Consider the following 144,179-nt stretch of genomic DNA (forward strand, 5'->3'; position numbering starts at 1 on the left):
TGAGGTGACGCGGTGATGAGGCGGAACCTGATTGGTGCTTTGCAGATATCGAGCCACGTTAGAGAATGACCTTGAGGATAAAACCTTTCCTTTTTGCTAAATTTAGGACCACAAATACAACAAAGTCAAAACAAACCTGTACAAAATGTTGATACATCCGAGACTACAGCAATCTGTCCATGTTCAAATCCCAAATCAAAACTCATCTTTTCAGAACTGCTTTTAATGTGTAACTAATGTTGTATGTTGTATATTTTTAGTCTGTTCTTATATATATATATATATATATATATATATATATATATATATATATATCTTTGAGTATTATAAAAAGTGCTCTATAAATTATAAAAATAATTTATCATTTGTCAAAGCAAGTAAATAACATTAATAACTCTTCTAATTATAAGATCACAAAAAAGTCTCCAACATGATTATGGCCTTATGAGCTACGACATTATAATCATTCATGTATTATAACACTTACGGATGTTTACTTTGTGGGCATGCCTGCTATTGTAACTTGATACAAGTTAGATAAAGCTTTCTCTCCCCTGTGTGTGTTCAGCTACTTTAGATTCAAGGTTGGTCTTTGTCACAGTTACAAACCGTGAGCGTCCAAACTTGCATTTTTTTTCACTTTCCTGTTTCCTGGCCATTTCGCCCTCAGGCATCAGAAAGCAGTTGTCCTGCTGACAGAGCTTTTGTTCTCTGTGGGGAGAAACCATCACTGAAACTCAAGGGGACCGGGTGGCTTTGAAACACACTTTGCTTTACAGCACTGACATGAAATGTTGCTTCGAAGGCTAATGAGGAAATGTGCAAGTAAACACGGCATAGAAATAAGGAACAAAAACAGACTGTTCTTTTTTGTAGAGCGTGTGTGGTTTTTTTCTTCATGACATTGCACAATGAAATATGTTGCTTAATTTCTGGCTCAACATATTAAAAATAAAACCACAACAACCCTCAACATTAGCCAACATGCCTTCACGTCCTGCTTCTAAAACAACAATTAAGTTAAAGTTGGGTCTAATTGTAGGCCTACAGTTTATACAAATGGCTCACTGTTAACATATAATACATTTTAATACATGATTTATTTAGAATATCACTGTGGATGGTTTTAGTGGTCACTATCTTGATGCTACCTTTATGCCATCTGTTTGTTTGGCAAGACCGGATGCTTCAGATTAGGATATACGCTACAGTGAACTACATGTACAGTATATGCACAAGTCTTACAGACACAAGAAATGATCTACATTCATCTGTTTAGCTGCACCGGCTGACATTAGAAATTACATTACATTACATTACAGTTCATTTAGCTGACGCTTTTGTCCAAAGCGACGTACAAAAAGTGCAAACAATCATGGAGATACAACTCCGAACAGCAAGAATCTTATAAGTACATTAGCTTCAAATAGGTACAATCGTATAAGTGAACACTGTCTTCAAATAAGCCAGTTTGAAGTGCAACATAAGTGCAACATACAGAAACAATAGAATACAAATTCAACTATTAGCTATAAATAAACCAAACTAATATAAGTGCAACATACAAAGAACAGTTATTATGTTTTCTTCATTCGCCGAGGTGCAGTCGAAACAAGTGAGTTTTCAGTCTGCGACGGAAGATGTGAAGACTGTCTGCTGTCCTGACATCAATTTCATATTGACACTGCAGATATATTGTGAAATATACTGTTAGATTAAAACGTGAAAATTACGTTTTAAATGTATCATAAAATGATGGTATCACTTTTTTATGAGGCTAAACAAGTGTAAAAGATTCTAGGGCCATGATGTAAGGCTGCACTTAGGAACAGTGGTGCTTTGAGCTAAATGCTAACGTCAGCACGCTAACATGCTCACAATGACAATGCTAACATGCTGTTACGAAACAATGTTGCCATGTTAACTATGCTAGTGTAGCATATTAGCATGCTATCATTTGCCAAGAATTTGATTTAAATAGAATTTTTTAACACTTACAAGACAGACTTCAGTCATTTATTTATGATTTAATAATGGATTACCAATATTTGAAAATGCATCATTATCAAATAGGAAGGATAAACACCTGCCAACATATTTTTAGTAATTTTGGGAACTATTTTGGTGGGTTTATTTCTGTTTCAAAAATGTTTTAAACATGTTTTATTTAGCTAAATATTTTACTTACAGTATATTGTCGTGTCAATGCTATAATTATAAAACTATATTTAATGTCACTGCTTTTTATCTTGTGTAAAATGTTGGTCCAATTTGCAAACAGATGTAAAATAATAATGGGTCTCATGGTGTTATGATGCAGGTAATTAAAAACAGATTATATAAGAGATATATTATTGTATTTTGAGATTGGAACAGTATCAATAATAAGCAACTTAAAAAGAGAATTTTTCAAAATGAAATAAATAAATAAATAAAATAGAAATGGACGAAGATAAACAAATGTGTGCATACTAAATAAAAGAGACTTTACATAAATCTAAAATCTAAGAATCAGTCCGGGAATATTGGTTTCTACCTTTATCTTCAGACATTGAACATATCTGCTAAATGTACACTGCCTGCGTTTTTTTTCACGTCATTGGCACATTTTACAAGTGAATGTAAAGCAATATGTAAAGACACGAGGATGTGCTGCAAGTGGTGATTCATTTCTCCAGTTACAGGCTTCACAGTGACAGACCGTTATGACCCAGGTGAAGGGCGGACGCAGGGAGGCTGTCGCTTTAAGAAGTTGTTGCTGGTGATTTTCCACTCAAACTGATATTAAACGCGCACGAGCTCGTAGAAACAATGGTCTTACAGAAAAATACATTCAATTGTTTCACTCAGCGTTAAAACGTAGGCTACAAAACAAGGAACAAGGCTGCTTGATAAAACGAGGACAGGTAATTTGGCATCTTCTTTACGTATTAAGTCAGTAAATTACGGTTAATATTGTTTTTTTTAAAGAAATTAGAGAACCCCAGCAAGAATAACTATAGTAGCTATCTGCTTTTAAACTGTCTTTTGTTACGATTATTGATTTTTTTCGTATGTTGAATAGTCTTTTGTCACGTATTTTGATGTTAAACATCAGGCACGCGGATTTGTTTTCTGGTATAAACAGACCACATTTGCTCGCTTTGATATGAAGCGGTTTCCTAATTATTCCCATGATGCATCAGCAAAAGATCTTGGCGGTTATACCCGCCTTAAAAAAACATTGTACTGGTAATTAAAAAAGAAAAAACCCGGATTTGGCCTTTGAACCCGGTTTCCTGTGTTTACAGCTGATCAGACCCGTTTCTCTCGTTTCGATTTGGAGGCCTGTTGTGATGCGTTCAGGTGCAGCCCTTGATTTACAGTGACATATGATGTGTTTGGGGGGTTACACATGTGTTTATTGTCTCCTTCTGACTCCAGGTGCCCCTTCACCCTCCACAACCATAAGTCATCCACTGCATGAGTGAATGAGCAAATGTATAAGTGAATTCATGTCAATGCGCCGTTTAGAGGAGAGTCTGCTGAAGTATCCTACGTCTGATGAACTAAGACATTTACTAGCTTATATCTTGTGCTTAGTGGCACATACTTAACCTACTTCTTCTGTCTGCACCCTGTCCCGTGTATGATTGATTGACGTGTGTCCTTTTATAAACCCAATCTGCCAGGTTAGCAGGATAAAACTTCAGGGGTTTAGCTGCAGGTGCTCCCAAACACCTGGGGCATTTTAGGGGGTCTGTAAAGGGTTTCCTGAGGGTGTCCTGCAAAATAAGGAGTGGCTTATGATATACATGATAATTTCTTCATACTATTGATTGTGGAAATGTGACTTTCCCAGTTAATAGTATAATATCTTACTGTGAAATGTCTTTCTAGCACTGTGTTGTCCTAGATTCATGTATTATTTCTCCTCAAAGACAACACAAAATCTCTCACTTGAACACAAATCTGCTGCTCCTCACTTACAAGATATCTGATCACCACAAGGTTGAGGCCAAAACTCAGCTCAAATCTTAAAATCAAAAGAAAAACCTGTTGTTTGAAGGTTGAAGAATAGTGTATTTATAATGTGAAAGAATTCAGATCTAGTTTGACAGCATGATGTTATTCAACAATAACTAAGGCCTTTTGTAAACTTTGAGTCATGAACAAACACCACAAGGTTTCACTTTGTTAAGGAGAACTCTGTTTGATTTCATGACCCACAAAATACAAATCCTGTACAATAGATTAGACGGCGTCTGTCAAAGGTTACGTAACCAAAAATAGTATACAGAGCATGACACCGACCAAAATATGATGGATTATGGCGTCATGCAAAGTTAAGAAGTGTGTGTGTGAGTGTGTGAAGTGTTTAAACGACAGCTTGTCATCAGCTGATCCCTGTCCCCCATTTAACTGTGCAAATCCTGCAGAGGAATTTATCAGTTTTTAATTGACTCTTGCATGCCAGCCTTTGTCCGGCCATTGTGAGCTCTCGGAACAGTAAATGGTATCTACACAGACTCATGGACGAGCAGAGAGAGAGATGCACATTACCTTATTAGGAGTTGTTATAAGCTGATACAGTATTCGTTTACATTTCACAGATAGCAAACCACATGTCATGAAAGAATGGAGGGCCAGTGATTCCAAAATGTCCTGCATACCAGGAATTATCACAGCAAATGCATGAATAAAAATAGTTTTCACACAAGGATGCTTGGGAGTGGCATGGTGATGTTATGAGGGGCTTGTTATGAAACCGTGCTTCATATTTTAGTGCTGTTTGAGTGTGGAACCGTTTTAAATAAAAAAGGCACTAAAACTCTAAATGCTGCCTTCAGTTTCATTCCATCCATTTGTACAAGTTCATAATTCAAGGCCAACCCCCAGTGTTGGACCAGCCTCTGACTTGTCCTCTGTGTCTTCAACATGAATAAGAAGTGTGTGTGTGTGTGTGTGTCACATACTCACCCCCCACCACTTGGCTGTGTGTATGTTTGTGGGCAGGGAGTAGTGGGAAGTGGAAATTTACAGTCTCCCACGTTGGTACCTGAGTTGTCTGTCACAGTGAGGCTGCGTCCAATCTCCACTTTGGATTTAATTGTCTTTAGCCAAGGGGCGGGCCCTGCTGTCAGCTCCACTTCTTGTGACCCGTGTCGGCATAAAGGCATTCAGTACAGAGGAATGGTGACAGCTGAGGGAGAGGAACTATATACATAGTCGCAGCCATGAAGGAAATGTAAGTTTTCTAAACTGTTTCGCTGCAAGGAGACTTTATTTTACAGGTTTTGCATGTGTTAGGTCAAGTTCTCCTGTATGAATGGGCTTAGAATAGTCAAATGAAAAATAGTGTAATGATTTTGTTGGATGTTAAAGGAGTCTATTTGTGTGTTAAAAGGTTAAATAAATAGAGAAATAACTGTCTTTTGTGACTCATGTTGACAGGATATCTAGCTAGAGATAAGAGTAAGTGATTTCAATTGAACATCAATATTTCGTTTCTTTTAAAAGGCTTTGGACTTTGTATTCAAGTATGTCTGGTTTAAATCCCAAGGACAGTTTGTCTTAAGTCTTATCTGGCGGGCAGAAAGCCTCCTAACACCATGCAGGCAGGTGAAAGCAGACGAGGGGAAAAGGGGGGGAAAAGAGATCAAAGAGAGAGAGAGAGAGGGAAGCAGGATGAGAAACGGGGTGGGCAAGAACTGATCCAGTTATGTAATGAGGTCTGAGAGTGGAAAGCGGTTCAAGTTGACTTGTCATGCATAACAGGAAGAGAGAAATCCTAGAAAATGATGGGGCGCAGTGTGCATGGAGGGGCTGCTTTTCAAGGGTTTGTTAAGCGAACACATAGTTCCTTGTAGGAATGCGAGTATGTATTTTTTGGTAATAATTCTCTTTGCCGAGAGGGACATGCTGTCCATTTTTAAAGACTGAATATAGAAAAAAAACAAGATTAGTGTTTTGCAAGCTTGTAAGTTTTTTGTACAACTTGTACTTTTATCTGGGCTTTGATCAACAACGTAGTCTAAATTTATTTTGGGGGCCACAACAGTTAAGTGGAAGTATTTGTTGTTGCTCAGTTCTTCTCTTAAAAGAAGAGGAAACGTTTCTCACAAGTATTACAATAAATCTTGTATCTTACTATTAATTATAGCTTTTTCATTGTCCCTCTTTTTGTTCTTTATTATATGCCAGCTAGGATCTTAAATCCCCTTCAGTCTTGGCACGACAATTATTCCTGTCCTAGTAGGGTTTCTTTTCTCCTCTTTGGCTCATGCGGGGAAATAGGATACCTGGGTCCGTAATACTAAATCCTGTCTTTCTTGGAAAGACAGTTTACAGTGTAAACACTCAAGTGAACTTAAGCCGTTGAATCGTCTTGAGAGCAGCCAGGGATTTGGGAATGCAGAGGGATATCTTAGTCTCTAAATTTGGATCACGAAGGACCGAGTTGTTGCTGATACGGTAGCACAAGAGAAATCTAAGAGAAACCATTCGTCCAGGGTCAGGCGAGGTCTAAATCATGCATCATATCCAAACATTCCCTTCCTTTTCCTTCAGTGACAATATGCCCCCCTCTGAGCAGAAAAACACACCCTGAAACTTTGAGTAAAAGGTTGAAACCAGAGAGCTACAGCTAATCAAAAAGTGAATGTGTACATGCTCTCGCCAAGGTTGTTGTCTTGGAGTTTGGGTGATGTGTTGGCATATATATATATATATATATATATATATATATATATATATATATATATGTATATAGATGTTTTTTCTACAGATGGATGGAGTGATTTTCTGAATCATTGTAACATATAAAGAAACACAGTGGGTTTACTCTGCATTGTTCGATATTCCTTATTCCTTGCTGAACTCTATCAACACGAATCAGCTCCCCAAACATTTCTCTAGTCCGAATGACCTGCGTGAATCAGTTGTTCAGATTAGCAAGATTAGTAACATAGTACTGTATATCATGTACTCAGTGGTTACACAGCACGCTGTAACGCAACCAGGAGACAGCTTTATCTCCCTAATGCTCCTCCCTCTCTGTCTCTTATCCCGCTCACCTCTGTTTCTCGTTCTTTTTGTCTTTGGCTCGCTCCATCTTACGTGCCCTTTTTTCCCTTTTTGCCGTCCACAGCATGGCACAAAAAGAGAAGCTTCAATGTTTGAAGGACTTTCACAAGGACACCCTTAAACCTTCACCGGGGAAGAGTCCAGGCACACGGGCCGAGGACGAGGCTGAAGGCAAGGCTCCTCAGAGGGAGAAGTGGGCCAGTAAGCTCGACTTTCTCCTGTCCGTGGCCGGAGGCTTCGTTGGATTAGGAAACGTCTGGCGCTTCCCTTACCTTTGTTATAAAAATGGTGGAGGTAAGCAGAAGATGCACAACATATGTTAAGAGTGTTAAGCCAAAAAATTATTGTTGCTGGAAGATGTCTTACTCCCTGTGTCCATTACCCAGGTGCGTTTCTCATCCCTTACTTCATCTTCCTGTTTGGGGGTGGCCTGCCTGTGTTCTTCCTGGAGGTTGCACTGGGCCAGTATACATCTGAAGGAGGGATCACCTGCTGGGCCAAGCTCTGCCCCATCTTCACTGGTCAGTCCAAGCTGATAAACACACACACACACACACACACACACACACACACACACACACACACACACACACACACACACACACACAGAAATGGAGGCTCTGCAACGCAGCACAAATCATCCCTGACAAGATCATTTAATATTTAACGCTGAGTAAAAGCCTCATTGGTCCAAACAAGAATCCTGCCCTGATTTTCTTCCTGTTTCCGTCCAGTATTCATCCTTATTCGACATTATGTTCTGCTGAGGTGTTCCCTCCCCTTGTAAGTGGACCAGTCTTACTTCATTACGCTGCTTTGTGTTATGTCGACGACATTACACAGCACAGTAAAGCAGGAACATTGAGAAAACTGAACATGGAGGATGAATGATCCAGGGTCGGGGACACTTACAAGCATGCGTTACGCGTTTTAAAATAAACGGCACATATTGGGTATATAAGGGATTGATCAGTTGCCATGGACACGGACTAGCAAAAAAAAACACATCAGGTTGCCTAGCAATGGGTTTGCATTAAAAACATGTTGTTGACAGTGTGAATCCGCTTGTTTTCTCTTCGCTTGGATGATATAAATACTTTATGACTTCTGTGGTAGTGTTGTCAGGGTCGGATTCCTTCACCTGTCCCTTGACCTGAGGTGTGGGCCTCTACCCTTGATTGACAGCTGTAGACGAGTACTGAGGTCCCGCACCTTCAGCAGCTGCTGTGACGCCCTTGCTCATGTTCACACACGGGATATGACATGAAGAGAGAGGAAGCTGTGCTACACCGGATCTCTAGCAGCTGCCGATGGTCTCCGCTATTCAAGGAACGCTGAGGCTGCTGTCTGTCCATATGGCGCAGCGTCTGGCAAGGCAGAGAAAGCCCACAAGTGGCCACAAAACTGGCCAACCACAAACCTCCCCATTGTTTCCCTCCTGCCTTCACGTGTTTTTATCACACGGTGAAATTCATGACTTTGCACGCACGCACCTGTCACGGCATTGACTTGTCTATCAGTTTGCATTTGGTATGTGGGAACGAGGCAGTGGGGGCAACAGAGATGAGATTAAAAATACTCTTGAGCAGTGGAAGAGTACCGGATTTCTGTTTCCAGGTTCGTGGCAAAGTCAACTAAAAATAGCGTTAAAACACTAAGGACATTATAACGTAAGATAGCAGAATTGAGCTCAGGCGGTTTCCCCTCGTTGAGTTGACAACAAGTTAGTTGTTATTTATGTTTGTGAAAGCCTGCTTTTAAAGTTGTTCTGCAACAATCTCCACTTCACACAGTCTTTATTTAAAGGGTTATTTACCTCCAGGCCGAAAGCCTTTGTTTTGCTGCCCTCTCTGGCTAAACGTTGCAACCACACCCAGTATCACAGATGGTTGGTTGTGGTCAAAAGTACACAGAATTATCACATGACTCTACGGTTCCCTTAGTGTTGTTTTTGACCACAGCAAGCAGCTTTTTAAGTGTAAAAGCTCTTAAAACCCACTGACAGACAAGGTCAGCAACTTGCTGGTGAACATAGTGAAGCCTTTAGCTGCTAAAGAGGCAGATATTTCCCTCAGGAGATAGTGGAGACCAAAAACAGAGATAAAAGAGAGTGAATATTAGACATTCATGAGGTGTGACTAAATAGAAATCATAACTTGCATGGTATCTTGAGCTGAAAATCTGCCTTCTCTCCTTCCTCTCTCCAGGTATCGGCTATGCCTCTGTTGTGATCGTATCTCTACTGAACATCTACTACATCGTGATCTTGGCCTGGGGACTCTACTACCTGTTTCATTGCTTTCAGCCGGAGCTCCCCTGGGCGAAATGCAATCAGCCCTGGAACACAGAATTCTGTATAGAGGACACAGTCCGCAAGAACAAGACCCTCTGGCTAGCAGCCAACATTACCAACTTTACCTCCCCCGTCACTGAGTTCTGGGAGTGAGTATTCACTGACAACATGCCTAACTGACGCACACACACACTCCACTATTATGCTGAAGTAAACTGCCTCTTTATCTTGCTTGCGTAAATGTGTTTGAACAGGCACACTTCCAACATAAGGCACTGTTTACTTTTAACGTTTGTTTTTAAACTGTTTTTGTACGGCACCTTTCAAACATTTAAATGCAGCTCCTCAAAGTTTACCTTTTTTAGTTTTTGCATGTCCATTTGCTTTGTGACACGTTTGAATTTGCTGACATTTGACAATGACAGTTAGAAGCCTCAAAGCTTTTTTCAAATAGACATCTCACCATTTTGCTGGAGCAGAAGAACAGCACAGAAAGGCCAAGTTCTGTGTGTGTTTGATTTCCACTTTTATTGTCCTAGTCATGTTCTGAAGTGTCTCATGAAGTACTTTCTTGGGTGTGTTTTGAAAATGTACAAGATAACCTCTTCTGTTTCAAGTCCCACAAGCTGTCATTAACCTGTTCTGTGCATCTGTTTTCTCTGCAGACGCAACGTCCTGAGCATTTCCACTGGGATCGATGACATTGGGCCCCTGAAGTGGGACCTGGCCCTGTGTCTCCTAGCAGTGTGGGTTATTTGCTTCTTCTGCATCTGGAAGGGAGTCAAGTCCACTGGGAAAGTGAGTGCTGAAGCATAGACACATCCTGTACTTATTTTGTTGCCTGGGTGCTGTTTTTTGTTTGGCCTTTACTTTTTTTTTTTACCACGATAAATCAGTGACAAAACACTGTTGCTCAGAGAAAAGCCACATGCTTGGAAGGCCGTTAATTTGGTGGATTTAGAGACACAAGCCTCTGCGCTGTCCTGAAAGTTTCTTGTTGGCCAGACTCACTGTCGGCTGTAAACAGTTGACTGCCACTCCTTAGCCCTCTCTCTGTTTCTGTTAGCGGGACAGAAACTGGGCCAGAGCCAACAGGAGGAGTTACAGTTAGGCCCATAAATATTTGGACATTGACACAAGTTTTCATCATTTTGTCTCTGTACACCACCACAATGGACTTGGAATTAAACAATCAATACGTGCTTTAAGTGCAGACTTTCAGCTTTAATTTGAGGGTATTTACATCCAAATCAGACGAATGGTGGAGGAACTACAACACATTGTATACGTGGTATTCCCTTTTTAAGGGACCAAAAGTAATTGGACAAAGTAACATGATCATAAATAAAATCGTCACTTTTAAACAGCATGAAGTCTGGAACACATAGACATCACCAGACGCTGGGTTTGGTCCCTGGTGATCCTCTGCCAGGCCTCTGCTGCAGCTGTCTTCACTTCCTGCTTGTTCTTTGGGCAGTTTCCCTTCAGTTTGGTCTTCAGCAAGTGAAATGCTCAATTGGATTCAGGTCAGGTGACTGACTTGGCCATTTCAGAACATTCCACTTCTTTGCCTTAAAAAACTCTTTGGTTGCTTTCGCAGTATGCTTTGAGTCATTGTCCATCTGCACTACGAAGCGCCGTCCAATGAGTTCTGAAGCATTTGGCTGAATAGGAGCAGATAATATTGCCCGAAAACACTTCAGAGTTCATCCTGCTGCTTTTGTCAGCAGTCACATCATCAATAAATACAAGGGAACCAGCTCCATTGGCAGCCATACATGCCCACGCCATAACACGACCACCACCACCATGCTTCACTGGTGAGGTGGTGTGCTTTGGATCGTGAGCAGTTCCTTTCCTTCTCCATACTCTTCTCTTCCATCATTCTACAAGTTGATCTTTGTCTCATCTGTCAGGATGTTGTTCCAGAACTTTACAGGCTTTTTTAGATGCATTATAGCAAACTCTAATCTGCTCTTCCTGTTTTTGAGGCTCACCAATGGTCTACATGGTGTGGTGAACCCTCTGTATTTACTCTGGTGAAGTCTTCTCTTGATTGTTGACTTTGACACAGATACACCCACTGTACCTCCTGGAGAGTGTTCTTGATCTGAACTGTTGTGAAGGGCTTTTTCTTCACCAGGAGAATAATTCTTCTGCCATCCACCACAGTTGTCTTCCGTGGTCTTCAAGATGTTTTGGTGTTGCTGAGCTCACCAGTGCGTTCTTTCTTTTTAAGAATGTACCAAACAGTTGATTTGGCCTCACCTAATGATGTCTTGCTTCACTGATAGTGACAGCTCTTTAGACTTCATATTGAGAGTTGACCTCAACAAATTCCAAAAACAAATACCACACTTGAAATGAACTCTAGACCTTTTATCTGCTCCTTGTAAATGAACTAACGAGGAAACAACACACACCTGGCCATGGAACAGCTGAACAGCCAATTGTCCAATTACTTTTGGTCCCTTAAAAAGGGGATACCACGTATACAATGTGTTGTAATTCCTCCACCATTCATCTGATTTGGATGTAAATACCCTCAAATTAAAGCTGAAAGTTTGCACTTAATATATTGATTGTTTAATTTCAAGTCCATTGTGGTGGTGTACAGAGCCAAAAGGATGAACATTGTGTCAATGTCTAAATATTTATGGACCTGACTGTATGTGAAGAAAATGATTAACTCTATTAAGGACCTCTTGTGTGTTTCATTGAGAGAAGCCTTTATGCTGTGTTCTGCTGCATGCTGTATTGGACCTCTCAAATCCTCATCATGATTTAATAGAAGTATGCATCACTGTTCCGAGACCTTAACTACTTTTTAAGTAGTAAAAGGTCAAAATGCAGGGGGAATTAGAGGGAACTTGTTGCTAACAATAACAAGAACAGTGTTTCTTTTGTCCTGCAGTCGGTAAAAACACGAGTTAGAAATGAGAACTTCAAAAAAGGAAGTTATTTTTTTTCCCCAATTATATCTAAAGGGTGATGAGTCATAAGTCTATAACTGTTGCTCAGTATGTTTGGCTAATAATTCCTTGTCCTGTCTAGGTGGTGTACATAACAGCAACTTTCCCATTTGTGATGCTGATTGTGCTGTTGGTGCGTGGAGTGACCCTGCCTGGGGCATCTGAAGGGATCAAATTTTACCTTTACCCTAACCTGACCCGCCTACAGGACCCAGAGGTAGGATCAAAAACTCTTCTCCTGTTTTTCTGTAATAGCGCCCTACTTTTTATTATGTAACTCGGATTACATCATTTCAAATGAGTGATTGGACCAAGCGGACATGTCTCGATCGGCTAGCCCACATGTGTCCTGTGCTGAGTTGAAATAAATAACATTTAACTAAGCCTAAAAGAGTGCATAGGATTTCAGATAAAACTATAAAAAGTGCACTCAATCGCTTTGAAGATCACCGCCAGTTGTGTCTCCCTGTCCCCTCCCAAACAAAGAAGAGTTGAATCTCACTTAACTGTCCCTTCCAGCTCCCTTACATTGAAGATGGTGGCGAAGATAACAAAAACATGGATTTATTATATAACTTAAGTGGATCGTAGCAAATTAGATGTGGAACTAATCTGCAGACCAAACTTCTCTGTGGATGTCAGTGTTTGAGCCATGGCAAAGGCCAAAAGATGGCCGACAACAGACCAGTTAGGGCTTGTAGTAGCCGGCTAAGAGGGGTCAGCAGTCCATGATTTTATAAAACAGTGATTTAAAATAGGTTTTTCCAAAAATTGTGAATCACCACACAAGGTCCTTAAACATACAGTCATAATTTTAGCCGTCAATTTATGCAAGCACGCACACACATGAGCAAACACATTATCTCTTGTGTCTGGTGGAGATAATTACTTACGTTTCACCGTTTCACCACTGCTGAAGAGCTAGATGTATATTTCATTTTCTGTTTTTCATATTTTCAGTTTGAGGCTTTGCTAATGTGGAAACAGTGGTGACTGTTTTATTGCGTGCTTGCTATGTTTTAATTAATGGTAATAGTATTTGTATATTTGTAATGTATCAATGTGTTCAGTAGTCGCTTGTACATTATGAAAATCACTCTGTCCTCTGTCTCCATTAGGTATGGATTGATGCAGGAACCCAAATTTTCTTCTCCTACGCCATTTGCCTGGGAGCCATGACGTCACTGGGGAGCTACAACAAATACAAATACAACTGCTACAGGTGAGTGGTGTTTCCGCTGGGGGGGGAGTGGGACTGTAGTAGTGACAGCAACTCGTGTCAGAGACGGTTGCGTGAAAAGAAAATGGGAACTTCGGTTCCGCCTGTGTTCATTAACAACCTCCATGACATATGTGTGACATAGGGACTGTTTGCTGCTGGGAGTCCTCAACAGCGGTACCAGTTTTGTGTCTGGCTTCGCAATATTTTCCGTCCTGGGCTTCATGGCACAAGAACAAGGGGTGGACATTGCCGATGTGGCAGAGTCAGGTACGAGGGTCCAAGGTGATGGCAGCAGTGATGGTGGGCGCTGTTGCCAAACAAAAAAAAGACAATTGGAAACTCAAAAGCAAGCAAACTTTTAAATGAGGGAACAAAAAAAAGTAATTCAAGTAATTAATTCAAGTCTCGGAAACGATGATGCTGAAATGTAGAGGTATCGGCAATTGCACACTCCTTGAATAAAAGCCTCAAAGAAACAGAATTGTTACTTCAGTGTGAAATCTGTTGCACCTCTTCTGCGGACAGATTACATGGCTGTGTGTTTTAGCTACACAATGAACTGCGGTGTTAAAGATCTCATCATTACTACAAGTGTTCAATGGCACCAGGTGTCCTCATGTCCCACATTCAACCTGCTCATGTCATTTAGTAGCTTTACATCTTTTTGGACCAGGGGACATTGCTAAGAAGATTGGCATCGTACTGTATGTACTCTACTGAATGTGCACTGGCACCCTGAGGTGATATTTCTGACCAGCAGCACTGTTAACAAGCTGTGGATCTCCTGAGATGGACGCCACTGGTTCTGTTTCTGCCTTCCTTTTATACTCTATGTGGACTTTGAAGGAGATGCATCTTCTTTCAGCATGCTCGCTCTGTTGGGTTTCAAAACTCTTTGCTTTCTATAAGACTACAACTTGAATATAGTCATGTGAATTAAAAGTATAATTGTATAACAAAGACTAATTCTGTGCTGCATGTTAATGTGTACATACAAGATATTTCATCATGTATGAAAACACAGAACCAAAATATATAGATGAAAGCATATTTCTTATGTAGAAATTACTTGCATTTTGCTCAGCTCTTCAATTGAGGCATTAGTGTATGTGATTGCTGACTTTGTGTCTCGTGCTTATTATATCCTGTTGATATTGTTCATGGCTTTGCTGCAATCCTCATCTACTTTGTTTATATTAGATTCGATTCAACTTTATTGTAATTGCACACCATGCACCAGAAATGCAGATGAGCATTTTACCAGTGCAAATGGTAGCATTAGTGCATGGAGTTATATGTGATGTATACCAAACAATATAAAGCTGCTATGATATGTACAGTACGAACAGAACGTCATGAATAGTATGTGCAGCAGAAGGGTCATAACGGTACACAGTTATGTAATATGTTCAGTGTAAAAGAGACAATATGTAGAGTTGAACATGGTTGTTGATATAAGTTAACACATACAGGACACTAGAGTATGAACAAACACTCAGCACATGGAGCCAACAAAGAATAAACACTCAGTTCAGTTTTCTTAATCGCATGATTTCCAATTATTGGACACACTAGATCTTATTTCCTTTTAGATTATTGGCAGTGCCAGACCCCGCTCGTCCTCTCTAGTTTAATCTTTTCATTATCTTTTCCAATTCCCTTATGTCGTCCAAGCTGGAATCAGATAGAAATATTTATTGTGTTCTCCACCCCTTCTCCCCATCCCCATTATGTTCTCCTTCCAGGTCCGGGCTTGGCCTTTATCGCCTACCCTAAAGCTGTGTCCATGATGCCGATGCCAACCCTCTGGGCCATCCTCTTCTTTGTCATGCTGCTGCTTCTGGGCCTCGACAGCCAGGTCAGTATTTACACAATCACTGTGTCTGTCAAGCTCTGTCCAGGATAGCTAGTTGACTATAGAGCTGCAACGATTAGACAAAAACACATTTAAAGAGATCGCCGTGGACTTTGGGAAACTGAGATGGACATTTTTCACCATTTTATTGACCTAACAATTAGACGAGAAAATGATCTGCAGATTAATCGATGTTGAAGATAATCCTTAGTTGCAGTCCTTGTGAAACTGCCTGCTAATTTCACACAGACAGCTTCGAGGTCCCTTGGGTTAGTTAGCTCCTGCCAGCCACAATGTGTAAAACACATTAAGTGTCTCTCTGATCCACATCTAATGTCTCCAAGGTATCAGATAACTGACGCACAGGAAAAGCAGCCTGCTCCCACAAAGGCATTTTACTATCACTGTGTGAGGCTTATAGTCCTTCTAATGCCCCGTAATACCATAAATTGAGATTTTAGAAGTTGATAGGCATTAAAATAGCAACCATGTAGTTAGTAAACGTCATTCTAATTGCTTGCATGCCAAGCTATTGAGTTTTGAAAGGAGGAAGCTTTGATTAAGACAGGATCATCTACGTAGACAAAACACAAGTCTGCACAAGAGGGATTCACCGGCCATATCACATTTCCTGCCTCCAAGTGTAATTCTACTCCTGTGCTAACTCAGTACTGCACGTTGCCTGCAACTCGTCTTGGCCAACTGCAAGATCAGACCAATGCTCTAAATTTGAGCACATGTAAATACTCCACGAGGTGTGTGTGTGTGTGTGTGTGTGTGTGTGTGTGTGTGTGTGTGTGTGTGTGTGTGTGTGTGTGTGTGTGTGTGTGTGTGTGTGTCTGTGTGTGTGTGTGTGTGTGTGTGTGGGTGGGTGCATTTCTTGACCATAAAATTCATGCAGATTTGTAGTCCTGAATGCTATATATTGTTGACATCGCTCACACATACATGCCACTGTTATGTAAGGGGTTTTTGTTTGGTTTTTGTGCAACAAAGAAGCATGTTCTTAGTAAATTGGAACAATCTCATAATTTCTGTTGTAACTTATGAGGCAATGAGGAGACACAGGGGAGTAAGAGAGAGACACAGATGGGGCGATGGAGACAGTGATTTACTGTTGTTTTGTTTCTGTTGTGTCTTGGTAGCAACAAACCAGTGCTGCAAAGAGGAGCCCTGTTTAAATTCTCATTACTGCTCAACAAAGACAGCTCTTATGCTCTAATCACTGGTTTACAGAGGCAAAACAAGAGCTACATGCACACAGAAAGAGACATTTTTCCCCCCTATGAGAACTTAATAGTTGCTTTTGTCCCCACAGTTTGTTGAAGTGGAAGGACAGATCACCTCCATTGTAGATCTGTATCCGGCCGTCCTCAGGAAGGGTTACCGACGGGAGATGTTTATAGCTGGGATGTGTTTAATGAGCTATCTCCTGGGACTCGCCATGGTAACGAAAGTAAGTTCACCGACAGTCACTTTATTGGAGCCTCTGCGCTCTTACTTCTTCTGCTTATCCTGTTTAGAGAAGGAAAAGAGAGTCTGTGCATTCGGATCAACAGCAGAGATAACGCCACAGATTTTCCACTTGCCTCTTGGCTGCCTCATTGTTACGACCAAATATGGCTCCCTATCCCATCCACAACTCACATCCTGTGTGTCTGAATGGAACAATTCGGAATGCCGTTTTCCGTTTAGCAGTTAACCGTGCTTCAATGGCGTCTCACCACCTGTTTGAACTCTGCCTCTATTGGTAGCGTGCCAGCATTCTTGTGCACCGCTTTCAACACCCCCCACCCACTCTGCTTTAATACCCTCCTCTATCTCTCTGACTTTCTTTCGTTCCACACACATCAGAGAGATAATTAATGTGGCTTTCCTTCTTTTCTTTTTCCAGGGTGGCATGTATGTGTTTCAACTCTTTGACTACTATGCAGCCAGTGGTGTGTGCCTTTTGTGGGTTGCATTCTTTGAATGCATTGCTGTAGCCTGGGTTTATGGTAAGTGGAAACGACTATGTGATTTCTGTAACGTGTGTCGTTTTTCAAATTAATGATCCTGAAGAGTTGAGAGGGGAAAAAAAAGCAGAATTCATCTCTTTGGTGGTAAACAAAGGTGTCCTTGTTGTTCTTCCCACGTCAGTAGTGAATAACTTTAACTGCATGCAGGGGTGTGGTGTGCGGGTTAGGGATGGTGTTGGTCCCCCACTAAAGGGATTGGCTATCCAGGGTTTCCTCCCACAAGTTTACATCCTTTTTTTAAATGATTAATGAAGGAAGAACATTTAATGAGAGAAAGCAATGCTGCATCTTCCAAAAATAAACGCGTTACTGTTTTTGTATTTCAATAAATCCTGTATCTGCCAATTGTGCAACCACTATATGTATACTTCTGTGACTGTGAAGCTTTTTTCTCCCCCAAATTACTTTCTCCAAGACTCCGGTTAAGGGGCTCAGAACAACCCCGATAGTTATTTAATTTAGCTTTTCTACTCCTGACTACCGCTTCAAACAAGTCTCCATTCCCTTATAATCCCCATATATGAACAATCCCCCAGTCTGTCAATACAGGCAGTTCTTGGAGGTTAGCACAACACAAATTCAGTCAATTGTCCCCTAAGTTTTATCAAGAAATGCTCTTTACGGTCCCTCCAAAAAAGAATTCTCCTCTGGGATTAGCCTGAGCCATAAAGATAAAATATCTTTCACTTTCTAAACATATTAAATGTATACACGTATAAATATTCCCTCAAAAAAATATATAAAAGTCTTTCCTCAATAACCAAAGAAATGTGTGTGTGTGTGTGTGTGTGTGTGTGTGTGTGTGTGTGTGTGTGTGTGTGTGTGTGTGTGTGTGTGTGTGTGTGTGTGTATATATCTCTCATAGCACTCATGTTATTCTTTGTTCTCTGTGTGATCAATAGGAGTTGATAATTTCTACGATGCAGTTGAGGATATGATTGGCTACAGACCAAACCCATGGATGAAATGGAGCTGGTCCGTAATCACTCCTGTCCTCTGCATGGTGAGAGATGTTGTAGTGTCACTTAATTGTGTTGGACAAAGATATTGTTGACAACATGTTGATCGTTACACTTTCAAGATTACAGAGAGATGTACAACTATGTGTTTGTTTTCCAGGGTTGTTTTGTCTTCTCCCTGGTGAAGTACAAGCCCTTGACCTATAACAAGGTGTATGAGTACCCTGACTGGGCCATCGGTCTGGGCTGGTTTTTGGCCCTGTGCTCCATGATCTGCATCCCCATGGTGATGGTCATCAAGATCTTACAGTCTGAGGGATCCCTGATCGAGGTGAGCTCAACGCTGCGGTGATTTTAATAGAATAGTTTGACATTTTCAGAAAATGCGCTGACTCACCTAACAGAGTTAGATGATATCACTGTTATACCTGTACCCTAAATATGAGGCTCAGCTTACAAAGTGGAAACAGCTAGCCTGGCTCTGTCCAAAGGTAACCTAACAACACCTCTAAAGCGCACTAATTAACACATTATATCTTGAAGGTTTAATTGGTACAAAACAAAAGTGTAAAGAGTCCCATCAGCGACTGAAACAGCTGAAGGCGTCAGTAGGATAGTTTTAGCATTTTAGCATTGCTGTCTACATAAATGGAAAATTAGCTAGTAAAAATCTTGTTAATAAACCTGCTGTGTGTCTTAATTGTTTCAGCTCAATTTAGTTTTGAGGATTTAAGGTGGATATGGTAAAATGCTTAAAAGTATATGAGAAAAAGAAACTAAACACTTGCAGCTAGCTAACGTCCCTCAAAATGTTAGTAGTTATTCAGACACAGAAATGTTAGCTAATGTTAGCTAGCTCCAATATCTACACAGAATTGCCAAACAATGAAGAGGGCACAGCTCATTGCCAATGTAATAATAATATTAATAACAAATATTATTTCTATAATAAATTCTGACTAAAAAGTGTTCATCGTACAAAAAGAAACAAAGACCAAAAACCTTATAAAACATCGTCAAATCTACAGCTGATAGTAGTCAAACATGCTAGCAGATTAGCTCACAATCGGTACTGCTAGCTAGGTTACCCTAGTTGATCACATTACCCTTGCCTTGCAGGTTGTTGCGGACTGTCAACAGTCTCCCCTTCTTGTATCAAGGCTAGCTGTTTCCCCTTGCTTCCAGTCTTTATGCTAAGCTAAGCTAACATCTCCCGGCTGCACTTTATATTTAGCATGTGTCGATCTTTGCATCTCAACTCCTGGCGTATTCCCTGAAACTTCCGTCATTTTTAAATTGATATGGCTTGAATTTTTGTACATGCACAAATACAGATGTGATATGAATTGCAATACACTGTTTACCATTTTAAATTCCATAGCTGTCATGTCATGCTTATACTGCCCTAGTTTGTGACGGTCATTAGTCTTATTTCTCATCTCCTTCCTCCCTCTAGAGGATCAAAGCAGTGGCAGCCCCGGCGAAGTCAGGTGTGAGCTCTCGCCCGAAAGAGTACAACGTGAAGGCCAACGAGCTGACAGAGCCCCTGGACCCAAACGGGAACAATGGCTTGATCAAGCCTACCCACACCATTGTAGAAACAACGATGTGAGCGCTCTCTGTGAGAGGAATAAGATTGATGTGCTTTCTGTGTTATTATCATATTTGCTAACTTTGATAATGGTAGGTTTACATCGTCCAATATATTCACGTTAGAGATACTCTGATCTGATTTCTATGAAGAGAGCTATATATTATTGTTGTAATGTTTTTATTTCTCGTAATTTTTTTTATTTTTTACTATATCGATATTGTTGATGTTACGACTGTTGTTGCTGTAGTTGGCACTGATCTCAGTTTAGGCAGTATTTTGAGATAGAAAATGTTCAATGTTTACTACCTTTCTGTTGATTCCGGAGAAGAGATGAGGATTTAGCTTTTTTTTGGTGTAATTGAAGAAAATATGAAATTCTCACTTCACATAAATTCAGTAAACTAAACGAGTAATTAACCACGTAAAAGGTAGAAGACATTTAAACACTCTCACGCGATTGTGACAGTCTGGTTGCTCAAACTAACTTTTAATATCTTGTTGTTTATCCCTGCAGTAAAAATGAATGTACCTGTGTCTCTCAGAGTAGAAGTCCATAACATGTTAAGTGGCTATATGCAGTGTATAGAGTTAATCTTGCTTGACATCCTTTCAGTTACAAGTTGAACAAGGCCTTGGCCAAATACTGTGAGAAATGCATTCATGAGAAGATCCAACCTCAAAAACAGATTATTAAAAAAAGAAAAACAGCCAAGGAAGTAAGGAGAAAAGGGAAGTGGCATTTTTAGAGTATTCGTACACAGCCTGTGTGACTACTATGGTCAGTCCCAGTGCATTTATTGAAACCTCTCTTTGCACTTTATATGTCGTTTCACCTTTTATTGTAGTATTTGTTTATATTGTTGCAAGATGTTTGGAGTTGCATTTGCAACACATTTCAGGAGGAAATATTTTTAGCTTTTAACTTTTTTGATATTGTAAACTTTGATATACAGTATCTAGTTGTCTCCTTGGCCTTGCTAAGACCATGACAAAATAGAGTAGAAATCTGACATCAAACATTCTTAGCAGAATCTGTGAGAACATCATTTAAAAAGTCAAAACATTATTTTTTCTAAACATCCTGACCGCTTTCTCCATTGCGCTCATCACAGTAGCAGACGCGCTCTGCAGCACTACCACTGGATTCTAGTTTCTAATGTTCGGTTTAGGCATTTGTATTGTAGAATTTGAATTGTTTGTAAATCACATATGCCTTTTTGTAACAATTTTATACTGTACATCATATGAACACCATCACTGATTAATTCATTATACTGAAAACTCAGCAATTGGATCTCTAAATATTGATTGCATTGTGAGCCAGGATTACATTTTTCAGTGTGCAATATTCATTGAAGCAATGGCATTCTCTGTTCACTCAACATGCACCATCAAGTTTAGAATAATGTTCAATAATGCAACAACTTGCACAGTTAGATACACAATCTGAAGCATGTGCAGGAGCCACCACAGTACCGTGCTGCTTTGTCTGTTAAATTCTTGGATATTCAAGTGTACCAAAGTATTTTTGTCTCACAGTTGTCCCCTTTTAGATGCACATTGCATCATTTCTATATAGATTACAAATAAACATCTTTTTCTTTGGATTTTGTGTCTTACAAGTCTTTTATTCTCTAAATATGAACATTTCTGAAGCATTTATAAACCGTCATTCCTGCAGAGTAGAGAAATGCCTATCTGAACACCTGACACCTATACTCACCTAATATCAATGTTATAAACGCCATTTTTAATTTTCTTTCAGTTTTGTTTCTCGTTACCACGCACGTATCCAATATTTACAAACAATACTTTCTGCTTTTCCTCTAAAATTGCCCAATTTTGCCCTTGTTCCCTTTAGTCTTGTACTCTTCCACTGTAACTACATTAAAGTACCAATAGGAACCAGTTAGTAGGCTATTTTATTGGCACCTGAATCATACAGCGAAAATACACTAAATTGTTTGTAAAGTGTTAGACATGTTTTATTTTCATAACAATGATGACTGCATATTGGAAGAGTTGCTTACTAAAAGGAGATCTAGCACTGCACAGATCATTTAGAGTCTGCATTTCAACATCATCTTATCTGTCTTCATAGATATACAAGCCCTGCAGGAATGACACTAATCATAGTTTCACAATATCAATGCATTTTTTAACTTTCAAGATGACTTAACTACAGGCTGTAGTCTCTGGTTTAGAGAAGCCTGTTGCATAAGAGTCCACCACTAATCAAACACTGCTCAGTATTGTTTTAATTAATGTGATCATGAGCTTTGACCTTCATCAAAACTGTTACATTTTCATTATATCCCTAAAAGAGCTATCTATATTTATTTAAACGTCCTCCATTGAGCAGATAACACCAATCCCACCCCGACTCCCACCTCTCATTGACACTTGGCCTAAATGTTTCAGTATGACCATCAATCAAAGCCCCCCCCCCAGCAGGTGGGAACTGCATTGACATCTCACCCACCAAAGATGGCACTGGCTTATTTGGGCACGTCTCTGGTGTCCAACCGTCCGGCCGAAGCTCTTAAGGCACTGAAGACTTTCATTTACGTCACCTGGACGATCAACATAAGGGCCTGAGTGCAGGAGGAAGCAAGGGCTCCAAATGCTTCTTTTGTGGGAGAGCACTTGTGAAATCATGTTACCTGGAAAAGTCGAGTGAGAGGCTCATATTAAGTGTTTGAAGCCCACTTTTTACAACGAACATCATTGTTTGACTTAAATCTGGCGACTTTTTTTCTTATTTATGCCTTAACAGAACAAATAAGACACCAAATGCCCAGCTTCTTTTATTTTATTCATAATTTTGCATTTAAACAAGGTTGGACAACTACATTTTGGCCACATCTGTTGAGCGACACCATCAACCACACTGTAAACCGTGTGCCAAATCCATAAAACATACCGATGCTAAGCAGGTTTCTAGTATATCATGTGTCGCAGTTTAATTGACATCCAGCGTTGCACACATTGTATCATTTCCTGAAAGTATAAAATGGTGACGTATGTTTTCTTTTTGTATATTAACAGCTAAAATAGTATAGTATGACACTTTTTTATGTCTACAGTATGTGATAGTAAGGATTTTGGACACAGCTCAATTCTACAGCCATGCTAGCGGCTTAGTGAGGCTGTACATATGCACCGCAGTTAAGTTTGTTAAGCAGGTATAATGTTTACAATGTTTAGTGTTTAGTATGTTAGCATGCTAACATTTGCTAATTAGCATTAAAAGTACACCTGAAGCCAGTGTTGGGAGGGTTATTGTTTTAATGTAATAAGTTACAGATTACTAGTAACACTGTTAAGGCATCAAATTAATGTAACTTATTACATTTGAACACTTTTCTAATAAATGTTTTGAACGGGGCAACAAAGCTGAAAAGTCCTAAAAACAAACCCTGCAGTGTTAACCTCACAACAGTACTCGACACCGATTAGTCAAACTTTTATTAAAAGTTCAATATAACTTCAACAAAAAAAAAAAAGAGTTTTATTCTAAATTTCTACAAAAACAAAACAAAAATTGTAATTTAGTTTGTTAACTCTGCCACAAGTAACTACTTATTTTCCAACACCATCTCAAGCTGATGGGAATGTCATTAGTTTTGCAGGTTTTTAATCATAAACCAAAGTATTGGATACATTTAAATGTTAAACTCGATATCCTGCTAGATGAAAAGTCAAGGGATCGCCAAAGTTATAAATCATCTCGAGTGAAATATGAATGAACCAAATGTCACAGCATCCATTAAGTATTTTAGACATTGCTATCTGGATCAAAGTGGTGGACCGACACGTTGCATTACACACAAGTGTTGACATACTTCTGGGTCAGTGTGCCTTATCTAGGTGGGGAGAGATTAAACAGACGAGTTTAGAAATCACTATGGTTTCATGAACTTTATTCTCAGAAAAAGAAAGACATTTCTTAGTTTATAATAAATTAAATAACAAAAATAAAATCATATGAATAAATAAATATTTCAAGTTACTTTGAAACTATTCCTCACGCATTTATGGAGGATGTTGAAGTTACTCGAGCAATTTGCAGCCACATGCAGTATCACAGCTTACATGATACTACACTGTGTGCTGTGTACTGTAAATAAAAAATAAAACACTGCATACCCATGTTACATTATACAGCAAAATAAAGATACAGTAAATCAATATAAAACCTTAAAAATAGGCCACTGTATATAACATGACATTTAATATAAGACATGAGTCTGAAATCAGATTGAAAAAAAGTTACCGCCCCAAAGATTAAATCAATCTGCTCTAAACGGGACATTTCAACTATCTCACAACATCTTCACATCAGCCAACACATCAAACAAAACAGGTTTATTATTTCCAGAGAGGCAGCTGGATCAGCAGGCCAGATTCGTCACACTAAAGCTTTAGAAAAACAAAAAAAGTCATGATAAAAAAAAGGGGGGGGGGGGGGCACTCTCACAAAGATCCTGTTGGAGCAAACAGATTACTCCAATACCGTTTTATTATAAGGAAAAGCTATTCTCTGAGGACAAACCCTATGCATGCCTTATGTGCCTTTTTAAAAAATCGGTAGGAAAAACAACTACTGCAGAACATCAGATGTGAAGTGAAAACAATAACATCATTCATCACTGAAAATTGAAAGGCATTTCATCCTCCCGTTTGGGAAAGGATGTAATTCACTTAAGGAAGCATCAGTGATGGACCACAAACCAACCCATAAGTCATTCTGGTGTAATGCCACATAGAGAGACGCAGATTCACACAGTGGAACGTGAAAAAAGTGAAAGTGAACTTTGAACTTCTAGCTAATAAAATGTGCGTTTTGTGCCAATGCAGTGTTGGAAAGAAACGTGTGCAGAAAGTGAATCAATATCTTTTTAAAACGTGTGGGTGAGACAAAAACGAAAATGCAACATTATACATCTGTGAACACTGGAGTCTCTATGGAACAATTTGGAAACTATTTATCCCTCAAAGGGAAGCCGAAAGAGCAGAATGTCTTCACAAGCATTCCTGGGATTAAGATGGAAGGAGGTTTAAAATACAGCTAATGATACTTGGAAAGTAGCAGGAAGCACTCCGTCTATTTGGAGGTACTGTCCCTTCTCTGGGACGGGCAGTGTGGAGGAGAGAATGGAAACGAGGGCAGTGAGCCATGTCGTGGATGAAATTACTCAAATAAGCATATGTGCCTTGGACCTCGAGTCCACTAACACCCTGTGTGTCAGTGTGCGTGCGTTTTATATTAGAATTGTATGTGCAACAAAAATAAAGATTTGGTAAAATGTTCTTACAATGGGAACAAGACGCTCATTAAAAGCAAAAGATAGCAGATGTATGCTGTGTGTGTGTGTGTGTGTGTGTGTGTGTGTGTGTGTGTGTACAGCATTCGACTCTCTCCAGAGGCGGTATGTTAACATCCTGGCTCAGTCAGAAGCTATGACTCCTCCCGTTATATAACCCTGCATGTGGCTTTGCCTCTGGAGAGGAAAGAGCTGGGGTGGAGGGCAGCCCTGAAGCCAGCGCCTCCTCTGAACTGAATCATGTGAACACAGTGACTAAAACCGGCAGTAGAGAACACATGCACTTGTAACTTTGTGAGAGGGATGCTTTCAGGCAGTGAGAGTGACCGTTTCTGCGTCTGTCTCAGGAGGTACCATGTGACAAATGTTACAGTGCACACCGTGTGTGTGTGTGTGTGTGTGTGTGTGTGTGTGTGTGGTCCCAGTGTTTCAAAAAGCTAGCGTCTATCTTTGAGGTCACAGGGCGATGCTGTTGGTCCTGGGCTGCTCGGGAAAGCAGAACAGTGAGTTTGAGGAGTCGTCACAGTCGTCTGGCAGCCCGGGGTCTGCTGCTGCCAGTGGATTCCTGCTAATGACCAAGTCCAGGGCGGCTCCTGCCTCTATAATTAGAGGTACAGTTAGACAGCAGTCCAAGTCTCTGGTCCTGGCACGGTTCACCTAGAAGATTAGAACAAAATAAATATATTTCTTTAAGAAGGCATAGAATTACATTTTGGAAAATGTGGTATTGCTTTATTGATGAGTTTCATTTCATTTTAAGCAAAACAACAAAACATCCATAAAGAAAGGGCTGTCCGACAAGCCTGTTTTTCTCAAAAGTGACTAAACTGAATCTTAAAGATAAAGGGTTGCTTGGTGATTACAGTTTTGATTTAGAAGATGTAACCTTTTTATAAATTATTTATTTGTTAAATGGAGGACATATTTCTAAAATTGTATTCCAAATTTTAGTATATGTACAGAAAACAAATAATTATTTAAGTTAATTTATTAAAAATAATATTATTAATAATAAAAACAAGTACGGGGTTCATTTCATGTGTGATGGCTCTGGTTATTATCCCATGTCTTGCAGTTATGTAGATAGATACTTTATTCATCCCAAGGGAAATTTATGCATCCAGTAGCTTAAAGACATTATACATTATATAATTATTTAACATTACACATCTACCCCCCCCCCCCTCCCTCCATTAAAAATCTAATAAAAAAAGAAGCGATAAAGGCTGTACATTATAAATACAAATGTAAAAATACAAACTGTTATAAATAATTACAAAAGTAATTTTACAACACTTGCAACATTGACCACTGGTTTTGTTTTATGGTTTGAAAGTTTGGATTGTATGAAATGTTTGAATCCCCCGGCCATCACTAGAGGAGTTGTACAGTTTTATGGCCAGGGGGACAAAAGAGTTCTTGAGCCTGTCTGTGGAGCAGACACACTGTGTCTTGGCAGAATAATACAAAGTTAAGAAGTACAAAAAGTACAAACTAATAGCTAACAGTATAGTTGAGGAAAGACGAGAAGATCAGTACCTGAAGAATGCGGTCAAAAGGTTTTAACCCTGCCTGGTCAGCAGGGCCATCGGGGCGGATCATGTTGACATAAACCCCTTTCTCCAGGAGCCCGTCCGATACACTGAAACCAAAGTCATGGCTCTCGAGGTCTTTCCTCATAGTCACCTGCGAACACAAACGGACCTTCGAGTTACACAGAGGTTGTACAGCACAGCGCATATTCATAAATATCATTTTTCTAGGCTTTTATGTAAAAACTACAGCAATTTAGTATTTGGGGCAAAGATTTGAAAAATGGTCAAACATCAATATAGCAGATGGCTAGATATCCTGACTTTTAGTGCATAGCAGGAGTAAAAGTCCTAAATCATTGGATCCTCGTGCTAATGTCACACAATAGTGTCTTTCATTAGATCTCGCTGCCTCCTAAATGCCTGCGACTTCCAAACTGCACAACTCAAGTTTCTAAACAGGCTTTATATTAAAAACTTAAAGGCTCCAAGATGAAGGGGAGACTAGACAAAGCTCCCTACAGACTCTCAGAAGACATTGTAACTTTCAGAGGCAGAGTAAAATGACGGGAACATGAATACCACTCTCATCTCGGCCTATTTGAAGCTACAGCCAGGAGGCAGTCATCTTAGCTTAGAACTAGACTGGCAATAAGAAGACAGCTAACCTGGGACCTTAAGAGTGGATGCTAAGCTACGCTGCAGTTTCATATTCAACAGACATACAGGAGAGTGGTATTTATCTTCTCATCTAACTTTTGGAAAGAAAGTGAATAAAACACATTTTCCAAAATGTGGAACTATTACTTTTATTTTGCAGCCAGGCTGAAAACACAGGTGGTGAACACAATAAAGCTACGAGCTAATGAGGCTATCCTCATAACCTAACATAACCTCCTTGGCGAAAGTAATAATATTTTATATCATCTTGCATATACCCCCCCCCCCCTCCAGTCTGTTCTCCGTTTAACGTTTTCACAGCTTCATGTCTCTGTGTCATGTTCTCTTTGGATTTAGAGCTACACTATAAACAAGGTCAGCCGATTTAACAAGAAACAGCTTTAAAAAGCTACGACTTCACGTGACTTTCCATGATATCAGGTAAGATGTGTCGACTCAAAACATTTCTTATTTCCACACTGCAGGACGGTGACGCTCTCTGTTATTACTTCCCCAGTTACAGCCCAGTCACTCCGTTAAACACGACACGCTGAGATGCACGGATGACAGCAAACAGGGCGTCTCAGTGAGCACACACTGAGGTCACAGCTTGTAACGTATGAGTGTTGTGTGTTTTTGTTGCGCGCGCACACACACACACACACACACACACACACACACACACACACACCTCAAGTCCTGACTGGCCAGGTATCCACTGGGTCCAGTTACACTGTACAACAGGCACAGCGAGGAGGCATGCAGGTATAAATGTCATAATGGGCAGATTCCCTCAGGACACTTGTTGTTTTTACTATGTTCATCATTCATGCAGCTCGCTGATCAATCAATGATCACATTTTCATCTGAATGTTTCTTTAGAATATATAGTTCTCATGAGGTATAAATAAAATACATATTGGGCTAGTGCAAGCAAATGAGAAAAGTGTTTAGATAAGTACCTTCTTGATCATTTTTGGGATGCAGTGATATTGTTACCAGATGAAAGGGGAGGGGAACATTGGGTACATTATAAACCCACTTTGGTAAAGTTATGTTTTATTATAGTTTACATATATTTATACATTGTTGTTGCTGGGGATCAGAACATGGAATAGGTGCAACCCTTTACAGCTATATCTATAAAATAGTGTGTTTGTATGTTTTTTAATTGATAAAATACTGGGCAGCAGTTAATCAGTTTTGGGATCAATCCTGATGATAAGCAAGCTTCTTTTTTTTGCCACATGTTTGGCTCCTTTCATGACATTGCAAAAAGACAGATTATGCCTGTTGGTTCCCTGTAATAAGTTAGTTCTAGGTCCCTCCTAAATGCTTGTTCCCTGTACTACTTCCCTTATATCCACTTGTAGATATAAAGTATTTTATTGGTACTCCTCACGCACAAAAACATTTAACTAACAATGTTTTTTCAGACCAAGGATGGACCCCTTAGCTGAAAGAGCAGGGACCTCCCTACTACATATGTATGAAATTGTGTCGCATATTACTCTGGGCCTACACTAATGTGTCGAGCGGCCTACAGTGCCATTAACAGTGTAAACAAACCTTTCTATGGTGCATACAATGAGTAGCAGTAGTGACAAAGTTAATTTTTGTTGTTTGTTTTCAAACAATTTATATTATTGCGAAATTCCCTAACAAAACTACCTTGTGCAGTGCTAGCGTGGTAGTGGACAACATATCAGAGGGGTCCCCTCTGCCCCGGGATGGTACATCTCTGGCTCCAGTCAGCATGTTCAGGTTGCTTTTGTTCTTAGACTCGCCGTGCATTCCTTCCCTCCTAATGGGACTCATTTCAGACCGAAACATTGAGTCGTTGCTGGTCTTGGTTTCCTCTAGGTACAAACTGAGAGCGCTACCTGTCATGGATGCCTAAATAAAAAAAGCACAATATCAAAAGGGATTGTTAGAGCATCATGTTTTAAAAAGAAAAGAAAAAAAAGACTTCATTCGGACAGCACAACATAATCTCTCATGAAGTATACACAGAGCCTGATTAGAGGCAAAGCCTTCCTGGGTCAGTGTGGCAGCAGGAGCCCGGCCTGTGTTGTCAGATTTAATAACAGATTACACACTCTGGCGATTATCATAATGCTTCATCTGGCATGGTCTTTTAGGTTGACACCGGTCTATGAATACATGAGTAGGACAAAGAAGATGGAGTGGAAGAGGAAACAGGAGGGGGAGGGGGGGGTGATGACAGGCAGGCCTACCTCCAGCTCCCTGAGAATCTCTGACTGGCCGCAGGTCTCGAGGTCCTGCAGAGCCTGGGACCAGAAGCTGTCTGCTTGGTTCAGGGTGCCATGGCAACGAGGGGGGCTGACGAATCTATGACAACGCAGGAACCAGAACATGAGAGCAGCCCTGCGGGTCTCGAGGCCGGTGTGCCGCTTACAAGAGGCAGCATGGGAAATGCAGTTTTTGGGCTGCGTGCTGGAGAATCCCTTTGAAAATCTCCCAGGACCACATTGACGGTTTTACTGTAAATTCTCTCACATGTGGCAAAATGACGAAGAGTCCGCTAGATTAGATAAAGCCTTTAAGAAGAGTTCAATTTTACAACGTTGCCCCCACCACAAAAAAAAAGCTAAAAATGTAAAGCATGTGACACAAAAGTTCAGAAAAAAAAAAGAAGTGTGAAGAGACAGATAAGGCTGATGTATCCTTGGGCGGTTTTTTGTGGAAACGATTTTGTTGTAGACAAGGGGTGACAGAAAAAGATGCATCTATGTGAAACACCAAAGAGCTCGTGGGCAGTTAGTAAAGCAGATGAGAGAGAGAATACCTGAGAAAGAAGAGAAAAGGACAGTTTTGGAAAAGCACATGAAAGCTTACACAAAATGAAGAGAAAATAATTCAGACAATGCAGTATCCTTTTGTCAATGAACCCAAATAGGGGAAACGAAAAATCAAAGAAGCTCTTATTTATACACAGGGGTGGAAAAGTCCTTGGATCCTTTACTTAAGTATAAGTACCATTACAACAATGTAAGACATGTCTGGACTGTTCCCTAATCTTTGCTTTTATTGTGAAATATTGGATAACGCTACCTCTTTCAGAACTGTTATTTAAATTAAACAATGTCAGAGGTGAAATTTCTCATTGCTAACAACTTATTGACACCTGAAATATGAAGAAGAGTACCAACGAGGCACTGCTATTGTTGTCAGGGGTCACAGACCACTGGTTTAATCTTTACCATGTGTTGTTACATTATCTGTAAACATATTAAATATGTTTTATGTAAAAGCTTTATCTGTATGGTAACTAGATATATAGCAAATATATGTGGAGTACAAATAACAATATTTAAGTAGTGCTTAAAATGTCCAATTCTTGGATAAATTGACTTCCACTGCTTGGACACAGAATATAATTAAAAATAAATATGCAATTTTCTGTGAAATCAAAAACACTTAAAGCTTCACTGACATGAAACAAGATGTTGACAGGAAGTGAACTGCAGGCCTGAGCACTTACCCAGGTATATTATCCCACTCATCCTCAGTGAATCTCCCATCATACAGCGCTGAGTGGTGGACGAGGCCTGCAGAGCTGGAGCTGGTATGGCTCCTATGCTTTGTGCGTCGCCACTCATTTGGATTGAGCAATATATCGGATGCTTTGTGAAGATATGTCCCTGAAAAAAAAAAAAATCCACTGACCTCATTAGATGCAAGACAGGAAATGGGTCATTTATATACAGCAAGCATCCAGTGGACCTCACCTTGGCTACCGTAGCCTGCGTCAAACCCTGAGCTATCCCAGGAGCTCATTGCAGAGTCTAAACTGGGCAGAGTGGCGGAGTAGACCTCTGAGTGTTTACTGGTCTTCTGGGAGTCTGTCAGGTCATCCTCTGTGTCACTTAAAAACCCAGCTGTCTCTCTGTCCAGCCGGCCATCAGATTCTAGCAATGAACATCGAGTCAAATCATCATTAAACAATTCCTGTCATTTCACTACATCACTTCCTTTAAGCTTCAGAGGAAACTAAAATCAACGCACTTATTTTCTTTATTTTACAACCTTATATTTTGTGGCTTGTACACTTTGTTTTTTATGTTTACCACAGGATAATGGACAAGCTATATTATCTACAGACTAAAATTATGGAAACTATTTTAAATAAATTTAAAAAGTTTTATTTAAAATAAATAAAGTTTTAGCTTATTTATCTTCTTTTTTTACCCTTTTTCTCAATTTTTCTTTTGCATATTTATTATTTTTTTGTTATTAAATTTGCTTTGCTTTTGACTCCATTTGTAAAATCATGTTTGAAAACCATTACAAGTGATCAAAAGGAAATAAAAGAACACCAAACATACGGTCTGCTTGTTTTTTGATTTTGAGGGTGACGGACTCCCCAGCCATCTGCAGGAGAAGGATGGCCTCGCTCAGTGGCTTTCCTTTCAGACTGACCCCGTTGATGGCCAGGACTCGGTCCCCTATATGGATGGCCCCTGTCCTGCAGGGTTAGGAGAGCAGAGGAGACAGAGATATCAGAGTATACTAGACAACAGACGGGCCATGGAAACCTGTCAGACTGCCAGCGCGCTGACTGGGACGGAAACAAAGAGGCTACTCGTTAGAGAAAAAGACGAGACAGACATTGTTTACTGTCTTGTTTATTTTAAAGAACGTTTCTAAAAGAGAAGCAGATTTCACTAGTCTCAACCTAATGCAAGTGTCACCATCTTCTCAAATGACTTTCTTCACCCCCGACCTGTCATTCCTCCCCTCTCCCCCCCCGTCCTTCTCTCACCTCTCTGCCAGGCCTTTCTTGGTGAGGCCAGAAATTACAATGGGGTCAAAGGGCTCCTCTGTGCCGGAGATCGTGATGCCCAGTGGTCCGTTATATCTCTTCAGCTCAACTGTGTAGATTATAGAGCCCGACATCTCCAACTCATCTACAGCACACGGGTAGACACCAAACATAAGAGTCAAGATTATACAGACAGTATACACCCTATAAAGATAGAATACAATATATATATTTTTTATTAAAGGTTGTGCAAATTTGCTGGTTTTCTTCATTTCTATGATATTAAACTTAATACATTTGAAGTTTGGACTATTGGGTGACAAAACATGACATTTGAATATGTCAACTTGTGCTCTGGGAATCTGTGATAGACATTTAGTAAAATGTATGAACAATTAATCCATTGTTTGAGAGAAAAAAGAGAAAAGAAGCTAAAGCAAATCGTTATGTGCAGCTCTAGACCAGTGGTTGCCAACATAGGGGTGAGGCCCCCTCCAAAGGTTCACAAGAAAAATCTGAGGGGTCGTGAGATGATCGGAAAGAAGAACGAGTTCACAGTTCAAAAAAGGTTCAGCTTCACAAATAAATGTATTTTTTATCCTCTCATAATCTTTGTTTTTTTGTGAAAAAATAAAAATGGAGAAGTTAAAAGGGGAAATCTATTTTTGGTGGAACTGCCAACAGCTTGATGCAGTGAAGTGGCTGGATACATCTCTTTTGCCAAAAAGGAACAACTGGTTTAATCTTTGACCGTGTAGAGTATTTTATAAAAGTTTATGTGAATATTAATCTGAAGAGTAACTAGTACACTTTCAGATAAATGTAAAGTAAAAATGACAATATTGCCTCTGAAATGTAGTGGAGTTTAAGTTGCATGAAGTACCTCAAAGCTGTACTGTAAATTAGTAAATGTTCTTGGTTACTTCACAAAAGATGTATATTTGATGTTTAGAGGGATTAATGTACCAATATTGTCCTCATCTTTCTGGATTCGGAGTTTGACCATGTCCTCGGCCTGCTGCAGGACGTGCATGGCGTCCTCCATGGTGCAGTTCTCCAGACGCACACTGTCGATGGCCAGCAGCCGGTCTCCAGGCTCCAGAGTGCCTGTTCTACCGGACACAAGAGCGAGAGGATCACAGCTATCAACTGGGACCAGGAAGCTGCTCCTCCTGACTCAGTATGAGAATCCTATTAGCGTTAGTGTCTCAGTGGGTTCCTTTGGGGGTCATCATAACCTCACCCTCAACCTGATCAACACTGAGCCCTTCTGAAATGTAGCTGCTCCGCCCTACTGATCCAGTTATGAGAGCTGAATCCAATTAGGTTTGTATTACACACTGGATTCATTCATTATTGAGAAATAATGTCTCCCTGAAGTGACCTGAAAGCTACAGACCATTTTTGTATTTACACATTTTTTTTAAGGATAGTCCTGTGAGAGATCTAATGTTCAGCAATGAACCATCAGATTTATATCCACAGAAACATAATTATAGTAAAAATTAACGAGCATTTATAGACATCAGCTTGCTCGACACCAAAAAATGTATTGCACAGTACTGCTCAACGGATAAGATGGATGTTATTATTACTATTAGATTAATCAGTAATATTATCATCGCTGTGTGATGATAGGACGTACCTGTGTGCTATGCTTCCTTTTCTGATGTCAGAGATGATGAGGGGCTTGCCAGGTTTCTTACTTGCTGGTAAAACAGAAGGAAAATTAAAGTGTTTTTATTTTAGGGTGTATGATCTGATGATAAAAGTATTTAAAATTACTCAACTTCCTTTTTCTTTTACTAATCATCCTCGGCGTTTGTTTATTTAGGGAACAAAGAGTAATGATGAAAGCTAGAGCTAGAGGCCAGCATTATTCAGAGATAATGAGGTATGTGCCCTAGTGGTTTTGCAAGTCCGAGTTTTATGGATCACAGAACATTGATTCAAAAGGAATGCAGGTCTGTGGCGTACAATTGAGCAACACTGCCCCCTGCTGTACATCTCGTTCCTAACAAACTCACCACTGATGGTGATGCCCAGCTCCACTCCTCTCCTCTTGGGTAGTTTAACGTGGAAGGTGCCGCTGCTGGGAACCACCGACTCTAATTGGGATATAAAGTGAAGATAAATGTAAGTAGGAAGGCACAAATGTACTCAGAGATCTCACAATATCAGAATATATCGTCACAATATGATACCTGCAACATCAAACTCAATCTCCACTGTGACCTTATTGGCCAGAGCGGAGTCTCTGAGCAGCTGATGGGCTTCCTCCAAAGTGCCATCTTCAGTCGGGACCCCATTAATGGACAACAGCCGGTCCCCAACCTGCAGCAGCCCACACCTTCACACAGAAAACAGGCTTTAAGTGGAAATAAAGCTCATGTGAAAGACTGGTTTCCCCACACTAGAGTTCTGGTAATAAAATAAAATAGTTTAGAATACATTTATTTGGGTGTAAATGTATACAAACAGAATAATTACAAAAAATGTGTTAATAAATAAAATGGATACCATTTCAACTTCAACGGACGGTTATTCAAATCATTCATTAATGCTATATGTCCAATTTCCCCAAAAAGCTCTATTCAGTCAGGAGGTTTTCTGGCTCAGCCTAATGCAGTCGGACACACAAGTCCTGCAATAAATCTTTCCTTAATGAAAGTTAAAATATATAAATATAAATGTGGTGGAAGAAATAAAATAAAAAAACAGCTGTCGGCATAAAGAAAGTTTAGTCACACAAACTCACATACTAATTTAAACAGTTTTAACAAGCGTTAGTAAAAATACAAGCAGGTAGAACTTTAAAGTTCCTCAGAGGAATGAGCGTCTAACTAACTTGAGTTTGTTTGTTTGTTTTTTGCATAAATGAGTCTTTCCCAGCTTTTTGGTTTTGTACAACCAACAGTTTAAAAAGGTAACGATATTTAATTAAAGATTATATGAAACTCAAAAAAACACATCAATTTACCACATTTGTGAGGCTGGAGGCAGCAAATGTGTCATTTCTTTGTTTCACAAATGACAGACTTTTACATTTCTGTTGATTAACTAATCGATTAATCTACTAATTACGTTACAACATGCCCGCACTAGCATCAGCAAGGCTTTCTGCTTTTTAGTGAAAGGAATCTGACGAGTGGCAGCCAATGCCTCCACATGTCACATACGCTGAATGTTTAAAATGACATGGCCTCGAGGCTTGACAAATACACCGACCTTACTTGAACTTGTAAAACCTCAGCAAACGAGCTCATACAGAAAGAAAATCCCACATGTATCACACATTTAATCAGACCCCTAATTACAAGGACAAACACCAAAGTACTGTCAACTGATATTAATTCAATAACCACCGCTGCTCATTAACCTTGTTTGGAGGCTGAGACTCCAACATCACAGTCGGATGCTATACTTAAGTCACTCCTGTCCAACTGCTGCAGGACTAATCGTGTTACAAGACCCAGGGGACACGGCCCTGCACTGCCGACACACACACACACACACCATCATTAATCTTGCAAGACAAGGACAGATACAACACACTGGCCCGATCAGAGCTGCGTGTTAATTACTGCAACATGCAGTCTTGATCAATACAATACTACATACTAATATACAGGGCTATTCACCATTAAAAAAAAACACTGGCTGAATCAATGCCTCATGTATAATGTGATAAATCTACTACTGGGGACAACTGCTCCTCAAAGTCTTTCAGAAGCACATTCAAGGACTAGAGTAACTTTCACTATAAATTACTGAGAACATCTGTTGAACGCAATGACCAGTAAGGAAATAAACCAGTTCAATGCCAAGTGTTGACAATATAATATATATAATATAAAGCAATATACATGTTATATATTTAACTCTTACTGGACTGCCCCATTATCTCAAACTCTGGAGTTAAACATATTTGAAAATCAATATGTCAGATAGGTACGTTCGTATTTAAATGTATTAACTATTTACTTCTCATTTCCTTTCACTAGGTCTCAGATCCACCGTTATTACATAAGATCAGTTGATCTTCTTTAGTGTCAGTTTATAGTGTTGGTCAGTTTTCAATAACTCCACTTCAGTCACTCCTCATGTCTGAATCTTTTTAAAGAAACAACGTCTCTTGATGGTGTACAGTACAATGTAAATGAGGTACGGAACAAGCTGTGCAATAGTTGTTGAGGCATTTATTTCAACCTCATGGTGGCACTAGAGGAAACGTCAGTGGGATGCATCCCCTGGGAAACATGAATGTCTGTACAAAATGACAATCCATGTATTAGTTATTGAGATATTTCAGTTTGAAGTGGTTGACCGACCGACCGACCGACCGACTGTTCGACTTGCCATCCATCGAGCCACACTGCTAAGTGTTTAAGTAAAGACAAGATGAAAGTCTTTGAATAGCATATAGTATGCGTTTTTTCTGCTTTTAAAATCATGTTCTGCCCACTTCTGTAGGTCAGGACCCCCCAGTTGGGAACCACAGCATTAGACAAATGCCACTTTTAATGTTCCTGCCTTCAGCTGAAATACTCATTGGAGACACAAGGTTAACATTTGTCTTTTTTTGTGGCTGATTAGCACTGGAGCCATCTAGATTCAAGGTGACTCCCTTTATGATACTTGTTTACTCGTGAGGTGTCTCAGTGGGTTACCTCTCAGCTGGGCTGTCGGGCTCAATAAAGCGGATGACTGGGGGAGCGGACAGGGTTTCTGTGGCAAAGACACCTCCCTGCAGCTGGATCCCAAAACCTGTGAGTGGATCCCCCCTCAGGACAACCTCGCTCGTTTCCACATGAAAAACCTGCCCCCCTGGCCCGACAGAACTGGACGCCAGAGATACTGAGGGACAGGACGGGACACACACACACACACACACACACATCAGAGAAAGATATTAGTGCAGAAGTGGCAGATAAATAGAGCAAGAGAGGGAATGTGGTAGACAAAAGAAATTGAGGAGTATAAGTGGAAAAGACATGCATCCACAGAGACGACATGGGAATGGAGAGGGGATGAGTCTGTCAGAGTTTACGTCAGAGATCAGTCAAGTCTGTTCACACACTGAGGGGGCGGGACACGAGGGAAAGGTGTTTTAACTGTGCTGCAAAACATGTTTAAAGAGTGAGTTCACCTAAATGACAAAAAACCAACATGTGGTATCTCACACTGCAGATAGCCTTTAGTTTTATTGATCTGGGTCCTGAGATTTCTGCCTCCACTCCACTACAGCTGTATTTAGGCACACGGTGCTTTCAGCTAAATGCTCATATTGATGCTGATGTTTAGCAGGTATAATGTTTACCATGTTACCGTTTAAGTTATATGGTGTTAGCCTAGAAATATTTTCTATTTCACACTAAACACGAAGTACAGCAGAGGCTGATGGGAATGTCATTAGTTCTGCAAGTATTGGACACATCTTTTACCTGATGATGGCGTTAGATGAAAAGTTAAGAGGTTACGTGATTATGATTCACAAATGTTCTTTCTACTGAACAAATAGTCTCAGTGATGACCAAGTCTGTGGATCATCTTTATTTAACAATTACTACATTGTTTATCTCTTTTCTTTTTAGTTTATTAATGTATCTATTGTAAAAGCAGATCAAAGCCATTCTTAAAAATGAATAAACTGACACCAGTTTGATTCATATTCCCTGCAGTGCAAAAACAAAAAAATAAATAAAAATGTAGATATCCGTTTTTTGCAAATGAAACCTTCAAACTGCCAAAAAGTAATAAAAAGGAGTTTGAATTACAGATATGTCTGGAGAGGCGTGTTCAGTGCTGTGTTTTTCCTTGTGCGATGCGAGGGTCTAAGGAACAGAGGGTGTCGTAACCTGTACAGTCTGTAAAGCACACTGAGACAAATGTATAATTTGTGATATTGGGCTATACAAATAAATTTGATTTGATCTGAACATCAAACAAATCCCTTTCCTCTTCATTGTATTAAGCTGGAGGCAGAAGTTTTATCGACAGACACTCAGTTGCCAGTTTATGATTAGGTATATCTAGCTAAAAGTAATGCAGTCTGATACAACAGTCCTGCAACAAATAGAGAGGTGTTTCTGTTAATTAGCCTGCCCTCATTGATAAAAATGGGGTGGACAACGTAATTCATTTGGTTGACCTGACCAAAGTTGTGATAAAAAAAGGTAGAAAAGAAAAAGGCAGAGGCAGGCGGTTTATCTTACGTGAGCTTTTGTGGTCCTTCTTCCTGTTCCTCTTCTTGCCCGTCGAGCTGCGGGGGCTGTTGGGAGCGTTTGGAGGGATGTGGCAGGGCAGCGTGCTGCTACCCTGGCTGCTGAAGCCTGAGGTGGCTGTGGAGGAAGGAGAGAAGCCACCGCTCACCAGCGCTGAAAGGAGACATAGCACTACACGTATCAAAAGGCTGGAACAGTCAGATTAAACCAAATCACTATGACATTTTATACACGTGTACAGCATCGGCATACGCTCGTGGGAACGTGCAACTAAAGGAAGAACTGTGGTTACAGCGTTGGAGTAAAGCTCTTGGAAAAGATTTAACAAACATGCTGAAGAAAAGTCTCCTGCTATGGTGTCTTGCCAGCAGCAGTGCTGTCACAAGTGATAACTTACATTTGCAGTGGTCCTGCTGGTTGTGTGGGTGGCTTGGGCTGCTCCATGTCTTGCCGTGGCTGGCATGTGGGGGATGGCAGTAGTTGCTGCTTTGGTCCCAGTGATGATGGTTGCTCTTCTGCACTTTTACTGCAACAATACGGAAGCAAACACATCTATTAAGTAAACCAGATCCGCTCCTACGTTGTACACTTTTCTAAATTCTAACCATGAAATCAAGCTTTCATGTCTAAATTTGTACCACACCGCACAGAGCCTGGAGGGTAATTCGGAGCAGAGTAATTGGTATTTAATGTTTTCGTCATGGTACACTAGATTAAATCCTGCGGTTTAATGTATTTTGATGAGCATCTGAGAATCAGTTAGTCACACAGAGCTGAATTGACTGAATGGGAAGTGATGGAAAAGAAAATCTTACTTTTACTGGAAAGCTTCCAAAAAGCTAAGTGCAACCTAGAGATCGTTTTTATAATTTCATCTTCAAAAGAGCCTGAAGGTGTAAAAAGAGCATGAGTAAGTTGACCGCTGGCCATCATGTTGTTGTGTTCAGCAGGAAGTGATACTGTTGGGAGGCATGTGTCTTGACCTTGATTGTGCACAGCTGAAAGCTTGATTGCTGATGATGCAGGGTGTCTGCTTCTGCACCTGATTGACAGACAGCGTTTCAATTTAATCCAGTGCCATTCATATTCATGTGGGGTTTTTCTTTTTAGCATGTCTGTTGACTTTTCGCGCTTTTAACGAAATGAAAAGCACAGATTGTTAATTCTGAAAGGCATTTTATCCCTTGTGTCAAAGCTTGTATAACAGTGCATTCAGTCAAACTGTCCACGAAAAGCATTTAAAGGGAAACAACTAACCTCTTGTATGACACATCACCCCAATAATTAACTTTCCTTAGATTCATGCAGCTAAAATTGTCACAGAGCATTACATGTGACAGTAATCCTTGCTGCTTCATTTGCAGGGGTCTAATCTCCAACAACTTGCTCACATGGATGGAGGATTTGCTTAAAACATGGATGACTGCAGTAGCGCCATATTCAGGGAACCTGGTTAAATCCAACAGTATATAATCAGAATGAAAGCAGGAGAACCTGCAGCCCTATTCGGAGAACCGGATCTATCGGACTCAATCAAACCTGTGAAGCTTTGGCTCTGACAGCTTATGTTAAGCCCACCTAGGGGAAGCTCTCCAAAAAAAATGGTGTTTTCGATCGGAGCTGATGGAAAGAAACATTAACTCCTAATCTCTCAGTGGCCATATCAGCCTTATTAAATCCCCAGAGAAGATTAGACAAATTGCATCTTATAATCATGTCTTATCCTGGAGGGGGGGGGGGGGGAAGCTGTGAAAATATCGTTTTATCATAACGTCATGGCGCCTTATTCAAGGAGTGAATCATCATTGAATAGAAATTTCAGAAGACAAGATGCATGCCTGACATTTCATAGAGAAGTGATACATGTGCTGCACTTTGAATTGAGACAGTTCAGTGGTCAACAGAAGCCAATGTGTAACTGTAGCCATTAGATTGTTTTCTATAATTATACTTTGTTACAGTTTACAAGATAACCTCATGATTTACATGGTTGCTCCCGTGTAATTAAGACTCACAACACCTGCGACCAAACGGACACTTAAGAGCTCCGGAGGAACGTTTGGCCCGGTCACAAAAGACTTCAGTGCGGTTCCAACGACACCACAAGACTTCCTCATGTTATAGCATGCAGCCAACGAGGTATAGTTGTTTGTAGTGATGGGCAATTAAGCTTTTGTGAAGCACTGAACCACTTCAGCCAATTGTTTCGAAAATGGGTTCATTACTCGAAGCTTCAGGTACAGTGACTTCTACTGGCGAAGTGCAAGGCTGCAGTGGATTTAAAGTATCTTTGCCATAAAGATTATTTGACGCACACATCTAGGACTGAATATCATGTTCTATTTCAAAATAAAGATCGATTGTGTGCATGTGTTATTGAGAAGAGGGTGCTGGGAAAAATGTTTGGGCTTTTTATGCCTTAAATCAGGGGTCTTCAGCGTTTTTCAGGCTAAGGACCTCCAAACTGGTGTAGCGTGGTGCAGGGACCCCCTACTGCAGCGGTATTCAAATGAGGAGGGGGGGTGCTGTCGGAGTTCTGTGCGACGGGGGTTGTGAATGTGCAAAAAATAATTGTATACAAAAAAACCAATTATAATTTCTTTTTTTTATATCTACAAACTATTTCACGACCCCCCCCTTGCAGTACCTCCGTGGACCCCCTGTTGAAGACCTATGCCAGGGGTGGGAGAACCTTTTTCCTATCGAGGGCCATTTTTTTTACAACATCCTTCTAGGGCCGTACTAATTATTTAACTCATAACCTCTGCAAAAATGTTTTTAAGACACAGCTCATTCATTTCACATTTCTTTTATGCTGTGCAAAAAAGCAACTTATTTTATCCATGTATCTTTCTATTTTATCAGAAAACAATCCTTTATCAGTCCCACAACGGGGAAATGTATCTTGTCACAGCAAAAGAACATGTGAAGTAAAAAGGCAGTAAACAATAATTAAATAGAATAAAAAGTAATATAAGCACCAAGTGGTTGATAGAAAATAAAGTGAATATTGCACATGGCAGTGATAATTGCACAAATTATAAAAAGGGAGTATTGTAAATGATTGCACAGCAGTAGTCAGTTCTTGGTGTGGTGGTCTACCTCTCTATCTGTCCATGTTTGTATGTTCCGCTCTGCAGAGAGCTGCTTGTTGGGCCAAACTCCGCCGAAGAGCGTTAACTTTATCCGAACACTCATCCTTTCAGCTCGTGCACTTCGGCATGTCTCGTGCAGTAATGACGCTCGAGACTATTTCTCCAGGAAAGTGCGACATTCCGCGTCCAGCTTTCTCTGTTTTACACTCGCCATGCTGCGTTCACTGATGTTAATCACAGTCTTGTTTAAAATTGAAGTTTTTTGACATGACGTCACCACGTGATGACCCGTTCCCCTCGTGTTGTGTTCAAGGACCCTGACCTTGGCCAGGAAACACAGTTAGTCGGCCGTTTAAAATATTAATATATATATATATAATATATAATTATATAATATAATATTAAAATATTGCCGTCTAGTTTTTTTTGCTAGTGAATTTTATTTGCGTGCGTTTTACGAATTACCTCGAGGGCCTGATCAAATGGTGGCCGGAGGTTCCCCACCCCTGCCTTAAATGATAGTACAGTTTAAGATTGTATAGAGAGAAGGGGAATGACATGCAGCAAATGGTCACTAGTTGTTTCTATTGTTATTTACGTTGGTAAGAGTTTATGCTACATTGTTAGTTTGTTTGTTATGTTTAGTTTTCAAGGTGGATTTGGAGGAGAGAAAGCTCCAAATAAACCCGTTAAAAGAAAGCCACTTGTGTCTGCCTGTGCTTCGAGTGAGTTACACAATGGAAGTATTTCACTGAGCAGTCTTGAAAAGTATTAAATTGTGTGCCTTCTTCAGAGGATTTAACACTGTATAAATGTCCGATACTTATGATCAAAAATAAACCAGTAAATAAGGATAAAAGACGGATGGAAGTTTGGCAAACAAAAGTGAAGCGCTGCAGACTAAACCAGACAAAAACCGGACAAAGAACAAAAAAAACTAATTGTGGAAGAAAGGATTCAGTGACTGCCAGAGAAGACTAAACCTCATCTTATTCCCTTTGTCATGGTGTATGATTCTTCCCATGCTCACATGTTAAGGAGCCCCTGCAGCTGCTGACCCATAAATAAGTCTGCAGAACATGATCTCTGACAGAGAAAGTGTGTGTGTGTGTGCACGTGTGCGTGGGTGATTCCCAGTTCATGTGAGAAGGCAGCTGGGAGGCAGCCAGGCTCTTTACAGCTGTAGGTAGAATAGCTGAGAGCAGAGCAGTCACATATGGTGAGGACAACACGCTGGAAGCCTTTAAACTGTATCTCGCCACAATGTACACACAGAACTACCTCACAGGATTTAGTGCTGTAACAATTAGTCAGTTAATCAACATTGCCCACTCTGAATCCGTGTACAAACTGTTTTTGTATAGTTTACCTTACAATTGTGACACATTTTTTACGTACTGAAAAACTTCACAGCTCATACACTGCACCACAAAACACATATTCCAATATTTATATAACATACAGTGGTGTAAGAACTACTAATATTTATTACCACTATAACATGGTAAGAATACTCCATTCTAAGTAAAAGTCATGTCTTCAAAATCCTTCTTAAGTAAAAGAACAGAAGTGTCTGCAAACTATACTTAAAAGCATCGAAAGACAAATTACTTGGGCTGCAGTAAAATGTGCCCTGTGACTGATTTTATATATATACTCTGTACTCCCATCATGTTTATTATTGTAAACGGGTATATTTTGGGGTTTTTGATGGCCTGTTGCACAAAAAACAGGACATTTGAAGACGTCAGCTTGGGCTCAGGAAACCTCTAATGGGCATTTACAACCATTTTCAGATATTTTATGGCTATACAATTAATTAATTAATGAATAACATCAACAAGTAAAATATTTGTAAGTTGAGCCCTAAATGATCTATTGTCACACTTGTCACTTGCTTTGTCTGAAGTGATTTCCTCTTTCTCTCCGATGTCTTTTTCTGTTTAAGTATCTCACAGAGTTTTATTTTTTTGTGGCACCTCCAGAACATACCTGTGTCCTGCGGCCGGACAGGAAGTCTGCCCTGACTGGCCGGGAGAATCTCCAGTTTTACGACATCAGAAGTGCTGGCAAGCAGCTGCGTGGCCTCCATCAGAGAGCAGTGCTCTGTACTGGTCCCATCTATAGACAGAAGGATGTCACCTGCGTGCAGCGCTCCACACCTGAGAGAGTGAGACATCGAGTCAGGAAAGCTTTTGTTTATTGGAAAGCGTCTGTGGAGCGGTGTAATGTAAGAGGTTGGTTTCACCTTTCCACCACGCTGGCTGCCTTTATCTTGTCAATAATAATAACTTGTTTGCTCCTGTATATTGTTGTGGTGAGGCTGATCCCGAGGCTGGAGGAATGACCTTTCACTATCTCCACCAGCAGAGGGCCCGAGGCTTGCTGCACTGCCTCTGAAACAGATAATACACACAGACAAGAATTGTATACATAATATAACAAAGTACATTTGCTCTGTACTGTACTTAAGTACAATTTTGAAATGCTTGTGTTTTACTTGAGTATTTCCATTTTATGCTACTTTATATTTCTACACTACTAAACCTCAGGAGGGAAATATTGTAATGTTTACACTTTTTTAAAGATTATAGTTACTAGGTTTTACTTAAAATTCATATCCACTCATATGATATGATTCAGTACTATACTACTAATCTACAGATGTATATAAAAGTATCTAAAATTGGCTCCAGATTGAAGAACTTAGTTAGTGATAATAATTTAATATTCTATAATAATGTAACACTTTGAAAGGAGCCATTCTACTTTTACATTTGGTTCTTTGATACATTTTGAATGCAATTATTTTCAGACTATTCTACTTCTACTCAAGTAAAGTATCTAAGTACCTCTTCCACCACTGTATATATGTCTTTTACAATCTTTACTGACGATGAGAGGACCCTAAACCGATCACAGATAAGCTCCATGTGATCAGAGGAACAGACAGAAGGGAGGACAGAGCCTACATGCTGCCTTTGAGCATGTCACTGCAGAGACTATGGAGGGGATAGTTGCTCCATGCCAACATATTAAACAGTGAGAGGAAATGTTTGATTTGTAAATGGTCCCTAATTTACATAAAATTGTAGTATTGAGACATTTGCTTTTATTGTATTTGTTTTACATTGTTTTATGTTTATTGTTCCATAAATTGTCCTCACTGTGTATATGAGGCATACCAGAGGGGTGAGCATTGAGAGAAAGATGTAAATGCCACACTGTTTAAGAGTTTATTCAGTTGGCTGTGGGGGATACTGCGTTATTGTAGGTAAGTCTCAATGAGAAATAACATGAATAAATACATTGTATTGTCCTCTGTGCTTTGGCACAGTACATTTAACTGTCTTGACTTAAACGATGACAAAGGGAAATGTTATTTCAGTGCAGTGACGGTCTTTCGCAGGAGAAATGAAGAGTGGTTCAGTATTAATCGATGTGATGATTGCTCTGATTGCTGATTGTTTTGAGAATTGAAACCGTGTTACAAAGAACCAATTTAAGAAATTGAGAAAAACTGTATCCAGCTAAAGCTGAAAAACTATGTTCTGATTTTTCCAGATTTCACTTCTAAAATAGTTTGTGAACCTGGTTCAGTCTAGAGGCAGGAAGTCTGGATTATAAACGGCCACATACAGAGATAATGTGTGTCAAATGTCCTTGGTGACCTGCCCTATTTTGCACAGAGCAGTTTGTGATCTTATGGAGAGTTAGTCACCGTGACCAAATGGAGGGTATAATCTGTAGTGAGTATTCAGTGGCATAATTTACTACTTTTTGACCCAATGGTGAGGATGCTTTTGAACTAAAAATAGATTTGAGTCTCTCTGTACACTCACAGTCAGACTGATCTGTGTTGGTGGTCATTCCTTTTAACCACATTAGAATCAAATCAGTCAAAATGAGTGGAAGAAACAACCGAACAAACCTGTATTGCCAAATGTGTTTGAAATAATATGAATATACTGTATATTGTTTACTGTGCTAGATTCCAGCAACAACTCATTTAAAGCAATGGCTCTGATAAAACTATTTGTTAAAGAGATTGAATGTGCCATGATTCAGGAGTGGAGAGAGACACACACTATAATAAAACACTGAGTATTATCCATCTACCCTTTCCCTGTTGAAGTTTGCTCTTGGGCCAGTGTGACTCCCCTGGTGGCGTCTCCAGCACCGACACTCCCTCACATCCAAGCAGCCAAACAGCCACATTATTTACCCTCAGAGCAACGCTGCCCTACCATGCCTCCACACATTCCCTGTGTGTGTGCTCACCCATGACAGAGACGTCATACTCAATCAGGAACAGAGCTTCCTGGCCGCTCTGCATCAGCATGGTCAAAGCGTCAGCGTGCTTCTCTCTGTTTAAAGGCATCCCGTCTACGCTCAATACTCGGTCTCCGGCCTTCAAAGTGCCCTCTCTGGGGAGACACAGAAGGAGAGAAAAAAATAAATAAAAGACGGGCAAATAGTACAAGATGTTCATAGAAGCGTTTAAGCACCAGTCACAGTAAATCATTAAACAGTTCCACATGAGTGTTCCCTCCCAGGTGAGATGAAGGATAAACAAGATAAACGGCAGTAAAGTCTTTGATGGTGAATTATGTTTGCTCCAGTGTTTTGGTGCTCTTGGTTTTCATGGAGAAAAGTGCAATGTTGCACCAGCCTCAGGATGAGCAGTGCCCTTTCTGCTTTGAAGATACTCTATGTGTGTCACCGCCACAATTCCATGCACCGGCCTGAGTGTAGACTGATGCGTGTGCAGATAATCAGATTGTGGATGTAAAAAGCATCCTTTTTAATAATCTAATTCCATATGGGTAATAGGTAAATATTTTTTATTGCAGAGAAAGATAAGGCAATTAGTAAAACACATATCCATTAGTACATACATCTAAATACATATGGAAACACGCATGAACACACACACATACAATCATTTGAATAGGCTCATTCATGCATGATCAAGAGAAATAAAATGCATACAAGTCACAAAAATAGCTACACGTCTATACATACAAACACTTACTCATCTATCCATGTCCTCACCTGTCAGCGGGACCTCCGGGCCTGACGTACGTGACCACCAGAGGACGAGACCTGCGCCAGTCCTCGTGGAAGCCTCCTAAAAAAACACACACTCACACCATAAATCAGTGCAATAAGCTAATTTAACGTTAGGGTTTATACAGAAACATTAGGTCCACCTACCTCTCATGACAAACCCAAAGCTGTTTCCCTCCTTGTGTAAACACACCTCTATGGTTCTGGTCGAGACTCCCGAAGGGTTCTGGACTAAGAGTCGGCAGGAAAGGACAGATTCAGAAAATGATCACCACAACCCCCCAAAGCTACACATAAATTGTAGTATTAGCAATGCAGAAACAGTTTGATGATAATGTTCTGAGTGTTGTAAGTGCTGAATCATGAGATTGAACAAATATGGATTGTGGACATATGTTTCATTAATCTTAGTGGGGAAATTAATTCTATATATTTGACCCATTCTAATGATTTAAGGGCAGTGAGCAGCCACGATGCAGCGTCTGGGGACCAACTCTGCTTCTGAGGCCAGTGAAAGCCAATAAGTATTGATCTGATGATTTGCAGGTCGAAAGATGTCTAGATGTTGAGGTTAAATCGGGGCTAAATTTGGTTGACAATTTTAAAGACGTCTGGGTTATTCCTCTGCTTCACAAATATGTAAATGCTAATACTTTTATGGTCTGCAGCCTTAACCAATAAGCTCATTTGTTAACCAATTAAGTACTTTTTTGTGCATTTGAAAATACAAAGCATTTGTTGGGACAGCATATTCTTTAAATGCATTATTTAAAGCATTTATTAGCCTTTCAGGCAGAATATTCATCTTGCAAAGCTTCCCCTACCGAATGGAGGCAGCTCGTACTCCACCTCCAGCACAACTCGCTCCCCGATGTTCTTCAGCAGGCTGATGATCTCATCGTGGCGCAGCTTTGACAGGTTGATGCCATTCACTGACTTGATGTAGTCTCCCACATTCAGCTGGTCACTCCTGTGGAAAGTTATGGACAGACAATCAAGATCAAGGCTGGATTACTAACTGGGCAAAGCAGGAACGTTTCCCAGGGGACCTAAAAAGCTCCAGATTCACTACATGTCACTTGTTTTTTGAAATTCCAAGTAACCAAATCTTCAAATCAAACCCAATAAAATAAAAAAAATATTTTTATAGCCCAATATCACAAATAAAGAAATTACCTCAGGGGGCTTTACAATCTGTACACCGTACCCTCTGTCATTAGACCCTTACATCAGATTAAAAAAATCCCCCTATTTATTGAGGGGCCTACTTTTAACACCTTAAACTGCAAACACATGTAACGTGAGATATGTGGCTCATAACCCACAGAGAATTATTGATGACCCTAAAGATCTATTTGGCCGCTTACAGTTAATTATTTTACGGCTCACAACTTTCACTTTCATTTGTCCCTAAACTTTCTGTAATATACATATTATGATTGTGGAAACAAACATACACAAAGACCCAACCGCACATTTTGGCCTCAGGATTCCCCAAACAAGCTGATCCGTTTATGATCAAGACGAGATGCAAATGTCTGATCTGAAATAATATTCTGGCTGTTACAAATGTGTAAAGGAGGCAGAAGTCGAACAAGCGGCTGGCTGTATTAATTTGTAAAGAGTAATGATAATATGATTATAAATCTCTTTGCATTATGTAGACCAACATACAGAGCCAGCTGTGTTGAGCGGATGGCTGAAAGCATTTCCTCTTCAAACACTGACACAGATGATTGTACGTGCCGTCTCATATATGACATTCTGAGTCAACACACTGCTCATTGGAGGGCTAATTAATAAAATAGATGGTCTACCCTGCTCGCCCCTCTCCCCTTAGGGCTACTGCCAATCAACAGTGACAGCAGACAGATAGAGAGAGATGTCTTGACCAGACCGACTGACGGCCAGTCCGCTCTCATCACTGCCAGTCTCTCTCCTGTCTGTCTGTCTGTCTGTCTGTCTGCGTGTCGCTCTCTCCACCCAGTAAATTAGCTAGCACTTCCACACAAGCATGAACACAGCTGTGAGAAGACAAGCTGCTTGGAAGAATTAGCACAGTGTCTGTCTTTAAACCTCCTTGGACTTGACAAGCGATGGCATATTTGGCCAAGCCATTTTCAGAGGGGCTGTGTCATTCTTACAAAACTGTGTGTGTGTGTGTGTGTGTGTGTGTGTGTGTGTGTGTGTGTGTGTGTGTGTGTGTGTGTCACTTCAGTCACTCACACACTGCTTAATCACCATGACATGTGAGTCTTCCACTACATTTTCCTTTCGTGTGGTTGATGTTGGAGAAAATTAGTTTAATAGCCTTGATGTCTCAGAAAATGAGTTTAATCGCATCTTAATTAAGCAATCTTTGAACAAAGCAATTATCTCACAAAATATTTATATTAAATAATTAACACCATGCAGGGAATTAAGTATGAACTGACACCTAAAAAAAATAACATCTACAAATTATATAATAATAATTGAAATATGGTTTCTTGGGGACTTCTGGGTATTACTCTGGGACAGAATCAAGTTGATCGAACACAACGACTACTGTCTTGCAGACGAGCTGGTGTAACTTTGCAACACATGCACGTTTGTGGGAACACAATAACATGTGGGGTGCTTGGTGTGGTTGCCAGGTTTTAACCGCATCACAGAGCAGTGATCTCACCTGGCAGCTAGCCCACCTGGCCGTAGGTTTGACACTCTGGGCTTGCCATCCTTATCAGAGCCTCCGGAGATGGTGAGGCCAAGGCTGCTGCCTTCCCTTTTCATCAGGTCCACCGTGGTCACTCCTCTGTACTCCTCTGCTGACAGATACAGACACAGGAACAGATCCACAGTCAGCATTAGTGTCTGCTTGACAGAATCACCCTGTCTGAGAGGCAATGAAAGACTTTTATCTTTCTCTCCTGAATCTCTCACAGAAATGCCCTCTGACACATGACCACATACTTTATTTTCTCACTTTCCTGTCCTTTCCTTGTTCCTTCAAATCTTTCAATCTGAGTGAATCTTTATGACGGGTTCAAAAGGGAGAAGAGGATGGACTCAGTTGTATTAACACACACAAAACTGGTAATTGAAATAAATTAAATGCATTATTATAGAAGAGGCACTCATTGAAAATTAAAGCAGACTCATCAGGTCATAAAGTGAAATCCAATTGTATTCTTAAGTGAATGAAAATGAGTTCCTTGACTGATGGATACGTGGCTACATAGTGTCATCAGAGGACTCATTCTGTCTTCTGGTCCACGTTCTGCTGTGCTGTTAAATTGTTCTACGTGAAGTCTACCGAGTGTGGTTTAGTGCAAATGACAGGAATGCCACACAAGCGGGTTTTTTCACCTTATCTAAGCATTCAAAACAGTGCAACATCAAACAAAACACAGCAGACACATGGCTCTACACGCACGCAGACAAAAATCGCATTCAAAGACGGCATGACTCTTTTTGAGCATGAATCAGATAACAGACAGAAAACAAGATGTCAGGTTTGACTGTATTGTACCTGAGAAGCTGCGCCTGCAGGGCGAATGTGATTGGTCAGTTGCCCCGGACTCCTTGCTCCCCTTTGAGTATGGTCCTTCATCTGAGGAGACAGTAGGGAGGCATGGAGGTACTGTTATGAAGCACTGCGGTGACATGTAGGGAAACTCAGCAGAAGGCTAAGTGAACACAACAATCCACTGAACATCATGACAGCTGCTGCACACATGTTAATGATTTGAACTGCACCCTGGGTAATGTGCTGGGCTCTGGGGGTTGAGGGTGACATCACTTAGCCGACAGCCACGTCCATACATCAGGCATGAAACGGAATTGAAACAGAATGATGAGGCTGAACTCAGGACCCACTTTGTTTCCACAATCATAAGATGGTTCAAGGGTTTTAAATAGCTCCTCTCTGTCTGCAGCAGAGACCCTTGAAAACCATTAATTTAATACAAGAATACATTTGCGGCGTGCTTGATGTATGCAGCTACTAAAGCATGGACATTTTCCTGGAGGAACAGCATGCGGTTAATGGACTGTTCGGGCATAGAGAGAAAGTCATAATTTTCATGTCATTTACAGCAGCTGCTACAGAAAGACGGGAAATGTTCAATCTACTCCGCAGGGAAACTGATTTTTTTATATTTCTTCTTCTTTTTTTTAACCCACAGTGGGACCCTTTGCTGACAGAGCACAGGTCTGGCCTCAGATTAGCAGAGCCACTGCACGGCCATTTGAACCTGAATGCAGCCATACAAGCATGTCAGCAGTCACAGTGATGAGGAAACGGACTTGGCGTTTCTCTAATCCTGTCCACTGTGCGGATTACCTTTTCAACTGTCCGGCACAATGATTGAACATCATATTACCAATTTAAAAAGGAGTTGTGTCAAGGCCTCTTTTTAAGAGTGGAGGGGCTGTGTCAGTGCCTCGCGCTACTGGCGTCAAACTTAGGTCATCACAAGCTAAAGTCTCCAGTGACTGCTTTGATACTGCGCAGAGACATTTGTTTTTCTTACAACCCATATTCAGAAACTGTATTTATAAACCAGGTTTGAATTTTTTAGCGACAGATAACATTACAGTGTGAAGTGAAAGGAACAGGTGCATGCTGGTGTTTATGAAGGTAAGTTCATTTTGGTACCATTTTAAATACTAGTTTACCACGTGTCGCTCTGAACACACAGACATGATACACACATTTCTAGATACAATGTGATGTACACTTTTCGATTATGTAATTTAATCTGATGTACAACTTAACAAGCGTCCATAAATTTGCTTAAGAAATCATTGTAAAAGACGATTCTTGTAACTCCAGAACTTGCCTGAGAATCATCACGTCGTCAAGCCATCAAGTCCATATGTACATCCATAGGTACATTGCAAACAGGAACTGCTAATATCTAATTCGGCATATTTGTAATGGTGACAACTTGCTAAAATGTAAACACAAATATAGGATTAAAACAAATGGGGCTCAAGTTGTAGCCCACAGCTAACTCCATGGCACTTCCTGTTTACATCCCCTAAAACGTAGTATTTGGGAATTAGTCTAAATTTTGTCTGAGGGGGGCCCCACAGTGTCCCCTGCTCATGGATGTATTAAAAGAACCCTGCTCTAAACCAAGCAAAATCAACAAAAGCTGGATATAAATCCATGTGCTCTAGAGGTCAGCAATTAGACCTGGCCATCATTTAAGAGGTATCATCCTAGGCCTGACACTATATCAATTTAACATGAAAGATGACATCATCCATTCCCACAGTTTAGTCTTCCATCACCGCTGATTTGTATAGACTGAGCTGAGGGAAGCAAGTGCTCTGAGGGTATCAAATAAACTGGGTTCTCTCTGTCCAAGTTAATCAAGTTTCCACATCTGCCCTGACAGAAGATGAGGCCTTCAGACAGAGAGGCATGGATCCTTTGTCTAACCTTCTCTGACCTAAAACCTTTGGGCAAGCCCTGGATCTCTAGAGTGAAGAAGAAAAGCCAGCCTTGTGCACACAGCTGCATGAGTCAGACCTTAACTACAGAAATAACTTTACTGGACTCGGCATATATAATGACAATGTATACATATGCATAACATGGTATTTCACAGTAATTTACACACATCCTTGCACACATATCCTGTCCAGTAGCTGTGAGGCACAAACAAAGTGAATGACACATCACAAACACATTAGGCTGGGCAAAAGCTTCGTAACCACGCGGGCTCCTGAGGGCCCTGACAGTCCAGCAGCTGTCATTGCAGTCAAAAGGCAACATTAGCTCTGGGTAGCGCAGACCCAGCGCTCTGCACGTGACTTAGTGTTACTTTACCATCAAGCCATCCTCCAGCCACCCTCCTCCAGCTTAAAATAACCATTATCTACCCTAACGGCCAGAATTAAAATCAGGATGGAGCTGATTAATAAACAGCCCCAACAAACAACTATTGTAAAAAAAAAAAAAACAATATCTGCTCTGTTGTCTTTCAATAGGAGGTTACTTAATGGCTCAAGGATGAGGTTTGCCAGAAGGACCTCAGAGCGCCGCACTGACTAAAATATAATTCTGTGCTACTGCATAAATATGTGGCGAGTTAATTAACTCCTGGTTTAATTCAGGGCACTGTATGCCATCCCTCTTGTAACCAATCAGAATGTAGGTTAAATATGGGGGTGGCACTCACAATGACAATGAAATCATAATGCTATTTTAAGATGTTAAACTTTATTTATAAACGGGGCCCTGCCAGACCCAGTTTACATTTCTATATCTGCCCCAATTACACATGGCAGCAGGCTGGCATGCAGAGCTGGTGGTAAAGTCCACTGACATTTAAATCTCTTAACCAGTCACAACCATAAAACATTGCATTGATTCTAGATTCAACTGTATTTGCGTTCAGGCTATATGTATTACAGATTAGGAGGGACATTGGAGGTAACACTTTTCAGTTGCAGTTACTGTCCCTCTGATGAACTACACATTTAAGACATAAGCCGCTCTTTACAGGTGATCCAGGTGATACAAATTACAACACACAAGCTGACACCCTTGACTCCGTGTTGCAAAGATCAAAGTGTGGTGCTCTTACCAATGCTGTTCTTGGTGTCTCTCCTCAGACCACACAGCATGGCTGTAGTTTAGTCAGCGCAGCCACCCTCGGGAAGTAACCTTGCTGATCTTTAGTAGTGGGCAGAGAGCTGAAGTTCCACTTGAGGTAAAAGAGTCTTAGCCGCTCAGACAAAACAGAAAAACCATCTTCGTTTCTTCATTCCTTTGCCAACATTTCCTTAACCTTTGTCCCTTTTTGTAAAGCCCAGTGAGGAATTGAGCTCCAGAGGGCAAATTCTGATCCTCAGACGGTCTCTAGTTCCCCTCTCTATTTAAACTTGGTGGAAAAAAAAGATGTCAATGATTCTCTCAGTCCTCAAAAATACAAATCTACCAAGCTCTGTTTTTCTATAAAAGTCCGAAGCAGCAAGACCAACGGTTCATGTCCTTTTCTTCCCATCTTGCCGTGGTCCCATTTTTGAGCTATTCTCACTAATCAGTCGTCCTTTTCCAGAGGGTTTATCATCCCCTGTTCATACACTCACATGAGCTCACACATAACCCTCCTCTCTCTACAAAGCTAGAGAGTGAGTGTGTTTGCTCTCTCTCTCTCTCTCTCTCTCTCTCTCTCTCTCTCTCTCTCTCTCTCTCTCTCTCTCTCTCTCTCTCTCTCTCTCTGCCAGAGGGGTTCAGTGAGGCAGGCACACACGATCGTCACTCCCTCCCCCAGCACACACACACACACACACACACACACACACACACACACACACACACACACACTCTTTATCCATTTCCCACCAAGTCAAACACCCTTCATATGCACATCCTCAAACCCACCCACACACACTAAGATTAGACGCGACAAACCTACACACACTCAACTCTCTGCACAATTAACACCACCTGCACATTCATTATCAGACTGAGCCCTGCACTATGTCACGTTTTTCTCACATACATAGACTGCATCCATTTTTACAGAGCTTGTATCTACACAGTGCTAGTGTCTCTCTCTCTCTAACACACACACACACACACACACACACACACACACACACACATAATAGAAAATGCATTTCTGAAAATTCCTGTGCGGAACAGCTGCCTGTCTAGCAGTTGAAATGTTATTCATAAAAGTGCAGTTGTCGTACACAAGGCTGAGATAACAGATTTGACTTCTCATCATGCTGTGTTCAAGTGACAATATATGAATGATAAGCAAGTAGAAGCAAAAGTGGGACATTTAGAATCTGAGTGATTGTGTGAAAATGAAATGCATTTCCTCTAAAGCCCTGCTTCTCATGTTCCCCCTCAGGAGGGTACGAGGACCTCTGGGGCCCACTGAGGTCCCTACACCCAAACACAGAAGGACCAACGGGTCTGCTGACCGACCCGTCGCTACACCTGTCCGCCCATTTGTCATGCACACAAGCCTCGACGCCTTCCACTTCCTGACCCCCACTGCAACCACCAACAACAACAAACGCCCTCCTCCAGCCTCACTGGCAGCCCCTCCGAGCCTCGTCTGCCTCATTTGTTTTGGTCACTGCGGACAAATTGCTGTCATCACTGAGACTTTGGAGGCAGAGGAAAAAAACAAAAACAAGGTGCAACACCAACAAAACCGTATAGCACACCAAAATACACACAATTGAGAAATTCACAATGTGAAATCAAACCCTCTCGTCTACAACTGCTTATTTTACAGATGTGTAAAACTGATTACAAACAAACATTTCCATGTTTCTACCTGCTGTTGCAGGGAGCCTAATTAGTCAGCTGTTCCAGTGGACACAATACTCTTCGGTGTAGATAATTTCCTCCGAGACTTTTGTCCTTAATACCCCATTTACAATGTGAGCGAGCGCAGTCTTTCAGAGCGAGACTAATTAATTTCCAACAGAATAAAGACAATCGGGAGATGGAGCAGTGTGTTGGACTGATAAAAACCTCAGGGAATAGGGCGGCAAATGTTGGGCTATAATAAAATAATTGACTCTTTTGCACTTTGTCTAAACCAGATATCAACATTATTGATGTAGAGTGATTAACAATGTTATTAGATTAAGAGAGCAGATTATTTGCAGTGACCTTGACATATAAATAGAGGCTAGGAATGCTAAACAAAAAAAGTAATTCAGAATTTAAAAAGACTGAAAAAGGTTCTAAATATTCAGGACTTTCACTCGAAAAGAAAACTGTGATTGTATTTGATTTACTATATTGGAACTATTTGGTGCCGGTTTGTACATCGATATTGTAAAAATAACCCTTCTGAAAATAACCTACATTTCCATTCTACATAGACAACGTGGGTATTACAGACTGGGGGGTCTGAATCTTCTACTAACTCAAACTGTCCACACTGCCATCTTATGGTCATCAGATCCAGTTGCAATTGAAAGTCTAAAAAGCAAAATGACTAATTCACTTGTCAGCCAGCAAACATCAGTGTGTGACAACAAAAAGAGCCAGAGGATAAGGATGTGTCACACATGCTCGTGCTTCTGTGTTCTCCCTTAAGGTCGGTCAAAAGCCCAGATTTCAGTCAGTCATGTGCTGCACACATACACACAGTTTAACTCTGTTTTTAAAGTAATTCAGTGAATGTATGTTGTTGAATGAATTACAGATCAACTCAAGTTAATTTGTGTTGGCAACTAAACTCTTTTCTGAAACTGTATAAATTGGCAAATAACAAACTTCCAAGCCTCACGTGTTGTTCTACAATATCAAAGACATTATCATTTCCTAAAAGATTACACAGCCTTCTTGTCGGCCATACCTTTTGTTCTCCCTCTGATTATGCCCAGTCGACATCTGATCGAGAACGAGAACATCCTCCTCTTTCCTCCTGCAGACCGGCTGCCTTTCCTCAGGGAATCTGACTGAGGGAACGCGAAGGAGAGCTGCTCGGGAGTGAGGCGCCCCTTTCCTAAAGCGACTCTTGCTGACATGTTCATCTTCTATCCAGTGACAAGGAAAAAATGGATTCTGTCCTTTTCTTGCCACTCTTAGCAGTCTGTCTGCCCTGCTGTGCTCATATTCTCCTCCCTCTCTGGAGGACTTCCAGTCTCCTCAGGTGAGTCTTCCAGAGCAGCTCCAGAAACAGGTGCAGGTTTTTTAAAAGAGGAAATATTCAGATCTAACACTGTGCCTGTTTTTTCCTCTCCAACCAGAATTGGTAACTCACTTCCTTGTAGTTCCAAACAGCCACGAGCTGACTGGCTAAATAAATGTTATGTTTTTGCATCTTTGGCAATGTCAGTTTTACAGGAACAGATGGCAGAGGGCTCAGGGCTGTGGGGCACAGCTTGCCAGAGTGCAATGGAAACTTTCTCTGCAGGGAGCCAGCTCTGAACATCGCAAGACAATATACATCTGAGCCGGACATTTCAAGGCAATAACTACTGATAAGTCCATTTAATTTAATGATATTACACCAGCGTCAGCTGTGAGTTTGTCTAAACATGCTATAACATCCTGAATTTCCCTCTGATAAATAAAGTATCTATCCATCTAAAATTCTAAATTGACTTTAGTGTAAATTTGAACCTTACGGTTAACATTTCCTGGCACTGCATACATTTGACTTCTGCACCTTATTTATATGTCTACATCTTGTTTTATTTGCACCCTATCCTGTTCTTACTTTGCATCGTCACAGCAGCACAACAATTTCCTTCAGGATAGAGATGCAAATACGATAGAACTTGAACTTTAACTTGATTTTTTAAATGCTGCTCATTTGTCTAAGCAATCAAAAACAGAATTGAGCGAGAATGCTCTTCGACACAAGAGGCCTACAAACTGTTAAAGCAGGTACTCTTTCATAAACTACCCCAGAATACACATCTGAAGGAAAACAGTTTATCAGTGATGTGGCCTCCATATATAGGTCAACTCTCTTCTTGGGGCAGCTTTGCCCCTTTTGTTCTGTTCCAGCATGCAGTCATCTGGAAGGATGAGAGGAATAACCCCATGCACCCAAGGGAGAATACAACCAGCTCTGTAGCCATGGGTGCAGACGCCAACTCATGCATATAAGAGCATTTCCTTACCATTTTGACGCCTATGGCCCCTACAAAAATAGCTCTAATCTCTGAAGTATGATGCCCCTGATGAACTACCCATTTATAACTTCTTGGTCACCGCAACACCTGTCAATACACATTTTCCTTTTTGAAATCGGATCCCCCTCCACCATTGACACTAGTTTAATGCAAGACGAAAACTTGTTTTTTTTAATACTAAAAAAACAAACATTACTCAGTACCAGGGTTACTCCAATTAACTTCACTTTTGATACTGACAATGCATATTAAAAAAACAAACACTGGACAACTTAACTTCTCACAATTTCACAAGAGCCAGGGAAAAATGTGTCATGTGTCCACATTGCAAAACTTCCTACCTAAAAAGCAACTCACTGAATTCAAAACTTTGAGTTTTTGTTCCCCAATAAAATTATTTCAAGTTCAAAACTAAAAATTCACACATGCAATTTTCCAGACCTGTGCGACAACACTGCTAACAAGCAATAAAGTTCAGAACAATTATTCACGAGCCGATTCAATTTTTAAACATTTATTGTTAATAACCAGTTTATTCGTTCTCCTCGCTCCTGAGTCTGGCGTTGGGGTTGGTAATCTTAATGGCCAGCTGAGCTGCCCTCTCCACGATCACCTTCCTGTTCTTGGACGAGACGTTGTGGGCGATCTCAGCACAGTGAGTCCTACAGAGGGAGAGGGAAGGGTGTAAGTTAATGAAAATATGCCATCACTGACATATCAGGGAGACAGTTCAGGGTGCAATTGTATCGAGGTTCCAACCGAATGTCAGAGGACATCTGAACCCCATATTAAGACGCACCTCTAATTCGATACTCATTAACAAATGATTGTGATACTTGCAATAGTCTTAAATGTGTGCAAGTGTTAAAGCAGCTTTTGTCATGTGTGGCCCAAATTTCTTAGAAAGTTTCCTGTTGCTCTTGTGGGCAACTTTAAATTCTAAAGACAGGGTCACTCATGGATTGCAGAAACTCCTCAATCTGTAGATTTTAATATTTAAAATATTAACTATCATGCGGCAATTGGAAATTCTCTGCATAAACAGCAACATTTTACTTTTTCTAAAACACGCTAGTAAAATGGATGTCATGACAGCTTAACACCAAAACACACGACAAACCCAAAACATGAGCACCCAACGTTACCGAGGATGATGAATTATAAAGAAACCACTAAATGTGACTAACTGAAAAAAACTTTGCAGAAAACATTCGACTCCATCCATAGCGTTTTTGACTCTATTCAAACACCATGACACCTACAATTGAAATAATTAAAATGCATATTACACCAGTCTGTTATACTTTCATACTTAAACCAAACTATCCCTAAAAAATCAGATCAAAATCAATAACAAACATGTTCTCTGAACTTGATAAAACATGGACCACTTTGAAGTAAATGTGAAACTGGTCTCTGGTAAAAATAATAATAGTCCCCTATCCGGAGTCAACCAGATTTCACAAAGCAAAGCAGCTTAGTGAGAAACGTCATCCTTATTTTCTTCAAATTCGTATTTTTAGATGCCTGCTCAAACCAATTGTTTGAAAACTGTTTGAAAAAGCTAAACTTCTCCCTTGAAACACAGATAGTTTCCATTATATATTTTTGACATGGGTAACAATCCATAATTGCGCCTGTGGACTGTTATAGTGTGGGCAGGGTTTTAAGTTGCTTAAACTGTCATCTGCTCACCCCAAGTCAACTCTACTATGTTAGTCATATATTTTGGTTTAGAATAAAGCAACCATATTTTTGAATATCTTGATATTTTCACAGAAGTGAAAAGGCACTGCAAAAATGTGCCCACTGTGCCAAATACAAGGACAGGCATTAGGCTTTCTACTCGACACGGCCCTTGTGGTGTATAGACATGTAGTTATTCTTATTTGCCGAGTTTTGAGATTTTGGCCACCACTGACGAAGAGGAAACGATGTCCTAGTCAGTCAAAAAAAGATGGTCAATCCATCCATTTAAAGCTTATATTTAAAAATACAGCAGCAAACATAATATATATGAAACCTCTAGTCTAACACCTACAATTCCATTCACCTCCATTATACTGAAGAGGCAGCAAATGTCTCAGCAGGTACATCATATCTCTACATTAGTAGTTCAGTATCTGCACAAACAATGTACCTGTTACTCATCATCAGGACCTCAAGCTCCTTGACATTGTGCACCAGGAACTTCTTGAAGCCAGTGGGCAGCATGTACTTGGTCTTCTTGTTGCTACCATAACCGATGTTGGGCATCAACATCTGACCCTTGAACCTCCTGCGGACCCTGTTGTCAATACCCCTGGGTTTACGCCAGTTTTTCTGTTGAAAATATGAAAAATATAATCCAAGGAATTAAAAATCACTTTCAGGTACACGTTTAATAGCCAGCTGAGCATGTCAAGTATCTCAGACACTTACCGCAATCTTCACATATCTGTCAGACTGATGGCGGATGAACTTCTTGGTTCTCTTTTTGACGATCTTGGGCTTTGTGAGGGGCCTGAGGGCAGCCATGGTGACTGAGGACAAAAATAATAATAGTTAAAAACTAAAGTTACCAGCATGATTAAGTCAGTGCAGCACCTTACACCACAACGTGCTACATGCTATTAGGGATTTATTAGCTAGTGTTGAGGTTCCTGCAGCTCACTCACTTAGCAGAATGCAGCAATCACTAAGGTTGATACATAACATTACACCTGTGCTTTTCCTATGACATGTCAAAGTATCTGCTGTGAAAAGGTCTAAACATCAACATTTCTGACGAGTGAGCCTCTGGGTAAACGTGTTGACCAAAGTCAGGTAGCTAGCTAGCTCAAAGGTGCAGTTAATGTTTGGTTGACGAGCTAGCCATGCTACTTTTTGCATTCTGTTTCAGCAGTATAATCTATACCGACAATAAACATTATACAACTGGCAGTTCTTATTTAACCGTGCTTATCTGTAAGCCACGCTGTATATGGGGCCGTTACTGATTAATACAACCCCATTTCACGGGAGAGTTAGCCCCAAGCTAACCGCTTCAGAACAGCACCTCGCTAAAGTACAAAACGTTCGTCGCGGTTTAAGATTACAAAATGGTCAATTTTAACCAACATATATAAAGTGGATGTCTATGGTGGATAATTCATAACAAGATGGTCAAATAATACCCTAAATCACGCTGATGAACATAGATTGTATCGACTCACCCGCCGATGTAAATCCAAAAGGGACTTCAACGACGGCGGAAGGAAAGAAAAGGACTTCCGTGAGAGTCGCAAAGGCTCATGGGTACTGTATTTTATCAGAACTACACGTACTTTAAAGTGTCAGATGTCCACGGCAATTTACAATTATTTCTCAAAAACGATTGAGTGAAACAACATGATTCTCGTAATGTTTGTTGTTGTGAGTGTTATATTTGTATTCGCTCACATATGTACGCCCACCTTCACATGTGTTTATAAATGGTTTGTGCGCACTTCCTGGTCAGATATATTTGGTGGAGGGTTTACTGTAGGCTACTTCTCTAGACTGAGTGAGCGCGTTATCATTAAAACTAATTTACACAACGCAAGCCCTCAAGCTCAACCAAAAAAAATATAAAAGTGATTATAAATATATATTTCTAACAATCAGAAGAAGGGACAGCTGACTGACAAGTTTTATGAGCCGGGGGTGGGGTTTGATAGAAGGTAAATGATCTGCTTTTTGTCACATGATGATTAGTGATATATGCGTATGAAGTCTCACGTATGAATATTTTCTCTTTTGGTTGTTTTCCAGCGCTTTGCAATGGAGTATCAGCCCTGTTACGGGGTAAGTGTCGCTTGATTTTGTAACTCCAAACTAAAGTTAGCGCATATTGTTTTTCACCTCATTCGCTTAACTTTCGTTTCACCCTAAACAGCCACCAGAACCCACTCTATGGAAGTACCAATCTGGGTTATATTCCAGCAGCAGAGGGGGGACAAGGTAAACTCTGTCGAGGTGTAATGAACTTTTGAACTAAACGAGGTGTAATGAACTTTTGAACTAAACTTTAAGCCATTTCGTAAAGATATGTAGAAATGGTTATTATTGCACACTTCCGTTGCACACACGCACACACACACACACACACACACACACACACACACACACACACACACACACAGGCACGTACACACACACACACACACACAGGCACGTACACACACACACACACACACACACACACACACACACACACACAGGCACGTACACACACACACACACACACACACACAGGCACGTACACACACACACACGAAAGTGACGTTGGATAAATGATACGCGCAGGTTTCTTGAGGCTGCTGTCTTCGCGTTAGCTGTAGTAGGAGTTGTATGTGCTAATACTTTTACACTAGTGTTTGTTAAAGGGTTTAACCCTGTCGCAAGTCTTTAGTGTAAAACATCTCTGAGTGGATATTTACATGGAGGGGCAAGGTAAGTCGATCTCATGACAATGTCACTAGGTGTTACCTTGTAGAAGCGTGTTACAACTTGGAAACTTCAAGAATTCAGATGGATTTTCTGAAAAGATTAAATGATATGCATAAGTGTTTCTAACAGTTTTTCCCCCTAAATAGTCTAGTCGTGTGTGTAGTAAAACGCAGATTTTGGGTTAGGGTTTCTGTTGTGAATTAACGTCCATTCTTGACTGAACTGGTTCTTCTGGTTTTGTTTAAGCGATGTTCGCCCCACCCGCAGCTGAGTCTCAGGGCCCCAGCGCTCCTCCGGCCGGGATGTTTGACAGCATGCCTGGCTATGAAGGAACAGTGGCAGGCGGAGGAGGTACTGTAGTCAGCGCGTTCTCATTATCGCTCATATTCTCCCCACTGACCGTCTCTGTGATCAAACATATTTCACTCCCTGACCACTTTATTAGGTAAACACATATAATCTAAATCAATCCAGTACAACAGCTCTGCCACATATTCGGTTTTCTTCTCCACCATGCTTATAATGGTCTGTTTTTATTTAACATTTTGTGAGATGTGTTAATTCAACTATATGTTAATTACCGTGGTGGCGTTGCACTGGACTGCATTATATTGAAATGTGTTTCTAATATATTAGTTTGTAAATGTGGTGGTCAAAACCTAATAATAAATAAATATACAGTTAAATGAACACCTCTCTGACAATGTCAATCAACATTATTATCCGTGTAAAGGTTGACTTTGGCTGAACTGTGGATGTTACAGATGTATCTAATAAAGTGGTCACTGAGTGTATAATATATGCAAAAAAGCCCTAGGAACGATAAAGCAATCAAACAGTACAAAAAAGAAATGCATTATCTGCTGTAGGTGGATTTCTTCCCCCTCCAATGCCGGCTTTCCCAGTTCCTCAGCCTGAGCCTGGACCTGAACAGCCACATTGGAAGTGAGAAAAACTAATTCCTTTTTTATACAATGACTACTAATGGTATTGCAAACCATTTTTCATGAAGTGTTGTAATGTTCTAAGCACTTTAGGCACTATTACAATCATTACTTCCTCTTTTAAGAGTACATTGCAAAACATACTGTTTCTCATTTCCACTCTGCGGATAGTATCCCATCTATAACTGAAGATACGGCCCGGGAGGCGTTTGCCCTGTTTGCCTCCAGCAAGTGCTGCTACAGTTCAGCACCAGCGAAGGATGGCGTGATCACCAAAATGGATGCATTCAATACGTACAGGGTAAGAGGTGATTGTGTTTGGATAACGTGCTAGCAATACAGGAAAATCAATAGAAGTAATTTCTTGTGTTGTAGTTTTGGTTGACCAATGCATGAGTAACCAAAATAAACATGTGTTGTGTTTGTTTCTTCACCTCTGCTTTGTTTTAGTACCGCCTGGAAACCTTTACTGAATTAAGATCTACAGAGTGGAGTCACGAGCCATACAGAGGTACAGTACTATTACGTTGTGCATTAGATACATGAGTTGAATTCTCTGTTTTCTTCTTTCAGGAAGCTACTTAGGGCTCATTGATAATCTGATATTTTGTTTTATTTGGATTAGGCCAGCCAGTGGATGCCTTTGCCCAACCACCTCCAGGACCATGGGACATTCTTGCAAAAACCCCCACCTTTTATGTGGATGACCAGCAGATTATGAAGGTTCCCTACACGTCGTCCATGAAGGTAAATTAGATAACACATGTTTGAGGAAGAAAAAAATCCTGTAATTAAAGATTATTCCTGACAAGAAACAATAAATTACAGCCCTGCCACGATTGTGTCGGAATGGGGCGAAAACCTTGCAAAGACTGTGCTGGCGCTGGTAATGTAAGTCATTTCCACAAACCACATTTAGTAGGTTACTTTAGACTTTTATGATCATCATCTGATCATATGATTTCTTTCATTGCTCCTGTCAGAAAGTTTGTTGGGTCTGCAATGGATCTGGTTACCGCCATGGAGATGATCGATGCAACCACTGCAGTGGCAGAGGGAGGGAAAAGTAAGTGTTACCCATTGCATGTCATAGCTTTCTAATAAAGTAAAAGTGCAATTTATAAACAATATGGTTTATACAACTCTCTTAAAAGATAGTTATTTAACATCATTTTGTTTACAGTTGCAGCCACTGTCAAGGGCAAGGAGCAAAGCAATGTGCCACATGTCAAGGAAAACAACAGCTTCTGGTCTACATCAAACTCACCGTGAAATGGTGCCGTTTCTGCCAAACATGTTTGACATAACTAATGCAATGAATATTCTTTCTTAACAATCTGATGGTCATCGACATTTATAGTTACTTTATATTGGTAATTAGCGTACCGTTGTAAAATTAAATCGTATTTCTTCTTTTATGTACATGCTTTCAGGACCAACAACTCTGATAGCTATGTTGTGGAACAGTCAAGTGGACTGCATGCGGAAAACCTCAGCGACGTTTCTGGCAAGGAGCTTTTCAGGGACTCTCAGTACCTGGTAAAATATTGTTTCTCACTTTTTCAGGGGGCACAAGATATGGGAGGATTATGTTTTTGTTTTTTTATACATAGAACGTACAACATAGAAAATTTAAGATGGCTTAAATTTTCCGTGAGAATTTTTTTGCCTGACTCATCAGTTTTGCTCTAATGCATCACAACTATGCATGCTTGTTAGTGGTACACATTTACCGTTGCATATATATCTACACAAACAGGCTGTCAACTCATGATGTGTTTCAGACACATTCTAATCAATTCAATGGTCTACACGCCTCACATACTGTATAGCTTGTGTTACACTTGTGCTTTACGAGGTTAACTGTGACCTGAAACGTCCTTTTAGGCTTCAAGTGTATTTTCTTCAGTTTTTCAGTTGTATGCGTGTAGATACAGTTATTGTGTTTTGGGCTATCAGCTCATCCAAAATGTGGGTGACCACACGGAAGCACTGGGGCTGAATGCATCCTGTGTGACACTGATAGAGAACTGAAGCTGCTGCTGCTGACACACTCCTTTCACTATGTTGACATGATGTTAGGCCTAATACTAAGCCTATATGTTGGAACTCCATCCCCCAAGACATCCGTGACTCTCAGTCCCTCTCCGTATTTCAGTCCCGCCTCAAGACGCACCTCTTCTCAACTATCATTTGCTAGCCCCCTGTTAACTGTATTATTATTATTATTATTATTATTATTATTATTATTATTATTATTATATTCAGAGGTCATAATTGTCCAACACAAGTTTTGTTATCCTTCTTGAAATAAATGAATGTCATCAATAGAGATGGTGATTCAGCACTCATTATTATGTTGCAGGTATACCCAGTGATGGGCTTCCCAGACACTACAGTGGTAAATGCTGCACAGCGCCTTGTCAATGAACACCAGGGAAAGTATTCCAGGACGTCACGCATTCTACAACAGGTAACAATGCACAGATTCTACTTATAGCCTACTATTTGGATATTTTGTCAACTTAATGACTGGACAATACTTGTGATCAATGTCTCCAATATTGTGTTTGCGTAACATGCTCCTATCTGCTCTATTTGTTTTCAGCGTCAAACCATAGAGTTGATCCCCGTCACCAAGGTAACCTACTCGTGGAAAGGCAAATTGAACAATTACTTTGTTTACGGGAATGAGTTCCAAGTGAATGCAGATAACTATCCTGCTACCTGTTGCTGTACAGTAATGTAATTGCAATGGTTGTGTATGAAGGTCTCAGATCTCTAACTGATCTACTGATTAATGGAGAGTTCCCTGACATGTGGGCAGTTGATGTTCATTAATTTGTATTGTTACGTGCCATTTGTATTCATGCATCACAGAAAATAATTGCTTACTGTCACAATATAGACACTAATCAGACTATATTCTCTGAATCCTGAACCTTTTTTAGCACTAAAAAAAGCAGCAGTGATTTTCTTTTTTACCAACGATTTGATACTTATAGTATTATGTTTTTGCAGCGGTAATATTTGTTTATCTGTTTGCTCCCATGACAAAACTAATCTTTTTTTTTTTTCTTATGTGAATGTAAAGATCTGTTAAATGTATGTAATTCTTCAATATCAATAAATGGTATTTTGTTTCTTCTTTAAAACAATTCTAATATGTAAAATCTAATAGCTGACAGAATACATGCATAATACAATAAATGGATTAGTGGATATTACATTTTTCTAAAAGAATGATTAGAATATAATATTTCATTGTATTGCCATTACATGAATAGAAAGAAAACAAAAGGCATAAAGTGAAATTAGAGTCTGTATTATTAATAACAAATCTAGCCTAGACCTTCCATAGCCATTTGCTATGGTTACAGGACCAACACAAACAAGGAATTGGAAATGAATGGTATTTATTCATTACATTTGATTAACAAACCGCATGGTAAACACATAAAACATACATAAACAGATATTGCCAGGGCAACAGAGCACTCACATAAATCACTAATCAGCTCACAAAAAATGTGCAGAGATTCAAGGTTTTGATAGCTTTCCTATGGTTTATGATTGAATTTAGATTTATGAATGGGAGATTTTGCAAGTAATAAAATGAAATTGATGATATAGTATTGATTTGCTTTGGTGGAACAGTAAGCATAACAAAATCTGACAAAAAAAATGTCTTCGTAAATGGTCAATTTATTGGGAAATGTACAGAAATCTTGCCAAACAATACATGAGTGTTCATCTTAAATCTTCTGGAACCAGTTGACAAAATTAGCAATCCACACCAATGTCCTTTTTATATATTTGTAGAAATATCGTGAAGTGATAAAAACGATGAATCATTTTAAAAGGCACGTTCTTAACCTTGTACATAATCAGACATTTAGACGGTAATAATTGGTATTTCGCAATGTTTTGCTATTGAATCGTTTCGTCATTAAAAGTGGACTGTCGCTCGTGAAATGACGCGAGGAACGTGTTCGCCATAATGATAATAAACCGTGAACACAAAGCTACAATAAACCAAATTAGGCTTTGGCTGTGAAACGGTGATCGATGCGTATATATTTACCTTGGACCATCTAAGTTTGGACTGATACGGGTGGTAAAATTAGGTAAAACCAAAGAAGAACTGAGCGGAACAACGAGGTAAAGTTAGCATGCTTGCTAAGTAGCCAGGTTTACCTGTGATGCTGCTAGCTAATAGTGCTAGCGCTGGGTTACATGTACATGCAGGTTCGGGTGGTTTGATTATGATGTGAATCTGAAACAATAAGCTGTACATGTCTGGACAGCTCAGGCGTAATGCAAACTATAGCACTGAAATTCAAAAGTGGCCACTTTAAAGTGTGTCGCTTGCAAGCTAAGTATATTAGCTTCCTTGTTTAGCCACAGTCTAGCTAGCCAAACACCGCAACAGGCAGAGTCTGAGTTTGCTGCTGCTGCCTTGAGATACAGTGAGTATCGGCTATATGTGAATGTAGGAAATTCAAACACGTAAAGTGTTGTTGCTGAAATTGTTCCCAATCAAAACAGAAATGTTGCTAACATATTTGAATCTATATGCTAACTTGAAAAGTATCAGATCTGCGTGTTTGACAGTTGCAGTCTCTGGAGGGCAGCTGCACCTGCACACTCAATTGTTTGACTTTAGTGCAGCGATGGAGAGAAAATCTGCTGATCTCTTTGTTCTCCTGATTTTAGCGAAATAGATCATCTGACTACAATCATGCATCCTGTATTTGTGTGTCGGTGGTGTTTTTTGTTGACTTTGTGAGGTTATTGGTCACGTTATACAGCAGCACACTTTGTTATAATCCTCAGGAGTAGCGGATAAGTGTGGACTGTATTGTAAATAATGTATTATTAAAAGTGGTGGAAGAAGTTTTTAGATATTTATATTTTAAGTAAAAGTACTAATACCACTGAAAAGACTCCACTACAAGTAGAAGTCTTGTATTCAGAAGCTCACTTAAATAAAAGTATGTAAGTATTACCAGAAAAATGTATGAAGTAGAACATTATCCCTTTCTGTGTTTTTCTACAATATATGATTTTGTTTTTGTATTAATATCCTTGCTGCATTAAAGTGTATGTTGCATTTTACTGTTGTAGATGTTAAAAGCACAATATTTACCCCTGAGATATAGTGGAGTAGATGTATAACGTTGGGAAATACTCGAGTAAAGTACAAGCACCTCACATTTGTAATTAAGAACCATGTTTGAGCACATATTTGAACCACATTAGTTTTATTCCACTGCTGATTAATTAATTAAATGAATACATATTAAGTGCATGCCACCCTGACAGGCTACGCTATGGCGTCGGCATCTGCCAGTGTGGACTCCAAGGCAGAGCTGACTGCTTTACTGGAACAGTGGGAGAGGGAACAACAAGGCAGCACACAGGAGTTGGTTAACATCCTCACCAAGTAAGTTGTTTAGTTAAAGTTTATGATAAACTTGGTTCCACAAACTATGTTTTGATGGGTGAGACTTAAATGTGTTTATGTGCTGTAACTTTCAGAATCTCAGAGCTTGTTGAGAAAGAGACGGAGGAATACCACAAGGCGGACCCAGACCCTTTTGATGATCGACACCCTGGTACAAAAAAAAGATCCCATATTGGGAAGATTACTGGAGATTTGAATATTGTTTATGTTTTTGACATTTCCCTCTCGGCCACTAGGGAGAGCTGATCCAGAATGCGTGTTAGGGCACCTGCTCAAGATCCTGTTCAAGAATGATGACTTTATGAACACAGTAAGAATGGATGGACTGAACAGAGACTGTTTTAATGCAAAATAAGGGGCAATTTATAGCGTCTGAGTCAGATAGTGATATATCTTTTTCTTCCCTTTTGTAGCTGGTGAATAGCTATGTGATGACCAGCAGAGAATTTTCCCTCAATGCAGCAGCTTGTCGCCTGCTGCAGAACATCATGCCTGGATTGGAGACAGCTGTGGTCTTTCAGGAAAAGGTGGGTTATTTCTTACTTAATGATGAGATAACAGCTTTTTATTATTGTCCAAAAAGCATATATTTCAAACCAAAACCGTTACATTTATTTCAACGCTGCACTGTTATTGTAGTTTTCCAGATGCATATCGAACATGCTTTGTTTAGTGATTAAAAGTACATTTAAGTAATACATGTTTACACACCTTCTACTGGCGTATACAGTCGTGTTTGTAATGCTGCCATTGATAGTTATGTCCACCATCAAAACAAGAAAGAGGAAGTTAAAAATGAAAGAGTTTTTATTTTCCCTTGTGAGGAAGATCTCTCTGGTATCACTCAGACACACTGTGTTTAATTATTAAAGCAGTTGTAAATGGAATAGAGAAGAAGGCAGAACTGCAGGTGGTAACAACATAATTAAATTTAGATAACCAGAGACATCAGTTGCTTTCTAAAAATGTCCTTTTGGTTTGTGGAGTCACACCGCTGTGCGACAGTTGACTTAAGGACATAGATAAACTGTCAGTTGAGTCTTTTTGAAGTTTCAAAGTCTTTTGAAGGTTTGTTAGAGAAACTTAATGTAGAATAAAACACCTACAGAATCAATACTTTTGAAATGAGTTGCAAAATACCGCCCTCACCACTTTTCTGATTAAGAATCTGTTAATAGTCTTGTTTCTAAACATATTTGACACTGTTTCTATGTTTGTTCTTCTCAGGAGGGCATAGTTGAAAGGTTGTTTAAGTGGGCTCAGGAGGCTGAGCAGCCCCTCAGGATCTATGCCACAGGCTTGCTGGCCGGCGCTATGGAGAACCAGGACATTGCAGCCAACTACAGGGAGGAGAACTCTGTTTTGGTAAGCACGGGATTCTGCTGTCTCAAATGTCTGTTTTTCTTTTCTGATAGAATTGCATTATCCCACGAAGCATTAGAGGAGTCTGCTCATCAGCAGCAGATGATGTAAAGTAGCAACTTGTTTTTCATGCCTCACTTTGACAGGTGCCTTTGATGCTACATCGGTTGCGTGAGCTTCAGGATAAAGATGCTGAGAATAAAAGGGAAATCAAACGGCCCAGCCCCAGGAAGACTTTGAGTGAGCCTTTGCTACCTTTGGATGAGGAGACCGTTGACGGAGGCTTTGAAGAGAAGCCCTTCACACCGGGGAGAAACAGAGCTGAAAGGGAAGGGACAGAGGAGGATGGCCAAATTCCCTTCTCAACCATCGAGCCTGAAAACGACCTTTCGTTCCGACTCAACTCCCCTCATAAGAACAGCAGCCGTGCCAACTCTGCTGTTAAAACCATGATGAAGCCCATGTCTGCCCCAGGTTCACTGACACACCAAGGCATGTCTGATGGCAGCAGTTTCCTAAAAAGGAAGGCAGACAGGGAGAGCGGCAGGACCTCAAAACAGAAGCTAAATTTCTCTTTGCCAGACCCAGACAGGAACTTCAATGAGCTTTCCAACAGCAGCTGGTCTGAGATGAGCCCCTGGGTGATTGGCAACAACTATCATCTGTACCCTCTGACCCCAGAGATCGAGCAGAGGCTCATCCTGCAGTATCTCACACCTCTGGGAGAGTATCAGGAGGTTAGTCCATTCCCTTCAGCTTACACAGTGTATCGTTAAACAGCATTGTACAACATGTAAATGCGATTTACTCTATTAAGCAACTTTTGTCATGCATTTGCCATGTCGTGTCACATAATTACCAGCAGATGTCAGTCTTCCTTATGAACATCATTACAGAAATTATTCTGCTCTTTTTCTCATACTATGAAAGAGTGCGTTTTGAAGGGTCACCTCATGCATTATTAGTTTACACAGGACATTGTTAAAGACTAACGGGCTTATGTATGTTAAACATTAGTTCCAGCTACTAGTTATTTACAGGGTTCTATAGTAAAGCGAATTTACATGAGTAATGGCCTTTCTTCCTCTTTCCTGCAGCTGCTGGCCGTGTTTATGCAGATGGGAGCTCGTGAGCTGCTCATGCATTATATGGATCTAAAGCAGACCAATGACGTGCAGCTCACCTTTGAGGCTCTCAAGGTAAACACCATCTCCTCTAGTTGACCCTCCATGGTGCCAAAACACAATGTTCAAGCTCCTCTTTGACTTATTTCACTACTTTTCCCTCTTCTCGCAGTACCTGGCTTCTCTGCTGCTGCACAAGAAGTTTGCTGCAGAGTTTGTGGCTCATGGAGGAGTTCAGAAGTTGCTGGAAATCCCCAGACCATCTATGGCTGCTACTGGAGTGTCTCTGTGCCTCTACTACCTTGCCTATAACCAGGACGCCATGGAAAGGGTACAAAACAGACGCACATCATGCAAATACACATTGAAATCTGGGAATCTTGCAGCTTTCTGTTTCGGTCCTGTACATGCCACAGGAAAGATGTTGGAGCTTGACCATGTGTCATTAAATTGTGATATGAGATATTGTCTAGAATTTAGATAATTGTGTTACATCACAAAGTACCTAAATGCTGCTATACAGTTTAGTGATAGAATTATGAACTTTGTTCTATTTAAGTTAAATGAACACCAAATTCCTTCTTGTGTGTTATACATCCAACAAAGTGTTGGTCACTTTGGGCTGCACAAATAATGTTATTAAAAAAAGAATGTATCCATGCACAATCATTTTGACATTAATATTGAGGTATTTGCTGAACATGATACTAGATTTGATCAGTATTGCATAGCTGTAGTTTGAAGTGCACATTTGTATTCATTAGTGTGTCCTTTCCTCTCAAGGTGTGCATGTTGCCCCACTCCATCCTGTCAGATGTGGTTGGTTACACACTGTGGCTGCTGGAATGCTCACATGCATCCGGCTGCTGCCACGCCACCATGTTCTTCTCCATCTCCTTCTCTTTCCGTGCCGTCCTGGAGCTCTTCGACAGGCAGGACGGGCTCCGACGCCTCGTCAATCTGGTAGGACATGATCCTCACTGTAACCATGTAGACGTAACCATCTGTATCATTTATTATATGGGGACTGGTATGTATCATAAACCGATGCCACAAACCACAGCATTTATTGCCTATGTTCATTTGCAATGCCTGTCCCTAGAAACACAGACAACTTCACATCAACTACACTAGAAACTGTAGGAAACACGATCTCAATCATATTTATGACATTAAAAACACAAAACTCAGACTGATCCTTCTTTAAAAACTCTTTCAGTTTGAGTTTAAAATGATCGCAGTCAGGATTCAGTTTGAGTTCTGTGGGTCCACATGTTGATCCCCCGAACAGAAAAAGCTGTTTCCAGAACTGATAAACCGAGCAGTCAACTCTGTTACACAACATGACATAGCCATCATACATAGTGTACTAACGTATGATATGACCTCACTGTTCACAGATTAGCACACTGGAGATCTTGAACCCTGAGGACCAGGGAGCGCTGCTGAGTGATGATGAGATCTTCTCCAGCAGGCAGACGGCCAAGCACACCTGCATGGCCCTGCGCAGGTACTTTGAGGCCCACCTGGCGATCAAGGTGGAGCAGGTGAAGCAATCCCTGCAGCGCACAGAGGGGGGTGCCCCCATTCACTCCCAACCATACTATAAGGTACACAGAAGACAAAGGATACGTGTGATTGACATTACTGGACAGTTTACTTATGGACTAATGTATTCTACAGATATTATGATTAGCTGCTGTGTTTATGCTTTAGTTAGAAATGAAATGCAGATGTTCCTGTACTGATGAGATGTGTTCTGGTTCTCCAGGCGGTCAGCTACAGCCGTGAGCAGGTGGTGGAAATGATGGAGTTTCTGATAGAGTACGGTCCACTCAGGCTGTACTGGGAACCAGCGGAGGTCTTTCACAAGCTGTCATGTGTCCAGCTCCTCCTGCAGCTCATTTCCATTGCCTGTGACTGGAGGACCTATTATGGCAGGTATGGACTCGACACTAATTCTCATCGCCTTTTCTTTTTACATTTCTTACATAAGAAAAAACTTCTCACTTTCATTTATTCAGTGACTTCTAATGTGTTATGTGGTGATATAATGATCGGATAATATGATACAATGACAGTGAAATGATGAGTTCTTCTTTCCCTGTAGGAGCGATACAGTGCGTTACGCTCTCGACATCCTGAGCATCCTCACAGTTGTTCCAAAGACCCAGCTGTTGTTGTCTGAGGCTGTTGCTGTGCTTGATGAGGGAGGATCCACTGTTTCCACTGTTGGTAGGTGCTGCCACTTAAGTGTTTAGTTTTTTATTATGAAACAACAATTTTAAGTGTATATATCCAATAGTCACTAACGCATTCAAGCAGCATGCCATACAGTATGTTGGGTGAGCAGCGTGCACTGATTAAGTGTATGAGTATTACCGCTCTCCACAGAATGTAATAACAATTAGTGACTTTGTATTTTTGTTTATTTCATAAAACCTGTGCCCAGCTCTGCTGAGAGATGGCGGAACTCCAAGTGTTATTTTTGTGCAATTTTCATTTATTTGTAATTATTTTTTCCCCTCAGGAATGAGTATAGTCCTGGCAGTGGCAGAGGGAGAGGTATTTGTAAATGATGCCGAGATTCAGAAGTCAGCTCTGCAGGTCGTCATCAACTGCGTCTGTGCTCCAGACAAACGCATGTCCAGCATTGGCAAGTTCATCGCAGGCACTCCCCGTCGCCGCCTGCCTCAGCAGACCAAAGCCAGCGAGAGTGTGCTCACTAAGATGTGGAACGTGGTGCAGTCCAACAATGGCATCAAGGTAGAGTTAACTAACTTATACCAGTAACCAAAGTTACTTTCGAAGGTTGACTCGGCACAGACCAGCACCGCAGGATATTTGGGGTTCAGCCTATCACTTAAGAATATTTGGACATGCAGTTGGGACATTGGAGAAGGAAAACTGGCCAGACAGTCATCAACTTACTCTGCCTAACACAAGGATGTCTTAATCTTTCATACAAGTATTTATATATCTGGTTGTAAAATGTCGATTGAAAAGACGACTGTTTTTGCTCAGAGGCTCCAACTACACTTGGACTAGTTGATGTAAAGATAAAACACGAGACAAACTGTAGAACATTTAATTGTTGGTTCTGGAAATCAATTTTGTGAGTCTTTGTGCAAAAGTTGGAAACAACTTGATAAGGAACGGCATTATTGTGAGTTTTGTGCTGCCTAAACAAAGAATTGCAGCAGTTTCCACAATGCTCTTTAAAATAAGGGTTGTGTGTTTCTTAGGATGACTAAAATAACAAAGCATTTAGAGAATTGTTCCAAGCTGCTACTTAGACACTACTGGGGCAGTCCACTCGGTTCCTAAAAACACTTTCAGACAAGCCCTTTTTTTCTGTCAGCAATTGTTTTTACTTACATACTGCCTCTGTCCTGTAGGTGCTGCTGTCCCTGCTGACGGTGAAGATGCCCATTACAGATGCAGATCAGATCCGAGCTCTGGCCTGTAAGGCTCTGGTGGGTCTGTCTCGCTCCAGCTCCGTCAGACAGATCATCAGCAAGCTGCCTTTGTTCAGCAGCGGACACATCCAGCAGCTCATGAAGGAGCCTGTGCTCCAGGACAAACGCAGCGAACATGTGAAGTTCTGTAAGTTTGCAGCTGAGCTGATAGAAAGGATCTCTGGGAAGCCGTTGATGATCGGTACGGACGTGTCTCTGGCGTGGCTGCAGAGGGCCAGTGTGGTCGCCAAGTCCAGGATCTCCTTCCCTGAGAAAGAGCTGCTGCTGCTTATTAGGAACCACCTTATTGCCAAAGGCCTTCATGATACCGCCACCACACTCACCAAGGAGGCAGATCTCCCGATGGCATGTCTGTCTCTTTCTACACATGCAGCTTCTGCTTTCCCTCCTGTCGCTCCTCCCCTACCTGCCTCCCCTGTTGCTACTCTACCCCGTACCCCACGGCTGGCCAACGGTGTTGGGTCGAGACTTGTAAATCATCCCTCTCATCCATCCACTCCAGGATCCAGCAATCCACAGACTCGTCCCTCTACATCACTACTCACTGTGTGTTCTTCCGCTGTTTTCCCCTCAACATGTGTCCCACCCTGTACCAATGGCTCCCCACTGATCGGACGAATTATTTTCTCTCGCGAGCGGCAAGCGGTGTGTGGCACGGTGAGCTGCAAGAAACCTCGGGTGCTCAGGCAAAAGTCTGACCATGGCGCCTTCAGCCAGAGTCCAGCCATGAAAAAGCAGTTTGATCGGCACCTGCCTTCCCCCCCTGCATTGGACAGCATTATCACAGAGTACCTGAGGGAACAGCACGCACGCTGTAAGAACCCTGTGGCAACATGCCCGCCTTTCTCTCTCTTCACCCCCCATCAATGTCCCGAGCCCAAACAGAGACGCCAAGCGCCCATCAACTTTACATCCCGACACACACGGAGGGTTATATATCCTAAATATGGAGGAGTGGATGGAGGCTGCTTTGACAGACATCTTATCTTCAGCAGGTAGGTAGCTGTGCTAGATTCATGTTTCCTTCCTTGAAAACAAAGTGCGATCTGTTAAATCTGCATTTTTCTTTTTTTCTTCCATTTTCCAAGGTTCCGCCCGATCTCCGTCTTCAGGGAAGCGGACGAGGACGAGAGTGGATTCATGTGTTGTGCATTCTCAGCTCGCGAGCGGTTCCTGATGCTTGGGACGTGCACAGGGCAGCTCAAACTCTACAATGTGTTTACAGGCCAGGAGGAAGCCAGCTACAGCTGTCACAGTTCAGCCATCACTCACCTGGAGCCCTCACGGGTCCGTAGAGAAAGCTACTAGAATATCAAAAATGTTATGCTATGTCTTTCTGTAGTTGCTGAATGTATTCTTCCTTCTCCTCTTACGTGTGAGTTATTTTAAGCGCCCCCTCTATTCGAAAATGTCTTTTGTACATTTTTATTTTACTTGGATGTCTGAGTTTAAGACCTTTCAGTGAAGTGGGAGACATCTTGCATCCAGCAGTTAAACTTTTGAAATGAACAATATTTGCCTGTTTATAGATACTTGTTTTCAATGGTAGTAGTACAAGTAGAACTTATTTGTGGGAAAACCTTAGTAGACACGCGTTATACTTCACAGCAGAATGTTTACGTGTCTGAAAACACGCGTGGAGGAGGTCTTTAAACCATCACATTTTGTGTTTTCAGGATGGCTCTCTGCTCTTAACGTCAGCCTCTTGGAGTTACCCTCTGTCTGCGCTGTGGGGCATGAAATCAGTCTTCATCATGAAGTAAGTGATGTTTGCACAAAAGACTAAACTAATTTTTTATGCCTGTCTGTGATTCACTGCCTCCATGTATGTGGTCCTTCTCTGCCCAATGTTACAGCAGCTTTATGTTGTCAAAAGAGGGAGCTGCCGAAAGGAGAAGACATGCTGTTTAATTATTCCCGCTAACAGCCTGAGGGCTGCAGTCTTCAGTTCATGGAACACAAGCACTTGGCATCATTCATCCGTACAGTTTAACCAAGGCAATCACGGGACTCAGCTGATGGATTCTGATTTGTTCTACAGTGTCTTTAAGCTATAATAAGTTTTAAACTACTCTGCTTTTATACCCACACTGGCCCCATGTTTTTGATTAAGTGTTGAAATGTTGATCTTGTTGTCTTCAGGCATTCTTTTCTGGGCGACCATTATGTGGAGTTCAGTAAGCTTTCGCAAGATCGTGTCATTGGTACTAAGGAACATATAGCCCGGGTATGCACATCAGTATTATTTGAACATGATTATGTGAAACGATAAATACAGGAAAAAAACTTTACCCATCAATGGTGAATGCTTACGTTCAGCTCTTCTCTCTGCCAGATTTATGACATCCAGACGGGTCAGGTAACTCTGACTCTAAACAACCCAGACCTGGCTAACAACTACAAGAGGAACTGTGCCACCTTCAACCCAACAGATGACCTGGTGCTGAATGATGGCGTGCTGTGGGATGTGCGCACAGCTCAGGCCATCCACAAGTTTGACAAGTTCAACATGAACATCAGTGGCGTTTTCCATCCCAACGGCCTGGAGGTTATCGTGAACACGGAAATTGTATCCTTGATGCTTAAACATATTGGGTTGACGAGTACAGTGCACCGTGCTACCGTTTTAGTTTTTTGTTAATGGCAACGATCTCATCCCTAATCTCATCAAGCAAGACCAGAGTTGTGTGGTTGTACGAAGGCACGATCCACTTTGAGCTAAATGCTAATGTCAGCATGCTGACATTGTCAAAATGAAAATGATAACATGCTGATGATTAGAAGGTCTAATGTTTACAATGTTCTCCATCTTAGTTTAGCGTGTCCGCATGCTAAGTAGAGCTGAGGCTGGGAATGTCATTATTTTGCAGGTGTTTGGTCATAAACAGAACTGAAGTGTTGCCCTGATAATAGCACCAGAAGAAAAGGTAAGGAAGGTTTTACAATCCATCCAGAAGGGGACGGTAATGTCTGTTACAAATTTCATGGTAATCAATCCAGTAGTTGTCGAGACATTTCACAAAAAATCACAAATGTGAACCACATGGTGGCGCTAGAGGAAAAGTCAGTATGTTTCATACACAGGGAACCATGAATATCTGTACAAAATGTAACGGGAAGCCATTGAATAGCTGTTGAGATATTTCAGTCTCAACCAAAGTGGAGGACTGACTAGTATCCCTTAGACCAGGGGTGGAGAACCTTTTTCCTATCAAGGGCCATTTTCTTTTTACAACATCCTTCGAGGGCCATACTAATTATTGAACTCATAACATCTGCAAATATTTTTTAAGACACAGCCCATTCATTTCACCTTTCTTTTATGCTGTGCAAAAAAAGCAACTTTTTTTTATCCATGTATTTTTCTGTTTTATCAGAAAACAATCCTTTATTAGTCCCACAATGGGGAAATGTATCTTGTCACAGCAAAAGAACATATGAAGTAAAAAGGCAGTAAACAATAATTAAATAGAATAATAAATAATATAAGTACCAAGTGGTTGATAGAAAATAAAATGAGTATTGTAAATGTCAGTGATAATTGCACAGCAGTAGTGGAACAGTCTGTTCTTGGTGTGGTGGTCTACCTCTCTATCTCTCCATGTTTGTATGTTACGCTCTGCAGAGAGCTGCTTGTTGGGCCAAAATCCGCCGAAGAGCATTAACTTTATCCGAACGCACTCGTACTTTCAGCTCGTGCAGTTCGGCATGTTTCGTGCAGTAATGACGCTCGAGATTATTTTTCATCACCGCAAGTACGTCCACACAAACTAGACACACTGGCCTTTAACTTCCACAGAGAAATCATCGTTCGTCCATTTCTCCTAGAAAGTGCGACATTCCGCGTCCAGCTTTCTCTGTTTTACACTCACCACGCTGCGTTCACTGATGTCAACGACGTCTCGTTTAAAATAGAAGTTTTTTGACATGACGTGACCACGTGATGACACGTTCCGCTCGTGTTGTGTTCAAGGACCCTGACCGTGGCCAGGAAAAACAGTCAGTCGGCCGTTTCAAAATATTGCCGTCTAGTTTTTTTTGTTAGTGGATTTTTTTTGCGTGCGTTTTACGAATTACCTCGAGGGCCTGATCAAATGGTGGCCGGAGGTTCCCCTCCCCTGCCTTAGAGCAATGCTGTTAGTGGTGCTAAAACTGAGGCAGACAATGAGTTTTAGTCTTTTCAAATATACAGTTTGTGGCTGCTAAAATATTTGTTTACGTAATTTTTTTTAAAGGAAAGAAAATGGCTCTATGGTTAATTTGATGGGTCTGTGTACAGCCCCATATTTTTAAAATTTATTTTTTTAAGTGATTGCAATATTTGAGGTTCAAGAGTGCTTGTTTAAAGTTGTACTTAAGTAATGAGTATACAGCGAAACATTTAATAAATGAAATATAGCGTCATGGTCCTTAGTTGGAGTTTCAGTGGGATCTACGGACCTTCCACCTCCTCCACACAGTTCCCGCTCTGGACCAGTGCAGAATGGTCTTCAACAACAACGGCACCGTCATCTATGGAGGTAAATACAGAAGCCAATGCATGATGGGTAATGTAGAACATTTGGCATCAAGCCTACATCTCACGCCACAGTCAGTATGAGTGTGTGAAAGGTGTGTTTGAGTGAAAGGCTTGTAATTATGAAGCTAAGTGAGCATGTGTGTATTTGTAGAGAGGCGTGAACAGAGTCTGAGGTGTGTGTGTGTGTGTGTGTGTGTGTGTGTGTGTGTGTGTGTGGTGTGTGTGTGTGTGTGTGTGTGTGTGTGTGTGTGTGTGTGTGTGTGTGTGTGTGTGTGTGCGCGCCCTTGATACCACCGTCACTAAGAGCCATATGGGCAGAAGGCTCTGCGTTGGACTGGTAACGGACAGAACCAGCTGGTTCACACCACCTCACAGGAGGAGACATGGGCGTGCCGTAATGGCTCTGCTCATACCACGACCACTTGGACCGCTCAGGAACTCGCTGTGCACAGTTTTTATTTACTCCCTCACTCGTACTCTGGCTCTCTGGTTTCGCAGCAATGTTGCAGGCTGACGATGAAGACGACATGATGGAGATGCAGATGAAAAGTCCATTTGGTTCATCGTTCAGGACCTTTAACGCCACAGACTACAAACCAATCGGTAAGGCGTCCTGCCCTCACCTCGCTTTAATTGAGCTTTTCTTTGAGCTGTTCATGATAATCAAGGGTTCAGCTCGGCCTCTTTTTTGTCCAATTTGTGAATAGATATTTTTACACTGTAATAGTTATAGTTACTAATTACTATAATATTTGATGTTATTTTCAGAAATTGATGCTTTTTTTTGACACGTTTTTTCTCTTCTCAGCCACTATTGATGTCAAGAGGAATATATTTGACCTTTGCACTGATACCAAAGACTGCTACCTCGCTGTGATCGAGGTAAATTCTTGTCACGTGGCTTTAGAATGCAATTATCTTTTGCTAAAGGTTATGATAATTTATGTGAATTTAACTTCCTTTTCCTGCTGCGTGTCCCGTAGAACCAAGACTCTGTAAACACAGACACAGTGTGCAGGCTGTATGAAGTCGGCCGGCAGAGACTTGCAGAGGAAGAGGAGGAGGATGAAGAGGATCAGGTTCTAACTTTGTTCTTTTAATTCCGACACTGCAGTGCCTCCAGCAATAAAAAAAAAAAAGAATTGTAATTGATTTATTTTCTTGTCATCCGTGCACCAGGAGGATGACGATCAGGAGGAAGACGATGACGATGATGAAGATTCAGACGACGACATCGATACAGATCCCCTCATCGCAGAGCTAGAAAATGAGAACGGAGGAGAGGATGAGGACGACGAAGAGGAGGATGATGGGAATGATGAATTCTCTCCCTCTGATGAAGAGGTGGCACGCCTTCTTGAAGAAGATGTTGATGTTGGGGACGATGATGACAATGACGAGGATGACTCTGATAATGACGACGTTGATCTGGATGGCGACAATGGTGAGTAGTGCTTCAATTGAGCGGGGGTGTCTACAGGAGGCTTATAGAGTCTCACAAAGTTGAGTTATTCTACTTCCATTATTGTTTGTTTCTGTTTCTTTTTAATTGTCTGTTCAAAAGTGGATAATCATGTTGGCTGGATTTCACTGTCGATGATTTGACACGAGACTAAAACGGTGTTTTACTATGACAATAAATGATCCTTGTATTATCAGCGCTCAGCACATTATATGAAGGACTGATCATGGTTTCATCGCTCTACTAATGTTGTCTTTATTTTAAAATAAGAATGCACTATTATTGTAGATTAACAAATCAACCCTATATATGTGTTTAAAGAAGCCACTCAGCTGGATGAGAATGAACCGCATCATTTAGCCTGATAACAGGATGTTAGCCTGGTTAAGTTGAGCTACATTTGAAGAATGGGGCCCTGATCTGCCGTCTCAGCTAAGTGATGCATCAAGGCTGATGTTTAGTCCAATTTCTGTGTTTTCATGCTTGTCTGGTCACTGTGAGGAATTGTTGTCTTTCCCGGTGGAATTATAAAAAAAAAAAAAAAAAAAAAAAAAAAAAAAATGCTGTCTTGGTTTATTTTAGAGAATGGCAGAGGAAGCATGAATTTGACAGGAAAAAAATGGATGATTCTTTATTTATTTATTTTACAGTCTCTGTACCCCCACATTTCTAAATCTGTATTCTTTTATATCGCACAAACAGACAGCTCCGACAACTCTGACCTTGAGGATGACATCATCTTATCACTGAATGAGTGAGGAGCCACTGGCGTCTGAGACCGAGGAACCGGACATCAGGTCCAGACTTCTGCCTCATAGACACTTGAGCTGCAGAACAGGAGGCAAGAAAAGAGGATAATATCAGCAGATAAGGTGGGAGATAACTTGGAGCACTGCCAGTGTGAAACAACAGTATGTGTCTGACAAGTGACGAGACAAAGGAAGAACAATCTCATAGAGATGGAGGGGGTGAAAAACCAATGCACACAAATTGACTTACTGGTGCGCAAAAATGATTGTATACGATATAGTTTTATAGAAAAAAAAGAAGAAGTGGGCTTGATGGTGAGAGAAATTGCCAGTGTGTAGATGCAGTGAAGAAAAGTTTTATATTTGATCACATTTATGGCTTTTTTAAGTGAGCCTCTTCATTTGATATTGATTCACTCACTTTGTAAGCCTCTGTTTGGTCACAGATTAGTGTTTGTAGGGGGAAAGGCTTACATTGCAGCACTGTGGGTCTGCATTTGTGTGGCAAAGGATACATCGCTCTCTCAAGCTTGTATTTGGCCAGATTGCCTGGTTTAATCACCAAAAAGTAATAAAGCATTGAATTAGGCAGCTAATATGATGCACACACATGTTGCCGATGGTTTATCGAGCTTAAAACCCGCCTTCAGGTTTTACTTTTTACTTTCCACCTTAAACCAATGACCAAAACGCCACACAAAGCAGTGCCATTCGTGAATGTCGCCTTCTGATTTCATCATATGAGTCGAGACATTACATCAGTTTGGTGCTCTCGCTGAAGAAACCATAACTAGTGTGGACACTGTAACAAAACTATTGACACACCTGCTCACTATCAGAATACGACGGACATAAAGAGGCTTCTTCAGCTCTCCACCATTCTGTTATTTTACAAGAATTTTTGATTTGCCTTTTTATTGGATTACTGGCCCGTGTGCTGTCGATAACGACATCATACCGGGAAAATGTTACTTAATCTCATGTTACAGGATAACATCGATCTGGCTAAATCTGGAAAGAAAGCTTAAATTGGAACATTGGAAATAAAAGATGGTGGTGAAGTTCAGCAAAAATATTTTCATTTCAAATTTTTGTTTTTTCCGAGTGGAGTGACGGGAGGCAAACTCTCAACATTGTGAAAACAAATGCCTTTCACTTGCACACTTTTTGAAAGCGGTGCAAACATAGATTTCTCATGTTTTTTGCCTTGTATCTGTTCATTTGACCTGTTTTCTTTTCCATAAGAAGACTTGGATGTTGAGTTTCTTGAGACGGTTTATGTACAGCTTGTATGTATCTAAAGTATTTTTACTATAAATAAAGCCGCAAAATTATCTTTGTGTGCTTCTTTAATGAAATGCTATTGATGCTCGCAGCCAGTTGACATTTATTAAGCTATTATGACATAAATTTATAAGGATGGTATAAATATTTGTGGTTCTTTAAAAGGAGGAAAAGAGTGAATGCTGAAACTGGTGCCAATGTCAAGGTCTAATCAACACACACACACACACACACACACACACACACACACACACACACTCACACACACACACGTGATCGTTATATCTGGTCCCTGCAAGCAAGGAGCTCCTGAATTAAATGTTTTGAACTGTAGGGAACTTAGGTTTGACAGAAAACAGGCGATCTGTACTGATGGATCTACCTCCCTCTTAATAACAAAGAATACCATTAGTTCTGTTGGTTCATTCTTTTTTTTACAATCCATATATATTATTATTCCAACATGGACTTATAATATCCATTGTTATGCAGATAAAACATTTTCCCCCTCACTTTGTTTACGTGTGTGTGTGTGTGTGTGTGTGTGTGTGTGTGTGTGTGTGAGCAGTTTAGAGCAAACTAATTCTTAAGCAAATGTTGAAAACAAACAATACTACGACCTCACAGTTTCTCAAGCAGATGTGTAATAAAAGGTTTCCATACAATGCTAAAATGATGCTTAGGTCCTAGTGGAGCAAATCTTATCTTTTCTAGCTTCAAATATTGGGGTTTATCTCTGATCCAGTGCTTAAAGCAGGGAGGGGTAGTCTGCTTCCAATTGAGTAAAAGTCTTCTGGCTAAAAGAATCTGCCTGGGCTCTAGCAAGATGATTGTTCTCACATTGGATACCAAAAATGGCTGTAAGAGGATTTGGATCTATTGGTCTTTCAAGTATCTGGAATAGGGCATAACAAATGGAAGACCAGTAACCTGACAAATCAAAATGCATGAGCTCGTATCGCAGGTGAAACTTATCATCTATTAAAAGAATCATCAACTGACGAATACTTCTTTGAGTTTCGGACTCGACTTGAATTCAATGAGGCAATACTTGGCACATATTAGTGAGGAGAATATATCCGACTTCTCAACATCTGTAAATTGTCGTTCAGATCAGCCTGCCTCGCTTCTCTCAATGCATCAAGAGATGTGCAGATGAAACAATGTTATACATTTGTACATGGCTCCTCTTCAAATCGAGCCGTGTCTACATTCCTTTAACGTTCTTCAGACATCACTATGTAGGAAATAGAGCTAAGAGACAACCTGCAAGGCTAAGTGTGCATTTGCTTTAAGAATGAGCAGCAGCTGAGATAGATATATATTTTTATCATATATTAGTTATGCTATGTGAATAATCCCGCCTTTATTGCCCTTAAAGTGTTTAAATGCCTTACATTTTCCATAAAGTGACATCACTCAGGTCTCTTGATTGTTGAATTGTGCATGCAGAGATTTGCCACTAAAATTCCCGTGGCCTCCCCCACAGTTAATAATAGAACACATTAAAATAGTCACATTAAGAAGGATCAAATATGTTTTCTAATTTGAGTGTGTGTGTGTGTGTGTGTGTGTGTGTCTGCTGAGGCACGTGTGTGTCCATGTGTTCAGACAGTGATTATTTGTACAGGGAGCGCATGAAATGTATGATCCTGAGGAGTGTAAAGAAATAAGAATGTGTGTGTGTGTGTGTTTGTGTGGAGGCAGGTGATGGATGAGTTGGTAGGCCATGCTTCTTATTACCTGCTCGGCTGGCTCTTATTGCCTGCTAGCTTTGGGAGTGTTGAAACAGATAGCAGCTCTCGCTGTATTAGGCAATCCCTGTTTGCAGGGGACCAGTGTCTCATCCTCATAGTGTTGCTGCATCAGAGCAGGAGCTAAATGTAGCTACACCTCTTCCCAAGCTGAACAAGTAAAATATTGTCAGAAAAAAATCCTTTGTGCCAGGTTTAACATGTATATGCTGTAGTGTCACCTAAGCACATTTTCCGCAAGTAGGATGGAAGCTTATAACTTGATATGTTGTATTTTTTTTCCCCCTTCAAATGTTTATTAGCTGGGATGCATATTTAGCTTGCAAAACGCCCCACACTCCTCCAGCTTTATGTATGTGATTGGAACACCGCCCACAGTGTTCCACTTGAAGTAATAGACAGATGGGAGTCAGTCACAGTGTCGCTGTGATGGAGAGAAATTACCCTGCTGAATACTGCCCTCCCTCCTACACTACATCAAACTCACTGGACGCTCAATATTCACCAAATCACTCTATTTTTCTACTCATGATTGCCTTGTCTATAGGACAAGACGGCTTAATGCACTGAATGGACCAGACGGGCTGAGATACTGTATGTTGGGACTAAAACTGTGTATTCCTCTGCTTTAAAACATCAACTCTTAAAAGTGTGTTCTCTTCCCACAGCATGCTGATGTTCAAATCAAGGTCTTGGTGAGACAGACGGGACATTTTTAATGCATCGTTCATGTTCCTAAAACGTTCACAAGTAAAACGCTACAATGTTCTGTGACTTACTGAAATAATTAGAAGGTCATATCGGTGTGTAGACTGTTATATCTGCAGGTTTGAAGCTTCACAGCAAAGTAATGTGCATAGTGTTTATCATTACCCCACGGACTGTTTCAACAGCAGTGTTCACTCCCTTCATGGTGAACCGGTGTGCCATAAAGCCAATTCAACTAAATTCATAGCATCACATCCAATATGTATGACGATACAATTAAAATCCATCAGTTTACGGGCTGTTTCCTCAAAATTAGCAACACATGGTGGGTGTTTTATAGGTCGAATACAGTATTTACTTTTGTTTTTAAGCTATCAAAAGATGAATAAGTAAATATTTAAACAGTTCACTACTACTGCCATACCAGACTTTCCCCCAGCAGAAAGGAGGCTTTAAAACTGCACTTAGACCATCATGTGTGGAAATACTTAATTCTAGGTACTGAACTCACCACCTGAATTCAGTTACAGCTACAGATGATACTCAGAAGAAGAAAACGCACCAAATGCTGTTGGAGAATGTAGCAGATGTGTCTCAACTCCAATCCAAAATCATATCCACACTTCTGGTTTACAGCTCATTAATCTTCAACATGAAGTTGAATAAATAAAGACAAACTAAATTTCAGATTCCTTCATTTGTTTGATATGAATGCCATTTATAAAACAGCCTGTGGTCGTGTGGTGTAGGTCTAATGGGAAATCAGCAGTTTGTCAAACCTATCAATCAAATCCAAAGGGGAAAGTGGCCTTTATGAATTAGTTGCATCTCATCTGTGTGGGAGCATGACTGCACTATGACAAAGCATCACCGGTAGTGGGTCTGTTTCTTTGAAATGACTCAACCAGGAGGTGCATCCCCACATGGCCTGATCCGTAACACCGGGAGCTACTGTATGGCCAACAGCCCCCAAAGCTACGCATACAATCATAAAAGGCAGACTGCCAGCCAGCTTACTAACAGGAGAAAATGCAGTTTGTGTTTTTGATGGATGCAACTGCCATGCAGAGAGAGAGAGAGAGAGAGAGAGAGCGCATATATTTGCAAATGCTTGACACATCAGTGTTGACAAAACGAGTCATGTGACGACCATGAAGATGGCGCAGCTTATGGTATATTGCAGGTTTCTCAGTATTTTCTTGCAGCAGCTCGACAGTTCGGACCGCGGAACGATATCGCGACCTATTACCTACTAATTACCGACCGATTGAACCCGTTCACGCTGCCTGAGCAGCCGGATCAGCTGGACTTGAGCGCGATTGGCTTGGGAAAAAGTAAAATAAAATAAATAAGCTTCGAGGAAAATAAATATCTTTGTTCCACTTGAAATGCTGCTGCAATAACACCTTTTTGTGGAGACCAGGACACTGCTCACCGTGTGCGTGCGAGCGTTCGTGCCTGCCTGCGTGAGTGTATGTATGTGTGTGTGTGTGTGTGTGTGTGTGAGAGTGAGTGTGCGTTACATTAGGTGGACACGGAGACTGCATCAGACTGGAGACACACGCCGGGACATAATAGAGAGGAGATATCGAGGCTTTGATGGTCCTTCCTCTCCCCCTGCATACACACAAACGCCAGGAAACTGATTCCGGTCGAGACATGTAGTCCCATGTATGAGCAGCCAGGATAATTTGTAGCCTTCAGCTCTCATTTTTTAGCATCATCATCTCACGATATCGACATAATGTGGCTTGCTCTACCGGAGGGAAAATAATCAAATATGTGGATTCCTACAGAAGAGGAGAAAATCGGAGTTGGTGAGTCAATTGCACCCTTTATTATGAATCTATTAACGTTTGGTTTCTAGCCTTTTAATTGACTTTAATCATACAGTGCTGTGATGGCAGTTTTTGCATGAGAAACACCCAATTTGTGTTCATCGACACCCCGCATAGGCTATCCAGCCCATTTTCCTGTTATTATGCTCATTACACCCAATGAAAAACACACACATACTTATAATGGCTGATATACACGGCCAGTGACTGCATAGAAAGGGAAATTGCGTGGGATGATACAGCCTACAACACACCACCTTAAAGATGCTATCGCAGTCTATACACAACCGCAGGCGGTGCATTAAATCAGGCTTCTACTCCCGGTTATGTGCTTTTTGTATTTTTAAAAAAATGCGTCAGTGTAGCATTTTACCCTTTTCTTCTTATGAGCATATATGGAGGGGGTTAGAGGGGGGAGAAACGATTCGTGTTGAAACCACGAGGGGGCATCGTGACTGCGTCCCTCCAACAGGTGTAGGCTGCTGGAGTGAAGCCGGAGTCTACCTGTAGACAGAAATATGTCCTAATGCTGCTGCTGCAATGACAGGAACTGCGCTGTACCACACTGTACATTTCATCCCTGCATGTGTGCACTTTGACCCTAGGGGGAGAGGTGAAAGTGCAAGACCAGTATTTCTCCATTTGGATTAGCCTTTAATAGAGGAAAAAACTATCAAAGCGAGCTGTATACAGTCTATCCTAGTCTTGATTACAATAGGCAAAAAATAACGCCATAAGCTACTATTCGGTCATCATAAAGTGACTGTTGAACCCCACGGCCAAAGTGTCTATCGCGTATGATTATTCTATAGAGAGTTTTCATTAGGGGAATGAGTCATTTCCAGATGCTCTACAGCTGTTACTTGCAGGGCTACCCGTGCTGCCTTGCACATGATACTCCCCCTTACATACACACGCCCACACATATACACTTTGTTTGGAAGCATCACATTTGTCATGATCGTTTCATAAAGACCGCAGGATGAGAGTCTCAAATGGCAATCCACCATAGTGTCGGCTCTTGTAGTGGCTGTACAGTAATACTCTAAGTCGTTTGTAGTTTCATCCACGCATTCATTTATCCATCATAGAATCACTGCAGGCGTTTTATATCCAAGCGCAAATATATTGGGGTATTAAGTGTGGGGAAGCAACAGTTCGGTGCAGCAGTGACCTGGCGCTGTCCACGGTGCTGAAATGCGGGGAAGCAAAGCGCTGTGTACCTACACAGTACATACTGTACATTGTGAAAGCAGCCCACGTTACTCTGGTACATTTCCCCCCTTCACTTCAAATAACGCGTTGACTAGGTTCAATATTTCTCCAACACCATTGTAGATGAATCCCACACGTTAACTGGCAGTACAGCCCCCTATAAAGCATTTATTCTCCCGCCTCATCTGTTTTATTAGTGGCGTTTTGCATATTCAACCCTCTTCTTTGCTTATTTTGTCATTGCCTGTTAATTGTCTCTCACCAATATTGCCATACACCTATAAAAACCTGAGCTGTAGTCTGTCAGCAGCAGCCAGGCTTTTCTCCTGTGTTTTTAATTGGCTCTGTCTAAACAGGAAACCGTTTGAGACTACCTCATGAAACGTTAATGCCTTTCTTAGAATCGTTGCCTATTCATTATTTTGTTTGTTTATGCAGGAGGTAATATTAGTTTGTAATTCACTTGTAGAGTGTCAGCAAAGGCCTGGATTGAATCCTGATTGAAACTGTGGTGCTGCCCAGCTCTTTCCACTCTGGAGCTGCAACTGATTTTTAATCACCAATTAATCTATAACTACTTTTTTTGCCCCATTTATTCATATTTTTGTAGAATGTCAAAAGTATCCCTAAGAAAATGCTCATTATCCACAAAAAACAAAATATAAGTTAATTGTGACGTAGTATACATTACAATAGATTTTCAAATCGATCATGTCTTCTTGAAATGTCTCTTATTTGCAAATGAGTCACTGACGGATTTCTCTCATAAGCAGCGAGTATTACATGACTGTCTTTATACTTTTATTGGAGAGATCTCTGACTGTAAATCAGTTCCTGCCCACATGACAGAGTGTAATGAATCTGTGGCCGCATGGACTTGTCTCAGACGCAAACTACTGTAGCAGTACATGAAATAATGAAGCAGGCTATGCCACCATTATCTGAAATGGACAGCTCTAGGATCAAAAGTGTTCTCGACAGAACAAAAGATGGAGCTAATGTTCAACTGAGAGTGGGATTAGAGAGATTAATGTAGCCCAAAGTAGCATTTCTCCGGTGGTTTTAGCCATGATTTTAGTGGAAAGTTGCTCAGCTCCATTTCAATGAGCACTTATTGGATTCATCATGGGCACTGCATTATAAAGTTCATTAGTACTGTAGTTTCCTGTACCAACACTATAAATACACCTATTGTTGTATTTGTGATAGTCGTGTACATGGTCCTTTAATAGTGCTTTTAGGTCATCATCTCGCAGCTACACAGACCCCTGCAGCTAGGAAGCGTGCCTAGATTTCTGTGACACTGATTTGGGATCATACACGGTAAAATGCTCCTCTGTGGCAGAAATCCCTAGGTTAGCAAGACTTCAGCGCAGTAATGTGTCTGAGTAAGTGAGTCTGCATATACAGTAAGTCGTGTCGAACAACATGACTCAGTGGGCGAAGCCCAAAGACCGTTGTGTAAATTTTAACTTTGCTGAATCTGGGAGAGGACTACTCAAGCAAGGCCTTCATGGTCTTCATACTCGCTTTGCATTACTGGAATGGTTTAAGGATTCACTTGGTAAGCAGTTCAGGTTCAGCCGTACCAGTAAGGATCGAGACCGGAACTAAAAGGACGGGGAAAACCCAAGGAAATAAGTTTCAGTGCTACATTGTAATTGAGCACAGTGTCTTTTTTAATAAAGAAAATGTTCCCAGTACAGTGGTGCCATTAGCCCTCAGTTGTTTTGAAAATAGCAGACAATTTATTATCCATAATAATGTTCACTGGCATGTTTTTGATGGCATCTCCCCTCTCTTTGCAGAATATTTCTCCCCTGTTGGCCATTATACAGTTAGGTACTCTATGTGTCTCTCACTGATTCTAATACAAGGTCATCAGGCCATTCATGCTGTGTACTAATCTTCACGAAATTACATGAAAAGGAAAAACATTTTTCAAGAAATGTCAGCAAATAATAATATTAACACTGGAAGGTGATACTTTTCTCACTTGATCTGCTGTAAAAGAACAATATATGTTTGTTTTGTTAATAACAAGTGATAGCTTAAGTATTGGATTTGGCTTGACCATAAAAATGACAGAGAATGACAGGAAAGTGAAGGGAAATAGGTCAAAGGTCAACATCAAACAGATGGTTATAGACACCTTAATCTGGCTTTCTACAGAGTACTGTGAACATATTTACTAATTGTATCAGTGATTTGGTGTGCATGACATATGGCAAAAGGCTTGAATAGTACAGTTTGCTTATGTGATTCAACAATGTTTCTTATTTTTGCTCTTCTCTTAGGTAAGAGAACATTTTATGATTGGTCAAGAGCGCTCTTACCAAGATAACAAAAAGTTTCATTATCAATACTTCAATTTCACTACCGCTGAAGTTCTTCTTCTTACAGCCTTTTTTTTGGAGTAATTGCAAACAGCACACCAGCCCTTTTATAGTGTTTAGGGGTGTTACCTATGCTAATAATTACCAATCGGCCACATGCTGCCATTTTATGATGAAGCCGGTTTCATCATTGAGGACGCCATGGTAAAAGCAGACTAGGATGGTTAAGAACGCTTTGGTGCATCTGGAGTTGACGTCTTATCTTTTTTTATCTAAACACAACATTTAAGAGAAATTTAAGAGAATGTTGCTGCATGAGACCAAATGTCTGTGGTGCTTCAACTTTTATGTAATTCTTATTTGAGAGCTTTGAATCACCACATTTTTCTTGCAATTATCACATAAAAACCCTTTTTACACCGTATCACTGCAGGATACAAGTAGAGGTGATGGGTTTTTTGTGTTCATTCATAGACTATATGTATATGTATATGTATATATGTATATATATATATATATATATATATATATATATATATATATATATATATATATATATATATATATACATATACATATAGTCTATGAATGAACACAAAAAACCCTTTTTACACCGTATCACTGCAGGACACAAGTAGAGGTGATGGGTTTTTTGTGTTCATTCATAGACTATATGTATATATGTATGTATGTATGTATGTATGTATATATATATATATATATATATATATATATATATATATATATATGACATGCGTGGGAGAATTGCTGGTGAGGAGCAGCAAGTTAGAAAATAAAGGTACAACAAATGAAGAGAGTTATTAATTCTCATGATTTTAAAACTTATTTTACAATTGTGCTCCAGGGTATCGCCGGTGTTCTGACTCTATTGCTTATTTTAAACTATGATGCTTGATACTCGCCGGGTGATTTTCCTCCCATGGTTCTCAGTATTAGGTGACCCGAGTGATACCATAGATAGTGTAAACTTCATGGCTTGAATGTCATAACTTCTCCATAATTAAATCCAGAATGATTGCTGCTTCTGTCCTACAGGAGCTGGTGGTGGTAGTAATTAGGTGCTGTTATGAAAAATCAACTCCAGCGTCTGTTCTCACTTCACGCCAACACAAAAAACTGGATTCTTAAGAGACTGTTTTCAGTTTGTTAAAAACGTTTGATAACGGTCGATATCTGAAGAATAATTCAGAGCAGGAAATGTTGTGTGCTTTGAGTTTATATTTGCCTGTTGACGAAACATAGTAAATATCTAGTCTACTATTACTATGAGTCTGTTATGTTTCAAAAATAAATCTAAAACATTTAAAGTAGCTACACTTTTTTACTTTATGATGAAACCTGTTTGTAGCTCTGCTATCTCTCAAATCTAATTCATCTCTTTTGAAAATCACTTTTTCTGTAGTTTTTATTCTTTGTGGATTTGCTAAGGCTGATCATTATTTAAGAAAATGTTTTGCATTTATTTGCTGCCATCAACATTTATTAAAATATACACCTTTCTTCCTAAATTTGCCCAAGTGGATGAGTGGAAAAAGTGATTAAATTAGTAAATTAATACAGGTGGTTGTGGAGTTATGGATGAGCAGACATATATATATATTTGTCATTCATGGAACAATGGAGGTGTAGTGATGTGAGAAGAAAGTGGAGCACAGCAGGAGCCTCCTCCTGTGCTTAAGCTCCATAATTCCTACCAGTGAGTTACTGGTTACACAATAGCAGCCTTAAGATGCCATGTGGACTATGGATGCATCTAAATCGAGGGACAGTCTGGAGTGATATACCGTTGCTCAGCAGAAATGTTTGCTTTTGCCAACATTTTCCACTGCCTGTCCCTTCAGTCCTTCCAACATCCTACGTTCAACATGTTGAAGTACAATGATGAATTTTCTTGGATATTGTTTTGTGGATATGCTAATTCTCTGAAGCTTTTAGTCCAAATGAAAGAGTGTTTACACAGCTTGTAGGTTTTGTGAGGGTGGACTATGAAAATACGAGCCTGCTTGATGCGCCCATCTCTCTTGAACATGACAAGCTCATTTTGTTCTGACATGGCCTCCGCTAAAGAGTTTTCAAATGGTGTGAGTGCAGGTTTTGCAATTCAAATGAAATAGAGGCCATTAAAGAATAGCACTCTTAAATGTGAGATACTTAGCCGTGGCTGAAAAAGGGCCTGAGGCAGTCTGAGAAAAGGTGACAAGGAGGCTCTTTAAGTCTATCCATCTCTCTGACTCTAATACATGCCCAATACGCTTGACTTGAACTCTAGCGCCATGCAGCATCCATAAGCTTTGCCATTTTAAAATGCCCAGATCCCTGCAGCAGTTACAGTGAAGAAAGCCCTCCAGTTTGTAGATGATCTGTTGCCATAGTTACCCGAGCGCAGGAACTGAGCACTCGTTACCCTCAAACAGGCAACTGAGCCGAGCCCAAGCCCCTCCTTCTCTTCCTCCCCCTCACTGGGTCCCTTGGCTAGATAATTAGCATAATGATTCACACCAAACTCTCCTTGAAGGGCCACCATTTGTAGGTTTTTGAAATCGTCGGTGGAGCCCTGTCATTGTTGAATAAGTATGTCTTTACTGAGGCTTGCATGTTACATAGACTCACAGATACAAACAGTCCCCAGAGGATATCCTATTGTGAAGGCCTTCACTGTGGCATCCATCCCTTTAGGAATAATCATGTTCTTAATCAGTGTTTGAGTCACAAGATGTTTCTGTGTATGGTCAAAGACTGCATGATGCCGCAAAAGCGGGTGGCATGGAAGATTTATGTTAATACCGACTTATGATAAAGCAGCGTTTACTACTTAGCAGATTGTGTGGGCTCTATTTTGGTAGACAGTTCAATTAACTTAACATTCCACAAAAATCAGGCCGCTTAAGAATTAATTGCCTATTAAAATGACTACCCACTTCAGGGTGGGAGCTTGTTTACAGTTTGCTAAGCAGTGGTTCCTGTGTGACTGTGTTTAGATGTTTGCATTTAACAGCTTATTAAAAGTCCCGCTTCAACCCCAAAGCACATAATGTGTGGAGACATAGACCGTATACAATAGGTGGAGACACAACAGTGTAGGGAAGGCACCTTGCTTAATCACAGGTCACAAAGATGAAACCAAGCGTAGTAACCATAATAATTTCTCTTACAGTCAACTACTATAAATATTTCTCATCTCTGCTTTCTCATGATTGTTTTCTCTTTTTCTGCACAGTGATCTGCAACTTCCGGTCATCAATATGTCAGGCCCTGATCCTGGAGATTGGGGAAACTGTACAGATCCTCGAGAAGAGTGAAGGTAAAAGTAATGAGACCACAATCATTGTGTTTGATTGTAAATAATAGAAGTGCTGTACTGCAGAAAGATATCATGTACCTAAAGTGTTGTGTGGTGGTCCTCTGTATTTTATATGGGAATTTGTTTTTTTTAGCTGCCCGAGGAGAGTCTTTATTATACAGTTAAACAGTCTTTTTTAGACTCAGTATTTAAATGTACTACTTTTAGGCTAAATAAATAAATAAACAGTTATTTTTTCTGCACCAGAACTAAGGCCAATTCCTAGAAGAGGGCTTTGAAACTGCGTTCAAACATTTATGTTGGAAAATAAAACACTTAATTTCACGGGCCCATACTTTGCTACTAAATTCCTCGTAAGATACCTGTTAAGAACTATGCTACTATTTATAGGGAAAATAAAGGCAATGTTCTAAAACACATTTCAGTTAAAGTCAAGTAACCGTGGTTCAGTTTATGAACCGTTGTTGATTTCCAGATGAATTTCCTTAGAATAATTGCACCAATTTGACTCAAGCCCTTTCTAAATGTTTAAACCACCAGTCGAGAGTAAACTTGAAACGATTAAACAAACGGTAAACTTTGAAAAATACCCTCTTCCTAGTATACTGAGCTCATTTCATGTAACCTTTGTCATAATGTAATAACATAACCCTGTACAGCTTGGTGTCCTGGAAGCAAATTACATTATTTATATTCCTCAAACTAGCTAAGCTAACGGCTAGCTAAGCTAACTGCTAGCTAAGCTAACTGCTAGCTAAGCTAACGTAACTGCTGCCACGCATCTGTTGTCATTTCATGGCCAATAACACGTTAAAATGGTCAAACTATGTTTATCAAATTGTTAAATATAATTATTTTAATGAATTAGGTTAGCTATTATGATAAAAGTAAAGTTATAACAGCAGAGAATGACATTCACATTGAAATGTCAAGTACAAGTTCATTTGAGGTAAAAAAACTAAAGTAAAATAAAACTGCTGGAGCATTTCACCTGAACCAGAACACCAAGTAGCCTACTTCAGCAAAATGGTGTAATGGCACTTTATATAATCCTGTGTGGTTCATTGTGAGGTAGGAAGGTGGGGTTTTCTGATGTGCACTTTGCTCTTCCTTTAGGTTGGTACAGAGGCTTTTCCACCAAGAAGCCTTCTATCAAGGTAATTATACCAGCATGCACCAATGACTGGTTTGACATTGTGTTGCTTCCTGCAGGCGGCATACAGAACTCAGCATTTAATTAATTGAGGCAAATAGAACCCATCAATAGAGGTATACGTGGGCTATACTATACTATACTATAAAGCAGCAGACTATTAACTAAATAAACCAGTATTTAATATAAGGTTAATTAATAGTTAATAAGTTAGTTGATAAACTGGTGTCCTGTGTAATACAAAGTGGTTTCCACATGAAGGTTTTATTGGATAGAGACCAATACATTTTTGTGAATGATAATGTGACGTGAGAGATGTGCATCCCTAAAATAACTGTCTAGACAACAAAGACATGAATGACTGATTAACTTACTGAATAGAGCTTTCATTTGACAAAAATAGAAATCTCCTGACCTGTATTTCCAAATGTGTTTTCATAAAGACACAGTTTTAACCAAGGTGTTCTGATTCATAACATAAAAGCACTAGCCCTAAATGTAGTGCCAAAAAAACATACAGCAAATATAATGACATGAAAAGATACAAAGTAATTAAACCTTGGTATAAGGCACATGCCAGCTCTTTAATTTATTTTATTTTGTACTATGGCACTTTACAGAATAAGTATTGAGTATTGCCACTTTTCTTCCGCTGTTTTCTCTCCTGTGCAGAATTCCCCCCAGAAAATAAATCCAAATCTTGTTTTACTTTCAGCCAGCAGATGGCGTAATTAGTGAACTGAAAACCAGTAGTTTTAACAAAAAAAAAAGCTATTTAAAATGTTTTGTTTTAATTCCACTTTATTTCTAATTCATCCAAGAAATAGCAAAAAGGCTAGGCACACAGAAAGTTAAGATGGAGGGCAGGATGGCGAGACTGAATCCAAAGCTCTCACTTCACAGTCTGTGCATGCAGCATCATTATGATAAATCCTGCTCAGTAAGAAGAGACCATAGGTGCAGAACTCCGAATAATACAACCCCATTACTGCTGACAGAGATCAATACTCTGCACTGCAGTAAGTGGTTATTATATACGACTGACATATGTGCTTGCCATAGGATTGATTGTTCAGTAAAGACTGTTTATGACAGACTCCGTCCTTGATAACCTGTAGCAGAGCTGGAGAGTCATTATACAAAGTTGGAGAGTTTTAATATCCATAACACAACCAGCAGTAACATCAAAAACACACTAACCAGATATATAATTAGAAACATGAGAGCAGCAGGTAATTCTTTTTGCTATTTTGTATCTCCACTCTCCTTTGAAATGAAATGTCAGAAGCTGAAGTGTTATGTGATGCTGCTGTAATGTTTTAAAGAAAGCACAAAAGCTTTTCAGTCCTGGTAAATGTAGGTGTTAGTGACTACATGCTGTCCGTCCCTACTCTCATCAGCTATTTACAGTTCTTACTAACACCCCTCCATTTTGTTATGTACTCTGCTGCCCACATTCAATCGCCCCCATACTCTCTCTGTGCTGAGAGGAATTAGTTGTGCTCACTGTGGCCAATTCTTCACATCTGGCAGATTAGAATAAGAAAGATGAACTGCAACGGTGGCAGTTGGCACCACTCAGTCTCTCATGCCCTTCCCCTGCTAAGCCAAGCCACAAAAGGGCTCCTGCACGTTGCTCTGCCTCTCGTCTCTGTAGTGTGTGCAGACGATCTATTTTTCTTTGCATAGCAGCAAATGTCAGCACACAGCAAAGCAGATTGTCCATATACAAATACAAATACAATTGGAAATGTGATCTTGCATTTCCTTCAATATGTGTCGCCAGCAGAAATGTTTAATCTCAACTCAACGCAGTTTAAGTTATTCTACCTAATAGCACAACACAACACAATACTGTACATTGTGGTTACATGTTGCAGGAGAATTAAGAACGTGATCCTGTCACACTCGGTAACATCTCTGCTCCTTCCTCTCTGTCCACAGGGTATTTTCCCAGTCAGCTATGTCCACTTGAAGAAATCCACAGTGACCAACAGAGGGTAAGTCGTATGATGAAGTGTCTTAGTGGAGCTTGCGCAGCATCATAACTAGAGATACACTTATTTTGATGTATTGTATGTCCCCCACACCCATACATCCACCAGCATACGATTTAAAAAAAACAAACAGGTTGCCTTAGTAGCAAATAATTGTCCATGCATGCCGAGAAATGCTGTATCCCCAGTGTCCACAGCCGCCGAGGCGCACATATCCATACATGTATTTGGTAATGTTGGAAAGATCTATATCTTCAACTCCGGTAATCAATACTCATTGGTCAGGGGAGCAATTATACATATATGTTTTTAGATTTACGATTCTTGTTACATAAAGAACATACTGGCATACATGGCGGTGTCAACACCACACAACATAGAAAGATACAAGTAAACAAAACATGTCCCTGAATATAAAATACATGCAAAGACAGACTAGTTACACTAGTTTGGGGTGGGCAATATGATTTAGCAATCCCTTTATTATGTTAGACTGTATTAGGCTACTCAAGGCAGTGTCGCATACCAGTAAGTTGGACCTCTTTATGGCAAAGTTGAATTTACCTTAATTTCTCAGGTATTTAATTCTGCTAAAAAGCCTTTGCCATCAATTATTGACTACAAATACTTATTTTGTACTACGTTGAATAGTACCTAATGTACTTCATCACGATAAACTTCAATATAAAAGTGCACATAATGTGATTTTATCCATGTGACCCACCCCTTCGACTAGTCAGTCACACTAAGATTAGAGTGTGGGGAAAACACCGTGCACATATTTCAGAAACATTACATTATCTGTGTGAACTGGTTTATCATTGAGTTGACACAAACAAAAACAAAAAAATTAAGTTGAATTTATTGCAGCACATATGATTTTATGTAGGAGGGGAGTGCAGCTCAAAATACTGAAGACAACATCAGCAGAGGTTTCTCTCTACAGATCCATCGCTACCATTGAGACATATTGGAGGATGATATAAGACATTATGAATTCTGTTTATTCCATACAGGTCAGGAGCTCTCTTTCACTCATTACACGGGGAGTGTGAAACAGATTCATCAACTCAACAATGTGATGATCCAATCTATAGGACAATTACCACCGGACAGCTGCTGACACGCATGCACACACTCTGTCACACACACATGCACACACGGTGGTGGTCATCTACAGTTCCTGTCACAATAGCTGGCCACGGCTGTAGAGGCCAGAACAAAGGCGAAGACAAAAACAGTCAGCAGAGCTCTTTATCATGGATGTTAAATCTGCACAATGGGAGCTGTGGCTCAGTGTGGACTGGGAGTTTGCCTTTTCTATCACCACCTTCCAGTTGAGCTCCCACATAGCAGGAGGATTCTCGTTTACACTCAAACAATTAAAAGTGCAGATTTGGAATTCGGCATGACTATACTTCCTCTCTCCAGGAGTTTCTCTACTTTGGGAAATGTGCTTTGCTTTCTCTTGGAGTTAATGAGGTGACACAACTAATGCAAATCTGTAGTTCTCCCAAAGCATCCGTGCCACAGACAATCACCCTGACTCATTGTGTAATGGGTGGAGATGCTTCCCTTGTTGCACAATCAATGATACAGTCTTAAAGATAATTATTTTGCAGCATAGGCCAGAGCTTACTGAGCAAAGTTACACAAGATATCTAACCTTTGGTTTAATGTTTCCCTGTGAGTGTGGACACACAGGAAGGATGTGTGTTGTGTTTTTTTACTTGAGTGCTCCACATCCGTTCCTAACTGCAGCCAGAGAAAATCTCATTATTCTTCATATTAATCTCTTTGTCATTTCATATGTTACTTGTTTAAAGAGCTGGCTTGAAGCAGTGACATTTATGCATGTGGCGTATTTCTCAGTTTTGGGCAAATTACTTTAATAATTTAATAATTTACAAATGACTTATTACTAATTTAAAATGTAATTACATTATTAGGTCAATTACTCAACAGCAAAAAGTAATCCGTTACAGTTACTCAGCTCAATGTTAGCCCCTCTGGCAGCTAACCACGTTCCCGCACCAAGCTAGCTAACTACCGGTGTTACACTGTATTCTGTGACCACCTTAAAGTGTGTGCTTTTGAGGAATTTGCATGTTCTCCCTGTGTTAGCGTGGGCTTTCTCTGAGGTCTCTGGCTTCCTCCCACAGTCCATAGACATACAAGTTAGATTGTTGACTCTAAATTGCCTGTAGGTGTGAATAGTTGTCTGTGTGTCAGCCCTGTGCTGTGATTGTCTGGTGATCTTTCCAGGGTGTACCCCGCCTCTTGCCCAATGTCAGCTGGAATCGGCTCCAGACCCCCGCATCCCTGATAATGAATGGATGGATGGATATTTGGATGGATATGGTCACAAATTCTGATGATCTGTAACAAAAATTATGACCGTCATTCTAATATGCATCTGTTTACTTGCACCTGGAAAAATCAGGCTGCTTACAGTAATTATCACATACTTGGCATTTCTCTCACCTTCTTAAAAGACTGACTAACACCCTAAAAGAATCTATCATCTATATGAATTATAAATTCCTTACACTATTCATTACTGAAAAGGTAATGTGCCAACATTGTGTTAGTGTCCAACACTTGTGTGTATCAGTGTGTGCACTCACATGTACATGTTTTGTTTTGTTTGCTGCAGGCTGTGCGAGACTGTGGTGCCCCTCGAGGACCCTATTATCACAGAGACCACCTCCACACTGCAGGAATGGGGAGTCTTGTGGAAGCAGCTCTATGTGGTCAGTAGCACTATATTACAATACATCTCACTCATCTTAAAACAAAACACTAAGCAATAAATATGAGACTGAATCTAACACATTTGTAAGGGAGTTGGGAGAAAAAAAGTGTGAAAATAAAAGAAATTGCATCCATTGTTGTTTCATTTGCATCCTCCTAAGGGAGTTTAGTGGAATAATATTTTCCAGTATGTTTTTCCTTCCCTGCACCTAATTCAACACCTTGTATAACCAGCAAGTATAGCGAATAGCCCAAAGATACAGTGACAGCTCCTTTAGATATTTCCCCATAGCATGTCGTTCTGACTGCCACCCTACATTTTCATATACTATCTATATAGGAACAGATATGGTGGTTGGACACAGATAATGGCCTACAGACCTGTCGTATGCAATTTCATGCTGTGTCATTCAGCCATTGATTGATTTAAGCCTCCCTCTCGTAGTTTCTGCATCATCTTAAGATCCCGCTCTGCTCGCCACCTTCAGTCAGCCTTTACTTGCCGGGCAAAAGTGATTACTGGAAACCTAAAGCATCCTTAATCCTGCTATGTGTCGAGGGGGCAGGCAGAAGTGGTTGGTAGGGTTTTGAGTTTGGAGCTGAGTGGATACATTGCGGAGCTGGCAGCGAGTTTTTACATAACCTCTCACTGAGGACTGCTCATGCTCTGAGCAACTAAGGAGCCCGAGGCATTGGTTTGGTGATGTAACTTTCTCTGAAGCTCGACTAATGTGAAGCGCTGATTTAACAGAACCCGTTTTGGTGCTCACCCCCTGTGTGATATGGACCATGTTGCCACAGTTGCATCCATAATAATAGGATGTAGCATTGGCTAAATGTTGATACATTTCACCTTATTGTTGCCAATTACAATTCATGGCATTACTTCAGGGAGCAATGGCCTAAGCATAACTGTGTATCTGTTATAATGTACGTAATTAGCCCCGCAGAATAGACATCCGAAAGGGCTCATCAACCCTGACAGAAATCTTTGTTTTTCAGCGGCCTTTGAGAACATACAGGGTTTATCCTCATTAAATTTACATCGGCATTGTGGTGCCGCTTAATCCTTGCATTTATATAAACAAACCTGGGTGGTAATGTGGACTTGTCATGCCATTAGGGAGAACAGAAAAAGCCTGCATTAAAAAGCATTGTCCTTGTGCTACGAGAGATGGTGATGAAATTCATTACCGTGAGGAGGTCAAAGCAGACTTGCAAGGGAATCTATTTATTTCATTTTTTTTCATTAACAAAACCAGAGGGCTTTACATCTCATTGGCAACACATATTTGTTCTGCTACCTGCACAGGCTGGCATAAGTGGTTAGAACGCAATTGTTGTGTTGATCATACTGCCAACTAAATGTAAAATAAATCATCAGAGTCTGATATCAAAGAACCATCTGCATGTAGACTCTTGGTTTGTTTTATTAGTGTCCAGCATTGTAGTTATAGAGTTAAATGAATAATCTTTACATAAATGCTGCAGTAGAAGGAGATCACATATCCTAACTAAGCCTTTTTTGGCTGCTTCAATAGAAACACAAGGTGGATCTATTCCATAAGCTGCGTCATGTGATGAATGAGCTCATCGACCTGCGCCGGCAGCTGATCCAGGGTCACCTCGCCCAGGACCAGACTCGTGAGATCAAGCGGCACATCACTGTACGGCTTGACTGGGGCAATGAGTGAGTTACTCTTGTACTGAGTGCGTTATATCGAGAATGGTTATCCAAGGAATACAATATATATTTGGCACTGGAGAGATCTACACCACTGGATGAGTGGGTGCGAAATAACATCCTCTATGATGTCATTTTATGGTCATTTAGCAGATGAGTGAATCTCAAGCGGCTTAAAGTCAATGCACATCCCCCTGGAGGAACTGTAAAGCCATATTCTTACTGTTTCCAGTTTAAAACTCCATCCAACTGAGCTGTGACAGGCATCCATAACAGAGATAAAGATGTGGCTCCAACTTGGCTAAGGAGGAGCCTTATATGGACGGGCCGTCTGTCAGTTTATTCTAAAATAACAGAAAATTACTTGAACTATATGTGTTAATATAATAAAAAACCTTCAGAAGTGGAGCTTAAAATTCACTGTATTTTGTTCACCGTGCGAGTTGAGGTCAGTGCTCTGTATTGCACACTGACCTGAGAGCTGCAGTGATCTAATTTCATGGTTAAAAGATCACAGCAGCCCTGATAGTTCGCCACGATTTGAGGCCGCACAGTTTGTTTAAGTAAAGGGTTACAGCGTGATGTACGACAGCATGAACCAGAGTTGTAAGGAAACATTTACTCCAGTACTGTCCTTCTTTTATCCCATTGAATGTTTGGTTTCAATTCTAACTTATGTTGAGTGGTTATGCACTGTTCAAACCCATAAATCACAATTCCACTACAAGATCCAAATGTTTCCAATGTTGCCAAAAATGTCTTCTGCATTTCTAATCTAAATTGTCCGTTGGATGTGATGGTTAAGTTAAAAATGTTGTTTTCTATTTGAATCTTTCATTTAGTATCAGTGATAATTCAAACTGTAGCTGGAAGTCCTGGAGCAAACCGATACAGAATTAAGTGGTTATAAGTATAAAGATTTAAATTGTAATTAGATTTTACTCCACTACTTTTACTCGTATATACATAATAATAATTTCTAGATACATTTCTGGAGTTTAAACTAGTCAACACTCTCTAATGATAATGATGTGCTCATTATGCAGAATGTGATATGTAATGATGTAGTGATTGAAATGATGCATTAATAGCAGTGTTTTAATGTTGCAGCTGGTCGAGGTGGAGCTACATTTAACAACATTATATATGTTTGGTAGTTAATAAATTCATAATGTTTAATTAAAATAAATTCTGTGATTTGTATGTAAAATGAAATGTAGCGGTATAACATATAAAGTATTATGTTATAGAAATACTATTATGAGAAGTACAGTACTTAAGTAAAAATAAAAAGGCAGGTTTATAAAGGGATGTTTTAAGATTTGATTAAGATAGATCACAAAGTTGAATGAGATTCTTATTATCTTTAAAAACGGACTCCAAATGAAAATGAACACCAAGATTTATGGAAAGAGCTCAACATTTAATACGCTTTAACTAAAAGTTGTAATGATTTTGTTTAACTCAGAACCTAATCTTGTTTAAAAAGCTCTGATTCCTTTCTTCACTGCTGTTTTTTGTTTTTCTTCTTCATCATACACCCTTAATCCCTCTTTCTCCAGGCACCTTGGCTTAGACCTTGTTCCCAGAAAGGAGTTTGAAATGGTGGATCAAGATCAGATCAGCGTATCGGAGCTACACAAACTGGTATGTTGGATGGGAATGTTCTTAAACCAGTGCATGCTGTACAAATTCATCCCATGAATTATTGAATACGATAAATTAATAAAGTAAATGTGCATTCTATGAAGGATAATATCTATTGCAATGACTAAAATGTCTTTTTCTGTTCCTTTTTTTTTCCATTGCACAGCCTGGTTTTGCATATAAGATGTGTAGGGATGTGTGAATGTACCAATTATCAAATCATCCATAAGAAGGTGACTCACAAGAGAGAGGCCAATTCAGCTGTTAGAGCTGCCTCATGTGACTTGTTCTTTATGCTTATCTTTCCGCCATATTGAGTGTGTCCCTTTTCTTGCATGCACGTGACTCTCACAGCGTGATTGCCAGCTAGCAATGCAGACATAATGCAAAGTGACAGTCCCAGGTGAGGCTATGGGTAACTACATATAAAATAAATGTTTTATTGTTATTTAAAAAAATAAATTACATATTTTATTCTTGTTTTCTTCAATCCACCAACTAGAATAGAGACATATTTCGATAAATAAATAATGCCTCAAATGTATTTTGGTTTCACTGACATGGGACTTTACACACACACACACACACACACACACACACACACACACACACACACACACACGCTAACTGAAGCAGAACCAATTTTAGAAATATGCGATTACATCACAGATGTTATGAAATCGAATGTAATACTGCTGGAGACTGTTATCTAGGAGGGAGATCCTTTCTGGTCAGAAGTTGAAGCTCCATATGCTGATGATCAAAACACTTTCCAACTGCCCCGCAGCCTCCCATTATCCCATTGCCATGTTTCTCAGCTTTGCACACAGAATGTTTGTGCACTAAATGCTTTGTCCAGTAACAACAGCAGAGCTCTTCCTTGCCAAAAAGTATCCTGACTCTGTCGATGAAAGTGAGCTTGTTTTTGGCAGGGCACAAGGCCTTGGCACTTCTTCAGGTAGGGGAGTAGATGAGTTCTTTTAGGCTGCTGAGCAGAGAGGTGTGTGTGGGCGATACTGGCTTTGTCCTCTCCTCTCCCACACACTCACGTTTTGCCTCATGTGGGCTTGTTTTAGCGCTGCAGGAGCGATAGTATCGCCCCTCTGCAACGTACGTTGGTGAAATTTTGTCAGATTTGAAGCATGGACAGGGGCAGCGCTCAGGTTGTGTGTGTCTGAAGCGGTTGTAAGGTAAATAAGTTCAATGCTGTGTGGGATGAGTAAAGAATGGACCGACTGATCCGACATCTTTCCTTTTTGAACTTTGCTCTTTTCTATTTTAGCATGTATCCAGCAGACACTGTGGTCAGCAAAGCACAACGCAGGTAACTTTCAAAGCTGTTTGTTCACAAAATCATCAGAACCCACTCTCATGCTCTCTTCATCTCTCATTTTATATTTCTCTCTTTATACTCTGTCTTAAAGTCAGGGCACTCTGATACATCTAGACCTGGTGATCAAGTAGTTTCACTGAGGATAAGAGTTTGTAGGGTTAAAAGCCCTTGATATATTTAAAATAAATTACAAGGTGTCAATGCCGTGCTCCATAAGAACCTCACACCACTGCTGCCAGAGTGTGAGGGTTGATTCCCACTGGGGCCACATATGCTCCAATGTGTATGCACAAATGGTGCTGAAGGGCACTTGAGAATTTGCGTGGAAACCCCAGTTAAAGTCTTATTTAATATGTAATATATAATATGCTTTTGAACTGAAGTCCCTGAGTTTGGCTATATTTGTAAGATTTGCTTTTATGTGGCTATTTACTAAAATCAGAGTCAACTAGACCTCCAATGAGGGCACCACAGGTCATAGACGTGCAATTTAAGTTTTATTTAGCTTAACTGTTAAAATTATATTATGTGTACAGATGAAGACATACATTTTGGTTTGGTCATTTCATAATCCATGCATTATTACATTTTTTACGAAATAAAGTGCGATATGTCGTAATTTATGACAAAATACGGGGAAATGTTCCACATATTGCGTTCAAGCTGTTTATTACAAAATGCAGGGTGTGGGTTTAATTATACAGTATAATGAATTGAAAATGTATTACATTTTGTCAAGTTATTACATAATACATAAAAGCTAGCCTGGCTTTGTTTGAAGGTGACAACATATGCCTAAAAGTACCTCTAAATATCATTAATCTGCCTCCTGTAAAACCACAATGTGTCATTTGGGCACTTTGGCTTTTGTATAAATCCAACCTTTAGACAAAGCCAGGCTACCTGCTTCCTCCTGCTTCCAGTCTGTATGCTATGCCAAGCTAAGCGTCTGCTGGTGGTAGCTTCATATTTAACTGGCAGATATCAGTTTCCTCATATATATAAATATATATGATGATATATATATATATATATATATATATATATATATATATATATATATATATATATATATATATATATATATAATTGATAATAGATACAGATGTCATACATCCTATAAATAGAGAAGTTACATCATGGGAATGCAGCCCCACCACAGCTGCAGTTTCCATCATTCATTCATCATTTCTTGTAACCTGCATGTCTACTGTAAATAGCATGTACATGTGACAGGATGAAATACACTGAAGAGCATACATCAATGAATTATTCACCCCTTACAGTACCCCCATTGATCTGTTGACTAGGCTTATCTATACACTGAGTGGCATGTACTTGGCCTCAATTGCAGTAAGGACCAGCCTTGTTAGCGGTCACTTTCTTCTTGTTCCCAGGGTGACAGCACGAGACAGCGCCATGGTGACGGTTGCCGTGTCCCCGTGTCGCACCATCTCTTCATCAATCTGAAGAGCTTTACTTACAACAGCATCAGCGAGGATGCAGACGTCTTCTTCTTTCTGTACGACACTCGCGAGGCCAAACAGATCAGGTACGCGGGGGAATCTCAGTGGACACATAAAGTGTCCCGAATTATCCCACAATGCAAACTGTATGCAAGCAAGGGCAAGCACACACATATGTCTACACACTATGTCTGACCAGCAGATTGAATGAGGCATTCTGCGGTTGACAAACACTCTGAAACTGTGAACTGGCTTATTTTGCAGTGAGAAGTTCATGGTGAAACTGAATAAAAATGGAGGACCAAAGAACCCCGAGAAGGTTGATCGTCTGTGTGCTCTCTTCACGGTAACAGAGTTTCCCTTCTAGACATAAATATAAATATTTTATAATGCAACTGAACATTTTTCATCCAATTTCTCTTTAGGACCTGAGCAGTAAAGACTTGAAGAGAGACCTGTACATTGTTGCACATGTCGTAAGAACTGGTAAATAAAGTACAGTTTGTTTATTAAAAAAAGTATTTGGTTTACCAGTGCTTCTTCTTAGTGCGTCTCCTTTTTGTTTCCAGGTCGTATGCTGCTGAACGACTCAAAGAAAGGCCCACCTCAAGTGCAGTACAGACGACCTTATGGCTGCGCTGTTCTTGCCATGAGTGATGTCTTCCACACCATCACAGACCTCAAAGAGGAGAAGGACTTTGTGCTCAAAGTTTACACGTGAGTATACATGTGAAGCTCTTCTTTATAAATTCAGAAGGACAAAAAACTAATTCCTCTGGCATTTTAAAGTGTGAAACTGAATATTATCCGTATACAGCTGTCAGTGTAATTGCTTAGTAGTAGTTGCTCGGCTTCTGTACTTTTGGAAATAGATTTAGAGTCTACGCAGTGAGGCGGGAATGTGTGAATGTTCTGCAAATGTCGTGCATGACAACTTAGTGCTTCAGTGTTGATGCCTGGTGTGTTTTGACCAGAATGATAATGAAGTGTCCTCTGAAAAATCAATAGCTGCTCACCCCGGGCCTGAGATAGGGCACTTGGCGTGTTGTGAATCTGGCTACTTCTGTTAGGCTTTGCCACAGAGAGCCACTCCTGTACGCCAGCCAACCCAGTGAAGGAGGGAGACACAGAGAAGGAGAGGGGAAGAGACCGAGAGAGATGACACTTAGATAATTGAGAAAAGTTAGAGGACAAAGAAAGAACAACACCAAGCTCAGCACATTCTCTTGTCAGTTAACAGCTAGATTGTCTCCTTGTGTCTGCACTGTCCTCCTCAGCGTCCGCTCCGGGTCAGAGGTCATTCATGCACTTTGCCTTCCTGTTGTGTGCGACATATTTTGTGTGTAGTGTTTTCAGGATAACTTTACAGCTCAGTGTGAAATAAAGATTTCTAGAATAGAAAGCTGTCGTTTTTATTGGATTCCTCTGCTGAGGCGAAGAGCTCTTCCCTTTAAAAAGCAAGCAGTGATTCAGTGCTGAGCTGCCTCCAAACTGTCAGCTCCTATAACGCTCCAGTCCGTGCATTTCTCCATGCCATCCCAGGGGCCTACGGGCCCACAGTAATGAAAAAGGCTGGTAGAGAGCTGGCTGTCAGGTTTGCTTAGTGAGCTGTGCATTTGGACTAATGTGCTGCTTGATAGCACATCCCCCTGCTGCTACCTTTTCTCCAGGAGGAAATCGGCTCTGGGACACATGCTGTTCATGTAGTCCCCATGCTCATAGTCCCGATCCCTCCATCTGGACCCACTAATGGGTGAGCTGTTAACAGCCCCACCCAACTGTCTTTCTCTCCAGATGTAACAATGAGAACGAGTGGCACCAGATACAGGAGAACATCATCCGCAAGTCCAACACCAAGTACTCAGCTCCCAGCACCAACTATGGTAAATATGTTGTCTCGACAGACTTGTTACCTGTTTGGTCTCCACAGGTTAGATGTTTCACCTTTCTTTTCTTTTGGTTTTAATTTAAAGAGAAGAAAAGGCAATGTTTGTTGTTGTTTTTTTTGTGCAAAGGTTTTTATCCAAAGCAGCTCACAGTGAGTAAGCAGGTGGTGGAGCAGGTTTTGGTTCAAGGGCAAGTCATGGGACTGCTGATAGATAATATATTGGCTCAAGAGTAGCATATGCAATAATGTTTTGGTATCTAGACATACAGACAGTTGTGGTTGTATTTTGCCCACATGTGATATTTCTGCCTGCTCATTTAATTAGCATTAAAAAGTTATCTTTAAAACATGTGTCTTTCTCGACACAGTGCACACGCTGTCTACAGTGTTTATAGGGACTATTTGCTTTGTAGAAACAGCGTCTGTTGATTATTCTGAGAAAACCGACACCTTGCTATTGACAACTACATAAAATCAAGACCAATCAAGACTAAGACCAAGTGAAAAAAAGTGTTTTATAATTTAGTTTAATAGTTTAGGGTTCATATGATAATATAGGCTATAAGTATTTCTCTGGTTGTATCTGTTTTTTTCAGTTTTTTTCAATAAATAGTTCGACATTTGGCACTTTTGCTTTCTTGCAAAGAGTTAAGTGAAAAGATTGGTACCACTCTCATGTCTGTGCTGTCAATAAGAAGCTACAGTAGCCGGTTAGCTTAGCACAAAGATTAGAAACAGTGAGAGTCAGCCTGGCGTTGTTTATTTCTTGGCCGTGAGCAGTGACTTCCGCTCCTGGCCAAGAAATAGAAATTGTCCTTAGCTAAGCTAACTGTCTTCTGGCTGTATCTTCATATTTAAAGGACAAATAAGAGCGTGGCATCAATATTCTAATCTAACTCTCGACAAGAAAGCACATCGGGATGCCAAGTATTTTCTCAATAAATTGCTAGAAAATAGTTCCCAGAGCACAAAGTGTCATCTTCAACCAGCTGTTCTAACAATGTTCAGTTTTATACCAGAGTCAAATCATGATGAACAAATAGTTTTATCTTGTTATTTTTCCGTTCATCAACTAACCAATTAATCAACTAATAGTTTCTGCTCTAAAAGCGAATAAGCATATATCCAAAAATGTCTAACTTTAATTAATTTGACAAAAACAGACATTCCCCTCTGATGGATTTATCTATAAATGTTTTTACGATTACGGATAGTATAGAAACTATGAAAAGATATTGCAGGTCATATTGCAGGTAAGCATGAACTCTCCTAATTTACTATTACTTGTCTTTTTTATGAGCATCTCACGGTTTGATATATCACAAACATCTGTCACTAGATTTGTGTGGTAGCCATATTTTTCCTTGCTTCTTTGCGTAATTCCACGACACCATTCCTCCTCCCTCCCTCTGTTGTCCCTGGCTCTGATTACGTCTCTCCATCCACTCTGGTGTCTGTCTTCTCCTCCCCCATATTCTGACTAATGTCCTTTAAATACCCCTCTGTCCCTCCCTTCTTCTTCTTCCCTTCGTTTACTTTCCCTTCAATTCCACTTTCCTCTTACAACCCCTCACCTCTTCATTGCCTTTCCCCCCATTTAAACGCACACAAACCTGCCCACTCACCCCCCTTTCCTGCCCCCAGGCCTCATCATTTCCCTACAGCTGCTGCGGGGTGAGCTGGAGCAGATCAGACGGGAGAACCAGGCTGTGTTCAACAGAGCCCTGGCACTCACACGCAAACTGGGTTTCCCAGATGTCATCCTGCCAGGTAAGGAGGCAAAGAGCAGTGGGCGGTAATGGGGACAGAGAGGTTCAAGGAGGAGGTGGAGACCAGAGGCCAGATGGCTTGGAGGAATGAAAAGAGGGGACGGTCAGAGATCAGGGTACAGAGGATGCAGATGAAGGAGGACAGGGATAGGGCAAGAAGGATGGGGGTGAAGGATTGAATAGAAGAAAACAGCAGGAAATGGTGTTAGAAAGATGAAGGAGAGAGCAGAGTGGGCTGTGGTGCCGAGGAAATAGTGCATTTACTCAACTAGTTTACTTCAGCACATCCTTGTACTTGAATATGTCCATTTGATGCTACATTATACTTTAAAAGAAAAGGTAGTACTTTTTACTGCACTGCATTTATCTGACTGCTACAGTTACTTCTTTTTACAGTGAAAACATTGACTAAGCACGCAAAATACAGTATTTGTACGAAATGTATACAATGGCCACTTGTTACATTTCAGATGTCTATGAGTTGATAAAGTTTCACAATTCCCCCTCTGATCTTCTCAGATGGTTTCATTTAAATAACTGTGAGGCTCAAAGAGGTTAAACTATCCAATATTTAACAAAAACTAGAAGGGCACTCGGAGAGCGCAGACCTCTGCCAAGACCCGTTCCATAAGTGAAAAGTAATGCGTGTATGATTTGGATCCACTCCAAAATGTAATGGGTTCTTCTTTAGCCCATGCTCGACCTTCCAGCAAGTTTCATGAAAACCAGGCCAGTAGTTTTCATGTAATCCTGCTGACAAACAAACCAAACCGATACTGAACGGAATACATTACCTCCTTGGCGGAGGTAATTAAAGAAAAGTCCCAAAAAATGCAATCAAACTTGTGAAGCAGAACTTTGTTTTATCTCATTAATCATCTAATGACCCCGCAGAATTATTTGATGACCTTTTGAGGGTACCCGACCCCTAGATTGGGAACACTAAACTGCTACAATAGCAAACATGTCACTTACACTGAAGCATCACAGGTACACTTTTGAATGCAGGCCTTTTACTTGTAATGGAGTATTCTTAAATTGTTGTATTGTTACAAGTACTTCTTCAGCTACTGGTATTTAGATAGGCTCTCAGATTTGTCACTCCCTACAGTATTTGCGTGAGATCTGCATTTAGGTCAGGAGCAGAGGTCTTCAAAGATAACTCAAAGAGAGAGAAAGGGAGAGGTGTGTGTTTATTTCGGTATATTTCATCAGATAATATTGCTCTGCTTTGTGTCTACTGAGAATGTCCTCCTCTCCTCTAATCTCAGCTCTCCTCCTCTCAGCTCTCCTCCTCCTCTCCTCTCCTCTCCTCTTCTCTCAGCTCTCCTCTCAGCTCTCCTCCTCTCCTCTCCCTCCTCTCAGCTCTTCTCCTCTCAGTTCTCCTCTCCTCTCCTCTCCTCTCCTCTCCGCTCCGCTCCGCTCCGCTCCTCTCCTCTCATCTCGCTCGCTCCTCTCAGTTCTTCTCCTCTCAGTTCTCCTCTCCTCTCCTCAGTCCTCTCCTCTCCTCTCTCTCTCTCCTCTCCTCTCCATCTCAGCTTCTTCTCCTCTCAGTTCCGCTCCGCTCCGCTCCTCTCCTCTCCGCTCCTCTCCGCTCCTCTCCTCTCCTCTCCGCTCCTCTCAGCTCTTCTCCTCTCCTCTCCTCTCCTCTCCTCTCCTCTCCTCTCCTCTCCCCTCAGCTCTCCTCTCTTCTCCTCTCCTCTCTTCTCTTCTCCTCTCCTCTCCTCTCCTCTCCTCTCCTCTCCTCTCCTCTCCTCTCCCTCTCCTCCCTCAGCTCTCCTCTCCTTCCTCCTCTCCTCCTCCTCTCAGCTCTCCTCCTCTCCTCTCCTCTCAGCTCTCCTCCTCTCCTCTCCTCTCCTCTCCATCCTCTCCCTCTCCCTCTCCTCTCCTCTCCTCTCCCTCCTCTCAGCTCTCCTCCTCCTTCTCCTCTCTCTCTCCTCTCCTCCTCCTCCTCTCTCTCCTCTCCTCTCCTCTCAGCTCTCCTCCTCTCCTCCTCCTCTCCTCTCAGCTCTCCTCCTCTCCTCCTCCTCTCCTCTCCTCTCCTCTCCTCTCCTCTCCTCTCAGCTCTTCCTCTCCTCTCCTCTCCTCTCCTCTCCTCTCCTCTCCTCTCCGCTCCTCCTCTCTCTCGCTCTCCTCTCCTCTCTCTCCTCTCCTCTCCTCTCCTCTCCGCTCCTCTCAGCTCTCCTCCTCTCATTCTCCTCTCCTCCTCTCCTCTCCTCTCCTCTCCTCTCCTCTCCTCTCAGCTCTTCTCCTCTCAGTTCTCCTCTCCTCTCCGCTCCGCTCTCTCCTCTCCTCTTCTCTTCTCTTCTTCCTCTCCGCTCCGTTCCTCTCCTCTCCTCTCCTCTCCTCTCCCCTCAGCTCTCCTCTCCTCTCCTCTCCTCTCTTCTCTTCTCCTCTCCTCTCCTCTCCTCTCCTCTCCCCTCAGCTCTCCTCTCCTCTCCTCTCCAGTTAGCCTGAAATACCTCACAATATCACCTCGTGTGACTCATCCGTCCCCAAGGAAATGACTTGGATATAAATAACTATAATCTGATTTTATAAATAACTGCAATATCTTCCTCCACTGTTGCCACTGATATTTATTGCATTAAAAACTGACCTCACAAAAGATGCTGAGGCAGCCATGAGCTACAGTGTATTACAACTCAGCAGGGTCATTTCTCATCAACAAGAACAACGACATGTGGTGCACATCTTAGTCTTAATTTATGCTGACCTCTCGCAGTTCATCTGTGGAGCAGAGGCTGATATTACATTATAATTTACTAGCATCTACAGGCAGTACACATGTTTGTTCTTATAGTCTGGGAATTTCTGAGATGTCTTTGTCTTGTTGTTGAACCTCAAGAGGGTAATGATTCTGCGCATGACATCCTAGCTTGTGTGTCAAGCTGAAAAGAGTGCTCCGCCAATTTAGCATTTCACTCCTATATCATTGCTGTACTCACAATGGAGTCAAAATTGATGCAGCAGACCTTCCTGTCGAAGTATCCCAGTGGACACTTGTGACAGCAATGGAAAAATCACCTGCGGCCCAAAAACTATTTTCACCATAGGCCACAATTATAAAAGAGACCAATATAAAAGTATTGACAGACAAACTGTGAACAAAATTAATTTTTGCTCTTTGTGTAGGATCTCTTTTTTTCCCAATACAAGTTTCATAATTAAATAACTGCGTGCGTTGGTCTGCGACTCGGAAGCCTTTTTGGCACTCTGCAACAATTTTCATTAAAGCGACTGGCCGCCATCTTTGAGTCCAGCATCCAGATCTTACACTCATACTCCATACCCCCAGTCTTTTCCAACTTGTTATCCTCAACCGACAGGGCAGTAGTACTCACCAAGACCTGTAAACAGACTTTGATATGTTTATGGCGTTTCCCTTTAACTGAAGTTTCCCCTGTGTAATTGTCTTAGGTGACACACGCAATGACCTGTATCTGACCCTGGAGCGGGGGGAGTTTGAGAGGGGCGGCAAGAGCGTCCAGAAGAACATCGAAGTCACGCTCTATGTACTTTATGCCGACGGGGACACACTCAAAGTATGACACATATGTACATGAGCTAATCAGTGTATCAGTGTCTCCCATACATCCACACACTCATTTGATACGTCATTAACAGTGTACGGTATGTCACCAAAAACAATCTTCCTTCTCTTCTAAGGACTGCATCAGTTTGGGCAGCGGGGAGCCCAGCTCCAGTGAATACCGCTCTTTTGTCCTTTACCACAACAACAGCCCTCGCTGGAGTGAGATGGTCAAGCTGCCCATCCCCATAGATCGTTTCAGAGGATCCCACCTACGCTTTGAGTTCAGACACTGCTCCAGTGAGTCACTAATGTAGCCCAGTGGCTGTCATTTCTCAGCGTATGAGTTTATTCGAACAGATTGGATCACACTCTGAGCTATACAAGTAGAGTTTGTGCTGTGTAGATACAGTATGATGATGCGTGATATTATGATGCGCTTCTTTTCAGCTAAAGACAAAGGAGAGAAAAAACTCTTTGGCTTTGCTTTCACTCCTCTGATGAGAGAAGATGGGACCACACTGTCAGATGAAAGCCATGAGCTATATGTGTACAAGGTATGTGCAGGTTTAACACACATTTTAGATATATGGTGTTCTGTATCAACTGAAAAAACTCCTGACACATACTGTCATAATGATTGTTGTTTTATAAAAGACACGCTGATTTTGTGTTGATGGGGCGTCCCATGCTGGGAGTTGGTTGCTGCCAGCTCTCTGTGTGTCTTTATTGTATTTTCTCAGCAGTGGACCTTGGGTCATGGTCAACATGTAATTAAATGCACAATCCATTTTGTCTGCTCTCTTTCACTAAAAACATATACAGTATACGTATACACTATATAGCTATATACTATGTAGTTCACCGGGCAGAGCGTGTACCATTAAGGCTCAGTCCTTACTGCAGCGGCACAGGTTCGGCATATCATCCCCTCTCTCCCCTCTGCCTTTCCTGTCTGTGTCTCTCGCTATCAAATAAAAAGCAGAAATGCCAAAAGAATAATACAAAAAATAAAGAAGAAACTCCAGTGAATATCGCTGCATACAATAGTATATACCAGTCAGACATGCTAACATTTTTCAACATGCTAGCATTATGTACTTTGATCATTGTAACTTGTTGTTAGCATGCTAAAGTGTTACCCTCAGAATGAAAACGTGTGGTAGCACTAAACAATAACAAGCACCATAAGTGGCCTCTCCACTGTACTGCTGTCTGATAGAAGAGCCAATCAAATGTTACAATGCTCAGAGGCCTGTCACCGACTTGAGAGCATCCCGCTGCAGATTTAATCAGACCAGTTATTGATGACACCCCCACCTTTCTGTCCTACGATGGTGCAGTGCCATTGTTCCATTACTTCTTGGAACCCCACATCTTCTTCAAACCTTAATGCATCTTCTCTTTCCCTCTGATATTTGTCCTCTAGTGTGATGAAAATGCCACCTTCAGTAACCAGGGCCTGTACCTGAGTCTGCCCTGCTGTAAAGAAGACTTCAACAGCTGCTCCAACTTGCCGGCCAACCTGCCCTTTCAGAGAAGCCCCAAAGAAACTTTCTGGGTCTCAACGATACTCTGCTCCACCAAACTCACACAGAATGGTAATTGAACACCTTACATGCTCCTTATTTATATTTCCCACTTGATTGGAGTCAACTCAATTAGATTTTGTTCTGTTTCCAGTGGACCTCCTGGCTCTTCTGAACTGGAAGGCCCATCCTGACAGGGTGTTGGACATCCTCGGTCGATTACGTCAGATTAGCGGAGAGGAGATTGTCAAGGTCACTGTCATCACATTATTCATATTTAATAATACTTAATGTTTACCTTCTGTGTATGGGGCAGTGTGCTTAGTTGACTACACACAACACAAAGTATTTAGCTTATTTATCTCAAGAAAATACATTTATTATTTACTAATATAACATTTTAACTGTGTGACTTTATACGTCATAATATAATATTATTCTTATATGTTGATTGATCAGATGAGATGTTAAGCTTTCACAATATACTTTTTTTTTAGTATCCACAAATAATTTAAGCAAAACATCTGTTACTGTGTAAAAACACATTTGATACGGTTTAGAAGTCAAATCATCATTTCAGAATAAAAAAAAGCTTTTATTCCTGTGTTTTTGGACGAAGGGGCTACCCTTTGTTTCTATTTTAGTTACCAGCGAGGCCTTTAATGTGATGCCTGTGCTGAGTGTTGTTCCTTTGTTTCTCCTCACAGTTCTTGCGAGATGTCCTGGATACGCTCTTCTGTCTTTTAGATGACAACACTGATAAATACGGGCCGCTGGTTTTCCAGTCACTGGTAGGAAAATTAAAGGATTTACAACTATATCATTTATTTTGCCTGTAAGCAGAGGAAATGAGCATAATATCTCTCTCTATGTATGTGTTTAGGTGTTCATTATTAACCTGCTCAGGGACAGCCGTTTCTACCACTTCAGACCTGTCATGGACTCCTACATCCAAAACCACTTTGCTGGAGCTTTGGCATACAAGTACAACAACAAAGAAAATACAAACATTTCAATTTAGATACCTACAAAGACACGCTCGATATTGACTCTCATAATGTCAAACCATGTGTCTGCAGAGAGCTGATTCGATGTCTGAAGTGGTACATGGACCGCTCGGCTGAGGTCGTCCGACAGGACCACATCCAGGAAGCCATGAGGGTAAAGTGTCACACACGCTTCCTTTTTGTCTGTCCTGGCTCCTTGTACTGGTTAGTTAGTTATTACTTGTAAATGGTAACAGAGGGACTGATAAGAAGTAATGTGATGCCTCAGTAAGTGACTTCCCTGCTGAGAGCTGGAAGTTATATAATATCTCTGCAGATATTGACGTGTTCAGAGTGAAACATTTCCACTTCGTCTTTCTAATTTTCTTTGCCGATGAGAACAGAAAAATAAGTATTCTCTCGCGAGATCTAAAAATTGGAAACCTTTCTTTTATGTATAGATTTTCTCTGGATGATCAACCATAAACCCATCCATTGCTCAGTGCCTATTCATTGTAAGGGAATTTATAGTACGAAATGACGTGTACATTGGCTTACTGTGTGTCTCTGTCTGCTTCCGGCCGACACTCCCCCCTCAGGCTCTAGAGTACCTGTTCAAGTTCATCGTCCAGTCTCGTATCCTGTACTCCAGAGCCACCTGCGGGATGGAGGAGGAGCAGTTCAGAGCGAGTATCCAAGAGCTCTTCCAGTCGATCCGTTTCGTCTTGAGTCTGGACAGCCGCAGTTCAGAGAACTTGGTGTTCACTCAGGTCAGATAGTTGTCTACTGCTCTGACGACGCACAGTGTGTCACCTGCTCTGCTGCTTTATTATGTATTTGGTTATAAATGTTTTTATTTCCTCTTTTATTCATCCTCTTAGTTTGCATTCATGATTCATTGATTACTTTTGTTTGTTAACTTGTTTCTCGTTTTATTTCTTTCACTTATTTTCATTCTGTGCATTTTGTGATTCATGTTTCAATCCCTCGCCCAAACTGTTGCCCCATCTTTGTCTCGCTCTGGGACAGTTTAGGGGTGTGATCAGCTGCATGCTTTTCTGTGGTCATGCTTCGGGCCTCTCGTCCATCTCAGTAAGTCACAAGCGCCCCCCTGTGTTGGTTCCACAATGCAGTCCCTGCTGTGTGTCCAGGATGATGTATTCTCAAGTAACTGTTTTGCAGTCAATAGTTTAGATAGAAACTAAGAAATCAGAAAAAAGCAATATTTGTTATAAGTGGTGTTTTTTGTTGCTTCCTTGTAACAATATTATTCTGTATGCACCCTTCAAATTCCTTTATCTGTGTCCTAACCCCCCCCTCCAGGCAGCTCTGTTGAACAGTTTCCCTGATATCTTTGATGAGCTGCTGCAGATGTTCACCGTTCAGGAGGTAGCCGAATATGTCAGGGGCACCCTAGGGAGCATGCCCAGCACAGTGGACATCGGCCAGTCTATGGATGTAGTCAAACTGCAGTCCATCGCTCGTACAGTTGAGAGCCGCCTCTTCTTCTTCCCTGGTGAGACGATTGTGAATGCTTATGCAAAGTGTTTTTTTTCTTTGAAGACACCAAAAACAACCATGCATGTAAGCCTAATGTTCATATGTTTCCTCCTCACTCGGACTCCTTTCTTTCCCTTCCTTTCTTCCCTCAGAGTCTCGTAGTATTCTGCTGCCGGTGGTTCTGCATCACATCCACCTGCATCTACGCCAGCAGAGGGAGCTGCTTATCTGTTCTGGGATCCTTGGAAGCATTTTCTCCATAATTAAGACGAGCTCCATGGTACAGTACATAGTACTATGTGCATACTCAGCATATATGACCTAAAATCACATTACAAAAAAAGTTAAATTGAATTAGAAAATGAAATATATAATGACCATTTCCTTAAAAAAAAGATTGGATTATGGAAATGAAGCTGCGGCATTTTAGCGGCACTTCAAGCGGCACGTTTGCATGTCTGTGTGTCTCAGGAATCTTCTGTTCAGGAGGAAGTGGAGATGATGGTGGAGAGCCTTCTGGATGTGCTGCTGCAGACTCTGCTGTCCATCATGAGCAAGTCTCACTCTGTGGAGACGTCCAGAGGACAACGCTGTCCCCAGTGCACTGCCGAGATAACGGTAAGCTTCCATTCAATGTGTCTTTTTGACGTGCAATAGAAACAGGTGGAAATTAGTTCATATTTTGAGTTGATTAACCTTCGATGCTAATTTCTGTCATTTTCTTGGGCAGGGGGAGTATGTTTCCTGTCTCCTCTCTCTGCTTCGGCAGATGACAGAGCTCCACTTTCACCATCTACTCAACAACTTCCACAGCAAAGAGGAGCTAAAGGTAGGAAACTCTCTGAGTCACAGAGCTGCACATGATCAGAGCATTGCACTTGCTTATCACATACCTTGACTGAATGCACTTTTCTAAAAATATATTCCTTGACAGGAGTTTCTGTTGAAGATCTTCTGCGTGTTCCGCAATCTGATGAAACTGACTATCTTTCCCCGAGACTGGAGCGTCATGAGGCTTCTCACTAGTCAGTAAGTCTGCATTTGCATTTCTGTCATGCAGTCTTTGTCCCAGAGATGGTAAGGGAATACAGCCAACCATCAGATCAGATTCTTTTCAGATAATCCTTTTCTGAAGGTGATGCTTGTGTTTCAAATTTTTTCATCTATTTTTGGCAGCTATCTCGTTTTGTAAGTCTAATGTCTAATGTTTGCTTTCTGCAGTATCATCGTAGTGACAACACAGTTCCTGTCTCCGGCGCTGCACAAGAACTTCTCAGAGGCTGATTTTGACTTCAAGGTGTGTGTCTGAGCAGCGGGGGGGGGGGGGGGGGGGGGGTTAGCATTTAAGAAACCCACCACACCATAAAGCCACAAACTATGTGATGCTTTTCCATAAACACATTTCTGAGATGAGTATGAATGAGTTAACATAACATTAATTTACTTATGTTTTTGTCTGGTGTGTGTGTGTCTAGGTGTGGAACTCGTTTTTCAGCCTCACTGTGCTGTACATCAACCAGCCCAGTCTGCAGCTGGAGGCAATCGGCCCGGCTAAGAGAAAGAAAGTCCTGGACAAGTAAGAAAGTGCCTTATATTCATAGTGTGCATTTTCTTAAACACAGGTTAATTATTCATCTTCCTTTTTTTATACTTCACTCTCCGCTCCTTCTTTGTAGACATGGAGATATGAGAGTGATGATGGCTTATGAGCTCTTCAGCATGTGGCAAAAATTAGGTGCGTCCGACATCCCGTCTCCACACACACACACATACACCTATCACAGATAGATTTTTATGAAATGAACGAAAACATTGTCTCCTATGTATGTTAATCTATGTAATCCAGGGGACAATAAGCCCCACTTCATCCCAGGAATGATGGGTCCCTTCCTTGGTGTCACCCTGGTTCCTCAGACCGAGGTTAGAAATATAATGATCCCAATCTTTCACGACATGATGGATTGGGAGCAGAGAAAAAACGGCAACTTCAAGCAGGTCAGTATGACATTGTTATGTTATGAACTGCAGAGTGTGTGCCGCAGCTTTTTGTCACATAACACACCCACATCCCCGTGTAGGTGGAAGCAGAGCTGATGGATAAGCTGGACAGCATGGTGTCAGATGGGAAAGGCGATGATAACCACAGAGAGCTCTTCAGTCTTTTGTAAGCATCAAACCTGTGTTTAGTGGGCCTGTGGAGTGATACTCAGAGTAATGCTGCTCTCATGGTTTTTCCCTCTAACATACTTCTCTGTGTTGTTTTGCTGTCACACCGCAGAACCCAGCTGTTTGGTCCTTATCCGAGGTGAGATGTAATGCTCTCACAGCTGAGACGAAGAGACATCGTCATTCATATCTGTTCACTTCCTGTGCTTGTCAACTTAATTTAGAACATCTTACTGTATTTTCTGTGCAGCCTGCTGGAGAAGATAGAGCAGGAGACCTGGAGAGAGACGGGGATCTCATTCGTCACATCAGTCACAAGACTTGTCGAGCGATTGCTGGATTACAGGTATGCGGAGATTACGTTGCTCATAATAACACTAATGGTTTATGTCATGAATTTGCAGAGCAACAGAGGAACATTTTTATTTTGTCATATGTTTTTAGGGACTGCATGAAAGGAGATGAGATGGAGAACAAGAAAATCGGCGGTTCCGTCAACCTCATGGTGAGACATACACATAGTCTGGGCTTTAGAAACACATCTATGAATAATTCCACACACGGGATAAGATTGTAATCATTCTTTTTATTCAACCCCAGAACTTTTACAAATCGGAGGTCAACAAGGAGGACATGTACATCCGTTACATCCACAAGCTGTGTGACCTGCATCTCCAAGCCGAGGACTTCACAGGTAACAGAGATACTGTTTGTGATGGTGCATGGTTTATGGCGGAGGCTTTTTTCTGTGTGAAGTGGCATTTGTATTTCTTCCTGTTGCTCTGGATGTGCCTTTACCCTCCTTTTTATTGGATTTCACCAATAGAGGCACCTGGAGAAGAAGTAGAATAGGTGTAGGAGAGGAAAGCTTATGGCGACATGTAGGGCAGAATCATTTCTTTTGGGAAATAAATTGGCCTGCATACCCATGGCCCAGCTACACAGGGGATTTCACTTGACTTAGTTGATTACACGTCTTCTGAAGGTGTGGTAAGACCCTATTTTACCTACTTATTTGGAAACTGTTATTGTAAATTTGAATCAGGTCTGGTAATGCCACTCTCAATCCTGCAAATGGGAAATCAGGGGAAGTTGTCAGTTCATGTAATCGTGTAAATGAGTTAAGTTTTCTTGCTTTACTCACATTATTGGCAGTGGTGGCTTTATTGCGTGCATGTTAATGTAGCTAAATATGAGTAATTAAATACAACCTTATTCATCACTTGCGTAGAATAAATTGCAGGCAGCTGGCAAGATAATTGAAACACATTTTAATGTTCTGGAGATTTGGATGTGATTACACATGTGGTTATTGTTTGAATGATTATCTAAAAAGAAGCTTGTGAATTCAAAATAGAAAGAGGCATCATTTGTCTTCGCTTTTATACTGTGGATGCAATGGATTCATGTTGTCGTACTGTATTCTTTAGGGCTAATGATAATATTTATTATTGATTATCTGTTCGATTCATCAATAACATGTGAGAAAAAATTGTGGAAAATCACAGCAGTAGGCAAAGAAGCCAATCATCATAATTGACAAGCTTTACAGCCAAGTCAGTCTAATATCTAAGGAATTACTCCAGTGGGACTGGAGTCACTATAATTATGTTTAATTTCTCATTGAGACTTACTCCCCATGCTTGTGCTTTGTGCCATTTGTACAGAGCACAAGTTGTTTACGAAAACTGCACCCAGAGAGTTATCAGTTCATCACTGTGGCCAGTCTGTGCAAACTGTAGCCTAACTAGATAGCAGCTACTACATTATTTATTTTCATGACCTTTTGACCTGTGCCCCCCCCTCGACAACAGAGGCAGCGTTCACTCTGCTGCTGTACTGGGAGCTGCTGCAGTGGGAGGACCGGCCTCTGAGGGATTTCCTTCACTACCCCTGTCAAAGCGAGTGGCAACGCAAGGAGAACCTGAGTCGTAAAATCCTCCACTACTTCAACAAGGGCAAGGCAAGTGAATTTTTATAGCTTCATCTCTCACTCCTGCCAGTTTGTACTGCAGCTCAAGCTCACACAGTACAACGTGTAAATGGAGGCAAAGCCAAGTTAGCTTTATAGTGATGGAGCGGTATTGATAGGTTTGTGCTGGAGAAGTTACATAAGAGAGATAAGAGAGAGAGACTTTATTGGCATCTATCTATATACAGTGCTGCACAGTACATAGAGGAACACAATTGTGTTTCCCTGGTCCCGGTGCAAAACAAAAGAATGAAGTACAAACATGTAGAGCAATAACAAATATGTAGTGTAATAATAGAAAAAGATAAATACAAGTATTGTAAATACATGTAAAGTGCAATAAACAACTGTACACACAGTTTTATGTTCCCTGAAGATATTTGTATGTATTGTGCTGTAGATAAGTATTCCAAGTAAAGTGAGGCAGGGTATAAAGTGATGCATGCTTGTGATCGGAAACTAAATCAACCTAGACCACATTAAAATGTATAGCTTTCATAATTCTTTTTTTAAATTAGTTTTTCTCTTAACTTCTTTTGTTTTAAATGTTCAAGTGGCTGTTTGTTCTCGTCTGCAGTGCAGCTGTTCCCAAACATAATTACATTTGGCTTTCATTAACATTTGGGAGTGAGACTAAAAGTCATGTTTCTCATAATGTTTCTCAAAGATTTGATCATGTTTTACATCAAAACCTACTCGTCCTCGTACCTCTTGAACTAGATTTACAAGGTGGTATAGAAGTACTGAGATCCTTTAATTAAGTAAAAGTATCCATATCATAGTGTACAAATACTACAGCATATAAATCTTAAATTAAAAGTGTCATTTAAGTAAAAGTACAGCAGTATTGGTCAAATAAATGTAAAAAATACTTTGTATGAAAAACTAGCTGTCAATATTATCATATGTATATTATATTTGAACATTATTAATGAGGCTATACATTAATGTGCACAGTAAGTATAATATTTATGTTGTGGCTTGTGAAGATGGAGCTCATTTCAAATACTTTATATACTGCTTAGTTAGATATTTAACAGTGCATCATATTTTACATGTTATATATGTAAAATGTTATCAACTATTGCAAGATAAATGTTGTAAAATAAGATTATCAAGTAGCTTAACATCGAAATACTCAAGTAAGCTTTATAGCTGAAGCAGCATGTTTCTATAGTGTTGAGAGTATAATCAGAACTGTGGATTATCAAAACAACATCATCTAAATGATGCTATAGCATATATCATAACACAGTTTGTTGTACTAAAGCAAACACTGAGTATCATATAATATAAATACAAACATGAGGCTTTTGCCCTCACCACAGTAATGGTCAGATATCTGCTCAAATGTGATTTGCTTCCCCGGGTCACTCCTTCCTGGCTGGTATTCATCCACAGAATTAAATTAGTTGACTGGTGTCTGTGCTTTGGAGAGGACAATGCCCTCTGGACTCTGGGAGCAGCTGAGGAGGAAATAAAAGTGGCTTCCTTCATTAACTCTTTGTCATCTCTAGATTTTATTGCTACTATTATAGAAAAGAACAAGTCTGAACCTGTGGAATCCCTTCTACTGTTACTAATGTTCAAATGCATTCAGGACAAATAGAACGCAAAGTAAAGCGTAAAGAGCAACTTGTAGGTTGACGACGACGACGACGACGACGACGACAGTCAATTAAAGATGGAGTCTCCGATTCTGGTGAAAGATTGTTGATATTCAAACTCAACACCCAAACAAATCCCCACCTCCAGATTTAACGTTCCTCTCGCTCCCACTGCCTTTTTCTTTATCCAGCCACGGTCTTTCCTCTGCTTGGTGTGTGGATCGTGGCTGCTCCAAATAATTCTAAGCTTTGAAGCTTCATTCATAACTTTGACATTCAAATTATTATTATTATTAATAACTTAGGCTGTGTGGCCTCTCTCAGAGCTTTTAGTTTAAAATCTCTGAACTTTCCAGAGAGGCACTGCGTTCCCCAGCACCCACCCTGTCAGCGCTTTTCTGCTATAAATAAACCCTAAATAGACTCTCTCTCTCTCTCTCTCTCTCTCTCTCTCTCTCTCTCGCTCTCGCTCTCTCGCTCTCGCTCTCGCTCTCTCTCTCTCTCTTTGTCTCTCTCTCTCTCTTTGTCTCTCTCTCTGTCTCTCTGTCTCTCTCTCTCTCTTTGTCTCTCTCTCTGTCTCTCTGTCTCTCTCTCTCTCTTTGTCTCTCTCTCTCTCTCTCTCTCTCTCTCGCTCTCGCTCTCGCTCTCGCTCTCTCTCTCTCTCTCTCTCTTTGTCTCTCTCTCTCTCTTTGTCTCTCTCTCTGTCTCTCTCTCTCTCTTTGTCTCTCTCTCTCTCTCTCTCTCTCTCTGTCTCTGTCTCTGTCTGTCTCTCTCTCTCTCCCTCTCTCTCTCTCTCTCTCTCTCTGTCTCTCTCTCTCTCTCTCTCTCTCTCTCTCTCTCTCTCTCTCTCTCTCTCTCTCTCTCTCTCCCCTCTCCCCTCTCCCCCACCCCGCTTCCGCCGTGGTGCATCCTCGTCTCTGTAATTGTCCCAGTCCAAAAGTCTACATTTATTGAGAAAGGATAGATGTAACCATAACATATTTTTATCTGACCAAATATTCTGTGTCGATCCATAATTGTTGGCGTTTATCCTTTCAAAAACAACACTTTCCCCACACACATAAAGGGAGGCACACACCTTTGTCAACAGACATTCAAGGCTTAATTTGAAAAACCTCATTAGATCCAAATGTAAAAACAAAACATTCAGTACAGCCCTCGTGGCTCGATCTCATCCACTCTGTCTGTTTCCCATTTACAGAGCCAGGGCTTAATGCTTTTCATCACACACAGGCGGCTAGCGGACCGTGAGGAAATATTAGCAAAATAACAAAATAGTTAAATATTTGGACCAATCGAGGATATTTTTCTTGTTCATAATTGTTACACATGTCTCAGTTGTTTTTTAAAATGTTTTAATCATTTGATTTATTATTACTTCCAAAGTGCTTTACATACAAAAATGAAAATGCCTAATTGTTCCTCTGAATTTCTGCCCATATGTCAAGTAAAACATAGCATCACACATTAATAACCATCTCCATTAAATATAAGTATAACTCCAGAAAGAAATTCAACCTGCAAGTTATTGTTAGTGTTATTGTTAGAGGCTGGTCTTTTTGATCATCACTGTAATAAAGATGCACGATGAGCTGTCTCAGTGACTCTTCCTGTAGTAAATGAGTGTATATGTATTTTTGTATACTTTCTCCTTGTCCTCCAAAGTAATTATGATTGCTCTTTATTATAAAGCATAAATATAAGCTTACAGTACATGATTTCTTCCATCTATCTCATTCATATCTGACTTTGCAGTGCTGGGAATATGGAATCTCTCTCTGCCGGGAGCTGGCTTTCCAGTACGAGACTTTATATGATTACCAGAGCCTCAGCTGGATACGGGTAAGTCAAGTATTGGCTGCGTCCTGTTATTAGCAAACAAGCATCCTCTGTGATGCTGGAAAGTGAGATTTCCAGCTCCCTCTTTCATTGTCATCCTCTCATGCGGTTGCAAAGTGCATATAGCCTCAAACACAATGTCCTAATTACCTGTGCACACCCAGACTCATCAAGAAATGCAGAGGATTCAGCAATGTGTGTGATTAAATCATTATTCCTCATGACTCTTTTGCATGGTTATCATTCTGTGGCAGAAAATGGAGGCAGCGTATTATGACAACATCATCGAGCAGCAGAGGATCGAGCCGGAGTTCTTCAGAATGGGCTTCTATGGCAGGAAGTTTCCTTTCTTCCTCAGGGTAAGACTTACTAAATCTAAATCTTTGTCTGTCTTGACACAGTTATGATTCTGCTGATGCGGACAGCTACACTGCTCCTTCATGCTTCAGCGGGAGACAAAGTCAGCTACAGTGCTTGTGCAAGAGCTATAGATGTCATGAATCTCATCATAGTATAACTTTATGTGTACAATTTCACCACTGAAAGCTACCAGCCTCCAGATAAACGTTGGTGCATCATGTCTACACTTTTTAAATATCTAATTTCATTTAGTGGCTTTTTTAACCATTTCCAATTTTGTGTGCAAGAAAATAACACTCCTATCTATTAAATGACAGTTACTCTCACTGCTCTCATAGTGTGTTCAGCAAAAAAGCTCTAAAAGCCCTTCTCAGTACTAAACAGCAGCAGCCACAGTTAGTGACTAGCTAATGAACATAATTGAGCATTTAGCAGCTAAAGAGACCGATATTTCCCTCAGGATTTGGTAGAAAACAGGGCTTAAAAGAGAGGGAATATTGGACTTTTGTGCCCAGAGACACAACTCCAAATAACAGTCACTGTTGCTCTTCTCCTTTTTGCAGAACAAGGAGTTTGTCTGTCGTGGTTATGACTATGAACGGCTCGAGGACTTCCAGCAAAGAATGCTGGGGGAATTTCCACAAGCCATCGCCATGCAGCATCCCAACCAACCTGACGACACCATCCTGCAGAGTGATGCTCAGTGTATCCTACTCGGCGTAAAGGGCTAAAACTATCAATTATTTTCCTTAGCAATAAGACTGTTAAGGACAAACAACTGCATGTTTATCTAACCAACAGTCTACAACTCTAACATTTCCATTTCTAATGATATAAAAGCAAATCCTCACATTTGAGATAAAAACAGGGAATATTTGGTATTTTGCTTAACAAATGACTTAAACATTTAATCGATGCACTATGTATTGCTCATGTATGTTACAGGTTATGACAGATCAAATAGGAACACTGCATGTTGAGATTGATTTCCAAAGTCCGACAGTGAGAGCAAACGCCCTCAGTCAGCATTTCTTTTTGAATATCCCTCCTGCTCTTCCTCCTCTGTGAATATGCATGTCTGTCTGTCTTTCTGTCACTTCCTTGACACTCGGCTTCTAGACTTGCAGATCTATGCAGTGACTCCGGTGTCAGACATCTCTGATGTGCCTCAGCTGGAGCGTGTGCCCGAGAGGATCAAGAGCTTCTACCGCATAAACAATGTCAGCCGCTTCCACTATGACAGGCCTTTCCACAAGGGGCCCAAGGACCGCGAGAACGAGTTCAGGGTACGGTGAACCAGCAGTGCCCCTCTCAGTTCATTTCTGCCTCACAGTTTAGTGTTTTTCACAGAAACACTGAATTCAGATGTAACGCTAGTTAAAAACATGTTATTGATCAAACTCGAAACTGCCGTTTGATTCATGCAGAGGCCTTTCAGCTGATGTGAGTCAAGTAGGGCAAAGTCAATTTTATTTATTCAGCCAACTATCACAAATTTACCTCAAGGGGCTTTACATACGACACCTTCTACTACCTAACTATAACCATCCAATCAAATAAGGGAAAACTCCCCAAAAAGAACACTTTAACTGGGGGGGGGAAATGAAAAGAAAAGAAACAAACTCACAGAGGGAGAGAGAGACAAGGACAACATGCACACAAGGGAGAGAGACAGGACAAGATGAGAGGCTGATTCTCCTGAAGGACGTAGATCCAAAACATCTGGAATGAGCCACCAGCAGCCACGGGAGACAGGAATATCCCAGGGCGGCCGATAGTCCAGTACGGACAAGCCTGAGGCAAAGAGAGGACGAAGAGGAGACATTCGCGGGGGGGGGGGGGGAGAAAGACATAGTGCTTGTGGGAGAAAGAGGCAGTGGTTTTCAGAACGTTTACAGTGTTCTCATCAGCAGGACAAACCTTTACTGTAAGATCTTTGCTTAATTCTTATCTCTCCAGTCTCTGATTATTTTACCGCAGGTGCATTAGTCATAAACACTGCAGAATGATGTAATGTGGCAAGAATATACATTTCCAGAATCATGACAACATAAGCCAGAGATAGAAAACTGCTATAGCATAAAGAAAATGACCATCAATACCATATCTATGTCTACAAAAACTGCAGCTACTGTATTTACTGCACCATTGTTGTGTTATAATGAGGACGACAGCTGATCATTATCTTTTATTATTATTTCATTTTTTTTCAGAAGATAATCTAAAATGCCCGTGAAGATGTCTAGCCAACAGTCCAGCACCCAGTGATATTGAGTTTACAATAAAATAAAACAGAAAAGCAGCAAATCTTCACATTTTGAGAAGCAGTGGAGGGTTTTCTTTCAAATGACATTACGGATTAACAGATGATCACAATTGTTGATGATTCATTTTCTGTTGATCGACTAATCGATTAAACATTTCAGCCCTAATTGCATGCAAGCTTTTTTGTTGTTCCTTTACTCACTCCCCTTGTATCTAGTCCAAGTACAGCCTACAGGGCTTTACAAACTTGGCCCAGACATGATTCTGTGCTGTAGTCTCCTCTGACACACTAACCTACAGTTTGAATCAAACCAAAGCAGGACTTACAATCAGACTGCCAACCAATATCACGCACCATTTAAAGTGAGCCGGATAGTTATTTAAGTTATTTATTCTTACTCTACTACTTGCGCTATTCATTTTTACCTCTACTTCATCAGTGCAGTACCCCACTAGACCTTCATGATGTGTCTGTGGTTGATGGCAGTCTGAATAAACTCTGTTCTCTGTCCTGCCTGTTTTAACAGAGTCTGTGGATTGAGAGAACAACCCTGATCCTCTCCCGTCCTCTCCCCGGGATCTCCCGCTGGGCGGAGGTGGAAAGGAGGGAAGTGGTGAGGAGCTCAAACATTCACTCTCTATCATCTTATAGTGCTCTGTATGAGGGATGCTAGACAGTTTTCTTTAAGCTCTTTCACCATGGTAGCCATGTATTCTAGATTGACTAACGTCATGTTATAGACACATGATAACTCTCCTTTTGTCTTGTGTGTATTTATTTCCAGATGGAGGTGAGCCCTCTGGAAAATGCCATTTATGTGGTGGAGAATAAAACCCAGGAGCTGCGGACTCTGATCAGCCAGTACCAACACAGACAGCATCATGGCAACATCAACCCACTCAGCATGTGCCTCAATGGGGTCATAGATGCTGCTGTGAACGGAGGCATCGCCAGATATCAGGAGGTAGAGAGAAATAAATGGGTGGATTTATCACATTTATGAATTAATTCAGTGTTTGCGAGAGATCTTCATCTTTTGACTTCTCTTCTATAACAGGCCTTCTTTGACAAGGACTACATCAGCAGTCACCCAGAAGATACGGAGAGGATCACACATCTGAAGGATCTGATGCAGGAACAGGTCAGAGCTTTGAATTCAATCACATGTGGAACTGTTAAGTAAACAGACTCAAATATTTATTTTGTCACATATATATATATATCATAGTCAAACCTTTTTTTTTAAGTCAAGTTTTACTCTTTATATTGAACATTTCAGTTAATCTTGTGTAGCCAAAATATGACCTTTATTCTTTCTCCCAAGCCCTGTTGTCATTGTTAACTTTAATTTAAGTACGTAAGTCACTTACTTAGTCCTCCTGACTGTGCTCATTGTGTGGTGCCGGTGGAGTCCTGATGTGGTGCGTGCAACACAGGAAACAGAGCTGCTGTGTTGTCAACAAAAACAGTTTTTATTTTTAAATGACATTTGAGTCTTTTTTTTCTTCAACACTATTGCATGTTGATATAGTCACAGTTGCTGTTAAATGACGTTGGTGCCGTCTTGTCATCATCTCATGTTAGTCATGGAAAAAGGGTAATTGACGAACTTATTTAGTCATAGCTTTGGCTGACAAAATGAACACTGCATAATGCTGTGAAAATGTTTCCTGTCATCAGGTGCACATTCTCGGAGTTGGCCTGGCTGTTCACGAGAAGCTGGTGCATCCAGAGATGCGTCCTCTGCACAAAAAACTTGTCGATCAGTTCCACATGATGAGGACAGGTTTACACCATGTGAGTAGTCCCACATGTGGCTCAGATTTATCCCAAGTTTCTGTTTGAGATAAGTTTATTTTTATTCTTGCTAACAAACAGGCACATTTCCGCTTCTGTATAGAGTCTGTTCCCATGCATGCACAGTGTAATGAGTATGCCTGTATGTTTTGATGAAAGTGTTTTAATGCATGTATGAGCAGTGTAAATATTCAGAGCAGTATATGGTTGGGTCCCAGCAGGGTGTACCGGGAGTGGATCGATTCAGCCCTGCAGGCTGCCCAGGGGTTAACTCTCCCAGAGGCATCCTCTCCTCCCACAGCCACATGAGCCCTGAGAGTGTCCGCCACAGACACAGGTCAGTCAGACGCACGCACGCACAAACTAAACTCTTTGACTTAACCCCAGTTGTTACCACTATAACAACACAAGATTGGTAAAAATATCCTCTCTTACCCAAATTGTTTGAAAACTGGTTCATGAAATGTAGCTGCACACACAGACACACACATTCATGAACACAGGGAGATACAAGTCTTTTACAACATGGTCTCTGTCCTGCAGCCCACTGAGTCTTCAGGGTTCGATCCGTCACTCGTCCTCGTCCCTGTCCTCTCACACATCGAGTGAGGCAGGAAACCTCGTCATAATGACCGACGGCCTGATGGGGGATCACCCCGAGGAAGCGTTACACATGCAGGTAAGGCTTGAAATAAAAACACACACTGGCATGAATGCAGTGGAAAAGCTATGAATTTGTATTGCACAGATTAAGATAAACTTAAAATATATTTATTTTACTTTGGGATGTAAAACATTGTATAATACTGTGATTACTTTTGTTGGTATCAATGTTGATACTATAACTGTAATGCTGCTGTCTTGATGCACTATTAATTAGCATCAACTTTAATTGTTAGTTTCCCATGTGCTAGATGCAATATAAATGGCAGGTGTAGCAAATACGTTTTCTATTATATAAAAAGTGCTTTTTACCCAAAGAAAACCCCAATTTAGAGTATGTTTTGTTTTGCAGCCGAGCCCCTCCTCCTCCAGCCTGAGCTCTATCCGCTCCAACTCTTCCCAGATTATTAACTCTGCTCCCTCGAGTGCCAGAGGTAAGTAAGAAAGTCACATGAGAGACGGATACAGACACTGAAATGATCAGTACTGGATACTGCCCCAACATTTCTATATCTGTGTATATGTCTTCATGGAGGTTTGAAACTATATTTCATAGATATCTCATTAGTTATATAAAGAAGGTAGCGGGACAATGAAGTTGCTGCATGTCGAAATGGTAACGTTTCCACATCTTTTCTCCGTCCAGGCTCTCCATCCTTGCCCGATAAGGCCAAACACAACCGAGAAGTGATGATACTGTTGCCGTCTCATCGTGAGAGAGCCAACAACATGTACTTCAACATGGCGGAGAATGGACAGGTAGGACTGATGTACAGCACCATAATGGTGTAAAATATACCATATGCAAAATGTGTTTGCAATCATTTCAATCAATGGGTGCTAAATGTTGATATGAGATTTTAAAATGTGTTTTTTACCTTAAATTGTAGTCAGTAACTTAATCCAAATATTACAACATTCAATTAACCTAACTGGATTGCTTTATGTTTCTTCTGGATTACCGCAATACCAGATACGCAAATAAAGATGAGAGAAAGAAAAGATGTCAGCATTATTTTGTATGTAACACAGAAAAAGGGGAACAACATCACAGCTGTGAAAATACTGTCATCACCCCAGGACTGCATTTGGCACATTAGTGTAGACTGAACCATGTCTTGTATTATGTTTGCTGGACCAGAAATTTGAAGCAGTTAGCTCATTTCCTACGAACCGTCTTTTCACGCTGGGATGCCTCTCGGAAAAAAGAATAATCTTGATTAACGAACAAGTGTGAAAACAATCCTGCTTGATAACTTGCGCTGTACTGTGATGTTGTTCCCCTTTTCTGCTGTACATACAAATCTTCCACACAGTGTAACATTAGTAATTGTAATGTGTGTGCATGTGCATGGTAGTATATCATTTAAAAAGGTATTGTTATTGTAATCCTGCTAATAATCCCTATTTTTTACTAAATGTATTGGCATCCTGATTATTCCCCTGTAACCGTACTACACTTTTTTTGTATCATTGTTACGTAACGCCGTTCCGTGTATTCAGTGACTCTTCAAGCCTGCATATCATTATACACTCTGTGTTACAGAACAACCACATGCAGCGTGCTTTACTTCAGCAAATAAGCCCCTGTAAGCCGTGTGCTGACCCTCACATGACTCTACCAGAGAAAGGTAACCCAACACAATGAAAGGTACAGTATCATGTACATGAGATATAACACAGTGTGTGTTGACATGTTTATGTATTCCCCCTGCAGTCTTTCCTAACGCTCCCAGCAGCTGGAGTCTGGATGGAGAGAACAGGGAGCCGGTGTCCTACATGCCAGCATCTACTGGAGGGGTAATCATGCCGCCAGTCCCACCCAGGTCCTTCCCACCAGGTATAGTCTCCTTTTGCTGAACACTCACAGGTTTTTATGGTGTTGAGAGCTTTTGAGATGTAGGCTGGATTTTCAAGGCTATTTAAGACCTTTACATAAGACCTTTTAAGTAAATTATTTATCTCCTTATATGAACTTCACTTTACAGGACACTTCCTGATGCACTGTGATGCGTTTCACCATCAGAACAGCGACCCTCCCCCAGCCCTGCCTGTCCGTTCTCTTCGAAAGGTAAAATATCAGATGCATGCAGCTTTGTAGCAAACTGTTGGCATGTCTTCCTCCTCATCCTCCTACTCTTTTCCTTTTCACTCTCCTCCTTGTTTGTCTTTATTTAAATTTTTCGAAATGACATTTTCAGTCTTTTGTCATGGTTACTCTGACTTTACAAAAACTCCTATATCCCAAGTTGTCAACTCCCACACGTTGTCTTCACTTACAGTCAATTTGTACACTACAGCGATGCCTGGTGATTGAGTGTAGTCACAGTATTTGTTTCACTCCAGTAATAGTTATATAAGTTATAAAAGGTTATAATTACAAAGCCATCTTCAAGTGTTTGACATATGGACACTGTCAGAATGATGAAGTAGTTGTTGACTCTTTATCTTCTTTCATTTGTTTTTCATTTGTAATTCCCATATTTTAGATAGCACGTGAAGGCAGCGTGAGTATTGATGAAATTCAGGTTGTCGTGACAAAACTGGACTATTTACTTCACTGTAAGTCAAGAGAAATACACTTATGACACCCGCTATCTCTCTGACTCTTTCTCTCGCCAGTCTCCTCTCCACCCGATCCCTGGCTCCCCCACCAGTCCTCAGTCAGCTTTGGGGGGCAGTAACTCCACTCTGTCAGGCAGCGCCAGCAGCGGTGTTTCCTCTCTGAGTGAGAGTAACTTCGGAGGCCAATATCCAGACCCCGGCCCCATCAGGAACGATGCCTTGGAGCCTCTTCCCAGTCACCTGTGGTCCCCCCCCTGACGAATACCTGGCCTCCCCCTACCTGCACATCCACTACGGCGGACCAGAGATCGACTCCGTGGACCCGGTCCGCCCCTTCCATTACCGCAGCCCAGCATCGCACCCGCACAACCACCAGCATCCTCACGCTCACGCCCACCCGGGGCTGGACAGCCACTCCCACGGGCCGCCGCCTCACCACCACGCTCCCACTCACGGCCCCCACCACATCCCTTACCGTCGGCCTCAGCCTCCATCCGTACCGCTCAAACCCTACCTGAGAGAGGGCTGCATCCCTGAGGAAGATCTGCCGCCTCAGCCCATTCCGCTGCCCCGCAGGATCTTCCACTCCCCTCACGGCCACCGGGAGGACCAGGGGAAACACCCCTGGGAGCAGTGCATCAGCGAGGAGCACGAGGAGACCCAGTGATGACGAGGCTCCAGCTATACTTCAGTTAGAGCTTTCTTCTTCTTGTCTTCTTCCCTTCATTTGCACTGAGTTAAAGGAGCAGTAACAGGGAGATTCTTATGTGAAGCAGTGGAGGGCGTTCAGTCGACCCTCCTCGCTCTGTGATTTAATTTCAGTGCACACGAAGGAAAGAAAGGAGGGAGTGAACCTGGATGAATCCACAGTACGAGGCTCATCTGCCGTCACTGCTCCGCGTGGCCTCTTAGATATAATTAAAAGAAATGTATCTGTTGAACAATCAGACAGATTAACTTTGTTCAGAAATTGATATTGATTGTACACACTTGTACAACTCGTCTGTGAGCATGTTTTTTGATTTGAGAATAATACGACAACAGTTTTGTGAAATATGACGACCTTGATCAACATGATCCCAGGTGCAGTATAAGCTCTGAACTCCTTTAATTTTGCTTTTCATGGCATCTTCACAACACGAGGCAACTACCGAAGGTTATTATTCATAGTGAAGTGACTTCTCTGCTTTAAATGCTTCATATATATGAATTCTTATTTTGATAAATAAATACATAATACAAAATACATTATAGTGTTTTCAAAGGCTTATATCCATTATGTTTTTCAAAACACTGTTAAGTGCTCCTTAATAGTGAATCATATCAAATGGCGCACTCTGACACGTGTTGCTGCCGGGCTGTCATGAATCGCAGGTCTCTATGGTTGGACCAACATCTCAAGGGACATGAACTTCAGTCACTGACGATTTCCCATCCGTACCATAGCGTATGGAAACCTACGTGAATGTATTCAGACGAGATGTTCTATTTGTATTGCACAAGCTGCAATGCTGGTGTTTGTTTAAGTGCTTTAAGTTCAGTCTATGTTGAAGAAGTCTCTACTTGTCTCTTTCGTGTGACAAAGAAACGTCGAGAGAAAAGAGAGGGGAAACCGAGGACATTGACAGACGTGTACAACACCTGTCATGTTTCATGGAACGAGAACTCTCCACATCTCAACCACCTGCTGGACTCTGAAAACTAACACGTTTCTCTTTCTCCCTCCATACTTTCCCTTCTCTGTATGGTTGTCAGACAATGTTATAAAGCAGTGAGGGCTGAACCTGGACAGCTGCAGTGGCATTGTGTTGCGTCTGATGACACAGTCTAGACCCCCGCCCGCTGAGTTGCCAGTCGAGGAGCCCACTCAGACAGCGTTGGAATCGCCTACCTGCCTTAAGTGCACTCAAATGCAGTTTGACCTCTCATCCGGACTGTGAGAAGTTAATTCAGCGACAGTCGTTCTCCTTTTCATTCGGTTCACTATACGCTCCCTAAAGGAAAAAAAAAAGATATCTACCTAGTGATGTTTTGTATGGTTTCGTCCCGCTTTGGTTTCAGGTCGTTGTTTGGTTTGTAGCGCTAATATTTCTTATTCTGCCTGCGGCTGTTTCTCAATCACCTTCTGTTGAGTGAAAACTAATGATGTGTTTCAGAAGAATGCTGAAGCCCAGCCTCAGAGAGAGAGAGAGAGAGAGGTTTACTTTTTGTGGAGCAGAAGAACAGCGCTCTTTATCACGATGTAGTGGGTTGGAAGGATATAGCTAATATTTTAACAATTACTTGTTTTCCTGGTTGTTGTTTTTTTTGCAGGTGGAAGCTTTGTGTTACTGTACATCAAGTTGTCAGCTGACTAGACAACATCTATTTTTGTATGTGAGATCATCAGTTGTGTGAACATATTTCAGAAAACGTACCATGACAGAAGGCCTAGTTACTGCATCAGCTGCTGTACTTTGTATGAAGATGAACCTGAGGTTAGATATATACAAAATGTGAGTATCTCTTGTTAGCCTGATGGCACTGAGGATAACTGGTGACTGAAGTGATACTCAAAATATAGGTACAATAGAATTTTTCAATGTAAATTCTGTTATTGTACATACAGCAGTATTGTGAAATATTTTTGAGAATTATTGCAGATGCCCAGAAAAGGTTTATCGTTGTTTTGTGTATATACATGTACTCCAGAGATCAGTGTAATTGATAAATATCTATAATCAGTGTTTGAAAAAGGACAAATCCATTAGACTGTGGCTGTCTCCACCGTTCTTGACTTTGAGTCTTCTCATATAAATACTTTATACACTTTTCAATGTGCTTTCCTGTACATATGGTGTTAGCATGATCAAACAGTGTTTGGTTGTAAAAGTGGTTTTCCTACTCCCATAACTGCTGTGGTATGGAATTCATTAACGATGCCAAACATTAAAGACAATCTTTTATCAGCTCTAACTCTTCCTCTTTACCTTTGCTTTGCTGTGCTGTGCTGTGCTGTTATTGCTGTAGCAGTATGTCAAGTGGACAGTAGAGGTCGCTGTTTGTCGTGAAAACGCATGAAGCAGACACCAAAGTGGTGTGAATGCAGACAGTTTTTGTACTACTTGCACTGTTTTGTGTGTGCGTGGGTGTGTGCTACTGTGTGCGGTGGAAGAAGTATTGAGATGTGTTATTTAAAGTAAGCTTACTTACTAATTACAATGATTCATATGACAATGTAAAAGGGGTACTTCGTAGTTATGAATCTTCACTTTTACAGAGCGTCATTTTCTGGTGCAGCAGGAAGCTGTACACCATCTGCTTAGCAGACGAACACAGTTAGCATTTAGCAGCTCATGAGCCAGACATTTCCCTAAGGAGAAAAACAGCTCAAAGAGGCTGAATAACTGCACGAATAACTGCACGAATAACTGCATGAATAACTTGCAATCACCAGGTGACAACCAAACTCTACCTCTGCATTGTACTTCAGTATCTATGAACTTGAATTCCACCACTGTCGCAATTGAAGTGTGTGTGTGTGTGTGTGTGTGTGTGTGTGTGTGTGTAACAGCATGTCACACAACCCCTGGGTCCATCACAGATGAAGAAATATGTAAAATAAATATATAAAAGACAAACTCTTGTCAGTTGCAGTGACAGCTAAGGTCCCTGCACAAGCTTCACACTGTCACTAACGTTGTTCTTTGATATTCAAATTCAGCACATCTTTTTTTAATCTTTTTGATATATGATAATGCAGCTGGAGTTGAAGTGAAGTTTTATTCTTTCATAGAAAGAAAAGAATGCGGTCTGTGTTATAAATAAATGTAAGGTTGTAGTGGCAATACTTTCTCTAAATATCATGAATATGCTTCTTAGTCAGTTTACACCATCTCAGTAATCAGTAGTGATGTGTGGCCTACAGGTGGCACAAGTGACCCATTAATAGTTCATGTAGGGTAGTTAGAAATAATCAGATCTAATCTGTTTGAAAACGCAACATTAAAAAGCAAAGTAGAAGATTTATATTTTAGCTCACTCACTAGCATTAGTTCTGTTTATTTTACTTGCTTTATTGTTACTATGGTTAAAATTAAAGTGTAAGAATGAGAGGAAAGATAAAAAAGGATCAATAGATAGAAAAGGCCTTTCATGCTAAAAAGATCAAAGAAGAAAATCAAGAATTTCAAGGCTCCTCCGTGTCATAATTGAGCCATGCCGCTCGTTGGACTCGAGCTGAATAACACTGAAGTTGTAACCGTGCAGCTGTGTTTATTTGCCTCGAAAATGTCTTTGGTAACAATGAGGACTGTGCACTCTTCGTGTCTCGCATATCCATGATGCAGTCACAAAAAAAAATAAAAAAAGCAGAAATAAGGATGAAAGGATCCTAGCTGCCTCTCCAGAGGATGATGATGCTGTGGTGCATGCTGATGCAGATTCATTTTTACAGCATCACTGTGGCTCCTCTTATTTTTCCAGCTATCTCCTCTATAGCTATATCCATCTACTTTTATGCCCTTTTTCTTTCTTCATCGCAAACTCCTCTGTCTATAATAATGTGCTCTGGATCTGTTTTTGTTTGTGCACACTTCCATGCATGTCAGTACAATGTGTGGCATGCAGGCAAAGCTCTTCCCTCTTCTGGGGTTGCATCGTCTCATTCTGCTGTTATTGTTTGGGGCACAAGAGCACAGTGATGTGAAAAGCATCTCTCATACATTTTGGCAACTGGAAAGACAAGCTGCCATCCAGCCTTCTGTTTGGAAGAAAAAAAAATCACCTGGATCTGGCATCGCATCTCTTTGTGTGCACAGTGTGTTCTTAAGCAGCTGCATTCATTTGACACAGATTTGGTTCAAGTGCTTTGTCTACGGTTTGAATGCCTGTGAAGCTAATGAACAGACGGGCAGCCTTTTGTGCAACAAATAAAGTAGGAGACAAATACGTCAAGAAACAAAGACTTTTAATAAATGAAACAATACTAATAAATAAAGATTAAACAAGTTGCACATTCAAAATAAAATCCCACAAAACGAACATAACACTGAACAGTAAAGTACAGTACCATAGCACAGATTAATAAAAAACAAAAACAAAATCCCAACCCCCCCTCCCCCCAAGACATTTACAAATTTTCTTAAAAACTTCAAGAGGCAAACATAGACATTGTATAAAAGCATCATACAGTAGAGCATTTGTCATCTGAGTATAATTTACAAATTTATTGAAGGATAAATACTTATAGCTGATCTCTAACTTGAGATGCACATGTGAAAACTGTGATTTAAACATGTATTTCTCAGGTGAGGTTCCAGCCCTTCTTTTAGTGATCAATAACAGTGATGAGGTGACGATGAAAGCAGTCCATCAATTCATGGGAAACTCACAAATTATCTATAACCGTAAATAACTTTTAAAAGCTTTATCCACATCTCCATTGGTCTCTTCTCTGTTGGTGCATCAAAGAATAAAAGTCAAGAGCATCTCTGCCAGCGGATATGGCTACATCAGGCGTTTTTGTGGAAGAACACTGCAGCTATCCTTCGTCTGACTCCCCAGACACGGAGCTCAGGGGGCTGCATCAGTAAGGAGCAAACTTCTGTCTTTCTGGCTTTTTGATGCAGTTGGCTGAGGAGATTTTGGCGGTGTAGGCGGCCAGAGCGGTGTGGGAGGGTGCTGCAGTGACAGCTACAGTGGGGCCGGGGCTGGATAGAGTCAGAAAGGGGACCGACTTCATCCCCAGCAGGCCGGAGAGCGGCATGGCACCGTACGGGGTGCCCAGCATATGAGCCGGGGTCAGGGCGCCCATGGTGGCCAGGGTGGATGCGGGGGAGGCAGCTGGGGAGGCTTGCTGGGTGAAGGCCATGTTGAGGTCGACCGGAGCTCCCATGGTGGCTGCCTGGGCTGTGGATTTGGCTGTCTCTAAACTATGATGGCAAAGATAGGAGGATGGAGGATAGGGAGACATGGGTAAAGGACATATAATGAAGATTAGAGGATTATACTGTTGCTACAACACTGGGTGAAGGGTCTGGAATGTCTAAAGGGGAAATCCACTGATTTTACACATCAAAGTCTTGGTCACGGAGAGGACATCTGTATATGTGTAAAAATCTGAAAAGAGCCTTTTGTGGCTCCAGAGGGAGCTGTGAGAAATCTAATAAATTGCCTCAATTGATGTCACTTGAGTAAGCGTCGGTTGGGGTTTCAAACTTTAACTTTGTAGGACAAAACAATCTGTGTGTGTGGCGTTAGAAAGAAGTGAGCTTATCAGACCTCTGCAGCCTATTCCTCATCTCTACTATCATAACACGTCACGTCCAAACGAACTGTTGGCGACCAAGTTGCATTTTGGGCGCTGCCATGTTTTGACAAGCAAAAAGAATAAATGGATATATAATTTATATATATATATTTGGGTCTGCTGCACAGATGTTGATAAAAAAATCTATCCATCATGAGTCCGGCAGTTATAATAGAAGTGCTAAATAAGTGGAGTACTCTTTTGAGTAGAGCTATACACCAGTTAAACTTAAAAAATGGGACTCTGTTGGAAGTCTAAAAATAATATAGTAGCCTTTATACAGTATAGTAAAACATATCTTTAAAGGTGGGGCTTATTAAAGTGACATTAAACATTAAAGTGATGAACAAATAAATGCAGATAATTCAATAATATAATAAACATTATTTCGAAATGAGTACTTCAAAGCTACTATTACTATAATTGTTGTATTTTGGTGCTAATACTTTTGCATTTTTACACATTACTTTTTTGAGTATTTAATTAATGAATCTACCATAACTAATCACTGCTTTAATGCTCCACCCGGCTAGCACGCTAAGTGATGTTACCTGAACCGGTGCGCGCTGCATCTGGCTACATACTAAATGCTAAAAGAACGTTTACCTTCAGTGAGGTGTGTGAGGACTGTGACTGTGACTGGGCATTGGACATTAGGACACAGACACTGAGTGGACTAGTTGTGTTATGTTTTGTGAAAGAAGAACACAGAAGTTAAACCTGGAGCAGATTGAATGCTAGTTGTATGCACCGAGAAGTACATCTCAGACAGGTAAGTAGCCTACAACAAGGAGAACATCAGTGTAGAGTTGTGTGCTTGTGTAGGCTTCCAGCAGGTTGTGCACAAACTGTGCACAACCTGTGCAGCTGTCGTTTTGCTGTAAAATGTAAGAGTTTAATATATCTATGTGCTGTCTGCTTTGGTGATGTTTTATGCTGTTGATTGTGTAAGATTGTGTCAGGCTTTTCAATTTATGTGGCTTAATGATGTTTGTTGCACCCGCCCTTGTGTTCATAGCTCTTCTTATTTATTGTTTAATTTTTGTTTAATTGGGTGACTTTTAATTTATATGGCTTAATAATTGTTGATGCACCCGCTGTGGTGTCTCTAGCTCTTTTTATTTATTGGTTCATTTTTGTTTAATTTTCTGAGTTTTGTCCTCTTTATGGTTGTATAATTGATAATCAGTTGTGTGCACAGGCTGCAAAATGCCAAAGTATTGTAGAGTGGTTGCATAAATCATGGCATAATCTCCCCAAAATATGTTAGTTAGCAGGCAGATCTTTTCTACTACAGATTGCTTTTTTTGAATCTCTAATTGCAAGGACTAATAATTACGAAGGGAAGAGCCTTGAGTTCTGGTCTCATATTTTAATTAATATAAAGATAAAAACATAATAGAACACTAATAAGCTTTCTATTTTTATTATTAAAATGTGCTGCACCATTTGTTGTTTTGCACAATTAAAAAATCATTTTTTATTCTGACATTTTATTGGTATTAACTACTTTTATGTGTACATGTTCTTCAATTATTTACTTTAAGACTTTGTCTTGTGTTGCTCTAAGTATTGGTATAAAGTTAATTAAGAAAAAGATGCCAGAGCTGCTCTGCAAATCCTGAATTTCAACAAGACACTGCTTCTATGTCTTACAATATAACCCGGCTTTTAGTCATTCCCTCGAGGCCAATTACCAGCAGCACGAGGATATACCTCATTATCACTTATCACTCTACACAGCGTAACCTTTGACCCTTTTTAAACCAATGCAATTCTCTCAGGCCTGCACTTGAGGTGACTCATTATTAGATGGCTGTACACTGGGCCTTACCAGGAGGTAATGAGGTACTGGGCCAAGTTGATGCTGACCGGTGTTCCTGTGATGGTGACATGGCGGTCACTTGTCCCATCCAGCTGGCTGCCGATCTTGATCTGAGCTCCTGACACCTGCCTGATCTCGTTGATCTTAGTGCCCTGACGGCCGATGATCGAGCCGATCAGCTGCAAAAAAACAAAGGCAGAGACGGATTGGTCAGTTTAAGGGAAAAAGCAGATTTGCGTCACTAGAAAAGAGTTAAATAAATCGTTTGACTGATTCCAGCCTTTTGTTATTGTCAGTTGTAATGCCGATGAAAAAGAAAACCCTAGAACAATAAAAAAAGGTGCGTGCTGCTGTTGGGCCGACTTAATGCAGACCACTTCGAATATTGCACTTACATTGCCTTCAATGGATTGGTCATCCATCATGCATGTCAAAAGCACTTTTTTTCTTCCTGGAGTCTCCCTTAATTGCTACTGCGTGTGCACCGGTAAAAGTTACGGAGGAAGGCACATTTGCCTCTCATTAATCTGAGTGGCTAAAAGGTTATTGATTCCTCAGAGTGGTGATGACTTCCCAAACAAATCACTTCCCAAACACATGCCAGCTAGATGCATCTCCGCACTAATGGAAAACATAATGGGAAAATAACTCAAATATATATAACGTACGGTCCCATCGGCTTGAGCGTTCTCTCTGCTCAAAGTAGATTAGACAATAACATGAGTTTTATTGCATTTCAAAATACATTATCACTTTTGTTCTGGTTTCATTACCCAACCTGGACCCCTGCCTATTAGTGACAATAGATATTTAACAGAGCCAAAGCTCGGGGTTTGCGTATCAGCTCAAGTACAGGGTGTCAGGGCTCAGCGACAGGGTTATGCTGCCAGATATATAGTGAGTGGGACAGACAGTGATGAAGTGCTTGTAGTATGCGTGTGTGCTGGCAGCTTAACAGCAACTGACGTAGGTAGAAATATACAACACACACACACAAACACGGTGCTCCACTCGTCCCTGCATTTCACATTCCTTTCCTGAGAAGTAAGCAGCCTGTTCCACAATGTCTGATTTGTCACACAGCGACCTGGTTGGTCCGCCTGGCTATTATTGGCTCAGCAGTTTATCCAGGGGGGGTAGAGACACACCGAGAGCAGCCAGCCTAAAGAGCAACTCTAGAAACAATGGCCACAACACACCTCAAATCACAGATAACGTGTCCCTCCCACTGAGACCAAGAATCTCCACAGGACTCTGGCCTTTTACACCAGCTGTCAATAGACACCAGCTGTCAACAGCTCACCCACTTTGGTGTGCATGACCTCAGACAACAGCATTCCAATATGAACAACCTTAAAGAAAATGCCACCAGAGCCTGACACTGGAGACACGGCAGGTATGCTTGCGGTGTTGATTATTTTTCCTGAGCATTTAAATAACATTAATGCAGCACTATATTCCTGGTCTTCAACTATAAGTGGCCTACATATTGTCGAGTTCCTGCTGAGGCAGTAATTTGAAAGGACACAGGAAGAGGGATGGGATGGTGAGGGCGAAGCTATTTTTCTTCTGGCTAAATCTTCCTCGCGCAGAAGTACAGTACATACTGCTGACTTGGTGTTAGCAATTTCTCAATGCATCCGTGTGTGTGTGTGTGTGTGTGTGTGTGTGTGTGTGTGTGTGTGTGTGTGTGTGTGTGTGTGTGTGTGTGTGTGTGTGTGTGTGTGTGTGTGTGTGTGTGCACAAGTCTCCTTCGGTGTGAGCACAGAGCAGGATTGTGTGGCCTGCCTGAGGGGGGACGGAGGGCTGAGGAGGCTCAGTCATGGCTATAAGTCCTCTCTTCTGGAACAATGGCTGGAGCTTACAGCTGTCCCTGTCACATATAGCGCTGGACTCCCTCATTCCTCTGATGCATTGTGCCACTGGCTATGTGGGGGTTTACTTGGTTAAAAAAACCTTCAGGCATTTTAGAAATGTTGTTGAAGGGTTGCGGCTATATTCTATACGGTGAAACCTAATCAATCTACCTTATGTTCCTCTTATCTCTATTGTAAAACGAAGGCCGAACATTTATTTCACTGTCTGAAAGGGTTTCTTTGCCGATACCTGTAATAGAGGTAGACAGTAGAGAGCTTTTCAGTCAGATCCTGAATGCTAACACAATATAAACTGACTGGCAATATTCTATATGTTTCTTATTGTTAACAAACTCCATGAAAAGACCAAAAAACTGTTAAAAAACACCAGTGAGTTACACTTTTGCACTGGGTGACATATTGCTTAGCTGCAGTTTATTTTGAGTCAATCCCACATACGCCATCCTGCTGCTGTAAATACTCAGGCCTGTATAAATCTGCAGTTGAAAATAGTCCCAGCAAATACACTATTCAGGCTACTCCTGGTTGAGTAATGTTTGCTAAAAACTACAGTGCCTGGCTGTTTCAGGACATTTCTTAGCCTCTTTAAAAAAATGAAATTATATATCAATGACCAGATTTGAAAGATTTTAGATGTACGTCCTCGTTGGGAAGTAATGAGCCTGAGGTATTATCTTTGAGAAATTGATGAACACATTGTTTGTTTTGGTCTTTTCATACGATTTGTTTACAGGGAGAAAAATACAGAACACAAATGCCTTTCATTTCAATTTAAAATGAACATTTTATTCTTGTGGATAAACGTGCTTCTGTTTCGTATACTGGATATAAGAACTGCAAATTAAATCATAAATTGTTTCATTATAAATTTGACTTTATAAGAGAGCTTTCAAATGTTTTCCCCCAATAAATGCAAATTACTACAATTAATAGCCCGATGATCTCTGTAAAAAGCAGCCAAAGTACAATAGTACGACTTTATTTTTAAGTGGATCTATGCATCGTGATTTCTACGCTCGGATCGGAGAGATGTTTCATCAAACCCATGCGGAGGCTAAGTGAAGAGGGAAAGGATCTTTGGCTGTTTTCTTATTGGCTGTTTTGACAGCAGACAGCCTCTAAGTAGGTCAGGGAACATGAGAGGATTTACTGAGCACTCATGGGAGTCAATCTAAGACACTGCAACTGCAGCACAGACAATAATGCGAACAGATCCATATCAGCTCAGAATCCCTTTAACCTTGGGTTAGTCTGAGGTTAGAATAATGAGGATAATTAGTAAGTTGCCAACATGTCTCTCGTCTCTTTTGAAGTCACACCAGACGTCTTTGCAGTTGCAGCTACCGCATCCAAAGTCACCTGCTCCTGTGCTGTGTGCATGTGAGATGAGCGCTGATTTCCTGTTGTTCAGATGGGAAAACACAAACAACACGAAGAACAAAAAAGTTGCTTCTGCTTACATCATTGGGAATAAGCAGCTCCTGAGATGTCTGAGAGTTGGAGTCCATCCCTGATGAGAGGAAATACAGACATTGACTGAATACAATTGACATATCAGACATTTTAATATTCATTCAACTTCTTTAGTTAGTGAAGCCACACAATCTGGCATTGATATGCGGTATAAACCCTTTGAGCGGGGAACTGCTAGATATAATAAAGCAGTTAATTTCCATTTTAATAGCCTGATGTTTAACACGGCACTCATTCTTTTCCTTTTCCCGCTTCTCTGGCTCTGCGGAACGTATCATTTCACATAATAGTTTCTATGAGAGAGCTATAAAGCCTCGTCTCCTCCTTCCTCACTGACACAAGCACATCATCAGTGCTGCTAATGAAATCACGCCTTTATTTCTCAGGTCAACGGCAGGTGGAAAATATATGACAAGTTACAGATGGAGGAGCTTATGGCTTATTTTATCCATTTGTTTGACTGTCAGGATATAATCAAGCGCAAATACTGACTATTATTAATGCTTTACATACCAGGTATGATATTCGAAGCAGGCTGGGCCATTGGACTCAGACCTTGCTGCATTGACAGCTGATGCAGCTTTGCCATCTGTAAAGCAGAAAGCAGAACTTAAAGCAGTGTACACTGAACCGTAAGTGTTTTATATTACATTACAATATTTGCACAAATGGTCATACTGTACCTCTGAGTGTGGAATGCCATATTGGTTTTGCAAAGTGTAGGCCTGAAAAACAGCATTCTGCTTTAGAGAAATCACAGCAATAAAACATCACACACGGGGAAAGAAATCGGCATCCTCTCAATGAAAGTGCTTCACTGTCAATACAGGTTTGTTTCTCAGACTAAGAGAGACAAGTGTATAACCTTCAACATACTTTCTGGTTTACTCCTAGTGGCCTCTCTACCAATGCAGGTACCATTTACGTTTTGATTTTATTTG

The 144,179-nt window shown here is 40.8% G+C and overlaps 7 protein-coding genes across 12 annotated transcripts in view; 4 read left to right on the forward strand and 3 right to left on the reverse strand.

Annotated features, from left to right (window-relative positions):
* The first annotated feature begins 2,742 nt into the window (after positions 1–2,742).
* Positions 2,743–21,585, forward strand: LOC115010480 (sodium- and chloride-dependent taurine transporter-like). 2 transcript variants are annotated; one of them, XM_029435045.1, is made up of 14 exons: positions 2,743–2,906; positions 7,130–7,359; positions 7,452–7,586; positions 9,273–9,507; positions 10,024–10,156; positions 12,413–12,547; positions 13,449–13,552; positions 13,695–13,819; positions 15,298–15,410; positions 16,726–16,863; positions 17,302–17,404; positions 18,328–18,428; positions 18,545–18,715; positions 19,841–19,996. In XM_029435045.1, the coding sequence occupies exons 2-14, from the start codon at positions 7,131–7,133 to the stop codon at positions 19,994–19,996; spliced, it is 1,878 nt and encodes a 625-aa protein (XP_029290905.1). In that variant the 5' UTR covers positions 2,743–2,906; position 7,130. The 2 variants fall into 2 exon arrangements, with proteins under 2 accessions (XP_029290905.1, XP_029290904.1); XM_029435044.1 differs by lacking the exon at positions 2,743–2,906 and adding an exon at positions 5,217–5,227 and having other exon boundaries at positions 19,841–21,585.
* A 3,772-nt stretch (positions 21,586–25,357) lies between these two features.
* On the reverse strand, positions 25,358–53,308 carry LOC115011283 (glutamate receptor-interacting protein 2-like). Of its 2 annotated transcripts, none has more exons than XM_029436369.1 (24): positions 53,254–53,308; positions 50,184–50,264; positions 49,341–49,476; positions 47,497–47,642; positions 46,820–46,903; positions 46,658–46,733; positions 45,884–46,029; positions 43,851–43,998; positions 43,595–43,764; positions 38,905–39,033; positions 38,499–38,660; positions 36,954–37,140; positions 34,488–34,633; positions 34,311–34,391; positions 33,929–33,992; positions 33,250–33,395; positions 32,284–32,428; positions 31,847–31,986; positions 31,250–31,429; positions 31,003–31,162; positions 29,735–29,849; positions 29,169–29,393; positions 26,845–26,991; positions 25,358–25,962 (listed from the first exon to the last, which is right to left on the reverse strand). In XM_029436369.1, exons 1-24 carry the CDS (start codon positions 53,291–53,293, stop codon positions 25,762–25,764), a joined length of 3,255 nt encoding a protein of 1,084 aa, XP_029292229.1. In that variant the 5' UTR covers positions 53,294–53,308; the 3' UTR covers positions 25,358–25,761. The 2 variants fall into 2 exon arrangements, with proteins under 2 accessions (XP_029292229.1, XP_029292228.1); XM_029436368.1 differs by having other exon boundaries at positions 49,341–49,479.
* Positions 53,309–57,787: 4,479 nt separating this feature from the next.
* Positions 57,788–60,543, reverse strand: rpl32 (ribosomal protein L32). The gene is made up of 4 exons (XM_029435016.1): positions 60,484–60,543; positions 59,711–59,811; positions 59,430–59,611; positions 57,788–57,951 (listed from the first exon to the last, which is right to left on the reverse strand). The coding sequence occupies exons 2-4, from the start codon at positions 59,804–59,806 to the stop codon at positions 57,822–57,824; spliced, it is 408 nt and encodes a 135-aa protein (XP_029290876.1). The 5' UTR covers positions 59,807–59,811; positions 60,484–60,543; the 3' UTR covers positions 57,788–57,821.
* Positions 60,544–60,761: 218 nt separating this feature from the next.
* On the forward strand, positions 60,762–65,837 carry ssuh2rs1 (ssu-2 homolog, related sequence 1). Of its 2 annotated transcripts, XM_029435015.1 has the most exons (14): positions 60,762–60,969; positions 61,061–61,093; positions 61,185–61,249; positions 61,985–62,089; positions 62,608–62,683; positions 62,854–62,983; positions 63,133–63,193; positions 63,308–63,429; positions 63,511–63,573; positions 63,666–63,748; positions 63,866–63,958; positions 64,116–64,221; positions 65,048–65,155; positions 65,291–65,837. In XM_029435015.1, exons 4-14 carry the CDS (start codon positions 61,987–61,989, stop codon positions 65,429–65,431), a joined length of 1,086 nt encoding a protein of 361 aa, XP_029290875.1. In that variant the 5' UTR covers positions 60,762–60,969; positions 61,061–61,093; positions 61,185–61,249; positions 61,985–61,986; the 3' UTR covers positions 65,432–65,837. The 2 variants fall into 2 exon arrangements, with proteins under 2 accessions (XP_029290875.1, XP_029290874.1); XM_029435014.1 differs by lacking the exons at positions 60,762–60,969; positions 61,061–61,093; positions 61,185–61,249 and adding an exon at positions 61,558–61,741.
* Positions 65,838–66,636: 799 nt separating this feature from the next.
* dcaf1 (ddb1 and cul4 associated factor 1) lies at positions 66,637–82,180 on the forward strand. Its single transcript, XM_029435013.1, has 25 exons — positions 66,637–66,843; positions 68,008–68,128; positions 68,224–68,300; positions 68,386–68,459; positions 68,563–68,676; positions 69,377–69,514; positions 69,658–70,248; positions 70,609–70,710; positions 70,808–70,966; positions 71,419–71,598; positions 72,036–72,245; positions 72,407–72,576; positions 72,746–72,870; positions 73,166–73,401; positions 74,034–75,109; positions 75,203–75,401; positions 75,791–75,873; positions 76,257–76,341; positions 76,450–76,683; positions 78,541–78,634; positions 79,132–79,236; positions 79,442–79,515; positions 79,617–79,712; positions 79,813–80,077; positions 80,798–82,180. The coding sequence occupies exons 2-25, from the start codon at positions 68,016–68,018 to the stop codon at positions 80,851–80,853; spliced, it is 4,656 nt and encodes a 1,551-aa protein (XP_029290873.1). The 5' UTR covers positions 66,637–66,843; positions 68,008–68,015; the 3' UTR covers positions 80,854–82,180.
* A 4,190-nt stretch (positions 82,181–86,370) lies between these two features.
* LOC115011008 (dedicator of cytokinesis protein 3-like) lies at positions 86,371–134,729 on the forward strand. Its single transcript, XM_029435935.1, is given in 55 exon segments — positions 86,371–86,407; positions 93,218–93,301; positions 94,418–94,458; positions 96,399–96,454; positions 99,108–99,204; positions 100,747–100,895; positions 102,452–102,536; positions 103,819–103,860; positions 105,267–105,421; positions 105,600–105,681; positions 105,761–105,821; positions 105,905–106,052; positions 107,130–107,218; positions 108,868–108,993; positions 112,413–112,537; positions 112,662–112,824; positions 112,975–113,081; positions 113,954–114,125; positions 114,208–114,305; positions 114,761–114,844; positions 114,937–115,037; positions 115,133–115,214; positions 115,639–115,809; positions 116,363–116,555; positions 116,692–116,819; positions 117,011–117,157; positions 117,270–117,368; positions 117,474–117,568; positions 117,761–117,836; positions 118,015–118,115; positions 118,216–118,274; positions 118,386–118,534; positions 118,618–118,703; positions 118,818–118,844; positions 118,956–119,051; positions 119,150–119,210; positions 119,306–119,399; positions 120,520–120,668; positions 124,040–124,126; positions 124,378–124,482; positions 125,047–125,188; positions 125,603–125,769; positions 127,276–127,362; positions 127,534–127,713; positions 127,807–127,890; positions 128,430–128,546; positions 128,747–128,883; positions 129,090–129,225; positions 129,562–129,643; positions 129,856–129,968; positions 130,756–130,840; positions 130,927–131,049; positions 131,198–131,280; positions 131,832–132,023; positions 132,025–134,729. Coding segments are annotated over 55 exon segments (6,252 nt in total). The 3' UTR covers positions 132,442–134,729.
* Positions 134,730–136,847: 2,118 nt separating this feature from the next.
* The window catches only part of LOC115011138 (poly(rC)-binding protein 4-like), a 32,461-nt gene continuing 25,129 nt past the window's right edge, over positions 136,848–144,179 (reverse strand). Inside the window, exons 10-14 of one of the 3 annotated variants that reach the window (XM_029436117.1) lie at positions 143,922–143,978; positions 143,752–143,827; positions 143,226–143,275; positions 139,898–140,067; positions 136,848–137,686 (exon numbers count right to left, since the gene is read on the reverse strand). In XM_029436117.1, coding sequence (XP_029291977.1) covers positions 137,341–137,686; positions 139,898–140,067; positions 143,226–143,275; positions 143,752–143,827; positions 143,922–143,978 — 699 coding nt within the window. In that variant the 3' untranslated portion in view covers positions 136,848–137,340. Of the gene's footprint in view, positions 137,687–139,897; positions 140,068–143,225; positions 143,276–143,751; positions 143,828–143,921; positions 143,982–144,179 lie in introns of all 3 variants that reach the window. The other 2 variants (XM_029436116.1, XM_029436118.1) reach the window with 2 other exon arrangements.

This window comes from Cottoperca gobio, chromosome 7 (assembly GCF_900634415.1).
Source record: "Cottoperca gobio chromosome 7, fCotGob3.1, whole genome shotgun sequence".
NCBI classification, from domain to species: Eukaryota; Metazoa; Chordata; class Actinopteri; order Perciformes; family Bovichtidae; genus Cottoperca; species Cottoperca gobio.

Bases quoted from the DNA above. Each gene is read 5' to 3' on its own strand.
- LOC115011283 (XM_029436368.1), bottom strand. From the start codon at position 53,293: ATGCTGTGTGGTCTGAGGAGAGACACCAAGAACAGCATTG. The intron at 37,141-38,498 runs GTAAGATAAACC...CCTGTCCCTCAG, and splicing joins GAAGGACCACAAAAGCTCAC to TATCTCTGGCGTCCAGTTCT. The intron at 34,392-34,487 runs GTATCATATTGT...TATCCCAATTAG, and splicing joins GATTGAGTTTGATGTTGCAG to AGTCGGTGGTTCCCAGCAGC.
- rpl32 (XM_029435016.1), bottom strand. From the start codon at position 59,806: ATGGCTGCCCTCAGGCCCCTCACAAAGCCCAAGATCGTCAAAAAGAGA. The intron at 59,612-59,710 runs GTAAGTGTCTGA...TATTTTCAACAG, and splicing joins ACAGATATGTGAAGATTGCG to AAAAACTGGCGTAAACCCAG. The intron at 57,952-59,429 runs GTACATTGTTTG...CTCCCTCTGTAG, and splicing joins GTCCTGATGATGAGTAACAG to GACTCACTGTGCTGAGATCG.
- LOC115010480 (XM_029435044.1), top strand. The intron at 9,508-10,023 runs GTGAGTATTCAC...TTTTCTCTGCAG, and splicing joins CCCGTCACTGAGTTCTGGGA to ACGCAACGTCCTGAGCATTT. The intron at 15,411-16,725 runs GTCAGTATTTAC...TTGTCCCCACAG, and splicing joins TTCTGGGCCTCGACAGCCAG to TTTGTTGAAGTGGAAGGACA.
- dcaf1 (XM_029435013.1), top strand. From the start codon at position 68,016: ATGGCGTCGGCATCTGCCAGTGTGGACTCCAAGGCAGAGCTGACTGCT. The intron at 72,871-73,165 runs GTAGGTGCTGCC...TTTTCCCCTCAG, and splicing joins ATCCACTGTTTCCACTGTTG to GAATGAGTATAGTCCTGGCA. The intron at 76,342-76,449 runs GTATGCACATCA...TCTCTCTGCCAG, and splicing joins CTAAGGAACATATAGCCCGG to ATTTATGACATCCAGACGGG.
- ssuh2rs1 (XM_029435014.1), top strand. The intron at 63,959-64,115 runs GTGCCGTTTCTG...ACATGCTTTCAG, and splicing joins ATCAAACTCACCGTGAAATG to GACCAACAACTCTGATAGCT. The intron at 65,156-65,290 runs GTAACAATGCAC...ATTTGTTTTCAG, and splicing joins CGTCACGCATTCTACAACAG to CGTCAAACCATAGAGTTGAT.